The sequence below is a fragment of the Aquarana catesbeiana genome, linkage group LG08, assembly GCF_042186555.1.
Source record: "Aquarana catesbeiana isolate 2022-GZ linkage group LG08, ASM4218655v1, whole genome shotgun sequence".
Classification (NCBI taxonomy): Eukaryota; Metazoa; Chordata; class Amphibia; order Anura; family Ranidae; genus Aquarana; species Aquarana catesbeiana.
In genome coordinates this window covers 45,368,986-45,504,341 of record NC_133331.1, presented here as the reverse complement: position 1 = coordinate 45,504,341, position 135,356 = coordinate 45,368,986, and the positions used below count along the sequence as shown (strand labels likewise).

General features: G+C 44.3%; 2 protein-coding genes across 2 annotated transcripts in view; one reads left to right on the top strand and one right to left on the bottom strand.

Moving 5' to 3' along the window:
- The window catches only part of GRK5 (G protein-coupled receptor kinase 5), a 91,141-nt gene extending 55,776 nt beyond the window's left edge, over nucleotides 1–35,365 (top strand). The window contains exons 2-16 of the mRNA XM_073595779.1: nucleotides 10,712–10,807; nucleotides 11,921–12,033; nucleotides 13,091–13,168; nucleotides 14,016–14,116; nucleotides 15,490–15,582; nucleotides 15,661–15,724; nucleotides 17,022–17,162; nucleotides 17,878–18,068; nucleotides 18,158–18,195; nucleotides 18,491–18,580; nucleotides 20,356–20,564; nucleotides 21,086–21,223; nucleotides 22,292–22,429; nucleotides 22,523–22,654; nucleotides 34,816–35,365. Of these exons, the coding sequence (XP_073451880.1) occupies nucleotides 10,712–10,807; nucleotides 11,921–12,033; nucleotides 13,091–13,168; nucleotides 14,016–14,116; nucleotides 15,490–15,582; nucleotides 15,661–15,724; nucleotides 17,022–17,162; nucleotides 17,878–18,068; nucleotides 18,158–18,195; nucleotides 18,491–18,580; nucleotides 20,356–20,564; nucleotides 21,086–21,223; nucleotides 22,292–22,429; nucleotides 22,523–22,654; nucleotides 34,816–34,914 (1,721 nt within the window). The 3' untranslated portion in view covers nucleotides 34,915–35,365. The remainder of the gene's footprint in view (nucleotides 1–10,711; nucleotides 10,808–11,920; nucleotides 12,034–13,090; nucleotides 13,169–14,015; nucleotides 14,117–15,489; nucleotides 15,583–15,660; nucleotides 15,725–17,021; nucleotides 17,163–17,877; nucleotides 18,069–18,157; nucleotides 18,196–18,490; nucleotides 18,581–20,355; nucleotides 20,565–21,085; nucleotides 21,224–22,291; nucleotides 22,430–22,522; nucleotides 22,655–34,815) is intronic.
- A 4,482-nt stretch (nucleotides 35,366–39,847) lies between these two features.
- Nucleotides 39,848–91,993, bottom strand: RGS10 (regulator of G protein signaling 10). The gene is made up of 5 exons (XM_073595781.1): nucleotides 91,837–91,993; nucleotides 77,357–77,472; nucleotides 53,770–53,856; nucleotides 53,351–53,494; nucleotides 39,848–40,960 (listed from the first exon to the last, which is right to left on the bottom strand). Exons 1-5 carry the CDS (start codon nucleotides 91,883–91,885, stop codon nucleotides 40,811–40,813), a joined length of 546 nt encoding a protein of 181 aa, XP_073451882.1. The 5' UTR covers nucleotides 91,886–91,993; the 3' UTR covers nucleotides 39,848–40,810.
- Nucleotides 91,994–135,356: the final 43,363 nt, after the last annotated feature.

The following is a 135,356-nucleotide window of genomic DNA, read 5'->3' as shown; positions in this document are numbered from 1 at the left end:
GCGGTTTAGTTGTACGATGGTTTGATCCTTCCCCAGATACCACATTAGTATTATTAGATCCGCTAGCAGGTATCTTAGCCTGTTGCCAGACATACACAGAGTTGGACCTAAAATCATTAAGGTCCCTATGAAACTTCTTTGATTTTTTCTTCTGTGTATCTCTGTCAATCTTTTCTAGCTTCTTTTTTATACGAGTATTAAACTCTAATACTTGTTGGGTATCCTTCACATGTTCAAGCTGCATACGAAATTCATTAATTTTACCCTCCAAGATGGACATTTTCTTACGTTTACGAGCCAGGACCAAATCTTGCAATTTAAAACCCATATTGGTAAAAAACTCATACCATTCTTGCATTGATTCTGGGTCATCTAGTCCATCCTGGGGAGCTACCTCCCATCTCAAACTTCTAACTAAAATTTTCTCTTTAATATACTGCTCGAATGTGCAGATGTCCCACCAAGTGCGGACCTGTTTTTCTAGCACATTTCCTAAAGCAGTCAGTATCCCATTGATATTAGATTGTGCAGTAGCCTGCTCATTGATTGCAAAAATGGCATTGATATCAATCGTTCTACTACTTAGGAACTGGAGGGCATCCATGGCTGCCAAGGAATACAACTGAAAGATGAGAAAAAATAGCGTTTCACCAGGCCTGCAGAAACCACTACTCAGCGCCAAACACCCAAAAGAGCCCAAGATGTAGATAGAATTAAAAAGAATAATTAAAAGTGGTTACCATAAATACACATCAGTAAACACTTACAAACTGAAAGTAAATGATTGAACTCTACTGTGTCTGTCTAGGCAGAGAGACAATCTAATAAGCAGCAGCTGTCTCATACCAAAAGAACCAGGTAAAAAATACAAATAAAAACAGTGTTATAAAATAATCCACATTTAGACTAAATTACTACACTAGACAGCGCTAATGTTGAGCAATTGAAACTTGTGGCCAACAACACATAGGGACAGTCTTATAACAGAAAAGAGTCCTTTAAAAAAATCCCTTATAAAGGGAAGTGATGAAAAGTCCAGGGTGTAAATCAGAAAATCTACAGGTAATCTTTAAGAGAAAATCCTCCAGGCTGGGGGTAATAAGAGGTCGGAGAGATCCAGTTGCCCTACTGGTACCTCTGCCACTCCCACTAGGGGGGAGGCTACTTACGCTGGAAGGGAAGACAGGACAAGAGAACCCTATCAGCCACGTAATCACTTACCTAGTGGTAATAACTACCAAGTCCCTGTGTATAACAGATTTGATCCTTTGAGAGATATTGGAGAAAGAGCTGCTGAATCCTCACCCCGTCCTTTTTTAGGGAGAGGGAGAGGCTGGCAGAGACGAGGCCGGGGGAACTCTTACCGAAGGGGGAGACCTCCAGGCCAGGGTTGGGGGAGGCAGGATCATCATGCACCTCCACGGAGGGAGCGCCCGTGGCGGGAGGACGAGTACCCCTATTACCCCAATCAATGGAGAGAAGAACAAGGGGCTGTAGGGCAGGGAGAAGGGCCCAGAAAAAGAAGGAGAGAGCAGGAATAGGAGGCATTTTTAATTTGAGTAATGTGATTTTATCACACAAAGAAACGAATATTTTGCATTTAGGTCTAAAGTGTGGTCTGAAAAGACCAGTTAGCAAGTTCGATGTATTTATTGATGTTCATAAGTACATAAGGAAAATTAATATTAAAAAATATTTTCTCAACAAAGCACCACGGCCGTCTGCAATTAATGAGTTAGGTCCAGTGGACAGTGGGCTTAAGAATAGGTCCCTGTTCAACCCCCCAAATAGCGCCAACCAGCATATTGAGGTCTTTAAGGGACTGGTTCTGCGTGACCTAGAACAGTTGGTACCAAAAAAGAATGTTAATCCACAGCATATTATGGATGGGATCTCCTTGCTTGAGAAAAGGAAGGAGATTGTTATCAGGCCAGCAGACAAGGGGGGGGGGGGGGGGGGTAGTTGTTTTGAATAAGGACTTCTATGTGAATCAGCTCACTGAGATGCTAAGTGATGATCAAACATATGTGAGATTATCTAAAGACCCCTCAGGACAGTATGAGAAGGATCTTAGGAACTTGGTTGAAATGGGTTTTTCGATGGGGGTTCTGTCTAACAAAGAAAGAAGGTACCTTGTACCAAGTGATAGCAGAATCCCCACGATTTATACCTTGCCCAAAATCCACAAGGATCTGAACCAACCTCCAGGGAGACCCATAGTCAATGGTATTGGTTCCATCACATCTCGGATGGGACAGTACCTTGACCACTTCCTTCAGGCGAGTGTTATGCGCACTAAGGCGTATTTAAGAGACACTAAGAGTCTCTTGCAGATTCTGCAACAGGTGGATCTAACTGGCAAACAAGAGTTATACCTTGTAACGGCTGACGTAGCATCTCTCTATTCTGTCATACAGCATGACGATGCTCTTTTAGCCCTTAATTGGGCTTTAAGCCAGCGAGATGACCTGCCACATAATCAGAAAGTGTTCATCAGAAATGCATTAGACTTTTGTCTTAGCCATAACTTCTTCTGGTTCAATGGGCATTTTTTCTCCCAGCGTAAAGGTGTTGCGATGGGGGCAAAATTTGCCCCGAGCATAGCAAATTTGTTTATGGGGGAATGGGAAGACAAAAAGATATTCTCCACTACCCGTACTCAACTGTTACTATACAAAAGGTATATAGACGATTCGTTTTTTATTTGGGAAGGGTCTAGCGACAGTTTACATGAATTCCTCCAGGAGCTTAATTCCAATAACAACAACATCAGACTAACCAGTGAGTTTAGTCAAAATGACATACACTTCTTGGACCTAAACATCTTTAGGCAAGGTGATGGATTGGGCACTAGAGTGTATTTTAAACCTACAGATTCCAACAGCTATCTGCCTATCAATAGTGGACATCACCCTAAGTGGCTGAAAAATATACCCAAGGGTCAGCTGACTAGGGTAAAAAGAAACTGTTCCAATGATGCAGACTTTTTAAGACAGGCCCAAGTTGTTAGAAAAAAGTTTGTGGAAAAAGGATATGTGGGGGAGGTTTTGGACTCCACCATTCATGAATTGGCCATGCGACCCAGAGACTCTTTTCTGATGGATCGGCCTAAGATCCAAAATAACGAAGGTCATGAATGGAGCTTCCTATCAGGGTTCCACTCCCAATTTAGGGAGGTGGAAGACATCTTTAATGCCCATTGGCATGTGTTATGTATGGATAAAACACTAGGTCCATCTCTACCATGTAGACCGAAATTCATTTACAGAAGGGCTCACAGCTTTGCTGATAAGATAGTGCGAAAGGTGCTGGACCCCCCTCCCAGGCCTTTAACCTTCTGGAATAAAAAAGGATTCTATAGCTGTAGGAGATGTCGGGCATGTAGGGAAGTGGGTAGACCAATGAGAGCTTTAGAAAGTTTCACATCCCCTTCCAACGGTAGAGAATTCAGTATTAATGAATTTATTACGTGCAATACGGCTTACGTGGTATACGCTATGCAATGCCCCTGCGGTCTTATGTATATAGGACGCACAAAAAGGCTTCTGAGGGTCAGGATTGCAGAACACATAGCGAACATAAAGATTGGCTTTAAAGACCACAATGTATCACTCCACTTTAAACTTAAACATAACCAAGATCCCTCAGGCCTCAAATTTTGGGGTATAGATCATCTGAGGCCAAAGTGGAGAGGGTCCAATCTGATCCGTGATCTGTCAAGAAGAGAGACCCAGTGGATCTTCCTGGCTGACACTTTGGCACCACGGGGACTTAATGTGGACCTGGATATCAACTGCTTTATAAGCGACTATTAATGTTTGTGATTTACGGTTGACTTTTTAGTTCTATTAGCAGTTTGATTTTGTGTTAGTGAGGTTATAGTGGCCTATGTCTTTATGTTATATGATCTACCTTTATATAGTTCATATGATCACCTGATCCTTATTGGGAGATTGGTGTTTATCCCATTCTATTTTAGTATGCGATTTTTCGATCTACCTATTATGCGATTTTTTCGACCGGCTTATATAGCTCGGCTTCTCTCTTGCTTCTCCTTATGACATAAGTTTTGTCTCCATGCAGTCATGCAGAGTGGATAAGTATTTGATTCTCATATGGAGATTGTGATTAAGTCTACGTCCATTTTTATGCGATTTCCTGGTCACTCTGTTTATGACGTATCTCTGCGTTTTTTTGATTGGAATTTCTAATTTGAGGTTGGCTCCTAAATAATTAGATTTAGATTTATTTTATCTTCATAACTATTCAATTTTGAATTTATATGCGATTTTTAGTCTTGTGCGATTTGTTGCCTCTCTATTTTTATATTTATATTTATTTTTGTTCTTATTTTTAATTGATTAATTTAAATATTAATTTAAATATTTGCTGGTTTTGGTGTAACTATTAAGGCTAGCATGATTTTTGTAAGTTGGGGCTTTTGATTGCGTGTATGGCCCCTCTTTATGCCTATCTAATAGAAGTTTGTAATGTATGCGCATAAAATATAGGAAGATCAGGGATTTAATTGATTGAGGTCTCTCCTCTACATCTATATTCTTAATGTGCATATTAATTGGTATTCAATTTTATGTCAATGATTGTGCCATGTATCAATGTTATATATTTAATGCGGTTTTGGAGTGAACACTTGCTGCCTATGATTAGTAATCCATAATGTTGAGATACATATGTGGACGCCATTTGATCAATATATTCTGATCAAGGTTGTTTGTGCCTACTCCACAATCATGGTCTATTTTATTGGATTGGTGCAGTGCCGGTTGTGTCCCTGCATGCCGCTTACACTAAGCTGTCAATGAAGCTGATGCCGGTGATGTGCATTCGCTGTCCCCGCAGTTTCGTTTTGATTGGCTGAGCGGCATGTGAGGGGTGTATATAAACTGGCCATTACGTCGTATGACCACGCCCTCTGTTGAAGTCAAATGATATGACGAAACGCGTCAGGGCGTGGCCAATACGACGCCGGAAGTGACGTGTGCGCTCCACCTGGATCACCTGCACAACCAGGAAGTATCGTTGTCTTCCTGAGTAGCGGCGTTGACGGCTCTGGGTGAAGTGTACACACTATCTGCCTGTTTGATTGCTTGTTTTATATTTTATCTGATGTACGTATATTTATTGAAGGGGGGTTTGTGTCTGTATACAAGGGGTTTGAATCATTAAATAGGATTACGCTATGTGCATCTCTTTTTTGTTCTTTGATTCATTATGAGCCCTGCTAGCCTGTGACCCTGTTTATAGTGATGATGACAACGTACTATCGCTGAAGGCTTTATTACTCCCCTTGTCTGGTGAGTTTAACCCCCTAGGGGGTGAGTGCTTGTCACCGGGTGGATTTTACAAGTGATCGGTGGAAGGTGCATGTGGAGGATTTTCTCTTAAAGATTACCTGTAGATTTTCTGATTTACACCCTGGACTTTTCATCACTTCCCTTTATAAGGGATTTTTTTAAAGGACTCTTTTCTGTTATAAGACTGTCCCTATGTGTTGTTGGCCACAAGTTTCAATTGCTCAACATTAGCGCTGTCTAGTGTAGTAATTTAGTCTAAATGTGGATTATTTTATAACACTGTTTTTATTTGTATTTTTTACCTGGTTCTTTTGGTATGAGACAGCTGCTGCTTATTAGATTGTCTCTCTGCCTAGACAGACACAGTAGAGTTCAATCATTTACTTTCAGTTTGTAAGTGTTTACTGATGTGTATTTATGGTAACCACTTTTAATTATTCTTTTTAATTCTATCTACATCTTGGGCTCTTTTGGGTGTTTGGCGCTGAGTAGTGGTTTCTGCAGGCCTGGTGAAACGCTATTTTTTCTCATCAGTGAGTGTATTATATTCAGTCTAGTTTTACCTTGATTCATACTCTGTATTTTCCACATTCTTATAGTATGTCTGGATTTACAGCTTTGGATTTTCTTTTCTCACCTGGAAACCTTAGTGCCTAGATGACTATTGTTGATAACATTAATTCCATCGTTTCTATCCATATGGTTTTCTTGGTAGAGTCCTGAAGTGGTTTATCATTGCCTTCAGTGCACTTTGAGTTGATGTCTTTGTTGTTGTCTTCTCTGTGATCATCCACCATTGATATTTTCCTATATTGCTGTTGCCCGAAATAGGTGGTAGGTTATAGTTTGGCTTCTCTGGTTGCATAGTTTTTTACTTCCCTTGCATTGACAAGGCACCTTACTGTAAGACGGCCATCATTCATACCCGTGCTCTATTTTGATAGCAGGCATACAGAGAGACCAATCACATGGTGGTCATAGGTGTGCGCAGCCTCTTGCATTAGGGTGTGCACCCCAAAGCTCAAATACATATGCATGTGTGTATGTACTGATGGTGTCAGTGGGGCAGTGAGCAGTGTAATTTTGTTTATTTTAGTTTTAAAAAAATAATTTTCTTTTATAACAGTTTTTTGGGGGATGAAATATCAGTGGTCTAAGCAGGGGGGAATATGCACCACACAAGGTGATTAGGGTGTGCCCAGGCACACCTGGCACACCCTGTGCGCACGCCTATGATGGTGGTGATTGGAGATACTCATAGGTGGGGCCTGACTGGTATAACTGAGAATTGAATAAACACACAGGGATACTTCAAGCGGAACTACACTGCATCTGAGCACCAGAAACCAAAAATGCTATTTAATTCATTTTTCATATTCAAAGCAAACTCACCCATCCATGCATGTCTCCATGATTTATTTTGCTGAGAAATCACTTTGAAAAACACTCCCCTGGCATTTCTGGCCACGGATATCTAAAGTAAGGGCTAGGCCTGGAAACCAGGAAGTAACTAAAGAAATGTAAAAAAAAAAAGTTTAGCACAAGTAAATATGATCTACAGTACTTTCCTATCTACTTACTAATGCCAGCAGCATAAGGATTACAAATAGTCAATGATTGAGAGAATGAAAGTTGTTGTAAACCTTCTATTTTTTTAAAATAAAAATAACAAGCATACCTATACTTACCTGATCTGTGCAATAGTTGGACACAGAGCAGCCCTGACCCTCTTCTTTTGGGTTCCCCTGCTCCAAGCCCCTCCTCTTCATTGGGTGGCCCCACGGAAAGCCACTTTCCTTAGGGGCACCTGTGCGGGCTCCATTAACACAGACAGCAGGACTTTGCCCCTTCCCTTGCTCCCGTATCACAGGATTTGATTGATAGCAGCGGGAGCAAATGGCTCTTGCTGCTATCAATTTGTCCAATGAGGAGAGAGACAGCAGCTGGAGCCGCTGCCCTCGTGCAGATCGCTGGATTAAATTGAGCTCAAGTAATAATAAGGGGGGTGTCTGGGGGGACCTGCAGCATGGTGTGAATTGTAGCAGCAAGAAACTTCTGATTCCTGCTGCAGCACTGAGCATACAGGTGCGACTGCAGGCCACCGGCAGCTCTTTGCACAGCCAGTGATTACCTGAAGTCATAACTGCTGGACGCACTTTGTAATCAGGTAATCACTGGCTGTATAGACAGAAGCGAATAGCTGCGGCCGCCCGCGACCTGTCATAGTGAATGGGGCTAGTGTGCGCCCCCTACCTGCTCAGAACTGCAGCAGGAGTCAGATGTTTCCTGCTACTACAATTTGCTTAAACTGCCGGTGTGAATGTAGCACTACATATGTTGAAGGTCATATACTTCTTTAGGCAGTAGAGGAAACTGTCTACCCACAAGGCACTTTCCAAATCGTAGGCTTGCGCACAGGGTGTGCACCTAGGCATACCCTAAGGACCGAATCAACATTAGCATTATTGCTCTGTGTGCCAGCAGGAAGATAGTATCTCCCTCTTACTGACTCTGCCATAAGAGAAGTGCTTATGCACTTCTCTTTCACTGTGCAGGCAGGGAGATCAATGTGCCAGGCCATATATATGCAGACACACACACATGTATTTTTGAGCTTTAGGGTGCATACCCTAATGCAAAAGGCTGCGCACACCTATGTTCCAAACAGTAATATATCAGTACCTTACATACCACTAGAATGGCAGAGGAACACATTCCTAGGAGAAGGCTATAGCTTGTTCACACTGCAATCCCCAAATATCCCTGCAGATATCTGACTGCCAGTGATAGACTCTTTCTGGAAGCTGACAGAGGAGACACCATGTAAGGGGAAACTGACTGTTTTCCTCCTCAACAGATACCTCACCCTAATGCTGCTCTTATTTTCTCCTTATCCAGTGGGGGCTTTGTCCCCATCTTGCTCCCAAACTGTGGGCCCATAGAATGATGCAGAATTCCACTATTTATGCAATGCTCATTCAAGATGGCTGCTCAAATCCTGTGGGATTTTGGAATCCAATAGGATTGGAGGATACAGTATACTGCACAGTGGCGGATAGTGCTCAATATTTTTGGGGAAGCGGCAAACCAACGCCACCAACGTGAAGGGCCTCCTTACCTTAGAAGTCAAATGAGGAGTCCACCCGGGATGACACTGTGCTCTCCCCTCCTCCTCCCTCCACTGCCCGAAACAGAGTGCTGGATGTGGTTGCGAGTGAGCCGTCCATGGAGACCGGCTGAACAGGAAGTGGAACCTGAGACTCCCTGGCCAATTGGGTCACAGGACCCAAGGCCGATTCCCGATTGGCTGGAGGAGAATCAGGAAGACAATAGCGAATAATAATTTGCTATTGTCACACAAGTGGGTGGGCTCGGGGGCTCAGTGCTTTGCGCGCTGAGCCCACCCTTTTTTGAAGCCAATTAGAGCCTCAGGCTCTAATCATGTGCTTCAAAAAAAAAAACCATTGGAATCCATGCATCCAGCTCCCTGCATGTAGATTAGGGGACCGGACGTATGGATGGGGGGCGGTGCCTGCCTTCATATCAATCTCTCAGAAATTTGTGATGTGCAGAGACTCCCCGTGGCCCAAGACATGCCTAAACTTGATTCAGTTGAGATTGAAACACTTTCATACCGAGAAGACCAAAGTGACAATCATAATCTAAGATATTTAGATATTTGGTAGTTTTGGTTATATTTTAGCTTCCAAAGTTCTGGCTATAGTGGTGGAAATTCTGCCTCAACAGTGCAGTGAAAACTGAGCCCTCAAACACCGCCAATCGCTCAGTTCTCCCCTCCGCTCTGAGCAGAGAGCTGTGATTGTCCGTCACTGGCATTTTTTTTTTTTGCTCTGGCCTCCAGAGCTCACTGGAGCGCTGGTCTGGGAAGCGGACGGGGAAGTGTCTGGCTCAGGCTGCCAGCAGACCACTGAGATCTGTTATAAGAACAATAATCCCTGTCCACCATTTTTTATTATCTTTCATTGCTAATAGACTTTGCTTTTTGCACTGCCTCATGAAATGTATGTGATGAATTGACTTTATTTGAACTCTTTTTTCTCCGGTTTAGGCTTCTGGGCAGATACTGACCATATAGTTGGGATCTTTCCCGAGCCTGAACCGGCTGAGTGACATCAGCCGACAGCAGGCTTTAGCCTCAGCTGCACTGAACATGAATGGACAAGAGACAGAGACTCCTCTCCATTCATAAACTGAAGTATCGTAAACAGTTTACGATGCTCATTTATGAATGGACAGAGTCCGTGATCAGTGTGCATTCGGAAAAGGAAGGAGCCGGTAAATTACATATTTAACGGCTCCTTCCTCCGCTTTCCATCCTGAAAGATCTGGGATGGGGGAGGAGCACACAGAAGGGGATTGGAGGAGGATGGGGGGGGACCAGAGGAGCCCACAGAGGAACACAGAGGAGAACACAGAGGGGAGCCGGAGGAGAATACAGGGGACACTCAGGGATGATCAGTGCAGCGGCGGGGGAAGTTATATTCACTGATCTCCCCGTGTAGCTTTCTATAAAGCAGCTGAAAGCCGCGGAGGAGAGAGGAGGAGAAGCGGCTGTGAGCTGCTTTACTGAAGGCCACACAGGGAGATCGGTGATTGTAACTTCACCCGCCGTCGCACCGATTGTTCCTGAGTGTCCAGGTATCGGACTAGGCATCGGGAGCATTTGCATGAGTACAAGTCTTCCTGCAAATACTTTGTATCTGGACCGATACCGATACTAGCATCAGTATTGGGACAACCCTAGTAGACTCATCTGTCAAACCAGCCCTCCAGCGCTGCACTGTCACCACTTCAGTTGGTCCTGAGTGCATTCATGTTCTCCCAGTCTTCTTTCTGTGTACATTCTCTCCGGCCACTTGAATGGCTAGGCTGCTATGGCGTCACTCCCACGTATGCGCATGGAAGTCACTTCATAACGGCACCGAGTTGGCGTTGTACATGTGATCTGAGCTGCGAATGCGCGGCTCAGATTACATTACCGCTGACATTTTGAAAAAAAATCTTTGACCTCAATAAAATTTTACTAACCTCATTACATGACTGGAAATGTAACAGTAAATATCACTTTTCATCCTTCACGTCTTACTGACAGATCAGTAAAGGGCTTAGCCACCCCTTCTTCACAACCTTCCAAAACTTTTTCAGTTCTAATCCAAATTGTTTTCATACTTGAACAGAACATAATAGCTGAACGTTGATAGTAAATATGAAGAATCACCCCAGTGGTGTTATGTTTTTGATAATCTGTTATAAGAACAATAATCCCTGTCCACCATTTTTCATTATCTTTCATTGCTAATAGACTTTGCTTTTTGCACTGCCTCATGAAATGTATGTGATGAATTGACTTTATTTGAACTCTTTTTTCTTCCCAGGGGGTGGTGGAAAGCGGAAGGGGAAGAGTAAGAAGTGGAAGGAAATTCTGAGGTTTCCGCACATCAGCCAGTGTGAGGAACTCCGGCGAAGTATAGGTGAGCCTCCCACTGTGGGTTCTCTAGTGAATGTAGGTAACTAAGGCTAGGTTCACTTTAGAAATGGAAGAGAAATATGGCACACCGAGAAGGGAAAACCAATGATGATTAAACAATCTATAATTGTAATTGACAGTCCTATATAAGTCCTAAAAACAATCCAATAAGGAAAGTCCAGACTCATAGACCCAGTGGCAGCCTGCTACAGGAGCTAGAGGCAACTCTGCATGTGAAGAAACAAGAAGAAAACAAGCAACACCATCTGATAGCGCTGCTTGTTTTCTTCTAGGTTCACATTAGCCTGCACTATAAAACGCAGGTCAGTGTTGCCAGGGAGCACCTTGAGGAGCCTCACATTGCTTGATTTTTTTCAACTTTATTTGAAGTGTCATATTGGTAATGGTGTGTTTCGGTGCCATCTAATGCAGTGCGGTAAAATGCAGACATGCTGTGTTTTTACACACAGTAATGCATCGCACATCACACATCACACATCACACAAAACAATTGTTTTTTATGTGCCCTAATGGGGACCTGCATTTTTTTGCACTGGACAAATGCAGGTCACCATTAGGGCACATAAAAAACACAAAAAAGCCCTGGGGACCCCAGGATACGAGAGACCTTCTCCATAGCCTTCTCCATACATAGATCAATGTCATTTTATATTGGAAATTAATATTGAAATGTATGTAGTTTTACACTGCATTCATTTGTAGGAATAATGCAGCTGTAATCTGACATCCTCTCACTGTATATGAATGATGTAAAGAGACAATATGGAAGCTGCTGACCCCCTTGTGAAATTGCTGGTTGCCTGGCTTATGATGTTGATTCAGTGGCATCAATGCTTGGCTGAACTAGAAACATTATGCAGATCAGGTCTTCCCTCTGATGTGTTAAGTAGGATGCTTCTTCGAGGTCGGTGATTGTAAAATCAAGAGACTGCCAGGCAGCCTAGCATTGTTGGGAGGTCAGCAATAGAACCCATAGAACCCCCTTCATTCCTCTCAGTACAGGTTTCACCTAATGTGATCACATCGTTGTATAATATTCTGTGTACTGTCAATGTTGATCTATAAGGCAATCGTAAAAATGATGACTGTCTTATAGAAAAAGATTATTATAATCTGTGTGAGAAGCAGCCAATTGGGAGGTTCCTCTTTCGCCAATTCTGTCAGACGCAGTTAGAGCTCCAGTGTCTCATCGACTTCCTGGATACTGTGGTAAGACAAATTGAATGCATCCACTCTATTAGTCATTTATTTTCCACCATCCCTCTGTCATTTGCCTCTCCATCCATCTTTTCATTGTACTCCTCTTACTCTCCATCACACTCCTTCTACCCTTCATCCACCATCACACTCCTCTTATCCTCCACCCCCTGTCCTTCCATCACTCTCCTTCCACCTTTCATCCACCATCCCTCCATCACACTGCTCTTATCCTCCACCCCCTGTCCTTCCATCACACTCCTTCTACCCTCCCTCACACTGCTTTTACATTCCATCCCCCATCCCTCAATCACACTCCTCTTATCATTCACCCCTGTCCATCCACCACACTCCTTCTACCTCCATCCACCTTCCCTCCATTACACTGCTTTTACATTCCATCCATCACACTCCTGTTACCCTCCATCCACAGTTCCTCAATCACACTCCTCTTATCCTCGATCTTCTATCCGTTCGTCACAATCATCTTACACTGGATCCCCTATCCAGCTATCAGTGTCCTCTCAACCTCTCTTCTCCATCCCTTCATCAGACTCCTATTACCCTCAATTTCCCATCCCTTTATCACATTCTTCTTACCATTTGTTCTTCATCACATTCCTCTCATCCTCAATCCTCCATCCCTTCATCACACTCCTCTTACCCTCCATCCACTATCAGTCCATTGCACTTCTCCTATCTTTCATCTCTCCACTGAACTCCTCTTACCTTTCATCCATTATTCCTTCATTGCACTCCTCTTACCTTTCATCCATTATCCCTCTATTGTACTCCCCTTACCCTTCATCCATTATTCCTTCATTGCACTCCTCTTACCTTTTATCCATTATCCCTCTATTGCACTCCCCTTACCGTTCATCCAACATCTCACCATCCCTTCACTACACACTTCTAACGCAGCATTCTTCTGTATTCTCTTGTATCTCTTTTCCACTCTTCTACTTTTTCATACCTTTTCATCCCTATATCATGGCCTCTTGAATTTTATTTCCATGATCAAATTGGTCTGTATGGCTCATTATTATCATCTGTTTGGTTTCCTCTCCAGGCAGAGTATGAAGTTACACCTGATGAAAAACTAGGAGAAAAGGGAAGGGAGATTATTCTGAAGTTCCTCACCCCAGAGGTAAATTGGCAGCTTAGCTGACGTACTTGCTGCAGACAAGACTTGTTATGTCCACGGCTGACTCTTGGAAGATGTCTATAAGAGGACAGGATAACCTGATTGTGTGTTTTCTTTTGAAAGAAGCTTCTGATCTGGTGGCTGTGATGCCCACAGTTCTTATCACAAAATCCCTCATAAATAAGGTCCAGAGAGGTCCATGTGATAACCATAGTGCTGTAGTGGGACAAATTTAAAACAATGAATGTGAAATCAGTATGGTCCATTTTGTGTTCCCTACTGCAAGACATCATCTACATGAATCCAAAGCCAGGCTTGATGATCTTTAGTCACTAGACATTAGCTATGTGTCCTGCAGTTACACAGTTTAGGATGTTTTCATGTAAATAAGTCTGCGGCTACTTACAGCTCCAGACATGGAAGAATTTAGTACAGATATTTGGACTGCTCTTAGCTTTGTCTGTACCTTACAGGCAAATGACGGAAAGATGTGCTGGTATCATTGGCTAGAGTAAGTTTGGTATGAAAAGAGTATCCTAAAGATGCAGATTAATAAAATTTGGATGAAAAGGGCTCTAACAATTTAAAATAATGGATCAGGTAACACTGGTACAAGGATGGCGGGGACCGCAGTGCAGGCACGATACAGCACACATAGAAGGTATGATGCAAGAAATATGATGAAAGAGCAGCAAAAAGCAATTCCCATGATCCATAGGGTAGGAAGATATGTATTATTGCCTGTGACCTACTGGCTGGAGAAGAAAGAGTATGGCCAAAATATGTTATAAATTGATGTATGCTTTGAAATTCTGTCAGTAATTCCGCAACTTGGTTTTCTTTTCTGCAGTCTCCAGTTTATGTTTCTGAAGTGGGACAGGATATTGTACATCAGATGGAAGAGAAACTGGAAATCTGCCCATACAAAGAGCTTTTCTCTAACTGTGCCAAGTAAGTGCCATTATATCAGCAGCGGGAGAGTGATTAGTGGGGGAGAGATTGGAGGGGTTGGATGTACAGCAAGGAGGAGTGATTGGTGGGGTTGGATATATGGCAGTGGGGACGGGTTGGTGGGGTTGGATGTACAGCAGTAGGGGAGGGATTGGTGGGGCTGACTGTACAGCAGTGAGGGATAGATTGGTGGGGCTATTTGTATGGCAGTGGGGGGGAGGGATTGTTGAGGTTGGATGTACTGGAGTGGGAGAACAGATTGATGGGGCTGGATGTCTGGCATTGGGTGAGTGATTGGTGCAGTTGGATGTATGGCAGTGATGGAGGGATTGGTGGGACTGGCTGTACAGCATTGAGGGACAGAGTGGTGGGACTAAATGTAGGACAGTGGGCAAGGAATTGATGGGGTTGGATGTACAGTAGTGAGGGAAGGATTGGTGGGGTTGGATGTAGAGTTGTGGGGGAAGGATTAGTGGAGTTGGATGTACAGTATTGGGAGAAGGATTGGTGGAGTTGGATGTACAGTACTGGGAGAAGGATTGGTGGGGCTGGATGTACAGCAGTGGGGGGGCGGATAGGTGGGGCTGGATGTATGGCAGTGGAGAAGGAATTGTTAGAGCTCAATGTATGCCAGTAGGTCAGTGATTGCTGTCACTGGAGGTTCAGCAGTGGTGGATGGAAATGGAGGGACTGGATGCTTGGCAGTAGGGGAGGGATTGATGAGGTAGGATGTACGTCAGTGGGGAAATGGATTTGTCTGGCTGAATGTATAGCAGTAGGGGTGGAACTGGTGAGGTTGGATTTACAACAGTGGAGAAAGGAATAGTGAGGCTGTATTGCAGTGGAGGACAGATTTGGGGTCTGGTAATTGGCAGCAGGGGCAGGAATAGTGAGGCTGAATGTACGGCAGTGGGGTGAGGGTTTGGGAAGACGCATGGGCAGCCTCAGGTCACATGTACCACATTGTCACTACAGATGGCCCCTCCCACACACTGACCACCACTATAGATACCTCTTCCATACATTGTCCTATTTGAAGTGTCACATGACCTGCATTGACGCTATAGATTCCCCCTTTCTCCTAGACACTGTATATGAAATTTCACATGACCCACCCTGACATTGCAAATGGTTTCTTCCACACACAATGTTGAGTATTTAGGGCAGTGCAGCAGTGTACACTTCAGCCCCTTCTTGCATTGTTCTACTGTAGAGTACACAGATAACATTATGGGTAAAATGTTATAGATGTGGCAAACCCCAAGAGTTTTATCCTGGCAATTCAGCACTTAGGCCACTAATAATGATGATAATATTATATACTAATAATGGCAGCTGTAGTTCTGTTCTGTAAAGTGACAATGGTTTTCCAGGTCTGTCTATGATTTTCTAAGTGGAGAGCCCTTCCAGTGTTATCTGTCCAGCATGTACTTTGACCGATTCCTGCAATGGAAATGGCTGGAGAGGTAGGTGTCCTGAGTACTGTCTTCTGTGATTACCAAATCAATGTCATGATCAGTACTGAGGAGCCTTATATCTTATAGGCAGCCAGTGACAAAGAATACATTTCGTCAGTACCGAGTTCTTGGAAAAGGCGGCTTTGGAGAGGTGAGTGGTGTGACTTATCGTATCCAATGGTATTCATGGTTGGGGGAAGGGGAGGAGTAGGCATGGGCCATTTATTCTTGTATCTCACTGTTCTCACAGTAATGAGTTCATCAGAACATCACTTCATTTAAATACATATTTTTTTTTAACATGCGAGAACTTCACTTTTGAAAGACTTTTTTTGTCATGTGTCCTTATTTTAAAGATGTTTTATATCCACATTTCCACAACAGATGCCTCAAAGAACCTCACAATTATTACCAGGCAGAAGCAAACTTAAGCAATTTATTTTGTGAATTGAATCTGACATACCAAACAATGCCAAAATCAATACTGTTATTTGCAAGTAGTAAATTGTGTGTGATAGGGTGCTATAGAAACAATCTTCTAGTATCCTTACCTTCCCATGGAAATGATCTTCTAGGTCCGCCACCTTCCCATGAAACTGACCCTCTAGTCTCCCAATTGTCCCATGAAACTGACCCTCTAGGTTCCCGACCTTCTAGTGTCCCCACCCTCCCATTTAAATTACTCTTTAGTGTCCCCACATTCCCATGGAACTGAGCCTCCAGTGTCCCCACCTTCCCATGGAACTGAGCCTCCAGTGTCCCCATCTTCCCATGGAACTAAGCCTCCAGTGTCCCCATCTTCCCATGGAACTAAGCCTCTAGTGTCCCCACCTTCCCATGGAACTGACCTTTTACTGTCCCCACCTTCCCATGGAACTGACCCTCTAGTGTCTCCACCTTCCTATATGGCTCAGACACTGCAATGAGCCTCAGATACCATCAGGTACAGGTGATACAATAGGAAGTTTTAGCACAGTACATCTGCAGAATTTATCACTAAAATCTTTTAGTTTGATGAGAATCTCCTGTATTTTTACAATACTTCACACAAATATATGAACAGTCCTACCTGGAAAAGGGGGTTTGGGAGTCAGCTAACAAAATCTGTGACATTTGGGAGCCCATGTCGCTGGTGGGTGATCGGAGGGATATAGGCGGTGGAACTTTCCTTGGATTTCTTTGTGGATAGATGAGACATCGGTGATGTAGAAATTGGAACACTCCATGTATACTGTACAGGCTTAAGGCTGTAAGCTTTAAACAGCAGCTAAATGTAAAACAACACATTTCCAGTGTTATAAAGGCCCCCCCAAACTGCTTATTCAGACATCCTCATAAATGACTTCCTTCTACATCCCATGAATGTGAAAGTGTGCTGACCTGACATTGACAGGTCATATCTTAGCATGCAAGACAGATATACACTAAATGGAAATTGTAATTGGCAGGTGTGTGCGTGTCAAGTACGTGCCACAGGGAAAATGTATGCCTGTAAGCGCTTAGAGAAGAAGAGAATTAAGAAGAGGAAGGGCGAGTCAATGGCGCTGAACGAGAAGCAGATCCTGGAGAAAGTGACCAGCAGATTTGTGGTAAGCTCTCTAGATTGTGGATGGTGGTACAGGGTGGACATAGGGAGCATCCGAGGAGGACAGTTTAAGCAAGAACCCTCTGCTATGCCTCATTTATCACACTCATTGCATAAGCTATAAAACACCCTCAACTTTACAGAACAAGTTTACTACTAGCTATACTGTGACCTGGATACATGAGAACCTTCACAGACTCGTTTATCACAATTACCAGAAATAAGAATGGTCTGTGCAACCACATTTTGACCCGGACAAGGACAGCTGGAGAATTAGATATTTTGTTTAATTTATATAATGAAAATATAAATTCAGTAATGCTTTTAATTAAGGCTGTATCAAATATACAGTAGCTAGGTTGAAGGACATGCCTTCCCTACAGTATGTGTTTGGAACACACAGAGTGCAATGCAACCTGAAAACCTGATTAATTGCTGTAGAGCAACCCAGGCAATTCTTATTTTAGACACACCTGTTGCAGTGACGGATGTAAAGAAGCAAATGAAGTGACAATTGCTAGCATGTGTGTAGATTTGGTGTGGCTGAACCTCCCCAAGAGGTGGCCACATGTGGATGATGTGATCAGCACAAGGTTATCCCACCTCCCTCCAGTTTTTGCTGCATCTCAAGGAAGCAGGTGGTGGATGCAGCAAGAAAATATTCATTTACATGGTATGATAAGAGAGTTCTGAAATAAAATAATTTTTTTATACATCAGGTGAATCTGGCATATGCGTATGAGACGAAGGACGCCCTTTGTCTTGTGCTGACATTGATGAATGGAGGAGACCTGAAATTCCACATCTATAACATGGGAAATCCAGGCTTCCAGGAACAGAGAGCCTCTTTCTATGCAGCTGAGATACTGTGCGGTCTTGCTGATCTCCATCAAGAGAGTATTGTGTACCGGTGAGAGTACCAGGCTGCTTATATTGTTATTTATTGTAATTTTTTTATAAAGTTTGATGAACATGACCCTTCTGTTTTGTCTCATTCAGAGACCTGAAGCCAGAAAACATCTTGTTAGATGATCACGGTAAGTAGACCGCAGCCTTCTGGGAGAAGGGTCAGCATGTCACGCAGTCTCCTAGGAGAAGGGGCAGCATGTGGCTTGGTCTCCTGGGTTAAAGGTAGGTATTTGAAATGATCTCCTGGGAGAAGGGACAGCAAAATACACAATTTCCTGGGAAAAGGGACAGCATGTGACATGGCCTCCTGGGAGAAGGGTCGCAATGTGACACAGCCACCTAAACTTCATAATAATCAGAACATGATGGGAATCTTCTGCAGTAGGAAAGTGTTTCCTATGTCTGTGTTCTACATTATTACAGGTCATATCCGGATATCAGATTTGGGTCTAGCTGTGAAAATTCCAGAGGGAGACACAATCCGTGGCCGTGTGGGGACAGTTGGTTACATGGGTGAGTAGAATCTTTTACCACTATGACTTGGCCAAGTCTACCTCTTTTGCTGTCCAAATTAGTCTAACAGGCAGTAAAATTATAATTCTACCACTTTACAAAACTCTGGTTCAGCCTTAGCTTGAGTATGCTGTTCAGTTCTGGTTACCAGTCCTCAGGAAGGAATCCTTGAACTGGAGAGAGTCCAGAGAAGGGAAATAAAGCTAATAAGGGGACTGGAGGACCTCAGTTATGAGGAATAACTGCAAACATTAAACTTTTTCTCCCTGGAGAAGAGGCACTTAAGAGGGGATATAATAGTGATATATAAATATTTAAATGGTGAGTTGGGAAAAAACGATTTAACCTAAAGTCTCTAACGAAGACACACAATGAAGTTGGACAAGAAACAGTTCAATCTTAAACTGTGTAAGAGGTTCTTTACTGGTAGAGCGGTAAGGATGTGGAACTCTCTTCCACAGTTATACCGTGTACACACGAGCGGAATGTCCGACAGAAAAATTCTGATGGGAGCTTTTCATCGTATATTCTGATCGTGTGTATGCCCCATCGAACTTCTTACGTCGAAAATTCTGACGGACCTAGAAAGAGAACATGTTCTAAATTTTTCCGACGGAACCAATTCCTATCGGGAAGACCGCTCGTCTGTATGCTGTTCCGACGTACCAAAAACGACGCATGCTGTGAAGCAAGTACGAGACGGAAGCTATTGGCTACTGGCTATTGAACTTCCGTTTCCTAGTCCCATCGTACGTGTTGTATGTCACCGCGTTCTGGGCGGTCGGAATTTGGTGTGACCGTGTGTATGCAAGACAGCTTGAGCGGAATTCCATCGGAAAAACCTTCAGAGTTTATTCCGACGGGAAAACCGGTCGTGTGTACAGGGCATTAATGGTGTCGACAGGGAGGGTAGATAAATTCAAAATTCTTTTAGATGTGTTTCTTAGACCCCTTTTACACTGGGGCGGTTTTCAAGCGCTTTAGCGCTGGAAATACCCTCTGCTAAGCGCCTGAAAAACACCTTTTATTCATTCAAGTGTGACTTTTCACACTCGGGCGGTGCGCTTGTAGAACGTTCTGAAAAGTCCTGTAAGCAGCATCTTTGGGGCGGGTTGGGAGCGCTGTATTTAGCACTCCCAAAATGCCCTGCTCATTGGAATGAATGGGCAGCGCTTCGGAAGCGCCGCAACGTGGGAGATTTTAACCCCTTCTTTGGGGTTAAAAGTGCCCTGTTAGCGGATAAAAAAACGCTGCTTAAACAGCGGTAAAGCGCCGCTAAAACGAGCGGTGCTTTACCACGAACGTGGCCGTGGCCCCAGTGTAAAAGGGATCTTAGAGAGCACAGTGTACAACACTATAGAATATGCTAGTGTTATAAACACACAAACACACACATACTCAGTTTGAAAGGGATGGACTGGTGACATTATTCAACCTTACCTACCAAGTAACTATATAACTATGCAGTCATCTAAAAAATACTGTGCTATAATCTGACTGTGCATGGGCTTGAGTTGACTACAACAGTTGAGTGACAACTGTTGAAAACTTTCATAGCGGTCAGTTTAATTCTTTGCCTTACATCCCTCTCTCAGGGAAGATGATCCAACAGGTCAGTTCAGAGTTTAAAGAGAATCCTTTATGGGCTTTCTCACTAGTATGGCAGAAGCTGTGTGAGTAGCTCTGACCCCAAAGGAGTAGTTTTCTGTTAGGAAACTCAGGATTGGCAGCCTGACTCTATTTCTATGTGTTGAGCCTGTGAATTGTCCTTACAGCCCCGGAGGTGCTCAATAACCAACGATATTCCTTCAGTCCTGATTTCTGGGGCCTGGGCTGCTTGATCTATGAGATGATAGCTGGACAGAGTCCGTTCAGGGGCAGGAAGGAGAAGGTGAAGCGGGAAGAGGTGGACAGGAGGGTCCTGGAGACAGAGGAGGTTTATAGCGACAAGTTCTCTGAGGAAGCAAAGTCACTGTGTAAAATGGTGAGTCCACTCAGTGCTCTGCTCCTCCACATGTACTCATTTCAGGCTGTGCCCAAAGGGTCACTTGATTCCACACCATGGACATCTGTTTTGATCTTACATGTCTCCACCTATCAGCACTCATATCACCTCCCTATGTGACCATTCAGATTATGGCACCCACCACAGACTCAGGCGTATCTGCTGCCCAGGTAGAATTTGCGGCTACCTTCAGCAGGTCTAGTCAACACTATCAGCCTACCTAAGCTTCAGTGTTAATCAGTAGGCCATGAACATATATTTAAAGGCAGATAATTGTCCAGCATGTTGGTAAATGTCTACAACCTCACATCAATGTTTGCTTACATCCATGTTATGTGTAATGGACCTTCAGCTAGTTCCTGGTATCAACCAAACCCAGGAGAGTGTGGTGGTGTCGAGGGGTAGGCCCCAATGTCATGTATCTTCATTACCTATATCATACACTTTACAGCGCTTACTTAATTTTTCTTTTTCTGCTAATTCTATTAAATAACCTTCAGCTTCTAACCAAAGACGTGAGGCATCGGCTTGGGTGTCACAACGAGAGGGTAACAGAAGTCAAGAGGCATCCTTTCTTCAAAGTCATATATTTTAAGCGGTTAGAAGCGGGAATCATGGACCCTCCATTTGTCCCAGATGTGAGTATTCCTCTGAGAGATGGGGTTATTAAATATGGACACTATAAAGCTCAATGTATTGAAATAATCTGCCTCATCAGGTACTATGCATGCTTTATGTGCTCCTTCTGATCCTGTATGTTAAGTGATTGCATGTATGAAGGAATCGTCTTATTTTATAACGCTTCATACCTGTATATTTTTTCTATGTCACCAAATGCTCCTGCCATATATCACTGCCATTGACCATGTTTACTCCACTCATAGTATAGCTTTTATAAGCTCCCAGCATTGATATAGTCTAGGGTTGTCCAACTGGAGGCTCACAGGGCCTTTTTTTGTTGCCCTCAAGTCCCAGCTGAACAGTGGCCAATGCAGGATGGCCAACGCTCTTTATTACTTGCCACCACTCTGAGCTGAACATACAGAACCCCTTGCATGACCATGTCTGTGGCAGTGCTTCCATACAGGCTAATTTTTAGAGGGGAATATAGCAGCAGTATGCAGGGAAGTGGAGGGGCCCCTGAGGATGGAGCTTTCTAGACAGGGGTTATCCCTGCTATATGCATGTCTTTTCCTGGTTTTATTACAGAAAATTTGTAATAAAAAATTATTGATTTAGATGCAGCCCTCCACATGAGAAAATTGGTCTTTCTTCTTCTCCTGCAGTGTTGGTGGTGGCCCCCACCACTACCACTGAAGGAAAAGAGGAAAGACCCATGACAGGCGTTTAGTACAGCAGTAAGTATTGCCCCGGTCTTTATTCTTGCAGTGAACACCTCTCATGTAATAAAATGTGACACCGTCCAGCTGTGTAAGGACACCCACCTGGGGGCAGCTCAGTGAGCCTGGGCTCAGAGGAAGTGGAGTGAATGACACTGGCTGTTTAACCCAGAAGACAAAAGAAATTAATGGCTGAAAGAAATTACTGTAGAGGGAGCAGCTCTGGATTGAAGCTGAGTATTGTAGCAAGAAGTATAAAGTATTTTTTTAGCTGGAGTTCAGCTTAAAGAAACAACTCAAATAGCAGTAATACAAATCCATTATAATTTCCCTTTAAACTTACCCGTGACTGAAACTCTCCTCCAGCCTCGAGCCGTATACTGCAAAGATGTCCTAGACATCGAACAGTTTTCCACTGTGAAGGGAGTGAACTTGGACCAAACAGATGATGACTTTTACAGCAAGTTCTCTACAGGCTCAGTGTCCATCCCCTGGCAAAATGAGGTAAGAAGGTGAAAGTTAATACCTGTATTGACACCACTGAGGCTTTGTACCCAGTGTAGCATCATGTAACAACTCCTGTTCTCCAACCCTTAGATGGTAGAGACTGAATGCTTCAAAGAACTGAATGTTTTCGGGCCTAATGGTACCCTGTCCCCTGACCTCAATCGGAGTCACCCACCAGAGCCACCTAAGAAGAGTCTGCTACATCGTATCTTTAAACGTCAGGTGAGAAGAGCAGAGGGTCAAATTTGCCCACGTCCTGTCCTGGGAAGAGGTCTCCAGAAAGATCTAGGGAACTGTACTTGCTTCCTGAGAACATTTTTTTCTAATGCACACAGTAGTTAATATAATGCATATTGTCAGCTATTGTCTTTCTGGTGCCAGGTGTCAACTTCTTTACAGGAATTCTGTACAGCTAGGGTTCTGTTAGGAGGAATTCTTCTTTATTTTAAAATATGGAAACACAAAAATACTTCATTATGGGCAAACCCCTCTCACCTATCCACTGCACAGCTTGTGCACTGTTTAAGACTCCCTACAAAAGGGTTGTGTATTCAGGAGAATGACACTAAGAAGTTTAATTTTACCTTTTTTAAACCTTTCAAAGACAGGACTCTCTAGAGTTGCATTGAAAAAGGAAGGTTTGCTGTTGTCTTTTTAGGGCTGAGCGGGCCTTCAAGAGACAGAAAATGAGTTCCAGTATTTCACCAGCTAGCACTGTTCCTTCAATTACAGGTTGAACGGCAACTTCTGATTCTTCAGAAGCTCAAGGATCAACATAGCCACACATGTTCCTCAGGTCATCAGCCCTGACTGCATGGGTTCAGAAACCTTTCTGTACAGTAGTGGGGTTTGTGTCCAAAGAACCTGCAGTATTAACCATCAATCCCATTAAAGGGGAGAGGTGTAATGCTCAAAGTGAGCCAGCCATTACAGTGTGTGCTACAGAGTTGCATAAGGACAGATATCCTTGGGTTTGAGGCTGATGAAAAGATTAAGTGAGGGTTGATGATCGCCCTTCAAGGGGAACGTCTAGCATTAATGTTAGAAGATTTTTTGGTTCCAAAGCTGACTTGCTGTAAGTACACATGGACCTTCTCTAGGTTAGGTTATACTAACATGCAGTCTTCTACATGTACAATGCTGACCCATACCAGGTAATTGATATAGAGCAGGGGTCTCCAAACTTTCTAAACAAAGGGCCATATTACTCTTCTTCAGACTTTAGGGGGGCCGGACTGTAGCCAGTGAGAGTAGAAAATGCCCAGCATCAGTGGGAGTAGACCATGCATCAGGCTTGATGGTTAACGAGAGTAAAAATTACATAGTACCTGTTGTCAGTAGGAGGAGGAATTCTGCCCCATCATTGGTATTAGTGGGAGGAATTATGCCTCATCATTGGTGTCAATGGAATGAATAGTGCCCAATCATCGGTGTCCATGGATGATATAGTGTCCCAATGTGGACGTCAGTGGGAGTAATGGTACCTCATCGTTGGTGATGGTGGAAGGATTAGTGCCTCATGTCAGTGAGAGGTGCAGTGCCCTAAGGGCCAGGTAAAGGTAAACAAAGGGCCACATCGGGCCTGTTTGGTGACCACTGCTATAGAGCACTATTGATGGGCAGAACGGACCCCTGTTCGGTTCGCACCAGAACTTTCGAACACCACGAAAGTTCAGACCTGAATAACTAACCCCATTAACCACTTCAACCCCAACAGGATTTACCCCCTTCCTGACCAGAGCACTTTTTGCAATACGGCATTGCATCGCTTTATCTGACAATTGAACGTCGTACTACATTGCACCCAAACAAAATTAATATAGATAATAAAAACAAATCAGCGCAAATATGTATATAAACGATAACAGATAGCTGCCGAACACCAGGGTCAATAATCAAAAATCCCTGAAAGAAATATAAAACAGATTGTGCAGCGCTAAAATAAAGTCCATAAATCTGATAATCAAACAATATCCATGTGATGTTCAGTGATGTTACAGCATGCAGACAACTCCGTGGGTATATGTGACCCCTCCACCAATAATAAAGATGGCCTCTCACCTCAGCGCAAGGACCCTTTAATTACAGAGGGTCAGATACACTTTCCCTTACGGGTCAATATGGATGGTTAACAGCAAATCCCGACCAGTCTGGATGTGGCAAAGGCAAATGACTATGTAGCGTGAATGACTCCCAAGACATATGGATCATGCAAGCAAAAAGGGACACAACATAGTGCTCTCCGTAGGATATACATTTATTGATAAGAAAAAGGAATAAAACTTACAAACATGGCACTAATCTAATCAGTGAGACAAACGGCATGGGTACCCCCCAGTCCATTACCAGGCCCTTTGGGTCTTGTATGGATATTAAGGGGAACCCCGCACCCAAATTAAAAAAGGAAAGGTGTGGGGCCCCAAGGCCCTATATACTCTGAACAGCAGTATACAGGTGGTGCAAACAAGACAGGGACTGTAAGTTTGTTGTTAAGTAGCACATTTTTAACGTGTTTAGCTCCAGCCAAAAAATCTATTTTAAGCTTTTTGGAAAACCTAGGGAAGGGTTATCACCCCTGTGACATTTGTTTTGCTGTCTGTGCTCCTCTTCATAAGATTTCACCTCACTTTTTGTCCCAATGTCAAATGTTTTTTGAAAATTTGTTTTTTTTGTGAAACAAGGATTGGGGATAAAGCATCAGTGGAAAGGAGAAAAGTTTTTCCCATATTAACTCTTATAGGGGAGAATTTCCCTTCCTACGGGTAGATTTCATCTCACTTCCTGTTGTCTCCTTCCGTTTGCAAGTAGGAGTCGTTTGTAAGTTGGATGTTTGAAAGTAGGGGCCTGCCCTATATACTCAGCAGAAATGTGGGCCTTAGGTGTTGTTGTGGCCACAACACTGTAAGCCCTCACAGGGACCTGCTGTGAAATATTAGATCAAGAATTGTAATTACATGCCCCTGTTGAACAGGGGCAGAAAAATTGGGCCTTTGGTGGTGGTGGTGGTGCTGGTGCCACAACACTGTAAGTCCTCAAAGATACTCTTGGTGGGCGCAGAAACGGGCCCTGCTGTGAAATATTAGATCAAGAATTATATTTACATGTCCCTGTTGAACAGGGGCTGAAAAATCGGGCCTTAGGCACTGGTGCTAGTGCCACAACACTGCAACCCCTCACAGATACTCTAGATGGAGCGCAGGAACTAGCCCTGCTGCAAAGAATTGCATCAAAAATTGTAATTACAGGCCCCTGTTAAACAGGGGCTGAAAAATTCGGCCTTAGGCACTGGTGCTGGTGCCACAACAATGCAATCCTTCACAGATACTCTAGTTGGAGTGCAGGAACTAGCCCTGCTGCAAAGAATTGCATCAAAAATTGTAATTACACACCCCTGTTAAACAGGGGCTGAAAAATTGGGCCTTAGGCACTGGTGCTGGTGCCACAACACTGCAACCCCTCGCAGATACTCTAGTTGGAGCTCAGGAACTAGTCCTGCTGCAAAGAATTGCATGAAAAATTGCAATTACATGCCCCTGTTAAACAGGGGCTGAAAAATTGACTGGTGGCGGGACTGGCAGCGCCCAGAACCAAAAATGTACTTACAAGCTATCATCATGATCATTGAGGAGGAAGAGGATAATTACTCAGTATAACAGGATAGTCACTCAGCATCAGCATAGGCAGTCTTTGAAGGGATCTGACATTTCAAAAAAATGTATTCGGTTACATCAGCATCAGGTGCTTGGTAGCTGGTCGTGATCCAAGACTGATTCATTTTTATGAAGGTCAGTCGATCGACTGAGTCGGTGGACAGACACACCCTGTGATCGGTTACAAAGCCTCCAGCAGCACTGAAAGTGCGTTCCGAAAGAACGCTGGATGCAGGACAGGACAGTAGCTCAGTCCATCATGAACGCTGCGGCCAGACTCATCCACCACACAAACCGCTCAGCGTCTGCTACACCCCTCTGCCAATCCCTCCATTGGCTGCCACTCAGTCACCGAATTAAATTCAAGATACTAACTATAACTTACAAAGCCATCCACAACTTGGCCCCTAGCTACATCTCTAACCTAGTCACACAATACCAACCTAATCGTTCTCTTCGCTCCTCCCAAGACCTCCTGCTCTCGAACACCCTTGTCACCTCATCCCATGCTCGCCTTCAGGACTTCTCCAGAGCCTCCCCCATCCTCTGGAATGCTCTACCCCAATCCGTCCGTTTTTCTCCTACTTTATCCACTTTCAGACGATCCCTGAAAACTCATCTCTTCAGAGAAGCCTATCTGGCCCCCACCTAACAACTGTACATTTATCTTCTCAATCAGCACATCACCCACAGTTATTACCTCTTGTATCTCTTGACCTCCCCTCTTAGATTGTAAGCTCTAAGGAGCAGGGCCCTCTGATTCCTACTGTATCAAATTGTATTGTATTTGTACTGTCTACCCTCAAGTTGTAAAGCGCTACGTAAACTGTTGGCGCTATATAAATACTGTATAATAATAATAATAATAATAATAATAATAATAATAATTGCATACTGTGCAAGCTCTGGCCAGTGACTCATCCTCAAGACCCAGTAACCCAGAGGATTTTTGGTGGGAAAGGTGTCCAAGTCAGATCTTGCCCCTCGGTATTCCTGCACCATGTAAAACAGACGCTGGCAATGGTTGCTGGAACCGATCATACCTTGGGGCTGCGGACTAAAAAATTGTCTGAACGCATCGGTCAGACGGCCACCTTCTCCACCGCTCCTTCTTTGACTGACGGAAGCCTCAGCAACACGTTGTCCAGAAACAGGAGTTTGTAACCTCCCAGTCTCTGGGAACGCGTTGCACAGACCTTTCTGCAAGGCCTCCCGAAGATGTTTCATCCTCTGCTCCCTCTGCGACAGCAAGATAAGGTCCGCAACCTTACCCTTGTAACGTGGATCAAAGAGGGTTGCCAGCCAGTATTGTTCCTTCTCCTTGATACCACGAATACGAGGATCCTTCCGCAGGCTTTGCAGGATCAGGGAGGCCATGCAGCGTAGGTTTGCTGAGGCATTCGATCCGGAGTCCTCTGGGTCACTAAGGACGACATGATCCGCAGCCACCTCCTCCCAGCCACATACAAGTCCATGTGTTTCTTGAGACTGTAAATGATCCCTTAAAGACTGCTGCTGATGCTGAGTGCCAGGCTCCACCTCCATACTGACACAATCCTCCTCCTCCTTGTCCTCTTCCTGTGTGATCGGCGGGCACGCAGGAACACTGTCTAGATAAAGGGGGCCTTGAGAGCTAAGGAAGTCCTCCTCTTCCTGCCTCTGTTCTGCCTCAAGTGCCCTGTCCATTATTCCACGCAGCGTGTGCTCCAACAGGTGGACAAGGGGGACAGTGTCACTGATGCATGCACTGTCACTGCTCACCATCCTCGTGGCCTCCTCAAATGGTGACAGGACAGTGCATGCACCCCTGATCATGGCCCAATGGCGTGGGGGAAAAAAACAAGCTCCCCTGACCCTGTCCTGGTGCCATAGTCGCACAGGTACTCGCTGCAGCATGGCCAAAGTTGAGTTCCACCTGGTGGGCATGTCACAGATTAGACGGTTCTTGGGCAGGTTAAATTCATTTTGGAGGTCTGCCAGCTGAGCACTGGCATTATATGACCGGTGGAAATGCACACAGATTTTCCTGGCCTGCCTCAGGACATCCTGTATGCCCGGGTTCCTGCCCAAGAACCGCTGCACCACCAAGTTAAGGACGTGAGCCAAACAGGGCACATGGGTCATTTGTCCCTGTCGGAGGGCGGAGAGGAGGTTGGTGCCATTGTCGCAAACCACCATTCCTGCTTTAAGTTGGCGTGGCGTCAACCACCTCTGAACCTGCCCCTGCAGAGCTGACAGAACCTCTGCCCCAGTGCGGCTCCTGTCCCCCAAGCACACCAGCTCAAGCACCGCATGGCATCTTTTGGCCTGCATACTTGAATAGACCCTTGAACGCCTACAGAGCACCGCTGGTTCCGAGGACAAAGCACAGGAAGAGGCCAGGGGGTGGAGGAGAGAGGTGTGTCAGAATCATTAGTAGTGGCATTTTGGAGGCGTGGTGGCGGAACAACCTCCAACAGTACTGCACCTTGTCCTGCATCCTTCCCAGCTGCCAGCAGAGTCACCCAATGTGCCGTGAAACTTAGGTAACGTCCCTGTCCATGCCTGCTGGACCATGAGTCAGCGGTAATATGCACCTTACTGCTGACTGCCCTGTCCAGCGAGGCATGGACATTGCCTTCCACATGCGGGTAGAGAGCCGGAATCGCCTTCCGTGAGAAAAAGTGGCGTTTGGGTACCTGCCACTGAGGAACCACACATTCCACAAACTCACGGAAGGGGACAGAGTCTATCAACTGAAAAGGTAGCAGTTGAAGTGCTAGCAATTTTGCCAAGCTAGCATTCAACCGCTGGGCATGTGGATGGCTGGGAGCGAACTTCTTTCGGTGGTGCAGCAGCTGGGGCAGGGAAATCTGCCTGGTACAATCTGACGTCGGTGTACCGAAAGCAGGTTGCCCACAAGTACTTGGCTGTGACACACCTAATTCTACACCTTCATTCCTCTAAGTGCAGGTCTCAGAGAGGACTGAAGGTATAGTGGGGTTGGAGATCTCAGCTGATGAGGAGCAAGGAGAGGTCTTCTTTGTTCTTTGGTGTGGGTCTTTTAGATACGCTTGCCAAACGAACTGCATGGCAGGTCAACATATGTCTGGTCAAGCATGTGGTGCCTAAGCAGGAGATGTTTTGGCAACGCGAGATATGCTTGAGACATATGTTGCAAATAGCAGCGGTGCGATCTGATGCACACGTCTCAAAAAAGGCCCACACCAAAGAACTTTTGGAATAACGCGCAGAGACAGCAGCGCCCTGCACATGCGGAGCTTTGCAATGTGATGCAGTCAGTGTGCTGCCCTTAGGCTGGCCCCTGGAGGGCATCCTGCCTCGTTGGTGATGTGCCTCCTCCTCCTCTCTCCTATCAGGCACCCACGTTGAGTCAGTGACCTCATCATCCCCTCCCTCCTCATCACTGGAACAAACCTGGCAGTATGCTACAGCAGGGGGAGCATGATTGCCAGATTGCTGTCCTTCTTGGGCACCCCCTCTGTCCGTGCTCACGTTACTGCCTTCAGCTAGCTCAGTATCATCATCAGAGCCTTCTAAACGCTGGGCATCCTCCTGGAGCATGTACCCAACACTGTGGTCAAACAGTTCGAGGGACTCCTCAGGAGGACATGGTGGGGCTAGGGAAGGAGTCACTGATGCCACTGAGCCGAGGGAAGAGGCCGCGTTGGCAGCTGCTTTGCCAGACAAAGTACCCTGAGCATGGGTGAGAGAGGATGAGGAGGATGAGGACGGCTTGGTCATCCACTTGACCAAGTCTTCCGCATGTTGTGGCTCAACACGGCCAGCTGCCGAAAAAAGGCCAAGCGTGTCTCACGCCCACGTGCTGATGAGGATGCACCGTCTCCATGACCAGCACTGTTGCCTCTAGACACAGAGCCCGCTTGCCCTTTTATTGGCTTGTGACTGTCTGCCTCTCCTTGTTGGCCTTCCAGACATACTAATGGCCTGCAGTAAGATGTAGCTGCACTAAGCTGGGATATATAGCAAAATCAACTGCCTGCCTGTAGTATGAGAACACCACCAATCTTCTACAGGTAGCTTTAGATGAAGCCTGTGCAGAGGTCGCACTACACTAACGTTAAAATAATGTAGCTGCCTGCGGTAGTGATAGGATGAGGAAAACACCACCAACCTTCTACAGGTAGCTTTCGCTGAACACTGTGCAGAGGTCGCACTACACTAACGTGTAAATAATGTAGCTGCCTGCGGTAGTGATAGGATCAGGAAAACACCACCAACCTTCTACAGGTAGCTTTAGCTGAACACTGGGACGAGGACACACTACACTAACGTGTAAATAATGTAGCTGCCTGCGGTAGTGATAGGATCAGGAAAACACCACCAACCTTCTACAGGTAGCTTTAGCTGAACACTGTGACGAGGACACACTACACTAACGTTAAAATAATGTAGCTGCCTGCGGTAGTGATAGGATCAGGAAAACACCACCAACCTTCTACAGGTAGCTTTAGCTGAACACTGTGACGAGGACACACTACACTAACGTTAAAATAATGTAGCTGCCTGCGGTAGTGATAGGATCAGGAAAACACCACCAACCTTCTACAGGTAGCTTTAGCTGAACACTGTGAAGAGCACGCACTACACTAACGTTAAAATAATGTAGCTGCCTGCGGTAGTGATAGGATCAGGAAAACACCACCAACCTTCTACAGGTAGCTTTAGCTGAACACTGTGCAGAGGTCGCACTACACTAACTTGTAGCTTTAGCTGAACACTGTTCAGAGGATGCACTACACTAACTTGTAGCTTTAGCTGAACACTGTGAGGAGGACGCACTACACTAACTTGTAACTTTAGCTGAACACTGTGCACTACACTAACTTGTAGCTTTAGCTGAACACTGTTCAGAGGACGCACTACACTAACTTGTAGCTTTAGCTGAACACTGTTCAGAGGACGCACTACACTAACTTGTAGCTTTAGCTGAACACTGTGCACTACACTAACTTGTAGCTTTAGCTGAACACTGTTCAGAGGACGCACTACACTAACTTGCAGCTTTAGCTGAACACTGTGCAAAGGTCGCACTACACTAACTTGTAGCTTTAGCTGAACACTGTGAGGAGGGCGCACTACACTAACTTGTAGCTTTAGCTGAACACTGTGCACTACACTAACTTGTAGCTTTAGCTGAACACTGTTCAGAGGACGCACTACACTAACTTGTAGCTTTAGCTGAACACTGTGCAAAGGTCGCACTACACTAACTTGTAGCTTTAGCTGAACACTGTGAGGAGGACGCACTACACTAACTTGTAGCTTTAGCTGAATACTGTGCATTACACTAACTTGTAGCTTTAGCTGAACACTGTTCAGAGGATGCACTACACTAACTTGTAGCTTTAGCTGAACACTGTGCAGAGGTCGCACTACACTAACTTGTAGCTTTAGCTGAACACTGTGAGGAGGACGCACTACACTAACTTGTAGCTTTAGCTGAACACTGTGCACTACACTAACTTGTAGCTTTAGCTGAACACTGTTCAGAGGACGCACTACACTAACTTGTAGCTTTAGCTGAACGCTGTGCAAAGGTCGCACTACACTAACTTGTAGCTTTAGCTGAACACTGTGAGGAGGACGCACTACACTAACTTGTAGCTTTAGCTGAACACTGTGCATTACACTAACTTCTAGCTTTTACTGAACACTGTTCAGAGGATGCACTTCACTAACTTGTAGCTTTAGCTGAACACTGTGCAGAGGTCGCACTACACTAACTTGTAGCTTTAGCTGAACACTGTGAGGAGGACGCACTACACTAACTTGTAGCTTTAGCTGAACACTGTGAGGAGGATGCACTACACTAACTTGTAGCTTTAGCTGAACACTGTGCACTACACTAAATTGTAGCTTTAGCTGAACACTGTTCAGAGGACGCACTACACTAACTTGTAGCTTTAGCTGAACACTGTGCAGAGGTCGCACTACACTAACTTGTAGCTTTAGCTGAACCCTGTGCAGAGGTCACACTAAACTAACTTGTAGCTTTAGCTGAACACTGTGAGGAGGACGCACTACACTAACTGTAAATAGTCTAGCTACCTGACTGTGGTACTAATAGGATCAGAAGGACACCAGCAATTTTCTTCAGGTAGCTGTAAATACTGTAACAACACAAGTCTGCCTGTCAGTAGGAAGATAATAACAGGAACGGATCTAGCTAAACTGAATACAGAGTATATATATATATATATATATATATATATATATACAACACCTGGGATGCATATATATATACGCAATACACTGTAAGTGCAGCTAACTGACTGACTGTCCTGCCTAATCTATCTAACTTAAATCAAATGACACTGTCTCTCTGTCTCTCAATGCTGGAACACACTACACAGGGCCGCCGTGCAGGCGGCCTTATATAGTGTGGGGCATGTACTAAACCCCCTGAGCCATAATTGGCCAAAGCCACACTGGCTTTGGCCAATTACAGCTCTCTCTACAGATGGCGCTGTGATTGGCCAAGCATGCGGGTCATAGTGCATGCTTGGCCAATCATCAGCCAGCAATGCACTGCGATGTCGCAGTGAATTATGGGCCGTGACGCGCCACACGAATTTGGCGCAAACGGCCCATATCGTTCGCAATTCGGCGAACGGGCGAACAGATGATGTTCGAGTCGAACATGGGTTCGACTCGAACACGAAGCTCATCCCTACTCTACACTAATGTACAGAGGCGTAGCTTGAAGCTTGTGGGCCCTGATGCAAAAGTTGACCTGGGCCCCACCACTACTTCCAACGTGTGTGCAGATACATCCACCGCACGCCAAGATACTCAAAGTGGCTTAAGAGTTTTGAGTTCCCAGAGTTCCTCTTTACATCAGAGGACAGGGATCACCCCTGGAGAATCAGAGGACAGGGACCCCTGGCAGGTCACTTGGCAGAGCTCCTTTCCCATCCCAGCACTGTATACAGCTCCCCCCCCCACACACACACACTAAACAGGGCTGAAATCACATTCCATTACACACAGTCTGTCAGTCTTCACAGGGTGTATCTGACTTTTATGTTGCCCTTCTGACCTGTGAAATCCCCTGGTCGGAACGGCAGTGTAGTTGCAGTAGGCAGATACACCCTGTACAGATCGTGGCTACCTAGCTGTGTTGTAAAGGAATGTGATTTCAGCCCTGCAGAGGAGCAACAGTATAGGGTGCTGTAATGGGAATGGAGCTCAGCAGCCGGGCATAGCATGCAGGGTGGAGGGGTGGTCAGGGGGCTTGGGAGGGGGCAACTTAGATCTGAGAGGGCAAAGCCATGTGACACAAAATCTGGAGCCTGTAGCCCTTCAGGGGCCCCCTGAGGAGGTGTTAAGGGATTTGTTTTAGCAATTTCTGAAGGTTTCTCTGTCAGTGTTGGCAGGTGTTGGGAAGGTCACCTCCCGGAGGTTTGTGTCTTTTCCCCAGTTGTCAGGGAAGTGGGGTAAGTAGACATCCCTGGGTGGGGGGGTACAGAGAATCCCAGCTGGTGACTAGGAGACACTGAGCAGTGTCATACCTCACCAGTGACATTGGTCCCATCGTAGCTACAGGACAGCACTCTCCTCCTCTTGCCTCGCTGAGCTTGGTTACCATTCCATGTTGCCAAGCACACAGCACAGACACTTCCCCATCCTGGGCTGTTCTCACCTCGTACTCCTCTCCATTCAGGAAATGGCTCACAGCTTCTCCCCAGCCAATGGGAACAGAGGGGTGTGGACTGTGGAAGGCAAAGTAGAAGCCCAGTACTGGAGCATGGCTGTGGGGCCCTAGGGCAGATCGGAGCTGGATTTGTGGAGGATATGATAATATGACGGGGAGGCTGCAGGGGCCCCCTGGAGCTAGGGGTGGGGTTGCAATTGTGACCCATGCAACCCCCTATGCTACGCCCATGCTAACGTATGTATGAATGACATGGTCTCACTACACTACAGTGAAACTATCTAAGCTGTCCCTACTCTAGCTACACACTATGCAATGCTGAATGATGGTCCTCCTCACTACACTCCCACTATCCCTAGACTGACACTAAACTAATATTCTACACTGACAATTGAAGCAAAATAGCACAGTATAGCACACTAACTAACTAATGTCACTGAACAGAGCCCTGTTCTATCTCTCTTCATGCCGAAATCACACTGAAAATGACTGTCATTGAAAGAATACTTTTAAACTGTGGGGCGGGAATGAGCCATGATTGGATAAGTCATGATGACAGTGTCCAATCATGACTCTGACAGTGCTCTGTGCCCTGATTGGCTGAAGCTTTCACTGCTTCAGCCAATCAGGGCTTACAATGCACTGTTCAGCGCCGCAATGCATTGTGGTCGGTTTGGGGGGCCGAACAAACGGTCAAACGACCCGTTTGTTCGGATGTTCGCCAAACGTCCGAACAACGAAGGTTCGGCCCGAACTTATGCTCAGGCCAAACTGTTCACCCATCCCTATAGAGCACTGAACAACCAGGGTGACTCATACAAAGCTGATTAACATATATGTATTCTGACACTTGCTTTCATATGTTCTTTCAAAAAACAGCTTGAGGCACATCTCCTGCCACAGTAATTTAATGGACCCTTCATAGCTTTTCTGAGAAAACAAAAATTTGTCAGGTGCAGAGTGTATTTACTGGACCACTTCTACTTCCAAACAGTATACGTATATGTATTTGTGCAATCTGAAAAAAATGTCTAATTCATCTTTTTCTTCTTCAGCACCAAAACAACTCCAACAGTTTACCTGGCCCCAAGTCCTCTATAAACCATCACGCGAACACCAACCATATCAGTTCCAACTCAACGGGAAGCAGTTAGTGAGGAAATGCACTCACCAACAGGGAAATACAGTCAGGAGTGGTGACCTTCTTCTACTGCTGACGTCAGAGAGAGAGGAGAGTCAGAGGCCTGACAGCCTTCCACCAGGGAAAGCTGTATATGTGTGTCGGCAGGATTGACAGACGGGAGTTTCTTTCCTCTTCTCACAGTGAAGCCTCACATGGAAGATTCGCTCAGGTGAGGGGGTACAAGCCCCTCCTTTTATGACAGGGGTTAAACAAGAAAAATTATACCTCCCACAGTCACATGACTCTGCAATAGGACATTGCCAATTGCATGTAACAGGTAACAAAATCACATCGTACACGAAAAAAAAAAGGACTAAATCCACATGACAAGCGACAAGACCAATGGGCCTCTTGGCCTAGGTGTCCGCAGTTGTACTCTATATCTTTATTTTCAACAAAAGAAATTAAAAAAATGTTTTATTTTTCGGGATTTTTAAGTGTGTCTAACATTTATTACAACAATTTTAGGAAGAACAGAAGGTCTTAAAATGTAATTTCATAAGTTAGCGTTCCAGGTTAAGCAGGTGGCACATTTCTGTCCGTGAGACTACACGAGCGTATGCATAGATGCACAGAACATCTTGCTGCAGAATGTTTATCATTAGTTGGCTGCATCACAAAGGGCACAAAGGGCAGAACTATCATGCAGTATTAACAGGAGAGACAGCTGGACAAAAAAACTCCAGTATAAGGAATATACTATCTGATCAGATTAATCAAGAACAATTGGAATTCTGTTTATTTGTTATCTAGCGACCTCCACCTGATGATGGTCTGAGGCTCCTTTTCTTTAGCATTGATGGGTCATCAGCTGCATCTTCATACTACCTATATGTATTCCACGGTCTCAAGGAAAATATTTGGATGGTGTTAAGAGGTGTATACTGAATAAAATTTGGAAAATCATCCAAACTGTGAGAGGCCAACTGTGGATGTTGGTTCATATCCTTGCCCAAAGCTCCAGTTTATGTTAGCCCCCGTTGCCTTGCATTTTTAATCCTCTGGTTGCCGACTTTGGCTTGTATTTGACTATGCTTGTTCCCTGCCTGTCCTGACCTTTGGACTGTCCCTTTTTCTGAATCTGCCTGTCGACTTTGTACCACTCTCCAATTTTAACCTTTGGTCAACTGCCATAAACACAGATGTGCCTGAGGACACTATCCAGTAAAGTGCATCACCCATTGCAGGGTGCTCTGGTGAAGATCTGGTGGCATGTACTTACACTCTGTGCCCTTTTTAGGGCTCACAGTCTCTCCCTCATACAGCGCATAGCACAGAGGGTCCACTACCCATTATTGTCTATAACATCTAGCCAATGTGCCTGTGCCTGTGCCTGAATGTATTATTTTTGGCCTCTGGCTATGATTCATAACAGACTGGTGTTCATTACTGCCCAGTCAGACAATATTTTAGCTGTACACTGTTTGCTCAAAGGTGGCATCTTATTAGATATAATTTTGGGGAAGACAGAGTTTAATTGTGGTTGGGGTATATGAGGTAGAGTGGGCGCTGATCTCAGCAGAGTATGGAGGTGAGAGAGGTCAGACAGCTGAGAGAGAAAACAGCTGAACATAAAACATCTGGAGAGAGGAAGAGCTGACCACAGACCAGGCAAGAAAGAGACGTTAGGCAGAGGGTGAGTCAACAAAGGACTAGTGGGACCTATCATCATTGCAAGAAGGGTTGGATCTGTCCTATGCTACATACACGTTCCTGCTACATTCAACCCTGGTAACAGAATACTCCAGGTTTGAAAGTAGAATATTCAGCTCCAATGTATACCAAAGATGGGAAGGATTGATAGCCATATGGATTGTACACAGCTGGTCAAGACTGATCACTCAGATCTGGTCTCTTTTCTCTATGCACTTACAGGAAACAGGCTGTGGCTTTACATGGTGGTAAAATCCTCCAGGGAAAAAAGTACAAATGTCTTGGGTTTATAATAATATAAAGGCTATAGGAAGGATAAGGTATTTAAAAGGCTACCGTGACAGCTCCCATACGGTAATCCTCTTTAAATAATGTTTATTGAATAGTTCAAAAAGTCTACAAATGACAGCAATTGACATTAACTCTTAACAGAGGGATAGAGTCATTAGAAAATTTTTGGATAATTACAGCACTCCCAAGATGTGATGGAGAGCGCGTAAGATCAAGAGGTCTCATGGAACACAGGCAGAGCACACGCAAATCAAATGCACCCAAGACCCTCGGAGAATCCAGTTTAGCCAGAGTCTCGACCCTGGGGCCTTGGGCCCATGCCTGTTGAGTGTATAGCCAGATAACATTACAACCATCAAAGGAACTACTTGAGGTAAGTAAAAGATAGAAAGGAGAAAAAAAGGGAAGAAAACTTAGGTGATGGAGAGTAACCCAACTGATCCAGGTTGTTGACCTTACAGGAGGTTTAAGTAGCTCATACTGTAATCCTGACAGATTCACTTTAACTGGAGGAAGTTGTAGCCAGGGAAACAGAGATACTGACAGGGGTGGCAAAAAAGGGTCAACTGACATGTCCCATCACCAATTAGATATTTATACATATCAAACATATCACTTATCATCTGAAAAAGCAGACTGGGCCTAAAGTATGATTTAAAATGGTTATTACAAAACTCAAACCATTATGTAGAAGGTGACGTCAGCCCATTCTATGTTCACAAGACATCTCAGTTCTTCCTGTCCTCTACCACACTGTCACAGCCACACAGACTGTGAAATTTCCCAGCCATCTCACTTCCTGTGACAAACCCACAGCACCCGGTGTGTATATGCGCCTTGAAGAGCCCTCGTTGTCTGCAGAGTTTCTGTATATTTTTTTTAGCTTCAGCTGATCATTGCATCAAATTGGCGGGCTATAAAACAGAAAAAGACCCTGTGAATTGGCTAGATCATTAGACTGAAAAACCAACCCAAAGTGATTAATTTCTTTGTGATCATCATGGAACATCATGGAGCAAAGACGTTCAAATGTAATTTTCCTGAGATAAATGTGTTAGTGTTTGTAAGAGAAAGAGATTAGGAGTGTCATTAAAGAACTTGTAAGCAGTGAAGTCTATATGCTTACTCTGCAGGCCACAGAGCAATCCAAGCGATAATGCTTTAACTTCAGAGCCAACACAATTAACATCAGTATGAACCTCCAGGGCTACATGACTTTGCGTGCCCAAGTTTACATGCTGCACTCAGGGGCTACTTGAGTGGAGCTACTAAAGCTTCAACCCCACTAAAAAACACATTCAATCTGCCAATGATAAAGTGGCATCCACCTTTTCAGGTTCCAGGCTCATGCAAGAGGGGTCATTCACATCCTCCCTAAAAGTTCAATCCGTCCAGACATACCACGGAAAAAAGTCCTGAGGGAAAGCTGTTGTTTTTTTCCTGAAGGTTAGCTGCTGCCGAGGGTTCTTCTAATTCCTGTTGTCGAGATACAAACATCCATGTATGCAAACGTGCAATTGTATAGAAATATATTTTGATCAATTGGCAGTTGGATTGCACTAGTCTCTGCCATCCTTGGAAAAAGTAATATTAAGATGGTGATTAATTGGTTTATGGAACCAGGTGCACAGAATAATATAAAAGTCATACTGCTTAAGTGCTTATCTACATCCAGCACCCTGAACAGTAAAAAGCTGATCAGTGGTTGGACGCTGGGTTGGGCCATCTTTTTCAACGTATACATTTCATATTGGAGATATTTTATCTGGTTCCATACATTTACAACTGAAGACTAAGCAACTTACATTGTTTATTTTCTGATCTCTTTGACTTCTTATTTTTCTTATGCTTACATCATCTAATTTGATTTTGTACTGTGTTTTATGCTGCTTTTAGACCGGCAGAGCGTTTTGAATTGTATGTTTGAACTATGAGGATCATAGAGGCCCGGTAATAATCAACAAAACTCACAATTTAATTACTACCAGCTTAGACCTGCAGTGGCTCCCATCAATCACACTAATAACTTATTCAAGGATTGTTCTCAGGTATTTGTCTACAAAAACCCAGCACAACCTGATTGTACATTTTGTCATTCATTATGGTGAGTACAGCACTACCAGGACAATATAAAGTGGAAAGTTTTATGACAGTAATTTCAACAATGAGAAGCTCATAATATGACAAGATGACACAAAGTAGTTTCTGGAGAAGAAAGAGGACATAGAAGCTTCATAAGACTGTACCTGACTATCGCTAACGCCATAGGTTCAAGAAATGAAGATAGATGTACCGAGTCTCTAAAATTTCAGGCACATTTACAAAGAAGAAACAGACTCAACCTATAAAAATCCCATATGACACAACACCCATCTATCTGGCTTGATGAAGTGTAGATGTGTGCAAAATGGCGGTAGGCAACCGTGCTTTTTAAAGGCCTGATTTTAAGTGTTCTTCTGCAGTGTAGAGGGTGTGCTTGCCGTCAATGTTACATCCAGCATTTGTTTTCAAAATGTTTAGAACACCCATCTAATTATGATTAACAGAAGAAGTTTCTAGCACAAAAATTACCACCCAAAGATGTGGGAGCTTCTAAAACAAATAGCAAGTTTCATAAGCAGCCAAAGGGAAACATGGCATATATAACTGTGCATCTGTATCCATCCTCTATGTGTTCTTGGCTTCCTTCTCTGTAGATAAGGCTCAGTGACCACCTCCGTGATTGTCTCCTCTGCTTCCCATTGATGGTGATATTCATGTATGCCATGATATGCCAGAAAATAGGTCACATATACAAAGCTCCAATATAGTAGAGTACCTGAAAACAAAAGAAGCTACTGCTATTCTGTTTTCAAGGTGCAGATCTTCTTCCAAGAAGTTCTTCAAGGGATTAACTTGGTCCTAGCAGCTGAAGCTGTACAGATCTGTCCTTATCTGAGAGATTATTAGGAGCAACTAAATACTGAGCAATTTTATTATGAAAATTTATTTTTTGTAGTTTAGACATATACACAATTTCAACAAAAATCTCACATAAAGCAAGCAGGATTTTTTTTTTACAGCATTTTCTGGAGAGGAAATTTGTAAGTGAAGCAATCCTTACAGATCAATACTTGAACCAGGCTGGGCTGATTCTCAGATATCTGAGAATATCAGGAAATCCGTTGAATGCAGTCCACTCCACTGGATTGCGATTCAGCCTAGCACACCAGGGGCTTCTATCTCTATACAATATTTCCTATGAATTACCAGTGTGGGAACCTCCCAGAATGCCACACTCCACAGTGAATCTCCAGTAGATTCAGAAATTTTTCAGCTGGAAGGGGGTAAGATGTTTTGTTAAGAACATTAGGACCGCAGAGTGGGAATTTCCCAGAAACCCATCTTCCGCTTCTTTACTCTGCAGCTACAGGTCTCTGATTAAGTTATTATGTAGGTGGGGTCAGGTGCATCCTTTAAGGGGATTGGGCTGGACTTTTTTTTTTTTTTTTTTTAATGATAAAGAAAAAAAATTGAATTGGTGTTGGCAATGTGGATTGCAAGAGAGGATATGTAGGATTTTAAGGATTCACTCAGTTCTAGCAAAACGATTAACACATTTTAGAAGACCATCCAAAGGTGTTTGAAAAACAAAGACATTTCAGAAGCAGCTGTGACTAGACAGGCACCGGGCGAGAATTTATCGCAAATAGAGGCATCGTGGGGGACATTTAACAAATCCACATGGGTTTGCGTCTTTCTGTATAGGAAAATATTTTCTGGCAATAGAAAACACGGGAGAGACAGTGTCACTTGAGTATAGACAAACACTATTGATCGTCAAGCTTTGCCCCTTTAGACTGCACAGAGCACATGTCCCTCCTGCTGTTCTACATGAAGTGGCGAGTCCTCTGCGAATCCATCTTGTCTGTCAGTTCAGTAAGTCATGTGTTGTAGATTCTAGATGCTCGTTTCGGTGCCGACTCTCCTTGCCTGGAGCTGGAAATTTCACTCTCCTCCGAAGACTGCAGCGTGTGAAATTTCTCAGATTTCAGGAAACGACTGTAGCTGTCATATTTCATGAGGTTAAAGATCTGCAAATATATAAAAAAAATGATGAGTAGGGATAAATGAATCTGCCTGGGTTTGATTCGCCATATGCCATTGTACACTATTAGGGGGCAAATCCTGTTAGTAAATTCAGGCCTTCATCATTAAGCGATGAGGTTCAGAGTTGCCGATGCCATGTCCTGCGGTTTCGAAATTGTGAATTCTGGATTAGCCAAGCATTGAATTATGGCTAACTGACTTATAAAGGGGGCTTTGGGATAAGCAGCCATAGTGTCAAGGTATGGAAAGTTTGCTGTAGGGAAAGGATATGGAGAGATTAGGGTCAGCTAAGAATTGTAAAATAAAATTTAACTAAAGGCAAAGTTTTGGATAAACTGTAGAAGGATTAGAACCCGTTAGGGGGGCTTTTGCGTCCTTATTTGATGGTTGATTTGAGGTCAGTGTTCACCTTTACCAGCTGCCCCACATTTACCACAAGGCTTCCCTTTTTTTTTTTTTAAACTGACAATTTTTATTGATTTTCAAAATTTTCCAACAGAAAATATAAGAAGACACGCATTTTTGTAGAAAGCATAGACCTGGCAAGTTGTCAACATACATTATGGCCAGGGATAAAACTTGGTTAAGACATGCAAATCATATATCCAAAGACAGTGTATGGTATCATAAGATTGGTTGAGTAAGATTAAGAACTTCTGTATCACAACAGAGTCTAACCTGCAGAAGTGCGTGCTGGCGAATGCAGGAAAAGGGAAATATAGTGAGAAGGTTAGGGAGACTCAGAAAAGCAAGAGAGAGAGCGGAGATGGCCAGATAGAAAGTAGTGGGAGAGAAAATATAGGAGAGGACAACCACCAGCCCTAGGACCTCTGCACCGCCTGGGGACACCAACCACATGCGACCTCCCCGAGGTCAAGGTTCATCAGGATATCAGGTTGTAGGGGCCTCCAGCATATCCCACAGCTCCCACACTCGATTGTGTGTATCGAGAGTGTTATTTAGGGAAGCTGTGAGATATTCCATCCATTTAACATCTCATCCTGGAGTGCAGTTCAAACAATGAAGGGGGTTCCCTCCTTTTCCATTTGAAGGCTACCAAACATCGCGCAGCCGTTAGCACCTGGGCTAAGAGCTTTTTATATAGTTTAGAAAAAGAGGGGTGGTGGGAGGCCCAGGAGGAAAGTTTTGGGGTTGAACGGCACCCAGGAACCAAAGATGGAGTAGAGTAAGGAGCGCACTGTCTGCCAGTATCAGAGAGCAGATCCAATAGGTATGATATAGCAGCCCCACATCTTTACAACAGCGCCAACAGTGGGGATCGGCAGAGGGGTATATGGAGTGGAGCAGGTCAGGGGTTTGGTACCAGTGGAATAAAATCTTGTATTGGTTTTCTTTGTAGAGCGTGCAGATGGAGCTCTTAGAGGCTTGTGACTATATGAGCTGCCACGTCTTCAGGGTATATCCTCACCCAGGGCCTGCTCCCACTTGCGCATATAGGCATGTCGAGGTCCGGTTGGCGACAAGTCCATGGTCAGGAGCTGGTAGGTGCGCGAGATCATACCTTTAGGGGACAAGCCCTCTAGACATATTTTTTCAAATTTGGTTAAGGGGGAGAATTGGTGGTTCGTTACCAAAGATTGCGCATAATGACGTATTTGTAGGTAACTAAAAAAAGCCTGTCTCGGCAAGTCAAACGCATCTTTCAGATCCTGAAAGGATCGCAAGATTCTGGTTCTGGTATCCACCAATTGACCGTAGCGAAATAAGGCCCTGTCCATCCAAAAGTGGGACAGCTGCAAGGTCAAGCTGTCAGGGACATTGGGTGTAAATAGAAATTAGGTGACCAGGGAGGCAGTGGTAGTAAGTGGATTTAGCGCGCCGCCATAACGTTCACAAGAGCGCCATTGTTCCCAAAGGCTTTCCTTTTAAAAAAAAAAAAGTTGAGCTTATGTTTTTAGGGGTGTTATTTTACAGTTTTGATTTATTTTGGAGGTATATTGATTTTATATGTTGATAGGGCCTATTTTGTACTGTACAGTTTACACTATGACAACTTGGATTATCATTTATAATACAGGACTATACAGAATGAGCAGTACACACACCAGATCTGTACAGTCCTGTATTATGAATGATATCCCACCAGGACATCCACCAAATCTATACAGTGTTGTATATTATAAATCTGTAAATCTATACAGTGTTGTATATTGTAAATCTATACAGTACTGAATATTCGTATTCATATCACTGGCATTTCTAGAGAATCATTTCCTACAGAAGAGTGCAGGAACTGGACTTCAATTTATTATGATACAGAAGTCACAAAGGCTTCTCTGAAAGGTGACACATGTCACACAGATGTGAAAAACGTGTCACATACATGTGGAAAAGCTGAAGTTTTTGCAATACACAGGGCCAATGATTTAAACAAAGTAAGCAACATGGGAAGAAATTTAACTGTTTTCTGACAGGCAATGATTCTGCCATGTGATCAGACCAAGCTCATCATTTCTTTCACTCTGCAGCTTGTACCTCCTATTATGTTGGCGGATAACGAAAGGCTTCACATTGACATTTTACAATCACCTTTGTTATTTACCTCTAAAGAAGCAATTTTTCAAACTTATTTCTGTTCTGTTGCAATAAAAGGAACAATATTCTATTATACTACCAGAACTGAAAAAAAAAGGTCTGATGTAATTTATTGTCAAAACGTGCATAATGAATAGTACAGAGGGGCTAACTGCACCTTTGCTCCCTCTCCCAACAGTGGCCAAAAAACTTGGGGGGGGGGGGGGTTGAGCTGTTGAAACACTGCTGGAGGGGGAACTGGGATGTTATGTCACTGCTGGCAGGGGGAAGTAGATGGAGCTGAACTGCTAAGTCCATTCTGGAAGGGGGGGATCATGGGGAGCTGAGCTGCTGAAAGTACAACTTCAGTGCTTCTGCTGTCTATTTTGAGGGTGAATTACTCCACAGTGTTTGCAGCACCAGAGGAGAGTGAGTGTTTTAAATCTAATTTACTGCTTGTTAACAATATATAAATATTTAAATGTTCATAACCTGGACAGATGTTAATTTTGTAAAATTTGGCAAAACTATTATTTTATTTAATTAAGAAATTACGCATCTAGCCTCAATTTTGGAGATATAGTGCCTATAAAATGATTTACCCCCTTGGATTTTTTTTTTACTGTCATAGAGAATTGAATCAGAGCAGATGAATTTTTTTGACAGAGATTAACAGAAATTTACTCTTTAATGCCAAAGTGAAAACAGATATCTAAAGTGATTTAAAGTCATTATAAAAAAAAAACAAACAAATTAACTGACTGCTTAGTAGATGTACCTTTGGCAGCCGTTCTCAGCTTTGTACATCTGGGCATGCAATTTTTTCCTATTCCTCATTGAAAAACTGTACCAGCTTTGTCAGTTTGGAATGGTGAATAAACAATCTTTTTTTTAAGTCCAGCCACAAATTTCCTTTTTGGATTGAGATCTGGACTCTGACTCAGCTATTCCAGGTCATTGACGTGTTTGCCATTCTTGTATAGTTTTAGGTTGGTGCTCGGGGCCATTGATTTGCTGGAATAAAAAAAAAAATCTCTCTGCGTTCAGATTGCTTGCAGACTGCATCATGTATTCTTAGAGGACTCCATGGTTTGTTGCTGTACTTATTTTTTGCTCACCAGTCTACAAGGGCCTGCTGCAAAGAAATATCTCTACAGCATGCTTCTGCCACCACCATGCTTCTTGGGGGGAATGGTGTATGTTTAATGATGTTCTGCATTTTGGTCTCCTCAAACCATAGCTTCAGGTAAACTGTAGGTGTCCCATAAAGTTGCAACTGATGACGCACCCAGGCAGCAGTTGCATAGCTCCCAACTGTCCCTGATTTTGAACAATGTCCCTCTTTCCTCCTCATGTGTCCCTAATTTCGTCTGATCTATATAGTTCTATATAAAATGCACTATTTATCTTTCAAAAAGTGTTTCCCAGTGCTTAACCTTTCATCCAATTTTTAAATTGTTGCATTTGTAAATTTGAAAAGCCAGTATAAAGGAATAGTAGTGGGGGAAAAAAAAGCATTTCTAGGTTTAACAATTTAAAAAAAAATAATTCGCCGGGAGGGCGCACATGGAGGTCCTCCCGTTTCAGCGGTTACACCAGGATGATGCCTGCACATACAGCAGCGGGAGAGGATGTCCCCCCCCCCCACGCCCTCTGGTGCTTCTACTGGCTCGCCCGTGTGATCACTGAGCCGGAGAAGGAATCCGCCTCTGTCGGAAGTTCACCATAGACAATACCGGTAACCAGATGGTCCCTGGCAGTCTCTATGATTCTCGGAGGCCCGGGCACGATGTCACGTCTGGCCTGGCAGTTGTAAATACTGCCATGTACGCGACTGGAAAGCCAAGATCACTTTTTTTGGGGGGGGGGGGGGGGGTTTAACTCAGGCTTTCCAGCCTGGAGTAGAGATTTGGGGTCTTATTGACCCCAGATCTCTCCATAAAGATGACCTGTCATGCCCTATTCCTATTACAAGGGATGTTTACATTCCTTGTAATAGGAATAAAAGGGATCAAAAAAAATTTAAAGGGAATATAATGAATATAACATAAACAATAAAAAAAAGTTTTTTTTTAAAGTGCCCCCGTCCCCACGTGCTTGCACGCAGAACCGAACGGATACGTACGTCACGCCCACATATATAAACGGCATTCAATCCACACATGTGAGGTATCACCGCAAACGTTAAAGCGAGAGCAACAATTCTATCCCAAGACCTCCTCTGTAACCCTAAACAGGTAACCTGTAAAAAAATTTAAAGTGTTGCCTATGAAGATTTTTAGGTACCGAAGTTTGGCACCATTCCATCAGTGTGTGCAATTTTAAAGCGTGACATGTTAGGTATCTATTTAATTCATGAAAGCTTTTTTTCCAAAAAAAAAGAAAAAGCGTTTGAAAAATTGTTGCGCAAAAATGTGACATTAAAAGTTGCATTTTATTTCCTAGGGTCTCTGCTAAAAAAAACATATACAGTATAATGTTTGAGGGTTCTTAGTAATTTCCTAGCAAAAAAAATGATGATTTTTACATGAAGGAGTGCCAAAATTGGTCCAGATGGCAAGTGGTTAAGGGGCATGGCAGGGGGTTGCTAATAGGTGTATCTCTCGTTCCCATCTCAAAAAGATGGGAGATATGTAGTTGCTGTATTTAGTGGGTTGACGCAGCCAGAAACATGTCTGTAGAAACAGAATCCGTACCATACTGAAAATCCAGAAACATGTCTGTAGAGACACAACTAGTGCAATACTGACACAGCCAGACACATGTCCACAGAGATACAATCAGTTTCATAGAGACAAAGCCAGAAAAATGTCTGCAGACAAAAGGTGTCATACTAACATCAATATAAACACAAGCAGTACCGTGCTAACAAAGCCAGAAGCGTATCCGCAGAGACACAATCAGTACTGTATTGACACTGGAAGAAACATGCATACAGAGATAGAATTGGTTCCATACTGATACCTCCAGAAATATGTCTTCAGAGACACAATTTGTACCTTAAAGTGGAACTTTTGTTAATAAATTAAAATAGGCAAACAGGGTTTTTAATACAGAAGAGACTTGCTTTGTCTATTCTGCATTAAAATAACCTGCCTGCCTGTCCACCCCTGTACAGTTAGCTGCGCACATGCAGCCCACTGTGGAAATTTGGCAATGGCAAAGCTGACAAACCTCTCACTAATGCATGGAATTGAAGTCATCCCCACCTAGCCAATGAAAGGGGCCAGCGTTCGATACTCGGAAAACGGCCACTCGAAGAAGTTGGGACAAGTGGGGATCTCCAGGATATCGCATTGCTGGAGCCAAGGTGAGCATAGATCCATTTTATTAACACAGCCAGCGATATACTCAGAGAAACACAATTAGTAACACACTGTCACTCAGTGGCGGCTGGTGTTTTTTTTTGGGGGGGGGCAGGAAACCCCCCCCCGGGCGACCGGCGGAGTGGCACTAGCACAACCACCCCACCCCCACAGGCGGCTGACAGAGTGGTACTAACACCCAGCAAACCCCCCAACCGCTGTCTGCTGGTCGGTCCTTACCCCATCACCGTGGCGGGCTCTGGTGTCCTCCATTGTGAGGCAGTCAGGTGTCTCGATGCCGCTGGGACATGTGGTGAGGTCTGGGGGTGTTGAGAGTGCAGCCATCTTCCAGCGCGGTTGCCCTGGTCCGGGGTCCTTAAGCGTGGCAGGCTTGGGGAAAGCGGCCCCGGTGTCCTCTCCTAGAGCAGCTTCCGCCGTGCGTCTCTTCTCTGCTCTCCTGGTGCTAGGCGTCCAATAGGATCGCCTGATGTTTTGGCCAATCGGGAAACGGGCTTCAGACCTGCTTCCTGATTGGCAGGGAAGAGATTTTGTGTGAAAGTAGCAAATATTCATTAGCTAGTGCCACACAACTGGGTGGGCTTCAGGCACAGTGCTCTGCGCCCCGAGCCCACCCTTTTTTGAAGCCTATTAGAGCCTCTGACTCTAATCAGGTGCTTCAAAAAAACACTCCCTCCCATTTGAGTCCATAGCCTGGCGCCCTGATATGTAGATCAGGGGGCCGGACGTATGGATGGGGGGGCGGTGTCCTGCGCCCTCTATGGACGGGCCACCACTGCTACCACTGCCAGAAACATGTCTCCAGAGACACCATAAGTACTGTACTGCCACAACCAGAAACATGCCCACAGAGTCACATTAAGCATTATAGCGCCACAGACAGAAACATGCCCACAGAGACACAATCAGTAATATACTGCCACAGTCAAAAACTTGCCAACACAAACACAATCAGTACTCAATCAATGATCACAAAGACACAATAGTACCATACTAAAAAAGCAAAAAACATGGCTGCAGACACAGAAGATCCCACAGATACACCCATAAACATATCTGCAGAGACACAATCATTGCTGTACTGACATAGACAGATGCGTATCTGAAGACACAAGCAACCCCTTACTGACACAACCAGATAAATGCTTTATAAGTAAAGCATTTTTCAAAACATTTTAAAAATACCTACCTCTGGCTTCCATCCACTTCCTGTTGTTACTTTGCTTAAAGCGGACCTTCGCCCTCCCAAGGAAGATCCTGCCTCTCCACCCCTTCTCCCTTCCTCTGCAGGAATAGGGCTTTTGTTTTTTTTCCTTTTGTTTACGTCTTTTTTTTTATTGCACATCCGCCCTGCCTCCCCATGCACGTCACTCTCTTTTAGCGAATGACGCGCACAATGCCCAACGTATGTATGTACGTCACATACCCCAGGAGGCATAGCCTTTCATTGAAGAACAGGAGGAGGGGGTGGGCTATCTTCGCTGAACCCGGTAGAGCCGGCGGGCCTCTTGATGACATCAGCGAGAACATGGCAGCATGGGACGTGGCTGTGCCCAGGCATGAGATGATCTCAGCAGGTCAACCCTGGATCCACTGGATGGGTGAGGATCTGAAATGTGCAGATACCACCTTCAGGTAAGTGGGAAAAAAAAATGGGAAGGTCGGCCACAGTTCCTCTTTAACCACTGCCTCCCAGTAAAGCTGGATGCTTAAAATCTCATAAGAATATGCTTCTGCGCTATTATTTTGACAACTTTTATTTTTTTTTTTTTGGGGGTAATGAAGACCTGTCCCCTTAAAGTTAAAAGTAATGTTTTGTTTTTTGCCAGTGCCCTTCCTAACATTCTTGGAGATTCAGGTGACATCACCATGCCTCCCAGCAGAGCTGGGTATTTGAAATCCCTTCCTGTAAGAATAAACTCCTGCAATGGGCTGGAATACATTCTCAGAACTTCCAGCTCTGCCAGGGAGACATAATGATGTCATCTGCAACTCCCAGAAGCTTTTGAAACAAAAACCAAGGTGTTTTTTCTTTGTTGTGAGGAAACATTTTCTTGATCAATGGCTTTTTAAAGTCGTTTCTGTTGGAAGGGCAAGAGCTGGTAGGAAAAAAAAAAAAAACAGACCTTCTGTTTTTCTGTTTCAATATTTTTTTAATTAAATGTAATAACATTTTTTACATATCTGTGTCTGTGGGTCAGTCATTGAAGCCATAGCAAGGAGAAGATACAATGAATACTTCACTAGACCACAGGCATGTACTGGCCATTGGGACTACAGGGAGTTTCCCGATGGGCCGATGGCTCAGTGGGCCGATTTCAGTGACAGTGGACCGCTGCCTCCCTCCAGTCCTCTGTCCCCCCCGCAGTGCTCACCTCCTCTCCCTGGCTAGTTATGCAGCGCACCTGAATACAGACATGATGCTCAGGAGTCAACACTTAGAAGCTCATCATACGATCTGGAAGGAGGGCGGCCTCACTTTCCTGCCTAATCTTGTTCCATTGGGGGGGGGGCACCAAACTGATTCTTTGCCCCAGGTGAAATAATGTCTAGCTTCCCCACTGGTACTGCCTATAAGAGAAATAATGTAGAACGGCTAATAGCTAGTGGGGGGGGGGGGGGGGGCTTGGGTGGCAAGCCGGCATGGGAGAGACCTGTCAAAGTGGGCCAGTCTGGGTGAAGTCCAGGGCCAAATTTTTGTCCCAGTCCAGCCCTGCTAGACCACGTAAAAGTCATATAATAAACCATTAAATCAGTACCAGTAATCATGGTGAAGAATCAAGGCCAGGGGAGGCAACCAGAAGTTTACAGAGTAGGGAACAGCCAAGGTCATATGTTTTTCATTGAAAATTCTCTTTAAAAAAAGGAAAATTTGTTTAAAAGTTACCTTGCCTATTTTCCCCCCTCTACTGAGCTTATCCAGCCTCTCCCTCCTTAGCCCCATACTTACATAGCTCTGGCACTTAGACCAGCTGCATTTTGCACCAATGTTTACTTGTGACAGGCTGGGCCATTCTTCCCACTCCTTGCTTGTCTCCCGAAATCCAGGAGAAATCCCCACATAAATCTATGATGGTACATGTCTGGTATCTGTGCCCCAAAGGCGTATGTAATTTACCTTAGTCAGACCTTTGCAAAGCAGACAACTCCATGTGTGGCCAGTGGCTCATTCTGACATTCACACACTATATCTTGGAGCCCACCACCCATCTAGTCATCCTTGTAGCTTCCTTCAATAGTCTTTTCCTTGATGTCCTCACTCACTAGTTTCCCTCTTGGTGGTCAACCTCATTATTCTCCCCCAGGGTTGCCTCTTTTACCAGTCTTCCCCATGGTTGCCTCCCTCACCACTCTACCTCTTTGTGGCCTCTCCCACTAGTCTCACTTATGGTGGCCTCTTTCACTGGTCCCCTTCTTGCATGGTCACTGTAATGATACAACCAAAAGCATCATATTTGTGATTATTCTCACACAAATTTTTTCATGATCCCACCAGAGAGAAGTTTAGTTACTAAACCCAGGAGCCTGCATTCACTATATCTGGTCTCCCACAGTACACAGAACATGGAAATGCAATTCTTTTAGTAAATATGAACTGCTAAATGTCGTTTCTCATCAGCAGTATATAGCAGTCTTGGGACTATCAGTGGTTAAAGCTTGTAGGAGGAGTTTTCATTCTACACTGATTGTCCTATAAGGCTGCAGGACCCCTGACCCTCTGTCTGGACTGTGCAGATCACATGCACTGTCCCCCCCAAAAAAAACTCTCAAGCAATACACACCAAATGGAGCATGTGCAGAGTGACTCCAAAGGCTCTGTGTTATCAGGAGATGGATTGGGGGCAGTGGAAGAAGGGGAGGATCAGAGAAGATAGGATCAAACAGTCTTTTACACAATGTGGATGATTAACCCCTTAGGTTTCACAGTGAGTATAGCAAACACGTTTTACTGCATATACAGAATGATTTTCCTGTTGTGGGTTTAGTAATACTTTAATTCAAATATACAGGAACAATATCCAGAGATGATTAGGTGAATGAGATGAATATGTATAAACATTTTAACAGTACACTGTCAAAGAGAGGCCAAATGTTTAATCTGTATAACCTCATAGCTAGGGGTAATTTAGACAGTCAGTCTATGTAGCTGTGTTAAAATTAGCCCACTTTCACCCTGGAAACTCTAGACTCTCTGTCTGCTTCTTAATTAGCCTTAGATACGATTGTGTGTATTTCAATCTTCAAAAAAAATCTGAAAAACAGTAATAACTCATAACGCCTATCCCATGCTAAACACAATCATACAACACTCATAAAGCCTTCTGTAAAAAAAAGTGTTTGTTCAACATCAAACATGCTAGTTTTATAATGAAATGTGGGGGAGTCATTTAATATTTGGACCTTTTTATGGTTTTACACATTCTGGTAGGCATAGACAATCAGTGTTTGAACTATACTCATAGCAGAACAACAGCCGAGACCATTGCTCATACTTGCGGATCCTTATCTCATAACTGAGCACAGTTCTAAGATTTTGAAGACTGTTATTAACAAAATCCTACCTGTGCTAACTAGATAATAGCCAGTGGCCACCTACTTCCATCCAACTGGATAGTATGAGTTGGTGGCAACTCAATTTTAATCTCAAAGACATAACAATGAAGATCTGAAAACCATACCTAAGGGGGGACATTGATTTGGGGGGTATGGCCCACATTTGCTATCTAACTTCAGAAGCAGAAGATCATTTTTTGTAAGTTTATCCCTTTTACTTTAATACAGTTTGCGATTATACGTCTCATTTTTTTTTTTTAACTTCTGCTTTAGTAACTTTTTGTAACTGTCTTTGTACTGCCTACTTAAGGATATTAAATATAAACATTAATAAGCTAATTTTTGATTGCTCTAAAGAACACAGAAATCTGAAGAGACTGTTGTGTGCGCAGCTGTATTGTATCACCATTGCCTGTATGCTGGGTTGTAAATTACTGTTAAGCAGGTCATAGACGGAGCAAGTTTCTTTCCTGCAACCACGGGTCGGTTCTGCCATCAACACAGACAGTGTTCACAGGGGAATCCCTCTCCGCCAGAAGAAGTTAGTGATTATGGCTAGTGGCTATACCAACCACTAGAGATAATTGCATGTAATACCCGGCAGACTGGTTGTACACAAGTTGATCAATCGATACATTCAGCCTGCCCATACATCATGGGTGCTCAATCTGTGGCCCTCCAGCTGTTGCAAAACAACAAGATCCAATATGCCTCTGCCTTTGGGGGTCATGCTTGTACCTGTCAGCCTTGCAATGCCTCATGGGACTTGTAGTTCCGCAACAGCTGGAGGGTCACAGGTTGAGCACCCATGCCATACATGGTTTGAATTTCTGTCAGTTCCATTCGAACAGTCTACGGCTGGCCTTTATCTGTGTGAGGTCTGATTGCATGCAGATAAGTACCAGCATGTGGAAGTTATCATAGGTAGGGAGAGAGCTCATTGAATTACATGCACCCCTTGTCACACACCCCTTGGGACCCCCTGTCTGTAATCCTTGACAATCACGGCCTGTACTTGGAATTTGGCATTTCATGGATTTACAGCTGTGCCGTACTCTTTACATTTCTTAATGATTGATGTAACTACTGTACACTCCAAAGGATATTCAATAGCTTGACAATTTTCTTGTACTCATCCCCCAACTTCAGCTTTTCAGTCACGTTTTCACAGAGTTGCTTGGAACGTTCTTTTATCTTTATGATGCAGGTTATGCCATGATACTGACGCTCCAGTAATCGGGACCTTTAGCTACATGTGTATTTATACTAAACTACCTGACTACACACAGGTGAGCTCCATATAACTAATCATGGGATTCTAGAATAGAGTTGGCTGCACCAGGGATGATTTAGGGGTATCATATTAAAGGGGGTGTATAACTATGCAGTCAGTTATTTAGTGTTTTCTTTTCATTTTAATTAATTTAAACTACTTTGCAGATGTGTTTTCACATTTGTCTTTTTCTGTTGATCAATGTAAAAAAGAAAAAAAATGTAACTTACTTTTCTATGACGATACCACCTTCTAAGGGGGTAAATACTTTTTTTTAAAGGCAATATAATTATAATTAAAATCCTCTGAATCCCATAGTTGCACGTGAACGTTTAAAGAGCAAAAAGCTCCATGTACACCTAGGTTTAATAAGGGGAAGGGGTCCCAATGTAATTAGTATGGGGGCCCTGGTACTATGAGGTGTTGTTATAATAAAAGGAGGGGTCTATGTGTAATTAGAATGAGTGGGTTCTTAAAATGTGAGGTGCTGGTATGATAAGGAGGAGCATTCTTGATGTAACTAGTAGTGGGGTTCTGGTATTGTGAGGTATCAGTAAAAGGGGTGTGTAATAAGGGGGTTCTGGTACTGTGGGGTATCAGTATAAAAAGGGGAAGGGGTGTAGTACTAGGGGTGTCAGTGTAACAAGAGAGCAGGGCTTTGCACTGTGCCAGTATGTGAAGAGGTTTACCTGCTCCTGCAGTTTCTCGAACATCAGAGGGTGAGGCTCTCTCAGGATCTGCTCCCCGATACGGGACTGACCCTCCACATTGACTTGTGATGAGGCTTTGCTGGACAGAAAGGTGTTGAAGATGTGTTGGGCCTTTTTCTGCATCTGGAGACAGAACATTCAGAGAAATTGAAGTGGAGATCATTTTGTGTACAAGACAAATGAGGGAATTCATAACACATGAATGCTGGTCAATACAAGTGGGACATCATCTATCCCTGAGGTATAATCTGGGTCAGGATAAAAGTAGTTGTGGAGTAATTTTCAGCTACTACAACTGCCTTAGTGCCTACTGCTGATCGGCTGCCTAGGAAAGCTTATCATTCCCACACCAGCAGACACCATCATTAGGGTGGAGGGCTAAAATTTGGGTACCATACCTGATCCCGTCCTTCTGTTCTCTTGAAATCTTCACACGCCAACCAGAAGAGCAGGTTCTCCTCGCTGTACTCCCTCTTCAGGAAATCCTAAACCAAATCAAAAAGATACTCAGATCAGCATCACACTGAGTCTCGTTTATGGAAGTCTGATGGCCAGGAAGAACAATGCAGCCACCCGGCCCAAAACTGGAGAGAGCTGCTCCAATTGTATTTGTCTGACACATTATTTCCTTGGTTTGGAACTACATTTATGCAAGAAACTGCAGAATACATGGAATGCCCTGGTCTCCCCAAGCTGATGCCTCTAAGTCTGGAGGAAAGTGTCTGTTTCTCAAAGATTTCAACCACCATGTCCACGCAACTAGCTGAGCATCTTTCATTTTCCTCAAGTCTGTATGCACAGACCATTAAATAGAAATGTCATTAGATGCAGTTAACACACAAAGGGAAGTTCTATGTTCCTTCTCTAAGGCTTGATAAAGGTGTTACTAAACCCAGTGTAACTGAGCACTATTATAATGGGACATGCTTCTTCTCACTGACCATCAATGCAAGGGAACCTTCTTTCTCTAACTGATCCTCGTACGTGGACATTCTTCCTCCCACTGACAACCAATGTAAGTAGACCTTCTTCCTTCCACTGACTTTCATGGATCAGGGGTACCTCCCAATGAGTATGGGGATAAGGGTGTCCAGACAATGTGCCCAGTATCTCTTTCCATTGTGTGTCCTTTGACTTCGACCAGCACGCTAGTAACGGTCAAAAAACAACACAGCACACACACACTGAGATTTATGCCTTCACCACCCATAAATGACATACCTGTCAGGAACCATCTCCTGATACATTTGGTCAGCATACTCAGAACTCAAGTGGACTAGCACACAGGCTTCATAGACCATAGACAGACACTTCTCTTACTAACAGTTACAGGTTAGCTAAACCAGGCAATACCTCTTATAGAGTTAGTGCAAACACTCACTTGTCAGCGACCACTAGTGGGAAACTCACCCAAAATCTAGTTGGCTGGACTCACGGTCAGATGCAAATCTCACATACAATATAGTGCACTCCAATGGTTGTATATCAACTAGGTGATACCCCTACGCCTCTGAGATTCTCTGTACACTCCTGTGAGCTGTAATCCTAATGCAGCCACCTTTCCCACTTTCCAAACACACAATCATATACACAGATGCCTGTCTAGCTATTAAGACCTATCCCTGCCTATGGAAAATATGACATTGTCCACACACCAGTACTAAGTTAAAAAAGTGAGATATACACAAGCAAACAGTATTAAAATAATAGGAATGAAACTTATAGGAAAATTACATCTCCTGCTTCCGAGGTTGGATGAAACATGCAGACTGTATGCCCCACATTGATGGGACCCCTCAGATTTAAACAAGATTTCATTTTCAATCTCTATTGTTACACCTTAGTGATCAGAATTAGTTCCCCCCCCCTCTCAGATTATTCAATTGGATTGAAGGTGTCAGGTGCATATTAACTAGTTAGCACAGGTAGGATATTGGTAATACACAAAAGGAACAGAGCAGGACACCAGGTGAGTGTGAGATAAAAAAGCACCACTTTAATGCTCACTTACATGTAAAAAACCTTTGAACTGCTCCAGTGGTCAGTGTTGCATGCAATGGCAGCTCTCTCTGGTCTGGGTAAACCAACAGCAGCTGCAGGGTATTGGTTATATCTTCAAAACCTCATAACTGCTCCAAGTTATGAATTATAGATCCAGATCAATCAGCTCTAAACGGAACCAGTAGCACCATAAATGGACACAAATATTAATAACTATCCCATATTCTATCACAAAGCTAGTATGATTGATATCTAAGAACTTCTCTTTGTACAGACGAGCTTTAACAGAAGGTTTTATGATTGTGCACTGCACGAGGTGAGAGTTATTACCATGTTTTATGATTTTTTTTGAAGTTTGAAATTCATACTTGTGATGGACCGCCTTGCACCCAGCCTAGGTGCTTCCGCCAATATACAGCTTCCTCTACTCTGGAACCAGGAACAAGGTATTATAGCTGAGCATTGCACCCAAGAACTATACGACATTAGCTTAGGTACAAACTGGAGCTGACTTTATTGTAAACTCACACAGAATTTATAACCCACAAAATTCAGGCAAGAGCTTGATCACATTATCCTAAACAATGCAAACTGTAAACAGTAATATCAGTACATCTTATGAACAGCTAAAATAAACATAAACACATTAGCATCCCACAATGGTTCAGTAACAAGAAAAAGTGGACACAATGCAAGTCACATTTCCAAGAGGATTAGCAGACAGACAGAAATAATAGGTGACTCAATTAACAATGGGAACTCATACCTAGGGGGAACACAATGGGGAAATTATACCATGAGAGTAAACAGATTATAGCAGGAGACACCAGCATCAGGTTGTTTTCAGCTAACTATATTAAAATCTATTCTGAGTCTTTGAGTCTAGGAGGGGGGTGAAGTAGTCATTACTGGTTTAGACACAGAGGCCCCAAATCTGTATCCAGGTCCTAGGTTCCCAGAGTCTGTGTGTTTTTCAGAGAAACATGGACCCAAATCCAAAGCTAAACCACTCCAAAGGTCCCCCAGGCGCACACCTCCCAAAGAATAGAGCCCCCTCAAATGCCAGGGCCAATAGTCAGTAGGCAAGAGGCTACCCTGCAGTCCCCTCCAGAAGCCCCTGTCCCGGTTGGGGCTGTCACAATACCTTTGTCCCAGGCTAGGCGAGCCTTCGCCCTGCCAACCGTGTTAATTGGCAGGCAGCTGCATAGTCTGGAGTTTCCAATGAGAACACACAAGATATAACCCCCTTCCCCCACTGTATTGCTAGAAATTTTACACATATTCTGAATGAACTTCTTGACACTATTGTTACTGTATTGTTAGAATATCCAGTATATTTTGAAATAACTTTTCCCTGACTGGATCACCACCAATGTAATAGGGCATTATTCTATTTTTACTCCCATTGACTACCAATGTAACATACATTCTTCTACTGACCACTAATGTAAGGGGACACTCTTCCTATCACTTATGCCAATAGGGATGAGCTCAGGCATGTTTGGATCCTAGTCCAAGCCCATCTGAGCTTTCTCGCCAGGAATCTGTTACCAAGCCAATAGTAAGTGGCTAAGGCATCCCCGCCCTGCAGTCACATGTATACAAGGCGTGGATATGTGCGGCTGAGGGGCGAGAAATGCCTTTGCCTTGCCAGTGGCTCTGTACAGTGACAGCTTCTTGGCAGGATAGTTGAGGTGGGTTTGGACTAGGATCTGAACATAGCTAAATTTATCCTTAACCGCAAATTTTAGAGGACATTCTTCCTATCGGGGATCACCAATGTAGGGTGACATTGTTCCTCCAACTGACCATCCCCAATGTAAGGATATCCTTCCTCTCACTGATCACCAATGTAAGAGGGCACTTCTCCATCCACTTAGACCAATGTAAGGGAACATTCTTTCTGTCACTGGTCACCAATGTAAGAGAAATTCTTTCACCCGCTGACCACTAGTGTAAAGGACATTCTTTCTCCCACTGACCACCAGTGCAAGAAACAGTCTTTTTCCCATTGACCACCAGTGTAAGAGACATTATTTCTCCCACTCACCACCAGTGTAAGGGACAATCTTTCTCCCACTGATCACCAGTGTAAGAAACATTCTTTCTTCTATTGACCACCAATGTAAGCGACATTTGTTTCCAACTGACCATCAATTTAATGGGGCATTCTTCCTCCAGCTGATTGCCAATGTAAGGGGACATTCTTCCTCCCAATGACCACCAATGTAATAAACAATCTTTCTCCATCTTACACCAATGTAGGGGGGCATTTTTCCTTTCACTACCACCAATGTAAGGCAGCATTTTCTCCCAATGACCCCTAATGTAAGAGACATACTTTCTCCCATTTACACTGAGGTAAGGGGGCATTTCGTTGCCACCAATGTAAGATGACATTTTCTCCCCAACAACCACCAATATGAGGGGGATTTATTTTTCCCACTGATACCAATATAAGGAGACATTCTTACTATTGTAGACCACTATTGTAAGGGAACTATACATTACACACTCCTGAGCACTGCTCTCTTTAAGCTGTGCTGTACATTCTATAACACTGACCAGTTCACTCTAAAGTTATATTGTACATGTTAAACCTCAGTGGGGGGTGGGTGCCTCCAGAAGCTACTTTTGCAGTAATTGATAACTAGACCTTTTTTAAAGTGTATTTCAAAATTTCAAGATGAGAAACCCCCACTATATGTTTGTTATGTTCCCATTCGCACAGCATACATAAATAATTTTAAAAATATATATATTTTCTGAGACAAAGTGCTAGTCCCCTGTCTATCCATTGTGTGCAGAAAAACACATGTAATAGAATAGGCATTTTTTAATGGTCCTTTGTACTGGCGTTTAAGTGTGTCTGTGACACTCTTGCTTGTGGCAGTTAATTAAAAAGTGTTTTATGAGAACAAGAACTGTAGCATATGAGTGCAATGTATACTGGAAGAATTTTAAGATTCTAATTAACAATGTCCCTATATGATATGCTTATTATTTATCAAAATGCCGTGGCTTACTTTTTCTTTTCAGTGTGCCCAAGGGAGCCTCAAGTCTTTTCAAATTTTAGCAATGCCCCTGCTGAACATAGTATCTGCTGAACACAGCTGGCTCAGGACTGTACACAGTTCTTGAAATGGACTGGTATTATGCCAGGAATTTTTTTTACATTGACCAGCTCTTTATCCTCTCAGAATTTTCCATAAGACAGGCAGAGGCTGCCTGACATTGGTCCTCAACCATGGAAAGTCCCCGCAGAGTGATGAGAACTTACCAGGTGACACCTTCCTGGTTTTTACAATACCATCATGAAAATCACATCAGATTACTTAGGGAAGAAAAAGGTGCTCAGAGAACTTGATCCACTATGAGATTGATCCATGTCCATTACAACAGACAACTCTAAGAAATGGGAGTCTTGCCGTTAAATGCAATCTTGCACAACATTACTCCAGTCCAGAATCCAATGAATATTGTTATCAATACAAAAATAGATGAAAGGCAGAATAGCAAAGTTAAGATGAAACCAAGTACTACACACCATCAGGGCAGGAGGGACGCTTCCTTAACCCTTGACCATTGGGCACTTAAACCCCCTTCCTGGGGGGCGTGGCCTGGACGGGAATGAGATAGGACGTGAGTGACCAGAGCTCCGCTTGTGGCAGATCCTTTACCCGATATCCTGAGACCCCGAAGTAGCCATTTCCTCCACACCCCTGCGAGTCTGAAGCTGGGCACAGTCTGGATCATGTCTCCACCAAAGAGGAACACAGCCGCCTCCTCATCCCTGGACAGGTACCGAAGAACGGAACGCGAGTATGAGCAGCAAGATGGTGCCTCCTCACCAGAGCATGCGGCTCCCCAAGCTGACCAGGGGACGGCTGATACAGCAAAAGTGCTCGAGGCGATATCCCTCTGCCAATCCACCCTCACAACAAAGCTGGAAGAGGTTAAAGTGGACATTTCTTTAATCAGGCAGGACATGACCAAGCTTAGGGAAAGAGTTACCGAGACGGAGACCCGAATCAGCCGGGCGGAAGACACACTCTACCCCCTGCAACATTCCCAAGAGGATTTAAAGCGCCAGATTCAGATGCTGGCACAGAAACATGATGATTTAGAAAATCGCGCCCGCAGATCCAACCTACGCTTTATTGGTCTCCCGGAGGGCTCAGAGGGACCGGACCCAGCTACCTTCCTAGAAAAGCTTCTAATCTCCACATATGGCAGAGAGGCCTTCTCTGGGACCTTCGTAGTTGAGCGGGCTGAAGGGGCCCCGCCGCGCACGTTTATTGCGAAGTTATTAAACTTCAGAGACCGTGATGCTGTACTACGCCTCGCCAGGCTGAAGGGTAACATCCCATTCCAGTCGGGACATGTGTCGGCCTTCCCGGACTTCTCCGCCGAAGTACAGAAACAGAGGGCCGGTTCATGGAGGTAAAAAGGCGCCTTAGAGCTCATCATCTGAAGTACGCTATGCTCTTCCCCGCCCGACTTCGCGTGGCTGCGGATGACCGGGCCTATTTCTTTGAGGACCCAGTGCAAGCATCGGAGTGGTTGGACCATCGCGATGCCGAGCGGAACCGTCTGGCCCAAGACTGATCTCCAAACAACGGTATGTAAAGATGAGACTTTGAGATATTATTCAAGCTAATGCATTCATATGCAGTTTATCCTCACCTAAATCTCTGCAATATGTGGTGGCCTGGTAATGCCTGACGCTGTGACCTCACCCGTGGAATGAATGTTTGCCCTAAGGTATGCTGGTGCTTAGGGAAATGCCCGCTACACACTCCAGCGCCTGGAACTATACATATGTTTCAGATATATACAAGCCATAGCCAGACAAAACCACCACACATAACATGAGACTTAAACTGGCGTCTTGATGGGCCTTGAACTTTTCCACCTTGAGGATGTACACACACAGTGTTGAACTATCTCCACGCGGCCCCCTCTTCTATTTTATAGAAACTCATGCTAACCCACCACCCATGCAAGAAACAAGGAGAAGATCGGAAGTACAACATGATATATAGGGGATAAGTAGCTCTTAATCTATGCGATATATTCCAAGATGACTACAATTTCTATATGCCACAACTGGACGAGAGAACGTCTCTCATTCTCGGTTGTAACCCAGTGTTTATTTGCCCTTACCAAAAGGTTTAACCCTATCCCGAAAGTGTAGCCGAATAGGCCTTCACTGCGGATGTTGGGGTTGTTGTGCACTTCCTTGGCTCATACAGTTTGCAGTATGTTCAAGGGGAGTGGCACCAGTTATGGGTTTTATGCCCCAGCTAAGTTGGGGTGGCTGAGGGCTGGGAGGGGGGTTGGGGTTATGTTTATGTTTCTGTTATTATTATTTTTAAAGAACATGGAATTTATTATAATGCAACATAAGGAACGTGAACTCAGAACGCATCTAACACCGGTACGATGTCATAGGTTAAGATGTATTGTGTTAAATGTATATGGACTTGCCCTGGGAAATGGTCTTGCACCGCTCCCACAGTACTGTGTGTCTGATTGAGTGATGACTGACATCAAGCTTTTGACTTGGAACGTCAGAGGTATCCGAGATAGGGTTAAGCGCACTGCAATTTTTGGATGCCTCAAGTCAAACCGAGCAGACATAATAGTGCTGGTTGAAACGCACATCACAGGCCAACTCCAGTTGGCAATGAGGCGCCCATGGATAGGCTGGGCATACCACACCACCCACTCTCCTTACTCCCGAGGAGTATCCATACTCATTGCCAAATCAGTCTCATTTGGACTTGAGTCGGTGCGGACGGACCCCCAGGGCAGGTTCATTTTTCTGCAATGTACAATTTGTGGCTCGCAATACTTACTTATGGCCTTCTACGTTCCTCCACCATATAACTCTAGTCTCATTACTGAGGGCTTAACATACATGGCACAGTACCCTACAACACCTGCTATTTGGTTGGGTGACTTTAACGAGGTAGTGAACCCCTCTTTGGACAGACTACGCATGCAACAAGGCAGCCTCGCCCCGGATACTACTAGATTCGGGCGTCTACTGCGTGACTTTTCCCTAACTGATACGTGGCGATACAGACATCCACATACTCAAGCCTACTCATGCTTCTCGGCGTCATACTCCTCTATGTCCCGAATAGACCTAATCCTAATCTCAGACACACTTATACCATCCCTTACGGAATCTGGGTACCACACTAGATCCCTCTCAGACCATGCCCCTTGCTGGGCCACCTTGCGTATTGCTCCTCCCGCGGGGCCCCGCAACTGGCGGTTACACTCCTTTTGGCTTTCAGTACTTGAGGACCAGGAGAATATTAGCTCAGAATGGCAATTCTATTTCAATACAAATCGCGACACCGCTCCCGTGGGTATGGTATGGGAAACATTTAAACTACATGTTCGTACAATTATCTCCCATCGTATAAACAGGTTGAAAACCGCATCCAAACTCAGACTGACTCAGGCTACCGAACAACTAGACATAGACACCAGAGAATTCAGCTTAGACCCAACACCTGCCAAAGCATCCCTGCTTAAGCTACAAACGAGAGTGCTAGACCAACTCCTCTTTGAAAAAGCTAACCAGAAACTTCTCTTTTCCAAACAACGGGTATTTGAGCAGGGGGAACGGGCGGGCAAGCTCCTGGCATATTTAGCAAGACAAGACACGAGCCCCCCGGTGGTGGTCTCTTTGAAGGACCCTCAGGGCATAATAACATCGGACCCAGAAATTGTAACAAACATTTTTCGCAGATACTATGCTGATCTATACTCTTCTAAGGTGGGGGCTGCTGCGCAGGAGACCCAGGCTTTTCTTCAGAACATACCCCTTCCTAAATTGTCAGAGTCCCAGATGTTAGAAATGGAGGCCCCAATCTCGACTGACGAGATAGTGACTGCGATAGCTTCACTGGCCCCAGCTAAAGCCCCTGGGCGAGATGGTATTCCCCTAGATTTTTACGCCACTTATTCCGAAATTTTAGTCCCTGAATTATTAAAATTATACAAATATATCTTTGAGACAGGATCTCTCCCACAATCCCTTAGACAAGCAGTAATTGTAGTGATTCCCAAACCTGGCAAAGACCCTCACTATCCAGAGTCCTACCGCCCAATCTCCCTCCTTCAGGCAGATATCAAGATATTAGCCAAAATATTAGCTCTCCGCCTTAATCGTATTATCCTATCCATAATCCTCCCCGATCAAACGGGGTTCATGCCTGGGAAAAACACAGCCATGAACCTACGTAGGCTCTACATTAACTTGCAAGCAACACACGACACAGTTGGGGACAGAGCAGTGGTGGCGCTAGACGCCGCCAAGGCTTTCGACTCCGTGGAGTGGGAGTACATGTGGGAGTGCCTTAGGGGGTTCGGGTTCGGTCCTAACTTTGTCAGGTGGGTACAATTATTATACTACTCGCCAGAAGCCAGTGTACTTGTGAATGGGAGGACCTCGACACCTTTTCCACTGCAACGGGGAACCAGACAGGGGTGCCCACTCTCCCCACTCCTTTACGCCCTGGCAGTCGAGCCTCTGGCTATATCCCTCAGGGCGCACCCAGACATTCAGGGTCTCCGGGTGGGGGACCTGGTGGAGACAGTGAGCTTATATGCAGATGATATGCTGCTATACCTGCAAGATACTGGCCCGTCCCTCCAGGCTGCCCTACAGACTATCGAAGACTTTGGTAGACACTCAGGTTTGAGTATAAACTGGACCAAATCACAAATCATGCCACTAGACCCAACGACGCCCACACACCTCTCCGCATCCCTTCCTCTTCAGAGAGTAGCATCTTTTAAATACCTAGGTATACAGATTACCAAAGAGCCCTCAGAATTTCTCCCCAACAATATTGAGCCATTATTTGCATATTTAAAATTGCGCACACAATCATGGGCAAGACTCCCATTGGGAATTATGGGTAGGATTAATCTATTCAAAATGGTACTTCTTCCGAAATTCTTGTATATAATGTGGAATTCGCCAGTGCTTATCCCCCTTAAAACCTTTAAAGCAATAGATCATATCCTTAATTCATTCATATGGGGAACCAGCCGACATAAGTTGGCGTGGCACACTTTGAAAAACCCGACCTCTTCAGGAGGAACGGCTCTCCCAGACCTACACGCATATTATATATCGGCACAACTTTCACACTTGTACCATCTTCACAAATCTGACTTCATTAGATATCAATCCTTGACTTGCAAGAAACCGAACTCAGCTGCTCACTCCCCCCTTCAGGTGATTTTTAGAGGCAGAGGCAGCAGGAGGGGCTGGGCTGTTCAGAACCCCCTTGTCACGAACGTATGTCCCGTTCCAGAAGGCGTACGCCTAGGCGCATGCGCGAGTCACGGACCGCTCGTACGAACGTACGCATGCGCGTTCGTTAAGACGCGCTTTGGCGCCCAATAGCCTTTAAAAGATGCTCAGTGGCGCTGCCTCCTTGCGGTTTGATCTGCTTCTGTTCTCTGTGTTCCTGTTCATACCAGTACTCTGTTCCTGTATTCTGACCCGGCTTCCTGACCCTGCTTATGTCTCCAATCCTGACCTCGGCTAGTTTGACCCAGCTCTGTTACCTGCCTGATTGCCTGTTGCCAAGACCCAGCCTGGACTTTGACTACTCTCTGCTTGCCGTTTCTGCTGTATTCCTTGATGTGTATGACCCGGCTCGTCTGACTCCGCTTCTGTCTGCAAACCTGCATCTGCTGACCTGCATCTGCTGATCTGCAAACCTGCCCCTGCTAACCTGCATTTGCTGCTCTGCAAACCTGTACCGGCTGACCTGCATCTACGACCACTCCAGACTGTAAGGACTCAGGCACCTTTACCCCGCTGTGCTCTTACCGCCACTGTTCCCACTCCAGTGGTCTCCGAGCCAGGGTGGTACGGGAGGTCTACCTCCACACGTCAGGCTCACATCCCAGGTACGTTACAGTATCAAACCGCCATGTCTGAGCCTGCAGGAGGGACCTCGCCTATGGACTTTGTCTGTCAAACTCTCACAGCCCTCACTCAGGTCATGGAGACCCTGCAAAGCAGTCTCGTCCGAATGGAGGAGCGGACACAAGAATTGACCATCTTGGCAGACCCATCTCCCGAACCTAGGGTGCCTGTTCCTGAAAGATTCTCTGGAAATCGTAACCAATTCCGGGCGTTTCGCAATGCATGCGAACTGTATTTTTCATTGCTGCCACGGACTTTTTCATCCGAAACTACCAAAGTAGGTTTTGTTATTACCCTGCTGCAAGGGGAACCCCAGGCCTGGGCCCACCACCTACTCGAAGTCCGCCATATGGATTTGAACTCTTTATCATCCTTCCTTAATGCCATGGCCCGACTTTATGACGACCCCCAGCGGACCTCCACCGCCGAGGCTGCCCTCCACGTGCTCCAGCAAGGCCGCCGAGCGGCAGAGGACTATGTAACCGATTTCAGATGCTGGAGCGCGGACACCCAGTGGAATGAGGCGGCTCTCCGACACCAGTTTCGTCTCGGTCTTTCTGAGAGTTTAAAGGACGAGTTGGCACGGGTTGACGTCCCTGATACTCTAGAGACTTTAATTACGCTATCCATCCAGATAGACCGACGACTTCGGGAACGCAGAGCAGAGAGGTCTTCTCAGCAGTTCCGCCCAGCTCGGATGCTACCCCGGATGCCAACTGCCGTACACTCCATCAAATCAAAGCAGCCTGAATTGATGAAACATTCCCTGTCCGCCCAAGAACGACTTCGTCGCCAGCAGAACTTTCTATGCCTATACTGTGGAGAGGCTGGTCACTACATCTCCTCTTGTCCTGCTAAGATGCGCAAGTTCCTGGCTTCCTCTTCGTCTAATCATGCACCTTCTACTACCAGCACCACTCACCTGGCCATACCAATCTCATTTCAACTGCCGGATAGAACCATACCAGTGACGGCAATAATAGACTCAGGGGCATGCAGCTGTTTTATCGATTTAGACTTTGCAGCCCAACAGCGCATTCCCCTTCAGCCCAAGGCCCAGGGACTTTCCATCCTCTTGGCAGACGGGTCCCGCATTAGATCTGGAGTAGTGACCCAGGAGACCCCTCCTTTGCCTGTAATCACCTTTGTGGATCATAAGGAACTTCTGAGCCTGAATGCTATTTCCTCTCCTCTGTTTCCAGTCATCCTTGGCTTACCTTGGCTGCAGGCACACAATCCCCAGATTGATTGGGGAACCGGAAGTGTTAGATTCCAGTCACCTTACTGTCTACACCATTGCGTGCCATCATGCCCCAGTACCTCTGGTCCATTGTTATGCCTGGAACCAGATCCTGAAACTTGCTCTGCTGTGCCCAAACATTACCATGAGTTCTTGGACGTTTTCAGTAAACGTGGGGCCGAAGTTCTTCCACCTCATCGTCCATACGACTGTCCAATCGAGCTTCTTCCCGGTGCTGAGATCCCTTTTGGACGTATCTTTCCCTTATCTGAACGGGAACTAGGGGTACTGAAGGAATACGTTGATGAGAATCTTAAGAGGGGCTTCATCCGCCCTTCCACCTCTCCAGCAGGAGCAGGAATCTTTTTTGTGGAAAAGAAGGACCACTCTCTCCGACCTTGTGTGGACTACCGGGAACTGAATAAGATTACGGTTAAAAACCGTTACCCTTTACCCCTGGTACCTGAACTCTTTCAAAGACTTAGAACCGCTTCTGTATTTACCAAGTTAGACCTGCGGGGGGCTTACAACTTGGTACGCATCCGTGCAGGGGATGAGTGGAAGACTGCCTTTCGTACTAGGTTTGGCCATTACGAATATCTAGTAATGCCTTTTGGGTTATGTAACGCCCCAGCCACATTTCAGCACCTGATTAATGATGTTTTTAGAGACTGTCTGGACATTTATGTAGTTGTCTATCTAGACGATATTTTGATTTTTTCTTCTTCCCTCGAGCAGCATCGAGTTCATGTCAAGAGTGTACTCTGTCGCCTTCGTCAACACGGACTATACGCAAAACCAGAAAAATGCGAGTTTGAGCGACAGAGTATCCAGTTCCTTGGTCTCGTGATATCAACAGAGGGATTCAAGATGGATCCTCAAAAAGTTGCAGCCGTTCTGGATTGGCCTGCACCTTCAGACAAGAAAGGGGTGCAGCGGTTTGTTGGTTTCGCAAACTTTTATCGGAGATTCATCAAGGGCTTCTCTGCTATCATCTCCCCAATCACGCAGCTGACCAAGCAGAATGCCCGGTTCCAGTGGACCCCCGAGGCACAGACCGCCTTCACAGACTTAAAAAGACTTTTCACATCAGCTCCTATTCTGAGTCATCCTGACCCTGCGCTCCCTTACCTACTTGAAGTAGATGCCTCCGAGACAGCGGTTGGAGCTGTCATCTCCCAACGCCAGGGTCTCAAGGACTTGATGCACCCCATAGCTTTCTTCTCTCGGAAGCTTACCCCATCTGAAAAGAACTATGACGTTGGGGACAGGGAACTACTGGCCATTAAATCAGCTCTTGAGGAGTGGAGGTATTTGTTGGAAGGAGCAGCGCACCCCATACTCATTTATACAGATCATAAGAATTTAGAGTATCTGAGAGCTGCCAAACGTCTGAGACCCCGCCAGGCACGATGGGCATTGTTTTTCTCTAGGTTCTCATTTCATATAACTTACCGGCCTGGCTCCAAGAACACCAAACCGGACGCTCTCTCTCGCATGTTTGATGATCCGAAGGAAGTACCAGCTCCAGACACCATTCTATCGGAAGGTAACTTTCTTCTTCTGCAAACTGATCTCATGTCCAGCTTGAAGCAAGCCTCTACAAGTGTGTCTGGCCCTCCCGGAGTTACTCTACTATTCAAGGATGGTCTCCTGTGGAGGAACAGCAAGATCTTTGTGCCTGAAGAGGTCCGAGTCGCAGTGCTGAAGTTGTGTCATGATCATCCTCTGGCAGGCCATTTCGGAATGCATAAGACCCTGGAGCTAGTCCAACGTACGTTTTGGTGGCCGGATCTTGAGAAGAACTGCAGGGAATATATAAGCTCTTGTGCCACCTGTACCCGTAGCAAGACCACTAGAAGCAAGGCCTGGGGTCTACTCAGACCTTTACCAGTTCCCGACCGTCCTTGGAAAATGATTGCCATGGATTTCGTAGTGGAACTGCCTCCGTCAGAGGGTTATTCAGCGATCTTCGTCGTGGTTGACCGTTTATCCAAGATGGCCCACTTTGTTCCATTAAAAGGCACACCCTCCGCCATGGAAACTGCCCAAGTCTTCATTAGAGAGCTAGTGAGGCTACACGGGGTTCCTGCGGACATTGTTTCGGACAGAGGGGTGCAGTTCACCTCTCGTTTCTGGAGGGCTTTGTGCAGGGCTTTGAAGATTGAACTGTCTATGTCTTCGTCCTATCACCCTCAGACGAATGGGCAAACTGAGAGGACAAACCAAACGCTCGAGCAATATCTCCGATGCTTTACCTCCTTTGTTCAGGACGACTGGGTGTCATTACTACCTCTGGCAGAATTTGCCTTTAATAATGCCAGTCATTCAGCTACAGGTCAGTCGCCATTCTTTGCCAATTACGGGTACCATCCAACCTTCCTACCTGATCTCATCCCGGATTCAACAGTACCGGCAGTCCAGAGTACTGTCGATTTCCTGACCCGTAATAGCAAGATATTACAGGAAGCCATGACCAGGGCACAGGCAACCAATAAGAAGATGTTTGACAGGAAGAGGAGGGGGGAGTTATGTCTGCAACAGGGCGATCAAGTATGGTTATCCACCACTAATCTTAAAATGGCTTGCCCTGCAAGGAAATTGGCACCCAAATTCATTGGTCCTTTTCCAGTAAAACGGAAATTAAATGATGTTTCCTATGAACTTGTCTTACGGAGTCTTTGAAAATCCATCCGGTATTTCATGTCTCATTATTGAAACCCACAGTGCCGGACCCCTTTCCTGACAGAGGATCAAGACCACCCGAACCTGTGATCATTAACGGAGATGAGGAGTTTGAAGTAGAGGCCGTGTTAGACTGCCGAAGAAGAAGGAATCAGCTACAGTTCCTGATCAAATGGAAAGGTTACGGCCTGGAAGAAAATTCCTGGGAACCCCAGCGAAACATTCACGCTCAAGAATTGATCCAGGCCTTTTTCCGTAATCATCCCCAGAAAAGAGTTCTCTTGGGCACCCGGAGGTCGCCCTTAAGGGGGGGGCACTGTCACGAACGTATGTCCCGTTCCAGAAGGCGTACGCCTAGGCGCATGCGCGAGTCACGGACCGCTCGTACGAACGTACGCATGCGCGTTCGTTAAGACGCGCTTTGGCGCCCAATAGCCTTTAAAAGATGCTCAGTGGCGCTGCCTCCTTGCGGTTTGATCTGCTTCTGTTCTCTGTGTTCCTGTTCATACCAGTACTCTGTTCCTGTATTCTGACCCGGCTTCCTGACCCTGCTTATGTCTCCAATCCTGACCTCGGCTAGTTTGACCCAGCTCTGTTACCTGCCTGATTGCCTGTTGCCAAGACCCAGCCTGGACTTTGACTACTCTCTGCTTGCCGTTTCTGCTGTATTCCTTGATGTGTATGACCCGGCTCGTCTGACTCCGCTTCTGTCTGCAAACCTGCATCTGCTGACCTGCATCTGCTGATCTGCAAACCTGCCCCTGCTAACCTGCATTTGCTGCTCTGCAAACCTGTACCGGCTGACCTGCATCTACGACCACTCCAGACTGTAAGGACTCAGGCACCTTTACCCCGCTGTGCTCTTACCGCCACTGTTCCCACTCCAGTGGTCTCCGAGCCAGGGTGGTACGGGAGGTCTACCTCCACACGTCAGGCTCACATCCCAGGTACGTTACACCCCTGTTGCATCAACACAAGAGCATCTGGGAAAGTGCACTTAAATTCGTCGGGGCGGATTTTTTCCATTCACACACACCATTATGGCACAATCCACAACTACCAGAACTGAAGCAGTTGCCAGGGGCGACCACATGGGCGAAAAAGGGCATGGTATACCTGTTTCAGGTGATCTCCCCTCTGGGTGTAAGAAGCTTTCAATCGCTACAAGCTGAGTTTGAATTATCCCCACACATGAAATTTAGATATATCCAATTAAGGCACACACTGGACGCCCAATTTGCGACAGGATTTCCCAACATACAAATGCTACCTATGGTTGATGTAATCACGGGTGAGGACCCTGAGAAATTAATCTCCACCCTATATACCATTATACGCACACGTACGGTGGCGGAGGTTGTTGGCATAGCCAAACTCAGATGGGAGGCGGATATTGGTCCAATAGACGACTCGGACTGGGATGAGATACTGGAGAATGTTAAACAAGTATCACCTAAACTTTCTGACCGCCTTACCCAACTGTACATTATCCACAAGTCCTACCTTACTCCGGCCAGACTAACAAAATTTCGCCCTGACCAGAGCCCTGACTGTCCAAGGTGTGCAGACAGCCCATGTTCTTTCTTCCACCTGCTCTGGTCTTGCCCACATATCCAGAGTTACTGGGCACAAATCATCAAATTCCTACATGACCAAATGGGCTCTCCGGTGCAGGTGGACCCCAGATTATGCCTTATGGGACTGTTCCCAGATATCACAATCGAGAAATACCAAGCCACATTCTTACAGGAAACTCTTTATTGTGCCAGAAAAGTAATAGCCAAATACTGGATGCGACCTCACTCTCCCTCAATCCAAGACTGGATTGCCGAGACCAATAAATCATTGCCCAACAAAAAATTGCTATACAAACATAGAGGATGCCCGAACAAATACAATAGAGTGTGGGATAAATGGCTTGAAGCTAGCGAGACCTGCACGGAATAACTTGACGTGGACATGGTATAGGGGTGTAATGCAATTATGATAAACCATACAGTCCACAATGTTTTTATATTCCTCTGTAATCTACAATAACGAAATAGGATTGATTAAAGTAATGGACGCTTTTATGTTACGATGTTGTATGGTATATGGTGTGTCAACAACAAACCCGAGAAACATTGTGAACACGTCTTTGTTTGATGTGTAATATATTTCACGCCTGTAACTGTATGTTGTATACGATGTCTTTGTATGACATGAACGCGAATAAACATGTTCTTTTTAAAAAAAAAAAAAAAAAAAAAACCCTTCCTGCCCAGACCAATTTTCAGTTTTCGGTGCTCTCAAATTTTGAATGACAATTACTCAGTCATACAACACTGTACATTGTTGTCCCTTTTTTCACACAAATAGAGCTTTCTTTTGGTGGTATTTAATCACCGTTGGGTTTTTTATTTTTTGCGCTATAAAAGAAAAAAGACTGAAAATTCTGTAAAAAAATTTTTTTTGTATCTGTTATAAAATTTAGCAAATTAGTAATTTTTCTTCATAAATTTTGGCCAAAATTTATACTGCTACATATCTTTGGTAAAAATAAGTACAAATTGATGTATATTATTTGGTCTTTGTGAAAGCTATAGAGTCCACACGCTATGGTGCCAATCTCTGAAAATTGATCACACCTGAAGTACTGAAGGCCTAATTTCTTGAGATCCTAAGTGCCGGTTCACACTGGGACGACTTGTCAGGCGACTTAGCCGCCTGACAAGTAGCGTCCCGTTCTGTACAATGGAACTGTTCTAATCTGAGCGACGCAAGTCACTCTGACTTAGAACAAGGTTCCTGTACGACTTTGGGAGCGACTTGCATTGACTTCTGTACAGAAGAGTTTTGCAAGTCGCCGCTCCTGTCGTGTCCAGGTCGCCTGAGGCAGTCGCGCTGCAAGTCGTGCTGCCTCAGTGTGAACCGACACTTACATGCCAGAAAAGTACAAATATCCCCCAAATGACCCCTTTTTGGAAAGAAGATATTCCAAGTTATTTAGAAAGATGCATGGTGAGTTTTTTGAAGTTGTCATTTTTTCCCACAATTCTTTGCAAAATCAAGTTTTTTTTTCTTTTTTTTTCCCAAAATTGTCATATTAGCAGGTTATTTCTCACACACAGCATATGCATACCACAAACTACACCCCAAAAACACATTCTGCTATTACTCCCGAGTATGACGATACCACATGTGTGAGACTTTTACACAGCATGGCCACATACAGAGGCCCAACATGCAGGGAGCACCTTCAGGCGTTCCCGGAGCACCCAGGCCAATTCTGACATTTCTCTCCTACATGTAAAGGTTATGGCAGAGTATGGCAGGGTATTGCAGAGTATGGCAGGGTATTGCGGGGTATTGCAGGGTATTGCAGAGTATTGCAAGGTATTGCAGAGTATTGCAGGGTATTTGCAGGGTATTGCAAAGTAGTGCAGGGTATTGCAGAGTATGGCAGAGTATGGCAGAGTATTGCAGGGTATTACAGGGTATTGCAGGGTATTGCAGGGTATTGCGGGGTATTGCAGGGTATTGCAGAGTATTGCAGGGTATTGCAGAGTATTGCAGGATATTGTGGGGTATTGCAGGGTATTGCAGAGTATTGCAGGGCATTGCGGGATATTGCTGGGTATTGCAGAGTATTGCAGAGTATTTCAGAGTACTGCAGAGTATTGCAGGGTATTGCAGGGTATTACAGAGTATGGAGGGATGGCTGAGCATGGATGGATGGATGGCTTGATGTGACTGCAATTGTTACAGAGCAGCGCTGTGGGCGCTACAAATCCAACCTACAGTGCTGCTGACATCCGATCCCTCCCCCTCTCCTCTCACACTGTACCGATCGGTACACAGAGTGGAGAGAGGAACTGGCGTCATGACATGACGCCGGTTTGTTTACAAGTGATTGCTCTGTCATTTGACGGAGTGATCATGTGGTAAACAGCCGCTATCAGCGTCCATTTACCGTGATCCGTGATGCTCACAGGGTCCCCCAGTACCGGTGGTCACAGATGTTCCCGGGTGCGTGCCCCCTGGGGCATGCGAGAGCGGGATTCTGGGAGGACGTCACTGTGCGCCCTCCCAGAGTTATGCAACCGCCCTGTAGCCGTCATTCGGCTATGGGCCGGTTGGCAAGTAGTTAAAGAGGAACTGCAGTCTGCTCACATAATTTGTAATAAAAACATCTTTGCCATTCTGAAGCTTCTCTCCAACCACTTTGCATATTATTCTATATATATTGTGATTCTGTACTTGCCAAATATGCTGCAGAAATCTCCCTCCACTGAGCCTGACTGCAGCCATTTTAACTGTGGGCAGCTGAAGCTGCTGCCTGTTCCACTTACTGGATTTACAGAGACACACAGATGCACACCTCCAGCTCTGCAGCTCTCATTGGTCCTCTTATGACTCATCCCCCCTCCCTTCTTGGCAAACTCTCTCAAGAGTGAGAGAGAGAGCTGTGCATGATGTCATAAGTTTAGGCTAATGACCAGACAAGAAACTGGAAGTGGGCTGTATAAGGTATTTACTGGCAGAAAAAAAATGTTTTACTATCCAAAATTAAAACAACAACAAGGGCAGAAGATGTAATAGATGGAAAGATGAAAAAATGACTAAAGGTCCGCTTTAAGGTGGAGCATAGTGTTAGATTTGCAGTAAACTAGTCAAAGTACTTCATCTGTTTTCGGAGCACTGCCAGTGCTTATTGCATCTGCATTCAGTGCAGAATGGGCTTTAATGTTTCTCTCTGCTAACCCCAATTCAAATTGGAAAAAGACAATAATACAACAACTCCCAACCAGTGGCTCAGGAGCCATTTGTAGCTCTCAGGCATCTCTGACTAGTTACAGGATCATTTGATGTGTTCTATAAATATCCTTATCAGAATAAACATCAAATCACTGTAAATCTTCACCATTCATAACTATAGTTTGAAAGCCACCATCTCATCTTGTATAGGGTCGTGTGAAAAAAAATTGGTTCATAATGGATGATTGGGAACCCTCAATCTCTCCCTAGAATTACTGTTCTGGAACAGTTAAATACTCAAATCCAAATATTTTTACATTCTGCTTTTTTGGCAATGCAGCGACCTCGTCCGCCACGTCTGAACGTCATAATATTTATAAAAGCACTGAAGTGACGGATTTTCTGCTGGGCGGGTCAGTGAAGTAAGTTGGGGGTGCACTGTTCTCAGACTTTGAGACTTGGTGGATAGATTTCTTCAGAACTGCACACTTACAGCATCCAGGACAGATGGCTCCTTCTCTGCTCCACCTCGGGCTGGATTTGCCATTAAGCACACTAGACTTGTGCCTGCAGGTGACCAGGACAGAGTGGTGGCTTTTCTCAGTATGGTATTTTCGAAAACAAAAGTAGTGGGACTATAATATATATATATATATATATATATATATATATATATATATATATATATATGCCAAATGAGAACAAAATCAGAATAAAAATCTATATAAATTTTATTACACATAAAACAATGTCATAAACACAATGTTAAAAACATAGCTATGCATAAAGAAACTTTGTGATAAATACAAAAATATGTAAATCTGATGGATACATGTACTTGTAACTGGTCTATGCGTTACGCGGGATTCCCCATTTCTTCAGGACAATACATACAGTATACTGCAAGTGTGTTATATACAGAGTTTCTTACTCAATATCATAAATCATCAAAACAACAGAGGAGAGGAATACAGGATCTGTCTCAGATGTTTTGCCTACCGGCCCATAGGATATAGCCTGCACCTATTAAGGCAGAACTAAACATAAATATCCAAAAGGGGGGGGGGAAGAAATATCCGATGTATAGCAATATACTCCAAACGATGTAAATCCCAATATCTATTTAGGACAGAGGGGATAAATCCAAACTACTAAGAAAACCAGGCATCTCTGTGACGGTCACATATGCTGGTATTGTGATAGGTACATATCCACCTCTCTGGCAAACTTTGGTAGGCAAAACATCTAAGACAGATCCTGTGTTCCTCTCCTCAGTTGTTTTGATGATTTATGATATTGAGTAAGAAACTCTTTATATAACACACTTGCAATATATTTATGGTCCTGAAGAAGCGGGGAATCCCGCATAACGCGTAGACCATTTACAAGTACATGTAGCTTTTAGATTTACACATTTTTGTATTTATCGCAAAGTTTCTTTATGCATATCTATGTTTTTAATATTGTGTTTATGACATTGTTTTATGTGTAAAATAAAATTTATATAGATTTTTATTCTGACTTTGTTTTCATTTGGCATATTTAAAGTCCAACCACTTTTGTTTTAAAAAATACCATATTCATTTGTGGGATGATGCCAATGTGAACTTGAGATTGGGTTTTATGACATGTCCTCTGCCTTACAACTTTTCTCAGTACAGTTACCAGCTACACACTTTTTCCCTATCTTTAGTCATCTCATATAAATTTATTTATACTCTGCCACAATATAATGAGCCAGGTTGGGACCAGCAGAAAAAGGAAATGACGTGTTTTACAGACATGATCCTGTCAGGCTGGTGTTGCTTTGGGCATCTACAGGCCCCAGTGATGGAAATGTAGCTGTGCTCTAATAGCAGAAATGTTTCTGCTTTTACACACAATCCTCTTGGAGGCAAGAACTAAAGCAAGAACTGAATCAAACAAATTGGAACAGCTAATCTTTGTTATTTTTTTAATCTGATCTGTGCCTATGATTGGTTAGAGGCAGTTTTTCTTTTAATCTCATATGACTATGTTCTGTGATGACCAGCTTTTCTCAATTTTCTTTTCTCCCTGCAATTTATCAGGGGTCAGTGGGAAATGCTACTTATATTGGTGGTCAGAATGAGACATTTACAGACAGATAAAAACATAATTGATGTCCATGCCGCTAGCTCTGCCAAGTGGCATTTGCTTTAGAACTATGCAGGCACCACCATAAGGTAGGTCAACCAGCCACATGTCAAGGAACCCCTACCAAACTCTGGAGGAACCCTGGTTGAGAATGGCTGATATAGACTCAAAGTGGAAATGGCTAATAGAATTCCTTTAAAGCTTTAGAACAAGTAAAGTTGGCAATAGCCAGTCCCATTATTCCTCCTATGAGTTGGCTAGTTTAGGGGCTTTGTGTGTGCTGGAGGGTGACAATTTGAAAATAAACTCCCTCCAGAGCTCCAATCTCTCCATCAGCTTTTATTCTGGGGGTCAACGTTTTTCCTATTCATCCTGCTACAGAATTTCATTGTGTTAAAGAGAACCCAATTTTATAAGTTAAAGGAGAAGTCCAGCCAAAGGTCATTTGGCTGGACTTCTCCTATGGATCACAGGAGTGCAATCCGTTTTGCACTCCTGTGACCCGTTTTCAGCAAAGAGAGGGCTGAAGTCCGCTCTCTGCTGACATCACAGAAATCAGTCCAGGCACCGCATCATCCCGACTCTGGGAGTCTGGATCTGCCAGGTGCCTGGACTGACACCCATCTCAGCCCCTCAGCGAGCCACAGAGACGGCCGCTCCCCGCCCCTCCACAGCTCAGCGCTCCAATGAGCGAGAAGGGAGTAGAGCAGAGAGCTGTGACTGACAGTCTCAGCAGCCCCCTGCTCATGGAGCTCTGAAAGCCGAGTGATCGGTGGTGTTTGATCGCTCGGTTTTCAGTGTAGAGGCGCTGGGGGACAGATGCAGCATCGGACCAATGCTGCATCCACCTAGGTAAGTATAAATGGGGGGGGGGGAAATCCTTTACTTCTCTTATAAGGAGCTTTGCTGTGTTAAAGGAAACATTTGAAAATGGTATGGCCTTAGTGGTACCTTGAAAAATGTACCTGTTGTCTGTAATTCCTCCTGAAAGTATACTTCCTGTGCTTAGGTACTCCTGTTCTGTAGATTCATAGCTGTGTACTCTATTTGCAGTGTGAGATCATCTAAGACTGGAGAGTAAAACTCAATTTCATCATGGGCCACATCAACATTGGTTGACCTCAAAGGGCCGGTTTTATCTATAAGGCTGGGTTCACACCATTACGAATTGGATGCGGGTTCTCTGCATCCAATTCGCAATAGCAGGAGATTTTAACTCGCTCTCTAACTCTTTAACTCGTTCACTTAGCTCCGCTGCAGCTCAGGTGTGAATGTGCACAGGAGCCCTGTGTGTCTTTTGGTCTGTTTCAGGTCCGAACTTAGCCAAAAATTCGGGCTGAAATCGGACCTGAAATGATGAACCAGGATGCACCGGACCCCTGCTGTGATCCGCATGCGGCAATGGTGTGAACTCAGCCCAAGACTAGATGTCCAGCCTAGACTAGATGTGACACCCCACCTCTCTTACATACAAATTCAAGAGTCCCCCACCCTCCTTTACATCACAGTGCACCCCCCTCACCTTGTGCTGCTGCTGAAAAGCAGAGAGTGCAGGGTCTGAAGGAGGACCAGAGGAGGGCTGAAGTCAGCTGCCACGCTGAGACCAGGTGAGGCGGAGACGAGAGTGTGTTGCGGCAGCACAGAGAGACACAGGATCTGGTGGAGGAGAGGTGTCATCCTCTCTGCTGCTGACTGATGAGACAAGGTTGGGGCAGAAACAAGAGGGTTGCCTTAGCGTTAGGAGAGGATTGAGGGCCACATGAAATGGCATGGAGGGCCAGATTTAGCCCGCGGGCCTTGTGTTTGACACATGTGATCTAAGGCATTGCTAGACTCACTGCATTTCAAGTGAGATTTGGTGATGTCAGTACTGTGCTGTCCCCTATTCACCTTGCTGGGGAGGAAGCTGTACCTGAGGACCTGCAGTGCAAGAATTTCCCTGCTTCTGCCTAATCCATTCTGTGGATCCGTGCTTCCTCCAACTCTATTATTAACCCATTAGTCATCAAATCACCAGTCATCAGGGGAGGTGCTTTGACATGAGGAAACAAAGCCCTGCCTCTAACATGATGGTTACCTCTGCACAGACACATTGCAGAACAAGGCATGGTAGGTCAGTAATGAGAAAAAGATTAGCTGCAGGGAGACCACAGGCAATATTAATGACTAGTCCTTTACCCTCTGCCTGCCTTTTGACTGCACAGCTTCCACAGTACAGATCTCCTTTAACATCACGCACCTTAAATGCTTCAACACCATCTGGATCTTCCAGCAGGCTGTCCAGAGACGAGGACCACCTCTGAGTCCCTTTCAGGTTTTGATCTTGGACATTCGACCCATCATTGGTGTGAATTTCTGAAACAGAATCAAACATGAGACCATGAAGAGAGCCAACACAATGTTTATTGCCGTGTCACCTCAGGAATGACCCTCACACCATATGTACTATTGGTTCGGCTTTCTTTTTTACAGACAGCAATGGAATCCTGGCAATAACGGATGTGTATGTAGCTTAGTCCCCCTATCTCAGGCCTGTGTCAGTATTTAGGAAAGTGAGAGAAGCAATTTGTTTATAGTTCAAGACCATGATTCATATACAATGGCATGGCTGGTGTGATGTGTTTCCAGCCTCCCACACCCCAGATACCAAGCAATTGTGCTGCAAGTTTGAAAATGACTTGCTAAGCTAATTCTAGACTTGCCAGGCTTCACAATTTTGTTGCACAATTGCAGCAAGACCCCATTGCATGACTCCCGATCAACTTTCTTTGTAAACATTCTGCAATTCTGCTGCAAGTTCTGGTTCAGTTATGTTGTGCAATAGTCATCCCACCACAGGGGGCGCTGTGGCTGAATTTTCATGCTGTAGACTTGCAGAGCTCTTGCTGTAGACTCACAACTGCAACTTTGCTCTTGCTAGAGACTTGCCACGCAAATTTGCTACAAACTGGAAAATTGTCAACTAGAACTTGTGCTTCAAGTGCTCTGCAAGTGCACAACTTGCCAGTGAAAATGTGCAGCAAGTTAACAGACTTACAATTCAACACTGGAACAAATTTGTGGCACGTTATCCTTGCTATCTGGGACAGCCCAGGTTGCAGCAGAAAGCAGTAAATGTGGTCAGAGCAGTGTCGGTTAAGCGACAAGGACTTGTGTCTAATTATCTGAGAATGATGAGTGAAGTGATAATGTGATCACAAGGCAGGAGGGCATCTGAGTGCCAACATGTCACTATATCATCCCACAGCCACTTCCTGGAACAGACAATGGAGAATTTCTTAATGTTTCCAGGCTGGTGATAAGGACAATAAGACATCCAGCAAAAGGACTTATACTCAAATATTAACTAGATACTTTATAACATAGCTACCAACTGTCCCCGATTTTGAGGGACTGTCCCTGATTTGGAACAAAGTTCCTCTGTCCCTCTTTCCTCCTGATTTGTCCCTCATTTTGGTCTGATCTATAAAGTTGTATATAAAATGCACTTTTTATATATCAAAAAAGTGTTTCCCAGTGCTAAACCTTTGTAATTTCCAAAAGCCAATCTAAAGGAATAGTAGTGATAAAAACCAACAATGTTTTTGTATAATTCTCCTTGTAGGCTCGATTCACACCTATGCATGTTGCTTTTGAGCGTTTTTGGAGGTTTTTTTTTCATGCTTGGCACGTTTTTGAGCCGCGTTTTTGTAGCGTTTTTGCCGCGTTTTTGACGCGTTTTTGCCGCGATTTGCGTTTTGCGTTTTTTTTTTTTTTTCATTTTTTTTTACAGTCTTAAAAAAAAATTACAAAAAAAAAAAAAATAAAAAAAAAAACAAAAAAAAAAAAAACGGCAAAAACGCACCAAAAACGCACCAAAAACGCTGCAAAAACGCTGCAAAAACGGTGCACTTGCGTTTTTGATGCTTGTCCATTGAAAACCATTACATGCAAAACGCTGCTTTTTGCATGAAAAAAAGTCCCCGACCCTTTCCAAAAACGCAGAAATACAAAAAAGCATTGATGTGAACATGTTCCATAGGAACCCATGTTAAAAAATTCCCATGCATTTCTGCAAAATGCAAAATGCATCAAAAAACGCGCTAGTGTGAATGGGGCCTAAGGGGGTGTGGCAGGAGGTGTGTCCAATGCCTACATACTTTTGCTAATAGGTGTCCCTCATTCCCATCTCAGAAAGTTGGGAGGTATGTTATAATTAGTGTATCTTATCTTCCTTTCCTCTGACTTCACTAGCTGTATGCTTGTTCCAGGGCAGTGACAACAATGAATGAAGCCAGAAACCACCAGGCAGCGAGTATTTTCAGAAGGAGGTTGATGATAGCCTTGATAGTCTTGTCACCTGTTTAAAAAAATCCAATTCGCATGATAGGAGAGTGTGCCCAGTTCTCAATGGAGCTGGCTCACACATCTCTGGGGCAGCCTGAAGTGCACAGAAGGGTCCTGTGCGTCTTCGGCTCCGTTTCAGATCCAAATTCAAGTAAGAATTCTGACTTAATTCGGAACTGAAACAGTGAAAGGGGACGCAACGGACCCCCTGCTGTTTCCCGTGGACGCACACAGTGTGAACCCAGCCTTAATGTGACTCTGAACATGCTAAAAAATGTAACTAGTCAATTCTCAAGCATAACTCCGTGCATGTCTTAATGCTCTCCTCTTCTAGGAGTGTCTAATCACTGTCTTTTTGTTTCCATTTTGCATAGAGTAAGGGAGGGTTAAACTAGGGTTGTCCCGATACCGATACTGGTATTGGTATCAGTGCCAATACTGAGCATTTGCAGGAGTACTTGTAGTCCTGCAAATGCTCCTGATGCCTAATCCAATACCTGGACACTCAGGGATGATCAGTGCAGCGGCGGGGGAAGTTATAATCACCGATCTCCCTGTGTGGCTTTCAATCATTTTTGGACGTGGCGTTTCTCAGCACCTATGGGGACTGTACTCCTTATATGAATCACCTATAGTATCTCACCTACCCACAATTGGATTTTCGCTATGTGCACGCGGCCTGGGATACCACAGCAGAGCTGACTCTATATCTTGAATGCCTTTATGCCTTTGGTCTGTTTTCTTTGCCGTGTTGTGGTATTCTTTAGCTCACACATGTTACCCTTTATGCAATTGTTTGTATGTATCATTTGTATTTGATTCTATAATTTTATATGGTGTATTTTCTGTCATGTGTTTGTATTTTGCAATAAAATTATCTTTTTTACCTACTATGTATTTTTTATGGTAATGCCCTCAAAATCCCACCCAAGGGGAACCCTTTGTTCTTTGTCAGCAGACTCAGAGCTCTCACCTAAAGTAGAACTAAAGGCAAAACTTTTTCTCTGAAGAAAACAGTGATCTCTGACTCTGTGCATTCGGTGAAAGAAGGAGTCGGTAAATGACATATTTACCTTCTTACGCTCTCCATCCTGAAAGATCTGGGATGGGGGGAGGAGGACGGGGGGGACTGGAGGAGCACACGTAGGGGGACCGGAGGAGGACGGGGGGGGGGGCTGGGGGAGGATGGGGGGGGTCTGGAGGAGCCCACGGAGGAGCACAGAGGAGAACACAGAGAGGAGCTGGAGGAGGATACAGGGGACATGTAAGGATGATCAGTGTGGCGGTGGGGGAAGTTATAATCACCGATCTCCCTGTGTGGCTTTCAATAAAGCAGCTGAAAGCCGCGGAGAGGAGAGGAGAAGAAGCGGCTGTCAGCTGCTTTATTGAAAGCCACACAGGGAGATCGGTGATTATAACTTCCCCCGCCGCTGCACTGATCATCCCTGAGTGTCCAGGTATTGGATTAGGCATCAGGAGCATTTGCAGGACTACAAGTACTCCTGCAAATGCTCAGTATTGGCACTGATACCAATACCAGTATCGGTATCGGGACAACCCTAGTTTAACCCTCCCTTACTCTATGCAAAATGGAAACAAAAAGACAGTGATTAGACACTCCTAGAAGAGGAGAGCATTAAGACATGCACGGAGTTATGCTTGAGAATTGACTAGTTACATTTTTTAGCATGTTCTCACACATGTTACCCTTTATGCAATTGTTTGTATGTATCATTTGTATTTGATTCTATAATTTTATATGGTGTATTTTCTGTCATGTGTTTGTATTTTGCAATAAAATTATCTTTTTTACCTACTATGTATTTTTTATGGTAATGCCCTCAAAATCCCACCCAAGGGGAACCCTTTGTTCTTTTTCTATATTATGGGATGTGGCATACCTTTTTTGTTTGCTACTTCTGGTCAGAGCCCTCTTGAGCCTGCTGACATCACATTCAAGATGGCAGCACCCAGCAGTCTCGGGGTTTTTAGAAATCTGCACAAGGGGGCTTTTATAGGTAAATAACACATGCACACAGAAACTTAGGCTTCATTCACACAAGTGTTGAGGCTGCATGCAGGTAGCCCATTGAGGACTATTAGGATGCAGTGACTGCACGGACACAGCTGCCAGTTCTAATGTGACAGGCATGCAGGTGCAAGTGACTGGCCCCGAATGTAAACAGTGTGCATGCGGTGCTGCTCGATTGAAACCGTGTGCCTGTCACATTTGGATCATCCGTGCAGCTGCTGCATCCTAATAGACTCCAATAGTCTGCCTGCATGCAGCACTCTAGACAGACAAAAAAAATGGGCTGTTCAGGTTATATAGGTCTCAATGCCTGTGTGAATGAGGCCCTATGGGAGGATTAATTGTTTTTAAAATTATTGGTCTGGTGACAGGGTCTCTTGAAAGGTGATTGAAAGCAGCTCACTCTCTTTTTGCCATCTGGGATTGCTGTGGCTTGAAGCAGGAATAAATCTGAGGATGAGTAAGGCTTGTGAATTATATGTTTAAAATAAGATCATAGCAAACATAGTGAAAGGAGAAGTATAGTCAAAGCTATTTTGGCTATACTTCTCCTGTAGGCAGGTCCGTGACAAGGGGTTGGCATGAGGAGCAGCTGCCCGCTGCCCTGGACACTGTGGTATCATGTGAGGTGTGGGGGGGGGTGGCACCACAAGGAGGTTGGGGGGAGGTATAGGTAGTATAAGGTGGTATAGTGGAAGGTTTGGGTAGTATAGGGCAATATAGTAGCAGGTATGGGTAGTATAGGGTGGTATAGTGGCAGGTTTGGGTAGTATAGGGTGGTATAGTGGCAGTATAGGGTGGTATAGTGGCGGATGTGAGTAGTATAGGGTGGTATAGTGGCGGATGTGAGTAGTATAGGGTGGTATAGTGGCAGATGTGAGTAGTATAGGGTGGTATAGTGGCAGATGTGAGTAGTATAGGGTGGTATAGTGGCAGATGTGAGTAGTATAAGGTGGTATAGTGCTGGATGTGAGTAGTATAGGGTGGTATAGTGGCAGATGTGAGTAGTATAGGGTGGTATAGTGCTGGATGTGAGTAGTATAGGGTGGTATAGTGGCGGATGTGAGTAGTATAGGGTGGTATAGTGGCAGATGTGAGTAGTATAGGGTGGTATAGTGGCAGATGTGAGTAGTATAGGGTGGTATAGTGGCAGATGTGAGTAGTATAGGGTGGTATAGTGCTGGATGTGAGTAGTATAGGGTGGTATAGTGGCAGATGTGAGTAGTATAGGGTGGTATAGTGCTGGATGTGAGTAGTATAGGGTGGTATAGTGGCAGATGTGAGTAGTATAGGGTGGTATAGTGGCAGATGTGGGTAGTATAGGGTGGTATAGTGGCAGATGTGAGTAGTATAGGGTGGTATAGTGGCAGATGTGAGTAGTATAGGGTGGTATAGTGGCAGATGTGGGTAGTATAGGGTGGTATAGTGGCAGATGTGAGTAGTTTAGGGTGGTATAGTGGCAGATGTGGGTAGTATAGGGTAGTATAGGGTGGTATAGTGGCAGATGTGAGCAGTATAGGGTGGTATAGTGGCAGATGTGAGTAGTATAGGGTGGTATAGTGGCAGATGTGGGTAGTATAGGGTGGTATAGTGGCAGATGTGAGTGGTATAGTGGCAGATGTGAGTGGTATAGGGTGGTATAGTGGCAGATGTGAGTAGTATAGGGTGGTATAGTGGCAGATGTGAGTAGTATAGGGTGGTAAAGTGGCAGATTTGGGTAGTATAGGGTGGTATAGTGGCAGATGTGAGTAGTATAGGGTGGTATAGTGGCAGATGTGAGTAGTATAGGGTGGTATAGTGGCAGATGTGAATAGTATAGGGTGGTATAGTGGCAGATGTGAGTAGTATAGGGTGGTATAGTGGCAGATGTGAGTAGTATAGGGTAGTATAGGGTGATATAGTGGCAGATGTGAGTAGTATAGGGTAGTATAGGGTGGTATAGTGACAGATTTGAGTAGTATAGGGTGGTATAGTGGCAGATGTAAGTAGTATAGGGTGGTATAGTGGCAGATGTGAGTAGTATAGGGTGGTATAGTGGCAGATGTGGGTAGTATAGGGTGGTATAGTGGCAGATATGGGTAGTATAGGGTGGTATAGTGGCAGATGTGGGTAGTATAGGGTGGTATAGTGGCAGATGTGAGTAGTATAGGGTGGTATAGTGGCAGATGTGAGTTGTATAGGGTGGTATAGTGGCAGATGTGGGTAGTATAGGCAGGGCCGTTGTTAGAAATCAGAAATCATGGGGCCCGCTTTGACTCCGCCCCACACCTGGCTCCTCCCCTCCCCGACTTCCACATGAAACCTGACAGTTGCCTTTACAAATATACACACACTCCTGGCTGCACGAAAGTGTAAAGTAGCATCTCACAGTGCCTTATGATCTTTAGGCCTCATGCACACCGGTGTTTTTTTCTAAAAACCTTCTAAACTCTAAAATCTTTTAGTGGCAGGGATGTTTACAGGCATTTAGGCACGTTTACAGGTGTTTAGCACTTAGCACTTGAGCTAAGTGCTAAATTATTATTCTGGCCACTGAAATGAATTAACGCCCACGTGCTTGACGCCTGTAAAAGCATAGGACACTTTTACAAGTGTCAGGCTTTTTTTTCTGCCATAAGGCTACTGCCAAGAGGAGGAGCATTTTTTAAACATCCTGTGTGCATTTGGTCTTATAGCTTTAGGATAATCATCCACACAGGACAGCAGGTGCTCTATGACTTTGTCAAAGTGTGTCACATGGCTGTTGGGTGTTGACTTGTTACAGATTGTACCCCACAGTACATTCACAATAAAGTCAACAACAGCCATGTGACACACTTTGACAAAGTCATAGAGCACCTGCTGTCCTGTGTGGATGATTATCCTAAAGCTATAAGATGTTAAAAGGCACTGGGAGGACGTTGGATGATTCTTTTAGGATATCACAATGGGTGTGACACCTCACTCAATGTGTGCTGCCCAGTGCCTGCCGCGTTATCCGCCGCACTACCTGCCGCCACCGCCACTCCGCGCCTATTCGTTTTACTGTTCCCTCCCTGTCAGCTCTCTCACATCAGTCTTGGCACCTGTAAGAGTAGCCGCAGCACTTCACAGATCACTCCGCCAAACACTGACGAGAGAGAGAGAGGGCGAGAGAGAGAGAGAGAGGGCGAGAGAGAGAGAGGGCGAGAGAGAGGGGGCGAGAGAGAGGGTGAGAGAGGGAGAGAGAGAGGGCGAGAGAGGGCGAGTGAGAGGGCGAGAGAGAGAGAGAGGGCAAGAGAGAGGGCAAGAGAGGGCGAGAGAGAGGGCGAGAGAGGGCAAGAGAGAGGGCGAGAGAGAGAGAGAGGGCGAGAGAGAGAGAGGGCGAGAGAGAGGGGGCGAGAGAGAGGGTGAGAGAGGGAGAGAGAGAGGGCGAGAGAGGGCGAGAGAGAGGGCGAGAGAGAGAGAGAGGGCAAGAGAGAGGGCAAGAGAGGGCGAGAGAGAGGGCGAGAGAGGGCAAGAGAGAGGGCGAGAGAGAGAGAGAGGGCAAGAGAGAGGGCAAGAGAGGGGAGAGAGAGGGCGAGAGAGGGCAAGAGAGAGGGCGAGAGAGAGAGAGGGGGCAAAAGAGAGGGCGAGAGAGAGGGCGAGAGAGGGCAAGAGAGAGGGCGAGAGAGGGCGAGAGAGAGAGAGAGAGAGAGAGAGAGGGACTGTGGGGGGCACAGCATAGTACATTACATGGGGAGGGGGGTGGTAATAGCACTTTACATTACATGAATGGTACAGCAGAGTATGTTACATGGGGGGGGGGGAGCACAGTACATTAGATGGTGGGCACAGCACATTACATGGTGGATACATGAATACAGCACATTACATGGGGGATACATGAATACAGCACATTACGTGGTGGATACATGAATACAGCACATTACATGGTGGGCACTGCACAGCACATTCAATGGTGAGCATGGCACAGCACATTACATGGTGGGCACAAGAGATTACACAGTTGGCATTGCACAATGCAGCACATGATATGGTGGGCACAGCACATGGCATGGTTGGTACTGCACAACACAGCACATGCACATGGTGAACACAGCACCTTATATGGTGGGCAAATCACGTGAGATGGCGGGCACAGCTGAGCACATTACTTGGTGGGCACTGCACTTGACATGGTGGGCACTGCACTATACAGTACAGCACATTACATGGTGGGCACGGGACATTAAATGGTGGGCACTGCACAGCACGTTCCATTGTGGGTACTGCATGGCACATGACATGGTGAGCAATGCACGGCACATTACATGTTGTGTACAGCACATGACATGGTAGGCACTGCATGGCGCAGCACATGACATGGTGGGTGCAACACATCAAATGACGTGGGGGGCACCGCACAGCAATTTACATGGTGGTCACTGCACGACATGGTGGGCACTGCATGGCACTGCACATGACATAATGGCCACTTTGTGGCACAGCACATGACATAGTGGACACAAGAGAGCACATTACATGGGGGGGGGAGCACAATCATTACACCCACCCAGGTCAGCTTCTATACAATCCTCCCTCCCTAATAAGTTTACTAACCTCGTCTATTCTCAACAGCATGGGAGATTTCCTTCCTCCCGGACTCCTGCTGGTTAGGATGACATCAGCGCCCCTCCCCCAGACAGCTGCCTGCAGCTCCCAGACACTGTAGATCTGTGTGAGTGGAAAAGATCCTGTGATAGGAGGCAGGCATCATCAGAAACAGGACTGGCTGCAGCGGCTGACACTTGTCTCCTCCATGTGTGCAGTGCACAGAGGGCTCCTCTTCCTTCAGGACTTAACACAGATAAGCCACTGGTATGGGCCTATATTGAGGGAGGGGCCTGGAGCTGCAGCTCCAATAGCCCCATGTTAATCCGGCCCTGCAGCCTGCAGCCCGGTGTACCTCGGCCCCAAAAATGAAAAAATAGTCCCTCAGCTCTCACCTTCTGGGCCCCTCTATTGAACTGATTGGGTCAAGAAAAATATATTTATTCATCCCCTAAACAAGAAGGAGCTTGGGAAGGAGTAGTACATGTTTACAAGGGGAAAGGTAAAGTGCAGGGCCCCCCCAATGCAGCTTTGTAGGGGGCTCAATTTGGCATGTTCGCCCTGGGCCCTAGATGACCCTGTCCCGGCACTGCCTGTAGGTCACAGGAGTGCAGTTTGTTCTGCACTCCTGTGACCCGTTTTCAGCTGACAACGGGCTAAAGTCTGCTGTCGGCTGATGTCCCATATGGTCGGAATCCACCTGGAAAGTTTTTCTTGAAAATGTAACTGTTATTGCAAATTATAAAAGTATCAAGGACAGAACTCATATGTGTTGTTCCAAGTGCACTAATACGGCTACAATTGCCCTACATAGAGAACTAGTGTAGGTAAACTCCCTAAGCTACATTATATTACTACTGTCCTTCATGGACACATGCCCGTATGGTAATATGCTTAGAATAGGGGAGAGACAGATTTTCAGATTTATTTTTTTATCTTTTTACAAGTGCTAAATAAAAAAAACTGAGTTAATAATATTTAAGAGATGTAAAGGCTAGAACTGTGAAACAATAGAGGTGTAGAGTGAATTATGACCACAATCTTAGGATGTGTAAATAAGGAGGTAAATACACATGATTGCTGACATAGAATTTCCTCTATTTGAATAACATTAGCCCACATCCACAGTATGAGGTACACAATGTAAAAAGGACATAGAAGTCTTGTAGGGGGTTAAAAGGAGGGCAACTAAATGAAGACAAGACATGGAAACTCTTACTTATAAGGAAAGGTTAGAAAACCTGGGTGTGTTCAGTTTGGAAAAAAGACAAATTAGACGTAACCCAACATGTTCAAATATAACCAAGGCAAATACATACAGTGGGAAAAATAATTATTTGATCCCCTGCAGATTTTGTAAGTTTGCCCACTTACAAAAAAATGAAGGGTCTATATTTTTTTTATCATAGGTGTATTTTAAATGATAGAGACAGAATATCAACCAAAAACCCAAAATAAACACATGATACAAATGTTATAAATTGAGTTGCAGTTCAGTAAGTAAAATAAGTATTTGATCCCCAAGCAAAACATGACATCGTACTTAGTGGGGAAACCCTTGCTGGCAGGTAGAACGTTCCTTGTAGTTGGTGACCAGGTTTGCACACATCTCAGGAGGGATTTTGGTCCACTCTTCTTTACAGATCTTCTCTAAATCCTTAAGGTTTCTTGGCTGTCGCTTGGCAACTAGAAGTTTCAGTCCCCTCTATAAATTTTCTATAGGATTAAGGTCTGGAGACTGACTAGGCCACTCCATGACCTTATTGTGCTTCTTCTTGTGCCACTCCTTTGTTGCCTTGGAGGTATGTTTGGGTCATTGTCATGATGGAAGACCCATCCACGATCCATCTTGAGTGTTCTGGCTGAGGAAGGAGGGTTCTCACCCAAGATTTTACAATCCATGGCCCTCTCCTCCTTTCTCAGCTCTCTCTTTAGTATGCTGCATGTAAGACCTCCTGCCCTTCTCCTCTACTCACTGCCCCTGGACTTTCCACCAATCTTCTCACCATACTGCTCCTAAAACTTCCCACCACTCTCCTCCACTCACTGCTCCCCAGACATTCCACCACTTTCCTCCACTCACTGCTCCCCAGACATTCCACCACTTTCCTCCACTCACTGCTCCCCAGACATCCCACCACTTTCCTCCACTCACTGCCCCCTCGACATCCTGTTACTCCTCTCCATTCACTGCTCCCAGGACCTCCCACTGCTCTCCTCCACTCGCTGCTCCCTGGACCTCCCACCACTCCCCTCCACTCTCTACTCCTGGAGCTTTCCGCCACACTCCTCTCTGTGCTATTCTCTATACTCTCAGAACAACTACTCTGCCCCTCTCCTCTGTGATATAGATACAAGCTCAAAAGTTTGCATACCCTTGGAGAATTGGTAATAGTATGTACCATTTTATAGAAAACATGAGCGAGCAGGCAAAACACATTTCTTTTATTTCCCTTGGGATTCATATTTAACTGTAGGTCATAACAGAATGGCACAATCATAAAACAAAACATGGCAACAAGTAAACCAATGAAATTAGCCCTGTTTAAAAGTCTGCATAGACAGCATGCAGTCTTTTGTAATAGTTGTCTATGAGGCTCTGAATTCTTGCAGGTGGTATAGCTGCCCATTCATTGTGGCAAAATGCTTCCAGGTCATGCAAAGTCTTTTGTCGCCTTGCATGAACCGCATGTTTGAAAGCTCAATGATATTAAGGTTAGGAGACTGTGATGGTCAGTCCAGAACCTTCATCTCTTTCTACTGTATCCACTGGAGGGTTAATTTGGCCAGGGTCATTGTTGTGCTGGAAATTCAGAAAGCGTCCCATGCAAAGCTTTCATGGAGAAGAATGCAAATTGTCTGGAAGTATTTTCTAACACCATGCTGCATTCATCTTGCCATCAATCTTGTCTTTAGAGCTCACACACCCCAAAACATCAGCGAACCACCAACATGCTTCCCAGAGGGGATGGTATTCTTGTTGCTGTCGACCCCTCTCCAAATATAGCGCTTATGGTTGTAACCATAAAGCTCTATTTTGGTCTCGTCACTCCAGATTACAGTGTGCTAGAAGCTGTGAGGAGTGTCAAGGAATTGTTGGGCATATTGTAACCGTGCTTTTTGGTGGTATTGGTGCAGTAAAGGTTTATTTCTGGCAACTCAACCATACATCTTATTTCTGTTCAAGGATCGCCCTATTGTACTTCTTGAAACAACCCCACCATCTTTTTCCAGAGCAGCCTGTATTTCTCCAGAGGTTACCTGTAGATTTTCCTTTGTATCCTGAACAATTCTTCTGGCAGTTGTGGCTGGAATCTTTCTTGGTCTACCTGACCTTGGCTTGGTATTAAGAGATCTCTGAATTTTCCACTTCCTAATAAGTAATTGAACAGTACTGATTGGCATATTCAAGGCTTTGGATACCTTTTTATATCCTTTTCCATCTTTCTAAAGTTCCATTACCTTGTTACGCAGGTCTTTTGGCATTTATTTTCTGCTGCCCATGGCTCAGTGTCTAGCCTGCTCAGTGCATCCACGTGACAGCTAACAAACTCATTGACTATTTATACACAGACACTATTTGAAATTTAAAAGCCACATATGTGAGAAATTAACCTTTGTCATTTTAACCTTAGTGTGTCACCAAGGCCAAATATTTCAGGGGATCTAAACTTTTTATCAGGGCCATTTGGGTGATTTCTGTAATTAATATGACTTAAAAAGGAGCCAAACAACTATGGGATAATAAATAGCGTCATATGATCAGTATCCTTAAATAAAAGACAGTTTTTTGGCATGATCAGTCATATTTTCAATATCAATGCCAAAATTTTACGATTTCTGCCAGGGTGTGCAAACTTTTGAGCACAACTGTGTGTGTGTGTGTATATATATATATATATATATATATATATATATATGCACATGTCACAATCGCCACACATTGGCCTGCTGAGTGTGGTGTTCAGTGTTCAGCCCCACGGGAAATGACTGTACAATCACATGACCTTAGTACAGTAGTACAGCATTCTAACATCTGTTCTATATAGGTCTTATATTATGCACAACCACATGGACTATATTCCATATAATCAGATGCACATACATTTTTTATCTCAAGAGGCACAAATTCCCCTCCCCCAATATCTCTACAACCTTAGCAGATCCACAAGTAGACATTGGAGACTTTGCCCTCCTCTAGCACTATGCACGGGACAGGCCCGGTCCTGTCTTCCCAATACGTCCTCTGCAAGTCACAGCTGGAAACAGAATGAAGAGGATGTATCGCAATCTCCTCCAGACTGACAATGCCTAAACTTCCCCTTTCACTACTCACATTTCCTCTTATGTGAACGCTAATGTCCCTCTGAACCCCATAGTAACTCACTGTATACAAACAAATACCCCAATAATACCCTGATGTATACTGTTATATCGTCACATGCATACCCCATACTACTTTACTGTGTATTTCAAAATATTTCTTAATACTCTGCTGTATTTTGACATGTACCCCCTATACTACTGCATTTTGACTTGTACTTCTGTACAGGCCCTCTGTATGTTGACATGAACCCCTATAATACCTCTTTGCATATTGACATGTACCCCTATACTATCACGCTGTGTACTGACAAGTACCCCTATGCTACTTTGCTGTATACTGACATATACCCCTATAATACCCTGTTACGTACGGATAATGAAATCTATAATTACCCCTCTGTATACTGACAAGTACCTCCATACAACCTCATTGTATGCCGACAGGTACCCCTATGCTACCCCGCCGTATATGGAAAAAGTACCCCTATAATACCCCTCTGTGTATTGACATGAAGCCCTATAATTGTTCTCTGTATACTGACATGTACCCCTATAACACCCCACTGTATGCCAACAAGTACCTCTATTCTATCACACCGTCTACTAAAAAGTACCCCTATAATACTGATATGAATCCATATAATATCTCTCTGTATACTGACATGTACCCCTATACTACCCCATAGTATGCCAACAAGTAGCCCTATACTACCTCGCTGTATATGGACAAATACCCCTATAATACCTCTCTATATGCTGAAAAAATCCCTATAATACCTCTCTGTATACAAGTACACCTACTACCACTATAATTTTCCTATGTATACTGACATGTGCCTCTATACCAACAGTTCCCCAAATAATGCCTACCTGTATACGGACATGTACCACTATGCTACCCCTATAATATCCCTCTGTATACTGACATGTACCCATATACCAATTCAGTGTATACCAACAAGTAACATGTACCTCTATATTAAACCACTAAATATTGACACATTTCTATACTAGTCCTATCGTCTTTTACAATGAGTTGGCAGCATAGTGCCATGCGGCCAGCCTGGGTGTGGTGCACTATAATCCCCATCATGTACCTGATACAGAGAGCTGGAGGGGACCATACAGCCAATCCCTCCCCATCGGTTGTGTCTCACAGGTCACTGTATCTTAGGTGACCTCCAGCTAAGTTTTGCCCGATGGGCAGTCATTTCTATGTCACTCCCAGTGTTGGCACTGCCAGGGATCAGAGTAGGGAGGACAGAATGGTACTTGATGTGCTGTCACTCCCACATACTGTACATAGAGAGGCGGACAGCAGAGAAATGTCTGAATGTGTCAGTGAGTGAGGTCCCCTCTCAGGGTGGTACTGCACATCGGGGCTCGGCCCTGGGAGGAAGGTAGACAGCACACAGAGTTGGAAGCACAAAGTATTGTGGCAGTTGTGACCCAGGACTGAGACAACACAATGTGGGGTCTCCTACCTGATGGTGGTCTCTTTCTGCTCAGCCGGGTGACTGCCCGCGTGAACATCTTCTGCACCTCTGGATTTGTCTCTTCTTAGCTCTGCAGCTGTGCAGCCCGATGGGCCCCCCTCCCTCCAAAACCACAGATCCCTCCCTTCCCCCGGCTGTCTTACAGCACTCTGTGTGTCTCTATGACAGTCTCACAGCACTATGAGTACAGCACTCTCTACCTCTCTCTAAGACTCCATACACGCTATTAGATTTTCTGCAGATTTTTGCCTTCAGATTTACCAAAACCATGTAGTGCAAGGGCCTGCCTGATTGCATACAAATTGAAACTCCTAAGGTTTGACCTCATATTATATGGTATCTTAGCTCCTAACTGTCCCTGATTTCGAGGGACTGTCACTGATTTGGAACAAAGTCCCTCATTCCTCCTCATTTGTCCCTCATTTTGGTCTGCTCTATATAGTTGTATAGAAAATGTACTTTTTATCTTTTAAAAAGTGTTTCCCAGTGCTAAACATTTCATCCAATTTCTATTGCTGCATTTGCAAATTTCAAAAGCCAATATAAAGGAATAGAAGTGAAAAAAAAAATCTCTTGTGGGTTTAACTAATCTTTTTTTTTTTTGATAATTCTCCTTTAAGGGGGAGTAGCAGGGGGTGTGTCCTATGCTTACTGTACATACTTTTGCTAATAGGTGTCCCTCATTCCCATCTCAAAAACTTGGGAGGTATGTGGTATTGGTAAATCTAAAGACAAAAATATGCAGAAAATCTAAGAGTGTGTATGGGATCTTACAGTCTTGCTTTGCTTCTATATAAAAGTTTCACAGCACTCTGTGTGTCTGTATCTCACAGCCTCTCCACGTGTCACAGTGCTCTGGGTGTCTCTCCGACTCTTACAGCACTTTGGGGTTGATTTACTAAAACTGTAGAGGGCAAAATCTGGTGCAGCTGTGCTGTTGGCCAATCAGATTCAGAAGCTGATTGGTTTCTATGCAGAGCTGCACCAGAATCTGCACTCTCCATTTTTAGTAAATCAACTCCTCTATGTCTCTTTGGCAGTCTCACAGCACTGTCTATCTGACAGTCTCATCACACTATGGGGTGGATTTACTAAAGTCAAATAGACTGTACTTTGCAAGCACAGTTGCACTCATTATCCCCACAGCTTAGTAAATGCGGTAAAGCTCTGCTGATTTCCATCATCCAATCATGTGCAAGCACTTTTTTTTTTTTTTTTACATTTACTAAGAAAAAATTAGTGCAACTGCACTTGCAAAGTGCACAGTCTATTTGCCTTCAGTAAACCCACCCCTATGTGTGTGTTTCTAAGTTTACACGTGCTCGAAGAACAGGCATTTCATCTGGGTATTTAAAGCTTCACGGATGTCTGTCAAGGCTCTGTACAAATTATGTCCACTGCAGCTGGCACCGTAGTTCACATGGTCACGTTCGCTGGGCTTTGTATTGCGTTGTATTTAATGCAATGCAAACGCAGCAAAGATGCGTCCACATTGCATCCTAACACAGCAGGCTCTTTTAAGGCGTTTATGGTATCTAAAATTTCAAAACACATTTAAACAAGCCCTTAAAGTCTTACAGCACTCTGCGTGTCTCACTGACAGCCTCAGGGCACCATGTGTATCTCTATGAGAGTCTCATAGTACTCTGCGTTTCTCTCTTACAGTCTCAGAGCACTCTGTGTCTCTCTCACAGCACTCTGTGCACCTCTCCTACAGTCTCTCAGCATGTGGTGTGTCTCTCTGACAGTCTCATGTCACTCTGTGTCTGACAGTCTCGTGTCTCTCTGACAGTCTCATGTCACTCTGTGTCTCTCTGACAGTCTCATGTCACTCTGACAGCCTCATGACCACGTCCGCTAGTGACGAAACGACCTAGGGAGGAGGAGCTACATTCTGACGTCACCGCTGCGTGTCCAGTCCCGGAAGTTATGGGCTGTTTGGAAGCCGGACAGCTCATCTTTTTATGTTTATCTTGCCTTATAATATCCTTCAATTTGTAAGTGTTCATTTGTCTTTTTTATAATCTTAATAAATGTTAAGGATTTACACTATGTGAGGCTTTTGGGGTTTTTTTGGTGAACATACTGCCCACTATACCGATCCATCTGTTGATCGTTCCTGCTGATGCTGAGGAGTCCAGTACATGCCAGTGAGATCCCAGGCTGGGGTTACAGCCACTCGTCCAGTGTGGTCCCCTGTAATAAGGGACCACCGATTTCTGGTAAGCGGCAGTCCTTTCTGTGGTGGAGGATATAATTTTTTTTCACTTGTCACTTTAGTGTGGAACCTCACGGCACATCATTTTTGGATTATCATCACAATTGGACCTTTTCTTATGTTTCCTTTCTGCAATATGGATTGATTTCTTGTTTTTTTTTTCACTTTCATTAAGTCATTGGACAATTTCTAGTTAATTTTTAGTATATTATTTTATTTATATTTTTTGTTATACACATATCTGCAGTCATATGTTTGATGCACTATATTTTGTTTACTATATATTTTGATGCACTCAATTTTTGTATCTTTTTGTTTTTTTAACTCCGTTTTATTTTACTCAGTGTGACTTTTTGGCACCTGTCGTTGGGAGCATATGTCATTTTGTTTACTATTCCCACTATCTAGCGCAATTTTTTGCTCTGTAATCATGTCACTCTGTGTCTCTCTGACAGTCTCATGTCACTCTGTGTCTCTCTCACAGTCTCATGTCACTCTGTGTCTCTCTGACAGTCTCATGTCACTCTGTGTCTCTCTGACAGTCTCATGTCACTCTGTGTCTCTCTCACAGTCTCATGTCACTCTGTGTCTCTCTGACAGTCTCATGTCACTCTGACAGTCTCACAGCATCCTGTGTGTCTGACAGTCTCAGGGCTCTCTGTGTTTCTCTATCAGAGTCTCATAGCACTATGTGTGCAGGGCCCTCTTTAATACTGATTGGACCCTGGGCAAACATTCTTTTGGCCCCCCCCCCCTCCATGCAATTTCGCTCTCCACCTGTCTGCACACCATGGACTGGGGTGGTGAGAGGATCCATCAATAAACAGAAAACTCCTAGGGAACCTAGAACTCCTGGGATCAGTGGCAGTGCTGGGGGAAGGGTGTGAACAATGGCAATACTGATTTTTTTACCGAATACCAATATAAAGAGGAGTTTCAACACTGGCCACCAATGTAATAGGGGTTTACACTGACCACTAATGTAATAGAAGCATTCACAGTAAACACCAATGTAAGGAGGGATTTACACTGACCACTAATTTAAGGGGGACCTTGGCCACTAGTGTGTATAAAAGGATTTTACACCAAGCCCCAATGTAATGAGAATATATACATATGTATGCCACCTCTATTTAAATATTAATGCCGCAGGTCCGCGGCTTTTTACATATGAATGCCGCCGATATATACACATCAATGCCAGTTATTTACATGTAAACACGGGGTCTGCAGGTGAGTCATCTGTACACAACAATAGGACAGAGCTGGGCAGCATTAGTAGCAACACTTCACACTGAGATATCGGGACACATCACGGCACTAAAACTTCAAGGGACAAGGGAATTTAAACCAAGATAGTTGGCAAGTATGAGGTAGCTGCTTTGGGCCCCACAGCAATGACAGGACCCAGGGCAGCTGCCCCTTTTGCCCTGCCTTAAAGACGACCCTGTATGTGTGTCTCTCTCGCAGTCTCATGGCACTCTGTGCACCTCTCCTACAGTTTCCCAGCATGCAATGTGTCTCTCTGGCAGTCTCACTGTGCATGTCTAAGTCTCACAGCACTCTGTGTGGATCTAGGAGGTGCGTTTAAGTCAAACCGTGACTTTTAATTTTACAGGTATAAAAAGGGATGCTGGCGTGGCAGTACTACACCCAATAGTAAGTGGCAAGTGTGTCCAATTACTGATAGGTGTCACACATGTCACGGGCCAGAACCAGAGACCGTCAATCGAGATGGCAGACAACAGCGATAGTACATGCATGGACCAGCATGTGGTGATGAAGTTTCTTGGGAACAAAGGCATAAAACCAGCGGAGAGCTACAGAGGACTTCAAGCACAGTACGGTGATGAGACGCTCAGCCAAAGTAAGACATTTGAATGGTGTAAACGTTTCAAAGATGGCCGTACATCCGTCAGTGACGATCCTGGATTGTGGTGGTTCCTAACCCACCGCAGTCATTCCTGTGAACATTCAGCACGTGGAACGCCTGATTCTGCATAATCTTCCTGTGGTGCACTGATGACGAAGTGAAGCAGGCTGTCCTAGGATGGTTCAGGCGTACTGGCAAATCTGTGCCAAAGCTTTCCAGGCATTAGTTAAATGCTGGAATAAGTGTATAAATGTAGCAGGGGAGTATGTAAAAAAAATAAATGCAGTTTCCATACCTTGAAATTTGTTCTGTTGTTATATAAACGCAAAAGTCCCAGTTTGACTTGAATGCCCCTCGTATAAGAGGCTCATAGCACTTATTGTGTGTCTCTATGACAGTCTCATGGCACTCTGTGTATCTATATGGCAGCCTCACAATGCTCTATGTGTGACTCTGAGAGTCTCAGAGCACTGGATGGGTCTCTCAGAGTTTCACAGAATGTCTCTCTTAACATCTCCTGGCACTCTATGCCAGTCTCACGGCACTCTGTGTGTCTCTATAACAGTCTTGTGATGCTCTATGTATCCATGACAGTCTCCAGGCACTCTGGGTGTCTCTATGACAATCTCAAGACATGCTGTGGGTTTAGTCCCAGTGCACTCTGTGTGTCTCTATGACAGGCTCCTGGCACTCTGTGTGTCTCTGATAGGCTCACTGCACTTTGACTCTATATTAAAGTATCACAGCACCTTGTGTGTCTGACAACATTAAAATATAAAACTGAGATTAGAAGTCATTTTTTCTTAACTCATCTGATATTCTTTTTATTGCAGTGGTCAATACTTTAGACTCAAGTTTGGATCCATAGTAAGGGGACTCACAGTGCAGAGAAGGGAAAGATGGCTGGACCTTAAGAGTAAAGTTCTGTTGTACTATTATGCTTTGTATTGGAAATGTGGGACACGGACTGCGTTATGCAAAGTGGAAGGCATGTTGTTTACAGTAAAACCGTTAAAAAGCCATTGCTGTGGACAATTCTTTATTAGTGGGGGTGCGCCTCAGGCCAGGAGAAGGTGAATAGAACATGGTGGAGTTTCTCCATTTACAGGTGTGTGCGTACCCTATCTGAAGAAGAAACAGAGTGGCACCCTTGATTAGCATGGCAGGAGATGGCGGCAAATCAGAGCTGCTTACACATGGCTGTATAGGGTACATCACTGCCTGGAGAGGATATGTCAGCATCCCTGGTTGGTGTGGTGATGTGAGGAGTCCAGACTGGGAATATGTCAGAAGAGTTTGTACTGAACTTGTCTACTATGTGCACCCGTGGGAGCATCATGCCACTCTTTGTTGAAGAGGGGCTAAGCTCTGGTACACAATGTCACACTACGAAGACATAGTGGTGCGTATTTGTTTGAGGAGGACCTCAAGGAAGGACCTTTGCCATCGAGGTTAGTGGAGACCCTTGTTCCTGTGTGCCCTCACTAATGGCAACAGTGGCACCCTGGGCTTGGTGTGGGGACTGACAATCTTTTTTATTTGAGGTGAACCAAGAGCCTCTCTGTGAGACAAAAGTCCCATGGGAGGAACATGCAATGTGGGAAAAGATGACCTTGCTCATCCATCTGTACAAGCGAGGGAGGGATATCCCAGCTCCCCAAGTTCTGCAAACCCTACTTCTCATACTATCAGCAAATGGCAGCCTTGTTCCTACAATGTCACTGGGGTTGAGCCCAGTCATAGGGAGCCTGCGTATGAGGATGTTAAGAAAGTGTTCACCCCTGTGGAGAATCTCTGGTAAATGACACTTTAGTGGAGAGTGCGGCCAAGTCTGGTGCCGGTACCTGATACTGGTATTTAAGAATGAGCTCATGCTGCACATGCCGAGCCCGCCAGGAAGTTGGCATGGCGCAGCGCTAATCACAAGCAGTGAGATATTGTCCCGATGTGCGGCTGCAGAGATCAGGAAATGTCTCCCTGCCTGTGATTAGCGCTTCGCCGTGCCGACTTCCTGGCGGGCTCGGCACGTGCAGCATGCGAACACGCCGGAGCTCATCCTTACTGGTATTGAGGAACTGGATGAATGAAAGACCCTATGGGTTTGGAAGTGGCCAAGGAGATGGAGTGGATAGAGGCCACCATCATGGAGGTCAAGGAGGCTTCAGGAGCTTTATTGCCTCCAGGGGGCTGCGAAGAAAAATCACGCCGTCGGAGAGTTCCTAACCTGTATGCAGCTGTATGTGTTGTTACAACCATGGAAGATGAGCCTGACTGTGAAGAGCCAGAGGGAACTCTTGTGCCATGCAAAGTGCTTAGCTGCCTACCTCCCAGCAGGGGAGTCAGGCACCATTTGACCTGGTTGTCTCAGCTCCACCGCTATCTAGTCCACCACTGGAATTTTGGACATTTATTATTATTATTATACAGGATTTATATAGCGCCAACAGTTTGCGCAGCGCTTTACAACGTGAGGGTGGACAGTACGAATACAATACACTTTAATACAGGAAGAATCAGAGGGCCCTGCTCCTTAGAGCTTACAATCTAAGAGAGAAGGTCAAGAGATACAAGAGGTAATAACTGTGGGGGATGTGCTGGAGAAAAAAAAATGTACAGTTGTTAGGTGGGGGCCAGATAGGCTTCTCTGAAGAGAAGAGTTTTCAGGAATCGTCTGAAAGTGGACAAATTAGGAGAAAGTCGGACAGATTGGGGTAGAGCATTCCAGAGGATGGGAGAGGCTCTGGAGAAGTCCTGGAGGCGAGCATGGCATGAGGTTACAAGGGAGCACGAGAGCAGGAGGTCTGGGGAGGAGCAAAGTGAACGATTTGCTTGGTATTTTGAGACCAGGTTAGTAATGTAGCTGAGGGCCAGGTTGTGGATGGCTTTTCAAGTTATTGTTAGTATCTTGAATTTAACTTGTTGGTTGAGTGGCAGCCAATGGAGGGATTGGAAGAGGGGTATAGCAGACGCTGAGCAGTTTGTAAGGTGGATGAGCCTGGCAGCAGCATTCATGATGGACTGAATTGGGGATAGCCTATTTAGAGGTAAGCCAGGCCTTTTGAAGACAGGAATGGGAATACCCCCGGCTAAGTAATCTCTGTCTAAGAAGGTTAGCCTCAAGATGGAAGCACTCATCTGTGGAGCAATTCCTTCTCAATCTGAGGTACTAGCTGTAAGGAATGGATTGAACTAAAGGTTGGGGATGAACACTGGATGCATGCAAGATGGTGTTCCCCACAGTGGGCTTACAGTAGAGCCCACTGGAGAGACCATCATCTGCATTTTTGTGAATTTTGACATCCAAAAATGTAATTTCAGTATCGCTGTAGATCATGGTGAAATTTAATTTAAATTAAAGTTATTTTTAATGATAGCTGATATGAATGAATTCAAACTTTCCACTGAGCCTTCCCAGATGATAAATATATCGTCAATGTATCGATACCAGGTGCTAATGTAACTCATTAATGACGTCAATTCGTTGTCCAACAAAGATCGCTCCCACTCCCCCAGGTACAGGTTGGCATAAGAGGGGGCACAACAGGTGCCCATAGCCACCCCCTGTACCTGGAGGTAGTGGGATCCAACAAACATAAAAGTGTTGTGAGACAGTATGAATTCACGTGCCTTAGTAAAGAATTGATGGATCTTCTTGTCATCCTTATGTGATTGAGAGAGGATATGTTTACTTGCAGCAATGCCTAAGTGGTGAGGAATGGAGAAATAAAGTGCTTTCACATCGATTGCCACCAATAGGCTATCAGGATTTAGAAAAACATCTTTAAGATTTTGTAATAAATGTATGGTATCCTTAATATATGATGGGAGATTTGTCACATGTGGTCTTAAGAAGGCATCTATGTATCTACTCAGATTTTCGGTGATACTACCCCTTCCAGAAATAATGGGTCTTCCAGGTGGAAAATGAGTCTCCTTATGTATTTTTGGTAGACAGTATAGAGTTGGAATTTTGGGGTGTTTGGTACGAGTGAATTCCCAGATGTCTTTATTTATAACACCATTGAGGAAAGTGTCATCAATGAGCGAATAAAATTTGTCATAGAATTTGTCAACAGTGTTTTTGGAGATTTGTTTATACCAAGATAAATTCTGAAGAATTTTTTTACACATTGTTTTGTATTGTGTATTTGTCATAATGACTATATTTCTCCCCTTGTCTGCAGGTTTTATAGTGAGTGTTGGGCCTTCAGGGACTGTAACATTACATCTTACAAGCGTGACATGCATATACTAAATTTTTTTTCATCCTTTGCACCTTATCTGTGGTTTTACTGACAACCTGTTACCATGTATACATACATATATATGTGCACAAATATGTATTTATATTTTCATCTATATGGCTAGGAAACGACCGTTTATATCCAGAAGTTTTTCTTGGGCTTCACACACCCCGATAGGTACAAATTCTTGTTTTAATGTTTTGCAGGCGCTACATCCCTGTCACCTTTACGTACGGGTGCCTCTGCGGTATGGCCTTATTGTGGCCACGCTATGGTGATGCCTTGCATTTGGGCTCATGCGGGTGTGGGCTGTTGCATTTGGTATTGCCCGAGGCACTAAAATCATAGCTCTCATGCCCCATTGGGCATATATGTCCTTCTCCTTACGACACAGAGATTGTACGGTCTCTAGGAGGGGACAACGCGATATGGCCACACCCTCCACCTTTTCGTTTAGGTGGATTGATGGTCCTGATGACGGTGCGCTTCCCTGTCTTTGGGCCTCGTTCTGATAGCTTTAGCTTTGTGACTCTGCCCTCTCGGTCTCCAATGCTCTGGAAAGCTCTATGTCGGCATTGGTGACACTGAGCAGACGCTTGACATTGTCACTGCTGGCTCTGCCCTCTTGTTCCCCCATGCTCTGGAAGTCATACGTCAGCGCTGTTGTTATTATCTGATTCAGCCCCAGAAGATTTTACCCCCTTTCTGACAGAGCACTTTTTGCGATTCGGCACTGCATAATTTTAACTGACAATTGCGCGGTCATGTGACTTTGCACCCAAACAAAATTGACATCCTTTTTTTCCCACAAATAGAGCTTTCTTTTGGTGGTATTTGATCGCCTCTGCGGTTTTTATTTTTTGCGCTAAAAAAAAAAGAAAGACAATTTTGAAAAAAAAAACGCTTTATTTTTTACTTTAATAAATATCCCCCAAAAATATATAAAAAAAAACAATTTTTTTGCTCAGTTTAGGCCGATATGTATTCTTCTACATATTTTTGGTAAAAAAAATCACAATAAGTGTATATTGATTGGTTTGTGCAAAAGTTATAGCGTCTACAATATAGGGGATAGATTTATAGCATTTTTATTATTAATTTTTTTTTTTACTAGTAATGGCGGCGATCTGCGATTTTTATCATGACTGTGACATTATGGCGGACATGTCGGACAATTTTGACACATTTTTGGGACCATTGGCATTAATACAGTGATCAGTGCGATTAAAATGCATTGATTACTGTAAAAATGTCACTCGCAGTGAAGGGGTTAACACTAGAGGGCAGTGAAGGGGTTAAATGTGTCCTAATTTGTGTTCTAACTGAAGGGGGATGGGGAATGTGCAGGGAAGATAACAGATCATCTGTTCATACTCTGTATGAACAGACGATCTGTCTGTTCTCCCCTCAGAGAACCGGAAACTGTGTGTTTACACATACAGTTCCAGGTTCTCTGTGTCTCAGCGGCGATTGCGGGAGAGACCGCCGGGCACTCGCATCAGCTTGGGGGGCGCGCGCCCCCTAGTGGCCACAGGGCGAAGCGACGTTACATAACGTCGTTTCGCCCAGCCGTGCCATTCTGCCGCAGTACAACTGCAGCGGCTGGTCAGCATGTGGTTATGCAGACGCCAATGTCTTCAACGTCTGACGTCAGCGCTGCTTCTAACACGCAGGCACTCCACACCGGTACCGGTCTATTCACATAAATGCCGATGTCTTAGACGTCTGACGTCGGTGCCGATTCTAAGGCGCAGGCACCGGCGTCCTATAATAAAACAAGCTTCTTAGAATGATCTTGTTGCCACTGTCAGCCAGGACACCTTTAGTGTAGTATGTAACTCAAACCAGAATTTTTTAAAAAAGAAATGCACTTACATTAAAAATGAGTAAATATGCCTTTAAACTCACTATAACAGGAGCAATCCTGCACTCGGCGTCACCCAGCTCCTCCCACGTGTTACATCACTGCCCGCGTAACTTCCGTTATTTGCAACATGGTACAAAGGTGAAGTGATAAAAAGGTGGGTTCACAGTATCATGGGTTTTTCCATTGATCTTCATCTTCCTCCAGTGCCCTTGATTATGAAGATTCTTTAGAAAATTTGGACAGAACACGTTTATAACATACAGGTGCTTTCCACTTGCCGAGGGGGGCCTTGGTTTTCATTGCTCCTCCTGCTGTCATCAGCACCACCAATCCCGTTTAAATCAAGATCTTTTATACCATCAATGGCAGCACCCCAATCCAGTGAAATTCTTTTAATAGCCTGGCTATTGAATTAGCCGGACTAGATCTGCAGGGATCCTCATCTCAGGTGGTTCAGACCTTTGTGAAGACCACAAGATCATCCATGAACGCTAGATATGAGAGGAGATGAAGGAACTTTGTTTTGTTTGTAAAAATTAAAAAAAGGAAGAATTGCGTTAGGTGCGTGAAGAATGTGAGAAAAAAATTATTATATTGAAAACATTCAAAAAATATTTAAAAAAAAAAAACATGAAGGATGTCCTGCAGCTGAACACTATAACCCTGATATGAGGGCACAAAAGATATAGATAAAAGTAGGGGTTCAGTGCTGGATAAATACCACAAGTGATTGATTTGTGTTTAATGACAATAAATGCAATTTATACCAATAAATCAATAATAATGAAATCAGGTGCGATTAAAACTAGTGTTAGCATCTAATCATAAATAGTCCATGTGAAATTAATCAATTGACAGTGCATACACATAAGACACAAAATTGTGAAAAATTGTGAGAAAAAGTGTAAAAAAACTATGAAAAAAACAGTTCATAAGTGAAAATGTCCAGATGGGAAATATCCAATGGAAGACCCTGGGTCTGAGCTTTCACCACTAGTGCTGCCCGTCACCTTACAGTAAAGCAATGGAGGCTTACCAGAAAGCTTGCGACCGCCCTTATTCAGGGGGGTCAAAACAGGCTTAGTAGAACAACAGGGACAACAGGAAACACTGCTGGGATCTCACAGACTTCCTTCATAGATGACCGCTCAGCAGCAATGAAAAGCACCTTAAACGGCGCATTCCCAGGAAACAATCCCTATGCAGCCGTGGACATGCACTTCCATGGGTCCGACGTAGGCATTCCGTGAATTACAAAAAGAAGGGAGAAAAAGGAGACTCCAATAGTGTAGAATTTCTTTTGCTTATTTATTTAAAAATTCAACATCAACACATATACGTTCCTTGCAAGGATAAGAAGTAAAAAAGCTCTGCTCATCTCTAAAAACAAATCACGCATGCGCAATGCGTGTAAACGTAATGACCCTACGACCATTTCGTCACAACTGACATCATCAGGGGTACGCAACCACGCACGCGCATGCGCTTTATAAATCCACATGGCTGAGCAAAGTAGCGCAGCCATAGGTTACCATAAAACGATACTCAGAGCTTATTGGTCAGGTGACAGATGGCTTTTACCTCCAGAGTTGAGCCAACCTTATTGGCAGAGAGATTTAGCTCTCCCCTGACACTCACAGGGCAGCTGTAACACTGCTCAACAGTGCAGCTTGATTCATTACCTGAAGATCTCTCGGAGGACTCTTCAGAGGAATCTGATCCTTCTGGGTACAGTTATGCTCTGGTGCAACCTTTCATCCAGGTAGTGAAGACGGCAATTACCTGGGAGGACCCCGAGGAGCCACCTCAAAAACCCAAGAGGTTTTTTCCATTCCTTAAAAGGAAACAGATTGTCTTTCCTTTGATGGGCGAGATCTTAGAAATCATTGAAAATGAATGGACAAAGACAGATAAGAAATTTTCCTTGGGCCGGCTTAACAAGTTGTATCGTTTGGCAGAGTCAGAAACACGGTCACTGAACTCCATGCCCGTAGTAGCAGCGGTAGTACGCCTTGCAACAAATATTACTCTCCCGATGGAGGACTCTGCGTCCTTCAAGGACCCGCTTGACAGACGGATTGACCTAGATCTTAAAAGAAGCTACTTAGCCGCAGGAGCAGCTTGTAAACCAGCTATCGCCCTCACTTCTATGTCAAATGCCATCAGAGAAAATATTGAAAACGGCCTTACACCAGGATGTCCCCAAGGATGACATAATTAAAGCTTTGGAAGAACTTAAACTGTCGGCAGACTTTGTCGGGGAGACGGCCATTGACACAATTCGGTGTTCAGCAAGAGCCTTGCTGCATTCAGTTATGGCAAAGAGGGCCTTGTGGCTGAAACCCTGGACGGTTGACCTAGCTTCGAAGCAAAACTGGTGCAAAATCCAATTTGATGGGAAGGCACTGTTCGGCGACAAGCTGGATAAAGCTATCTCCAGGGTGACAGGGGGAAAATCTGGCATGCTCCCCCAAGACAGAAGGGTGTGAAGATCCAGAGTCTATTCATCTAGATTCTGTCAGTCAAACTCAAGGGATTTCAGGCAGTCAAGGCAGTTCAGAGACAACAGAAGGCTCTGGAAGGGCACTCAGGCATCCTTTTTGAGCACCCAGAAGAATAAAGCCTCATACACACGATCGGATTGTTGGCCAACAAAACCGTGGAATTTTGTCCAAAGGGCGTTGGCCCAAACTTGTTTTGCATACACGGACACACAATTGTTGGCCAACAATTACAAATGTAGTGACGTATTAGACGTACTACATGTTTTTTCAGCTCTTTAGCACCACCCTTTGTGCTCCTGCTAATTTCATATTAGTAGAAGTGTGCTGAGTGTTGATTCACGCTTTTCATTTTGCGCTTCCGTTCATCAACCAGGCATGTTGCAGAATCTGAGGAGATAACGTGTTTTTTATTATTGGCCTTGGAGTTATTGCTTTGACATTTTTTTGGTTGAATAATGATTTGATTTGGTATATTTTCTATATTTTTGGATGCATAGAATGCACTTTTTGGTTAAGTTCTATTGGCATATAGCAAGTCTAATTTTGTTTCTTTTTTTAATGCACAATAAAAAAATTGTGGAGAATACTTGGCTATGTGTTTTACTTCAAATAACAGTTTATATTTTTAAAATGTACCAGACTACTTCCAATGTAAAATTAACAAGGGACACCAACATAGTTGTATCTTTGATATAAAAAACTATGGGATAATGATGTTGTGGTAACTAGACCAAAAAAAAAAACCCATAATAATATTATTCTTGACATCACTAGGAAAAAAAGCCTTTTTAAATACGTTTGGCAGAACACCATCAGTATCACCAGCAAAGCAGCTTCATTATTATCCCTTTAAAGAAGAAGAGAATATGCGCTGCATTTCATAATTTGCCATGTCACGAATGTTAATTCTCCATTACGAATGCTAGTTTACAAGATCGACAGCTTCTGGCTTATCCTTGCTTCCGAGCATGCGTGTTTGTACTTTGGACTTTTGTCCGACGGACTTGTGCACACATGATCGGAAAATCCAACAAAACACATTTGTCCGCGGAAAATTTGAAAACCTGCTAGCCAAAATTTGTTGGCGGAAAGTCCGACAACAATTGTCCGATGGAGCATACACACGGTCGGATTTACCGCCAACAGCTTGAAATTGAACATTTCCCGTCGGAAAGTCCGATCGTGTGTACTAGGCTTAAAACTCTTACTACTCCACAAGAGCAAAGTCTTTTTGATGCCAGGTTAGCCCAGACACTTCTGGTAGGGGCCAGACTAAGGTTTTATGTTCCGGTCTGGGCTTCCCATTGCCAGGACCTCTGGGTTCTGTCAACAATGCAGTGGGGGCACTTTTGGAACTTTTCTCATCCTCCTCCTCGGACATCTTTCAAGAGAACAGAGGTTTCAACCTTTCCACTAAAGGCTCTGGCACTAACACAATTTATGACATCACTCCAGCTTCAGGGGGCAGCGGTGCCAGTTCCCTTGGCAGAACGCTTCACTGGTTTCTACTCCACCCTGTTTTTCTGGTTCAAAAAAAGACGGGTGGGTAGAGGCCTGTGATAGACCTAAAGAGGCTCAACCAGTACATCCACCCCGAGAGCTTCAAGATGGAATCTCTGCAGATGATTATTCAGGCAGTCTAGCCAACAGATTGGATGATATCAGTCAATCTGCAGGATGCTTACCTGCAGGTCCCAATTCTCCCTGCATTCCAGAAGTGCTTGAGGTTTGCGGTGGGATGGATCCACCTCCAGTTTCAATCTCTCACCTCTCCCCGGGTATTAACCAAAATACTAATATCCATTCTAGTCTCCCTGTGGGAGAGCAGCTTGAGGATATAACATTATCTGGACAATATTCTCCTCCTAGCAAGCAATCCGGATCAGCTGATATGCCACCGAGAGATACTACTGCAGTTCCTGACGAAACTGGGGTGGCTTATAAACTTCGACAAGAGTCAAATAGTGCCAACACAGCAGATGGTCTACCTGGGTGCAATGTTCAACACGCAACAGGGGACAGTGTCATTACCACCTACGAAAGCGAGGATCGTCATAGCTCGCATCTGACGGCTTCACAATGCTTGAGCCTCATTGGCACAATGTCCTCATACATACCCCTAATTCCTTGGGTCCATTGGCACTTGAGGTATTTCCAGACAGGTTTCTTGGCATAGTGGAGGAGACAACAACTCTCTCATGTGGTCCTACTTATGGGAGTAATGTGTAGGAGTCTACACTGGTGGACAGTTCCAGAGAATTTCTCGTCACCTGGGCTCCCTCTCTTGGACCATAATTACGTCCAACTCAAGTGGAAAAGGCTGGGGAGCCCATTGCGGGGAAACCAGAATACAGGGGAGATTATCTTGTCCCACCCAGGGAGTGGTATCCAATATCCTCTAGATGAGAGCAGCATTCCTAGGGCTGACTTCATTGGCATCTCAGATCAGAAGGCACAGAGTACTGCTACTCCTGGACAACAGGGCAGCATATATGCAAAAGCAAGGAGGCACTCACAGCAGAACGCTCCTCAGGGAGATAGAGCCGGTTATGCTCTGGGCAGAGAAGAACCTCCTGGACCTCAGGGCAGTGCATCTTCCAGACAAATTGAACACAGAAGCAGACACGCTGTCAAGAATCTTCCTGGACAACAACGAGTGGGCCCTTAATCCCCATATTTTCAAACGGGTCTTGATCTAGGACTTGAAAAACTAAAAAAAGGAAAAGATATCCAGCGCTGACCCAAAAGGACACAAAATAAACTTCTAGCAGACACTCAAGGCTAATTCAAAACAAAAACCTCAAATAGACATATACATAAAAAAGTGCTGCGCAATTCTTAAAAGTTCATAAAACTGTAAACAGAACAATCCCAGTTGGTGTACATATGGATACAGCTAAAAATAAATAAAGTGCAGATGACACACGTATGAATTCATGAATGTCCATAAAATGAAACAGTCCCAACTGGTCAGTGTAAGGAAACTAATGGAATAGCTAAAGTGCAAGTGACACACAAGGCAGATCTTCAATCAGGTGTCAGTGATCCCTCCACCACAAAGAATGGCCTCTCACCTCCAGGACTCGACCTGAAACAGGTCACATAGCAGTAATGGAATACCAGGCAGGTAATCCTCAGATGAAAAATCCAATACTCGTCCACAGTCAGTGAGATGATACAGCGTGTGTAAGGAAAAAGACACATCGATCCAATGCCCTCTGTTTGCCACTTTATTGTAATAAAAAACGATCGATTGTACTTACATGAAGCCGCACTCAGTTCCGAGTGCAGGCACATAAGCGTGTAGTGTTACCAACGAGACGGCCGCGGGTGACGTCATGCGTGACCCCTGACCCCCGTACGCGTTACATCCTCATCGTGCCCCCACGCTGAGGAAGTCCCTTTTTTATGTACATGATCTAGGATTTGGCCTGAGCTTCCCCAAGGTTCAGGTAGCAGCAATTTCGGTCGCAACAAATGGGCAGAGGATCCTTTGGTGGTCAGTTTCCTCAGAGGAGTGTTAAAGATTGGCCCACATGTCAGATGCTTATTTCCCAAGTGGGGTCTGTCCATAGTCCTTGAAGTTCTGACTGGCCGTCCGTTTGCTCTGCTTTCCTTTTGGCAGAAGAATCTCGGAGCTTCACTCTTTAGGGATAGGTGATGACCATAAATCCCTTTTCCCCAGACAGGGTGGAACTTCGACCTCTTCAGGGTTCACACCTAAGAACTCTACTCCAAGCCACCTGTTGAAATCCTGAGTGTTACCAGTATTTACAGATGCGGATTCAGAGTCCTGTCACAAGATGGACATCTCAGAGTGCTCAGGGCCTACTTAGAAGCCACAAGATCCTTCAGAAACTGAGAGAGACTATTCATTATACCATTTGGTAAATACAGAGGTAAAGAAGCTTCCATCAGAACTCTGGCATCTTGGGTTGTAAAGTTGATTCAGAAGGCCTACAGGGCAAAGAATATGGAGCCTCTGTCCCGAGTGAATGCTCTTTCTACGAGGGCAGTCTCAACTTCTGGGGCAGCAAGGTCTAATGTTTCTTTGGAGACAGTTTGCAGGGCCGCCACCTGGTTTTCTCGCCCCACGTTTCTCAGGCACTACCATATTGATCCGGGGGCTTCCACGACTGTAGAGTTCAGAAGGAGGACAGTTCAGGCTGCAATGTCCTTTTCTAATTAAAATACTTATTATTGCCATTATCCCACTCATGTCAGCTAGTTATTTATCATCTGTATGTCGCCATGGAGGCACCAGGAAAATGGAAAATTGTATCATACTTACCGTAATTTTCCTTTCCTGGTGCCTTATCCATGGCAGCATACGCTCCCACCCTCGGTATTCTATGTTACGGAGAATGTTGGGGGAGGCACTGTGTCTTTAATTTATGCTATTCACTAGTCCTGAGGGAGGAGTTGAGGCAGAGATCTATCATCTGTATGCTGCCATGGATAGGCACCAGGAAAGGAAAATTACGGTAACTATGATACAATTTTCCGTTTTCATTACTGTGAAATTTATGGTGCCTATTGGCATTATTTAATGCACAACAGTGCCTTCAAAATATTTCTTTTAATCCATTTAATTGTAGTGCAAGCACTTATGTTGACACATTGTATGTATCTCTTTCTCATTTATAGCGTAAGTTATCCGAATCAGAATTCTTATGTTACTGTCATAAGTTCACTATTTTGTTACTTTGTTTTGAATGTCTATATCTTGTGCTATGTTGAATGGTACTGTAATGTCACCTTGCTGATGATTTTGATTCAAAATACAAATTTTAAAAGTAAAAATCTAGTTCTGTTATGCTTTGTACTGGAAATGTGGACATCCAAGGTTGAAGGCATGTCATTTACAGTAAAACCGGTAAAAAGCTATTGGTGTGGACATTCTTTTGTTTGAAGAGGTGGGCCTCAGGTTAGGAGAATGCGAGTACACCATGACAGAGTTTCCACATTTACTGGTATGTACTGAAGAAGTGGGGTGGTACCTTTGACCAGCATGACGGGAGCTGGAGGCAAATCAGAGCCACTTACATGCAGACCTGAATTAGCACCAAGTTGCTAATGTGTCTCTCCCTGTAGGCTTATGCCTGTAGATAAGAGTAGTCAATCACCTCACAGGCCCTTAAATATTCTTACAGACCTACAAAAGTAGCAAGGGAATTGAGACGCCACACTATCTGGGAACCGTCACTCAATTTTACAGAGCAGAGGGATTGTAGTATCTCAAATAAAATCTGAAATGATCCCTCATTATAGTATGTATTAAATAGCTACATGCCTGGCCTAATATAGAACACCCCAATGAGCAACAACTGTTTAAATGGACCCCTTTTGTTCTAGCTTGCTACCATTGGGACAATGCTAGTGTCAGAAATCCTAACACCAACCCAGCCATCAGAACTGGCTGGTCCATATAACCTGTCACTTTAGGGGGCAGGAACTGTCCTCACAACGGGTGAGGTAACACACCCAGATGTGACTAGCAAAAGGTTACAGCCCATTCCCCCCCCATCCACACCTCTATACATTGAGTAGCAGGAAAAAAAGGGCATTCATATGGAATGTGTATTCATGGAGTTTCCAGGAATATGCACAAACAATAAAGATTATATTGTTTTCTCCCTTTTTATCTCATTACAATTAGCTAAATTCCCAAATGTCAGGTTTTTATTTTTTCTTGCTTTTTGTAAATTCCTCTGTTCATATTTCTATGCATTGCCAACCTAGGGATATTACATTTACAACATTAATAAGGTACCCTCTGTGTACAAAACTAAAAATTCACACTCCTAGAGAGCTTGTTGCATCAGATTACTGGTGCTGTATGCTTGGTCATAAATCCAGTGTTAGTCCCGGTTCACACTTCTGCGATGCGGGAACCAGCTCAATTCCAGTGCGGGTTCCCGAATCGCATTTCACTCTCAGGCAGTTCACACGGCTCTGTGAACCACTGCGGGTGTTAATGTAAAGTTAACGACAGCATACTGCAGTGAGAACTGTGAAATCAGACAGGAATCAGATCGCATGGGTGTAAACACACATGCAATCCAATTCCAGTGTGGACCAAAAAAAGGGTTCTGCACCATTTTGGTGCGAATGCGATACAATTTCAGCCATACAGTTTGTATGGCTGAATTGACATCGCATGTGATGTGCACAGCAATGTGGTGCAAATTACATGCGATGTCTGGCATGGCACTAGTGGGAACCCAGCCTTAAACTGCATGAAATTGCATTGTGTGGCTGCTGATTGCGTGCAGATTAGTGTCAGCATGTGGAAGAAATCGTATCTCCCAAACAGGGATCTCCGTGTGTGGTTGCCTAGCAGACCAGTCAGCTAACAAACTGCAAGCTACCCTATAATAGTGTTGCAGGGGGCTCTGTATGTCTTTACGAGTGTTGCTGCACTGCAACACTGTCTTGCAGCAATCTAAACTCTAACAAGTTGGTTTCAATATCTCAAGCTGACATTTTCCTAAGAGTTCTTTAGAGGTGCTCCGACCTGAGACATGCAGGAGATACATAAAATGGGCATCAGTTCACCTCCATCTATGACAGACACATAATTTCTAGATTGTAAGCTCTAACTAGCAGGGCCCTCTGATCCCTCCTGATTTGTATTGTAACTGTACTGTCTTTCCTGATGTTGTAAAGCGCTGCGCAAACTGTTGGCGCTATATAAATCCTGTATAATAATAATGAAAGGGGTTACACCTGGCACCAAATTACCCCAGTCTATAACAGACACATAATGGGAAATATTACATCATGCACCTCGATGGAAGAAACTTTGTAGGGTCTCACATAAAGTGTTAACTAAATCTTTTACTGTCAATTCTTATGAATTTATATTATCCAACGTAAACTGTACACAATGTCTTTCTCCAGAAGCTGGAGATTTCTGCTCCATCCTGCAACTTCCATCTGTCAATAGACCCAAAGAAGGTCCCCAGTTTTCTGACCACTAGCTTGTTGCTGTCAGTCAGCCACTACAAAAGGTGTCTCGCTCCAGTTTCAGCTCCTCCAGGAGCACCTACACAGATTGTCATGAGAACGGGATACGAAGGATGCAAGAAGAAGGGAAGCCAGACAATGCTCAAGGTAGAGTTGTCCATCGCTCCTGCCCAGAATTGTATTAGTATGCAGGCAAATTGTCACAAGATCCCCAATAATAGAAGAACTAAGGTATCCTCAGATTCCATATCTCAAGGTCCAGCCGTGACTCAATTACCACCTACCCATATGTAATGGAGTGGAATACATTGGGCATTGTACCTTACCCCATTGAAACAGGAAGGCTTTGGGTGATCAGAAAATTCAAAAACTCATAACTATGCTTCTTTATAAAGTATGAATCTGTAAGTTTGTGTAATCGTCTTGGCTGTTGGTCTGCTATCTTTAGAGATGCTTTACCCCTACCAGAACCAGTACTGGCATAAAAATACCACATTATATTATTAACTACGCTAGATTATACAATAAATCTGGCATAGTTGGAATCAAACATCTCTTCTCTGTGCGCCAAGGCTCTTGCAGAAAGGTTTATAACTGTGCACTGTATTAGAAGGGAGCTTTGAGTTATTAAACTTTTCCATAATCCTCCAAGAATTGAAATACACACATTTGACTTGGCAATTTGCATGCATATGGATAGACTGGTTTCCAGTGAGAAAATAAACTTGGCCTATACCAAAACAAAATACAACAACCACTCAAAAGTTGCAACATCCCAAAACGTCTCTATTTTAAACATTTAAAAAATGTCGTATAAGTGCATCCACCATCCCAGATCTCAGAAATATAACAATGTAGCATTTATTTCACATATTAGAAAAAACCCATTATGTGTATGTTTTTAATTAGGGGTGCGCATCTTCACTGGTCTCACGATTCGATTACGATAATCCTGTACCACGATTCGATTCCGCGATGCATCACGATTACTGCACATGGTACAAACGTTTTATCCAAAAATTCAAGCAGTTAGAAAAACAAAATTTTTCTTCAGGGGCAGAGGGATAGATGTGATCAGGCAGATGGGTGATGGTAGTGGAGGGATGGGATCAGCGACACTGGCTCTCACCTGCTCTCAGTGTCAGTCGATTCTCCCTCCTCCATGTTGCTCAGTGTGTCTTCCCCCTTCCGGTGCCTCCCAGTGAAGCCTCTCCTGATGTTGGGTCTTCTTGAGCTCCTCCCCCCTGCACTGTACTGTACTACTGGCTGTCAGCTCATCAGCTGACTTTCTGCTTCAGTGAAGGGAAGGGGGCTTTATCCACCCATGCAGGCTCTGCCTCTGTGTTTCTCCTGGAGAAGCAGAGCACCGCCCAGAGCAACGGATGACATCGCCAGACATCAATTCAGCCGGGTCGCTGCATTGTGAACGTCTGAATCGTGATGCACCGATTACTTTCAACACCCCTATTATTTATGTGGTTTTAATATGTTGTCACCCTGTCATATGAACTTTCGTTGGAGAGACTACAATTTTTAACTTCATGGTCCACGGTTGTTACCATCAGGAAATCCACCCTGAGAAATTCCATGCAGCCACATAGGGTACATGTAGATAGAAAGTATATGCAAAAGGGCAGCAGGAGGTCAGCAGGAATGAGATGCAACAAGGATGAAAAAAGATGTAAGGTATTCTATTAAAAAAAAAAAAAAAATGGTTTATGATTCATAACGCACACAGCAAACTAAAGCCAGCCATAGACGGTTCGGAATCTCCACTGGTTCAGCAGGAAACGGCTGAGATTTGAACCTTGTATTACTACTGTGTTAACCCTTTCCCACCAACAGTAGTTATATTACTGTTTCCGAGCATTGTGTTGGGCACAGATTATTGAAAGTGATCCTTTTGAAAGCCACCAGCCAATGCTTAGCATGGCTGCTGCCTCTTCATCCCAGCTGTCCCAGACAGCGCCAGTTGCCATTGATGATAGGAAATAGGTTCTGTTAATGTGAGCACTATGTCTGCTTTTAAATATTTGACACATGCTGACACCGTTAAATGAGGCCTGGTCATTTATGCACCATTGACCTCTGTACATGAAAAGGGTTCAAGACAAAACGTGGTTATCCCAATTATTATTTTTTAGTGTTTACTCACTTTTTATGAGGTTTAGTGGTCAATTAGAACCATTTATGGACTTTGTGGGCATAACATGAGGCAGTAATTATAAAAATTAATATCACATAAATATTAAAAGGACATAGATGTGACAAACACCTCCCTTTACTTGACAAGGTCAACCGATACCCAATAGAACAGACATGGAGGCATGGATCCTTTCAATGAGTCCATGGGTAGGTGCTACCCTTATGTCCTGAGGAAGCAATATTGCGAAACGTGTTGACAAGCAAGGAAGCGTTCATGGAGCAAACCCCCTTGATATACTTTTCACCAACTCATGGAAAGGATCCATACCGCCATGTCTCTTCTATTGGGCATCTGTTGACCTTGACAATTAAAAGGTGGTGTTGTTTGTCACATCTATGTCATTTTAACCACTTGCCGACCGCCCCACGCCGATGTACGTCCTAAGTTTGGCGGCGGATATCGTTGTTATGGCAGCAGCTAGCTGCCATAACCCCGGTATCCCCGTTTTCGTGCGGCAGTCGGCTTTCAGATAAAAGTGGTCTCTGCGGTGCATTTGCCACGAGATCACTTTTATCTGTGGCGGGTGAGAGGGGCCTACCCTCCCGCCGCGATCCAGTGCCCTCCGCCACTTACCGACGCCGTCGGCAGCGGCGGAGGTGATCGCGTCTGTCCCCTTGTTGTGCCTGGAGGCAAGTGAGGGGAAGATAGCGCCCACTCGTCTCCATAACACTGCAGGGCGGAAGCGACTTCAAAACGTCACTTCCGCCCATACGTCTTAAAGGAACATTTTGTTAAATGACTTTTTTTTTTTTATTGCATTTCAGTGTAAATATGAGATCTGAGGTCTTTTTGACCCCAGATCTCATATTTAAGAAGTCCTGTCATGCTTTTTTTTCAATTACAAGGGATGTTTACAAAATCATGTAAAATAAATAAGAAAAATAATATAAAAAATTTTTTAAAACCCCCCGTCTCACGCGCAGAAGCCAACGCATACGCGAGTAGCACCCGCATATGAAAACGGTGGTCAAACCACACGTGAGGTATCGCCGCAATCGTTAGAGTGAGAGTAATAATTCTTGATAAGGAGGAGACATTTTGTTCATAGTGCAGCAGGATTCTGGGAAGGATTCTGGGAAGCCACCATTACCTTACTGGATCTACAAAAGAGAACAATAGTCCATTCAATTTTGTGTTTTGTGATTATTTTTAGATATCCATCAGGCGAGGATAGCACCTGACATCCAGAGAGTTCAGTGTAAATGTACCATTTGAAGGTTTCGGACAAAAGCAAGTTAAAAAAAAAATATCCTGAGGCATCTCCTGACACTCTCCTACCCCACAATTATCTCTCCATGGAGAGGGTCTTCAGCGGAACCAACACTGTAGCGTAACCCACTCACCAGGGCGATGGCTAAATGGCTGAAGGACCTTGGAGCAGTGCCAGACCCAAGCCCTCAAGATGGCACCGACCAGCTACAGCCATGCTCTCTAAGAACAGGGGCAGAGAAGTTGCAGAGCAGCCCCAGTTCCTTCTCCCTCTGCTGGCGGGAACGCCTACACAAAATCAGGGACAGTGGACTCAGAGGGATTGCTGGCTGCTGCACCCCAGGAGGTAACAAGGGGGGGTGGCATGGTGGAATGGCCGGAGGCTGGCCTGGCTCCACTGGGGAGCCTACCCTCAAGGACATGTTCCTGGTTATGTAAATTTGCAATTACACACTAGCCTCCCTGACTACCCAGTTCCATCACCTAAAAGAGGATGTCACTATTATGCAGCATGATATGCAGAAAGTGCAGGAGTGCACATCTGCTCTGGAGGGACGGGTAAGCAAAATAGAGAATGAGATGGGCCCCCTCCAGCATGACCTAAAAGCAGTGGGTTTGGAAACGAATCACTGCGCTGATCGGATTGATGATTTAGAGAATAGACTCAGGAGAAATAACGTGCGCATTCTGGGCCTTCCTGAGCTCATGGAAGGCAGGAACCCCACTGAGTGTATCGCGCAATGGTTGCTGGATGTATTTGATAGGCAAAACTTCACTCCCTTCTTTGCAGTGGAAAGAGCGCACAGAATCCCTGTAAGACCCCTGCCTCTAGGTAACGTGCCACTCCTCTCTAGCCGTGAACAGATCCAAAGTCTCCTTTTTCCCCGGAGTATTCTGATGAAGTCCAAATGCTAAGAGCTCAGTACGCAGATGTTAAAAGGCGCCTTCGCACTCTTCAGATCCAATACGCCATGCTCTACCCTGTAAGCTCCGGATCCTTGCAAGGGGAGAAACGCTATTCTTCACAAAACCTAAGGCAGCTGTCATATGGCTCGACAGAAACTAGCAACCCCTATCCCATCATCCTTCTTTATTACACCCAGATGCCTTCTTTATTACACTCAGCTAAAGGCGGTTGCTTTAAGGTTACCAACCTCAAAATCTATGTGATTTCAGTTGAAATCCTTTTGCACTGATGAGATCCATGTACAGATGTAAGCCTGGATGGACTTCTCTCCCCCTCGTTCCTTCTGCAGTAATCTGTTTTGCATCCAGAGTTCTGGGATGCAAGTTTGGCTGGGTTTGTTCTTAATTTTGTTTTGTTTTTGTTACTCACATGCTGTTTCATCTTGGGACTTCCACATGGCCTGGTATGCTTCCGGCACTGTTTAACTGGGCCTATACTAAGTACTGTACTGTGATACACATGCTTTTACTGTTTTTGAATACTGCTATTATACAAGAGCAGGATCGGAGGACACTCGGTCACAGGTTCTGCAAATATGTTGCCCTGCCTTGTCTCCTTGGCCATATGTGCACTTATGAGAATGGCTAGTGAAATTGTAATTTTGTCCTGGAACATCAGAGGACTTAAAGACCCAATTAAAACACGCTCCATCTATGGTCTGCTTGCAGGAAATGCATTTAACACATGACACTGTCTCTCTATTGCAGAATAGAATGTTTTCCGCCCAATACCATTCTGTATCATTTCAATTAATTTCCTCCAAATTACAGTTTTTCTGCACGTGGACTCTTCTAGATCAACAGGGTAGATTTGTTTTACTACTATGCAAATTGTTCTCTATGCAATTTATCTTTGGGTAAGTATATATCCCTCCTCCCTATAAGGGCAACGTATTACGGAAGATAGGTGCATTTTTGGCAGATCAACCGTGGATTCCTCTGCTGGTTAAGGGGGACTTCAATAGTGTATGCAATCCCAGCATGGATAAGCACCCGACGGATCCTCAGGTGGGGACCCCCTTTTATAGGCAATGCAGGGAACTGGGATTGCCTGACATATGGCGCCTTAAGAACCCACTGTCTCATATTTACTCATGCTGCTCCAACACCTACCAGACCCTGTCTAGAATAGACCTCTCTTTGGGCACAGACTCATGTCTTCCATGGGTGTACAATATACAGTATTTAATAAGGGGGTTGGCAGACAGCTCCCCCCTCCTGGTCACCCTAGGCAAAATTAAACCAAGGAGTAAAAAAAAAAGAAAAAACCCCAATGGGCGGGTTCCCACTTTTTGGTTGCAGGTACTGCCCCAGGGGGACTCCCTAGGTAAGTCCCTAACTGAATTTTTCCACATTAACGACAGTTCAGCCCCCCCCCCAAGTGGTTTGGGACTCTATGAAGGCGTACTTATGGGGTATGCTACTCAAAGCCATTAATGTCCATAAAAAAAAATCGAATGAAGCATGGGAAAATCTTCTAGAGACTGAAGTGCAGCAGAAGGAGGCTCAATATGTTCGGGACCCTACCCCCTCCAATCGCTCAGTATGGAAAGATGCCCAATTGATGTATAGGTGAACAGCTCTAGCAAAGCTGAACACTCTAGATTTTACTCTAAATGCTGCAGTTTTGAGTAGGGGGAGAGAGAACGGGGCACATGTTGGCGGTGCTGCTTCCAAAACTGTTAGAGACCCTTAATCAGGAATTTGAATCCTTTCAGCTCCCGGATTCCATGAATGATGCCTGCATCATAGTACTTCCAAAACCGGGTTAGGATCTCCTGGCACCAGAGTCTTACTGCCCAATTTCAGGTCTGAATTTGGATGTGAAGAGTCTTGCCAGGGTACTGGCAACAAGATTTAGCAAGGTGATGCAGGGGTTGGTCCAATCCGGCTTTATCCCCACTAGATTCACGGCAATAAATCCAAGGAGACTTTTTCTGAATATGCAACTATCATTGGTTAACCATGGAAAGGGAGCCATCTTGTCACTCGACACTGCTAAAGCTTTCAACAGCGTCAAGCGGATGTACCTGTGAGAGGTTCTGGGGTAGTTCTTGGAAAAATATTTATCCGATGGATCAAGTTACTCTATTCAGCCCCTAGGGCCTGTATGCAAATGAATGGATCATTTTCTGAATTCTTCCCTTTATATAGGGGTACACGGTAGGGATGCCCCATGTCCCCGCTATTTGCCCTGGCCATAAAACCCCTGGCTGCAGCCGTTAGGCAGTCTGAAGCCATCTGTGGTTTTAAGACAGGTGATAGGAATGAAAAAATGTCATTATATGCCGATGATGCTCTATTGTTTCTTGAGAACACGGACAAATCCGTAACCTCCCTTACGTCACTCATACATACCTTTGGCTCATTTTCATGCTTATCAACTGGGACAAGTCCGTTCTGTTCCCCCTAGATGATTCCAACCTGACTATCCCAGGAGAGGCTGGACAAATCTGAATAGTGTCCTCATTGTGCGCATCCTAACGTGAATGACTATCTACGATACAATCTTGCTCCCATTCTACATACATTTAAGCTTAAAAGTACCATTTGAACAAAGATGCCATTATCAGTTGTAGGACGTAAAAATCTTATAAAAATGATTTGGGCCCCTCAATTATTGTATGTCCATCACAAATCACCCATTTGGATATCCCTGAAATGGTTCAAGCAAATAAGACGCGTTGTTTTCATATTGTTGTGGAAAGACAAAAACCCTAGGATCAAACTTTCCACTCTTCAGTTACCTAAGGACGGGGGTGTTCTAGCGGTTCCTATTGAGTCATAATCCCCGATATCACCTCGTCACAATTGGAGTCAGGAACTTTCGCCCACATTCCATATGGCCCAACGCTGAAACAAATGAATAAAGTGTGGTAGGAAAGTAAACGCATAATGCACTACAAAGGGGTTTCAGAATAAACACCGCTCTGGGGGAATAGTAATTACGAGGAATTATTTAAACTGGAGGGATTCCAATGCTGGCACTCTCAAGGGCTACCGTATATAGCACAACTCTACACTCAAAAAGTACTGAAATCCTTTGGAGATCTACAGGAGGAGTTTTGAATTCCCCGCCATGATTTCTTTAAATACCTCCAACTCCGCCATACCTTACAGGCTCAGATTAAATCTGTCAACTTAAATGACAACCTTATACCGCTTTTAACCTCACTAACAGGGGCTACTGAGAAAAAAGGTCTTATCTCATTTATATATGGACAATTAATGTCCAACCTTCAGGATACACTTACCTGCCTGGGTAGGAGAAGGATATAGGAGTAATAACTGAGGATGACTGGCAAACTGTTTTGGAGAATGTACCCTCCGTATCACTCTCCTCTGCACGCTTGACCAAATTGTTTTTTACACATAGGACCCCGATAAAACTGTTTCAATGGAGTAGGAGAGATACCCCGGAGTGCCCGCGATGCCTGCAATCTCCCACAGGTTTCCTCTATATGCTATGGAAGTGTCCAAAATTGGTCAGGTATTGGCGTGAGGTGGTGAGCACAATCAATAGTGCTTTTCTTACTCACATTGATCTAGACCCTAAGCTACTCCTGTTGGGTTGTCTGGATGAGGAATTACTTTTGCCAGGAACACTGGTACCTATTAATAGATGGCTGTTCATAGCGTGCAAGCTTAATGCCATGAAATGGTTGTCACCTAGCCCTCCAACATTTGAGGAATGGCGTACTAAGGTAAAGGATACTCTTTTGAAATAACAGGTTTATCGAAATAGGGGCACACTGAATAAATTCTACAAAATTTGGGAGCCATGGCTAGCGGTGCCTGGACTGGCTCCATTTGCATTGGTTTCTCTCAGAATACTGCAAAGTGGATGATTTGGCGGGCTTGTGATGAATGAATAGGGTCTATACTGACGACTGTTCTCTCAAAAGTCAACCAGTCAACTATGTTGTTTAATTACAATATGGTTGCTCAAACATTGAGACAACGGAGGGTCATTCTAAGTCATATGTTTGAAGGAGGTTGAGCACTTTGGAGACAGTCAGGCCGTGGTGAGACAGACGCGATGCTAAAAAACTTGCTGTTTTTGGACCCTGAATAAATGCTTTCAGAGTAGTATGTTTTGGACGCGAGAATAAGACTATGCTATTTGTGCTGCCCCAACAGGGCATAGGATTTATATACATTGTTTTCCTAACCATTTTTCTATGGACTTTTATGTTTAGTTTACATGCTGCCATCTAGTGACCCTTTGTGGTAATGCACTTGTCTCTCAAGTTTATTTTTCCCTTATGTTATGACACACTTCCTTTGAATGTAATGCTCCACCCTTCTTCCCATGTTTGTACTTCCTGTGTCATCTATGCAGTTAACAAGCCACATGTATTCTCCATTGTAAGCTACAGCCAGTATCATCCTTTGACCGCACAATACCACAACCTGTTCATCTGTTTGTATCCTGTCATCTGGTGTAATCTGATGATCGGAATAAAGCAGCTGTGGATGGAAATCGGTATTGGTGAGTTCAAGCTATCTGATGAGGATTGTCCTCAGTGATTATATCTGCTTATACAGGGCAGGCATAGAGGTCTCACAAGGGATAAATCGCTTCACAACAATCGGAGTCAGAATACTATTGTAGGGCCGAATATTTGCATTTATACATATTGTAATAGCATGTGACATGTTAAGCAAGCGTATTTTAAATCTTAATTCTTTTGAAATGGCTTTTCCTATTTTCATATTTCTTTCTTCTTATTTTGTGTTTGTGTGTATGTAAATACAAAAAAAAAACAAATTCCAATAAAAAAAACTATTGTTTAAAAAAAAAAATCCTGAAAGCAACAAAAGACCAAAACAGCCCTTGGGAAATAGAATCTGGATTGGACCAAAATAAGAAGCTTGCCCTAAAAGAAAAAAAAAAATAGGTTAGGGTCCTTACAGGACAATGCCTGGAGTTCATGGATGTATGCAGTTGAAGTAATAACTGCAAGAAAAATAGATTCATTAGTTACTAATGAGTGAGAGAGGTCCCAACTACACAAAATCTGGACCTAAATTAAACTTGAGGTAATACCCAACTGAAAGCCACGGACGTACAGGGTTAGGCCAGTGGAAAGTCCAAGATGTATGCAGTTTACACAGTTTTAGCAGAAGTGTCCTGCGAGAAATTTTTTAATTTATTTTTTGTTTACCTTGGATTTGACCGCAGAAACAAACATCTTTTGAATATTAGTCCAGTTGAAAACTCAACAATTATCAGAATTTTGCTGAACTTGTCAAATAAACATGCTTTCTGCTAATTAGATCTCAATACCATCTTTCATTGTTTTCTCTTAAAGGTTGGATGAGGAGAGATGTTTCTAAAGACATGGGCCAGGAAGATTTTCCAGATGAGCTACCCGACCCAGGAGTTGGCATGTGAAGATCTGAACTGATTAGAAAATGCCTAAGTTTTTCCTTTAGGCAAGTTCTCATTTCCAAGCCACCACACTTCAAGTGTCAAGTCCAACATAAAGTGTCAAGAAGATACAAAGTGGGCAGATAAGATACGAATCACTCAAGATCTTTTTGAAAGGGCACACAGTTTAATTTGAAGAGGTTTAGAATCCATCTGAGGCTTTTCAATACCTCCTTGACTCAACATAGATTGCGTTCCCAAAATCCCTTTGGAAGCAGCATAAATTAGATCATCTTTGTACATTATGAAACACGGTTAAAGGGAAAACGCATCTCTATGAAAGCTTTGAGATAAGAGAAAAAAAGCCCAAAGGGTAGAGCTAATAAAATGAAGATAGAAGACTTCCTGACCTTTGAGAGCAAATCGAAGAAAAATGTATAGAAAACAGAAATATATCATTAGTCTGGTTAGTTGCCCTGTCAGCATCTTCACCAGTGTCCTACCTGCTCTAAATTTTAGGCTAATTGCATACTCGCACACTGTGGCCTCTGTCTGTGCATTTTGGTGGGTGCGGTTAGGCCCTTATATCTTGTACATCCTGATCTGACCTTTATTGGCTTTAGCTGCTGATCCATTGTTTGTATTGACTTCTAGTTCTGTCTCTGTTTATTTGAGGATCCTCTTGCTCGCAGTTAGGTTGTAGTCTGTTCTTATCCTACTGTGTACCGGCATTCTGTATATTAATTTTGGTCTTTGGTTCTCCAAGCAACACTGAGGGTGGTATATTAGGAATGGTTCTGCTGCCCTTATCTATATCTTTAAGAGCCTTTACGTGGTGGATACCAGGCACCCCAGTCCCAGACTCTGGTGAGAGTACATTCCACCAGCCAAAATGGGATATTCTCCCATTTCTCTAACCTGCTCCCATACCCGCACTCCTGTATCTCTGCACTTTGCTCAGATTCCTGTTCCAGCTACCCTGAATTTACATTATCATCCCATGCAACCATCCAGCTCCTTTGTCCCTATAGTTCCCTGCTAAACCAGCTGCATTTTCATCAGTATATGGCCAGCTTTAGAAGCTTTGAATCCCCGTACATACAGGCTGAATATCGGGCGGTTCATTTGAAACTGGACAACATTTGGCCCACATGTATGGCAGCTGGGCCGGCTTCTGTCAAAAGGGACATGACCGAAAAAGGTCTGCTGATCGGCATCTGATCAAATCTGAAACAATAGCTCAGCAGGGTAGATTGCTGTACTAACATAGTACAGTGGCTCCTCCCGAGATCTTCAGTTTTTTTTCGTTCAGCCTGCTGGGTTGAACAGAAAAAAAACTGCTGGTGTGTACCAGGCTTTAGCTTGTAGTATCATTCACCATTGACAGGCAGGCTTCCACTTCCGTTTCCCCTTCACTATTGTTACCTCGGTTATTACAGTGCCGGTCTGGTATTTGAGGAAAGCCCTAGCATTTGTTGTAGAAGATGACTAGGATGATAAGTATTTATTAAAAGTCAGTACAGTGAGTTTTACAAAAAGCTTTAAATGTACAGATTGTTAAAGCATGATTGATAAATATATACAACACCATGAATAGCAGAAAAAAACAATATAGAATACAAAGGAAACAGTGTTACAAATCTTCATATGTAGCTTAGACCATCTGTTTACTGTAGGGAACAAGAAGGGCATTACTCCATCAAGAGATCATTAAGCCTTTCTACTGATCAGAAAAACAAAAAACAAAAAAACCTGTAGCATACACAGGACTAACCAACCATATCTGGGCATCCTTTGCATTAAACAAGCACCCTCAAGCATTCTGGACATACATTCACAGGCATCCACTGAATAGAAAAAAATCACCTCTGCACATCATCTGCAAGGAACAACTATTCCTGGACATTCATTCCCAAGCATCCACTGAGTAGGACAACCAGCTCTGGAAGGTCTATGCATGGAAAAACTGCCCCTGGACATTCAATGCACTGTACATAAAAAAAAAAATTAAACAAAGGGAGTATTGTCTTGCCTGTAATTTCCATAGCTTGGAGTGGAGTACAGTACAGGACTTGTCCATGCATTATATGCCCCTACTATGTGACTGGACACTGCCAAAGCTTTGCTGGGAATCCCCCCAGTGCACCCTCATATGATCCCACCCACTTCATGGGAGGCAAGTTTTGTAGGGAACAACAAGGAGACACAGAGGGGAGGGATCTGTGTCCTGTACTTAAAGCTATTAAATTTACAGACAATTCAAAATTTCCAATATCTTAACTGTACAGTACAGGACTTACAGTCATGGACCATGGTACGTCATCAAGCAATAAACTGAGGGGCAAGCAAAACATGGGAAACAGGCCCATGGAAAACAAGGATAAACAAATCTGAAATCAGGTGGCAGCTTAAAGCACCTTGCAGTCAAAGCTCACATCTGCAGAGGCAAGAAAATCTACCCAGGAAAACTTTGAAAAGGTATGAACCAGATGGTGGCCTTGCAAACCTGTGAAACAGATGCTTGATGCTAAAAAGCTCAAGAAACACAGACAGCTCTGGTAGAATGGGCCCTGATAGGGAAGGAAGAAACCCTTTCCTTGAGGTGCCTGAGCAGGCCTAGAAATAGTGAAGAAGCAGGATCTACCTTTCAGGGAGGGCAAAGAGACTAAGTTTTCCTGAAGGAAAGTATTGCAGGTCTGACGGCTTTAACCACATTCAGGCAGTAGGGGGAAATCTTTGTGTCCTTTGGGGCAGAAAATATCAAAGGGAGGATAATAGCCTCATTGTGACAAAAGAGACCGCCTTGGGGAGGAAGGGGGATCTGGGTGACAGAACCACCCTCTACCTATGAATAAGAAAAGCTCTTTCATAAGAAAAAGCCACCAACTTGGAGACATGTCTGATGGAAGTAATGGCCATCAAAAAGGCCCTCTCTTACTGGTGAAATCCAACAATGGAATATCCTGAATCTGGTACTTTTAGTTCTTTAAAGGCCTCTCTTTGTGCTTCAAAGAACTGAAAGCACCAGATCCCAGAAGGTCGAAGTGGGGGACAGAGTAACTTCCCCGTACAAAAGTCTTGACAAGAGAATTTGAAACCAAAGATTTCTGGAATAGAATGGATACCTTTAGAGTACTAAGAGCCAAATGCTGATCCAGGCCAAACTGGAAGGATGCTAGGATGTCAGGGTTAGACTATTCTCTGAAAATGTCCTGAGTGAAATTGAGCAAAGGGGACCACCTCGAAGGGGGTTACCATGACGCCTAAAGCACTCATGCAGAAGGGAGACATGGGATGTCTAGTTGATCTGAGAGTCTGACAGTTGTGCCTCAATTTTCTCTGGTGGGTGGGGGTGTGGGGTAATATTTTCTTGGACCGTGTCCAAGATCAGCCCCAAATACTGCAGTTGATGGGAAGGCTGGATGGAAGACTTCTTGAAATTGATCACCAACCAAAAGCTTGAAGGATCTGGACTGTTTTTTGACCAAAGGAAAACAGGACTGTGACTGAGGAATCTTTCAGTGCAAATTGTTTAGTTACCCTGTGACATGTCAAGACCTTAACAGAACCAGAAGCAGAGCCAGTACTTTTGTGAAGACTCTTGGTGTAGAGAAGAGCTCAAATGGCAGGGTGACTTACTGAAACCGTTAGTGTCCCACGTAAAAGTGTAGAAGATGTTGGTGTGTGGGTATAATGGGAATGTGAAGATAAGCATCGTGGATACCCACAGATGCCAGAAATTCTCCTAATCTGGGAGACGTGATGGCAGATCTGGCAGGCTCCATGCAAAGTTTGGGGAAACACAGATATCTGTTAAGGCATTTTAGTTCCAATCAGAGAATTGCGAAGGTTAAAGTAAAACCCTTTCAACCTCTCCTCTGCAGGAACCGAGATTACAACTCCTTTTGCCTGAAAGTTACTCAGGGATGCCCAAAAATCTGCCCGTCTTAGAGGTTAAACTGGCAGATTGGAGATTAGAGAGGGAGCAGGGATAGACTATTTTGTATACCTTGGAAACAAGAGATTGGATCCAGACGTTTTTAATCTATACTGGTGCAACTGCCCACAGATGTCCCCCCACTCCTAAGATTAGGGAAGGCCCTTCATTGTTTCTGGATAGGCTTGGAGGGTTTTGGTGTCCAAGGCTTTGTGACAAAAGGATAAACCCACTTTTGACTTAGAGGAGGATGCCCTTTCAGTCAAAGGTGATTGTAGCCATAGTATAGCATGCTTAAAACTGTAGGGTAGAAGAGTAACTGATTTGAAAACTGCTAGTGAGCACACAAACAAAGCAGGGGAACCTTGGGAGTAGTCTCTAAGTAGTGAGGACACTAGCAAATAAAAAAAAAAAAAATGGAGGTCCATGAAGTGGGAGGGATTATATGGGGGTGCACTGGGAGGATTCCAATCACTTGAATGTAGCAGCTTATAACCCATGGTTTATGACTACAAGCCTTACGTCCCGTTGTGTATGATTAGGAAAAGTTTCTTCCCAATCACCTTCTCCAGTCTAGAACCATTTAAATCGAGTTCAGCATAATAGATTTCACTTTTTGCATAAAACATACACTCACAGTCAACTCTTTAAAAGCTTATGTCACAGCATTTCTGAATGTTGCAGCTTCTTTCAGATCCAATGGACATTACGCTGGCATTAGGAGAAATGACGAGGAAAGCTATGTTTATCACAAATTTTCCCACGGGCCAGCAAAGCATCTACAAACATTTGGCAGATCATGAAAGACGGCCTTTATTATAAAAGTTGTCTCAGGACATTTATAGTTCAAGCCACAAGGTGTAAAATCAAGCTTACCAAACAGCAGCTGAAACAACATGTATACCACAACTGCTTCACCATCATGACCTCTCTGTGAATGTTTAGCAGCCTCTGTGGCTGTGTAAGACATACATTACTAGTCCATTTTTGTAGATTTTTTTTTTTTAGGTACAGCATTAAAAAGCAAAGTAAACCAACCACTATCAAAGAGTCCATAAGAAATAAATGAAAAAGACAGAGGGAAAAATCATTTAATACACAATATCATTTAACCACTTGCGGACCGCCCTATAGTGATTCTTCACAGCAGAAGCCGATCTGTGGGTGCCGGGTACTCGATGTCCTCCGGCACCCATTGATCGCCAAATTTTATTTGGGTTCATCATTGCATAACTGCTCACTAGTCCTTACAGTAACACAGTGCTGTTTCGCAAAAAGTGGCCTGGTCATGAAGGAGGTAAATCTTCCGGAGGTCAAGTGGTTAAAATAGCATCCCATTAAAACATACTGGGCATTTTCTGGGCTGTTCACTTTAAGAAACAAGGAAAAAAAAAAAAAAAGAATCAAATCCAAGCAAAACGAACTCCATACACACAATGGCTGAGACTAACCTACTGTAATGAAAACCCTACAGATTGGAATGGCTGCATTGTTGTGGCAACTATTAGCAATGAAAGGGTTAAACCCAAAAGCAAAACATATTGCAGCTTACCTATTCTTAGATGTGATGGCTTCATTTGTTTTCTTTTTGGAAATCCTGTCCTTTGTTTTTATCCGATAATCTAGCGAGTAGTTTTTCAAAAGAACAAGCTCTCCAACAGAATGTATCTATGATCAACGTTTACTTATGTCAAAAGGAAAAAATTAGTTTGCTGTAAAACGGCTTATAAAATAGTTTGGCTTGTTAGTGTATTTAAAGCGGAACTTCACCCAAAAGGGGAAGTTCTGCTTCTTTGCATCCTCCCCCCTCCACTGCCTCATTTGGCACTTTTTTATGGGGGGGGGGGGGGGGGGATTTGACAGGTACCTGCTCCCACCTCTGGTCAGATGCACCGCAGCGATCTGAGCCAGAAGTTCGGCCCCCCCTCCCTCCCCCACAGCCCTCTAGGACACATCATGGGTCCCAGGAGACTACACAACCAAAGCGCAGCCCGACTCGTGCTTGTGCAGTAGGTAACCGGCTGTGAAGCCACAAGGCTTCACTGCCAGTTTGTTACTTACATTGACGGTGCATACACCCAAAGCCGATGAACGAATTGGCTCAAGTGAGGATATCGTTGGATCCCTGAACAGGTAAATGTCCTTATATTAAAACTCAGCAGTCTGATCGTGGACCCCAGGAGTGATGCGACTGGTGGCGCTGGCTGCACAGAACAGAGAGAGAGGAACCGACAACGTTCTTCCCTCTCTGTGACCCCAGAAACAGGAAGCGCTGAGTATGTCTTCCCTTTCACTAGATAGGAGGGAAGGGCCAGGAGCGCTGAAGAGGGACCCGAGAAGGAGGATCCAAACTGCTCTGTGCAAAACCATTTCACAGAGCAGGTAAGTATAACACGTTTGTTATTTTTAAAGAAAAAACAAGACTTTGGTATCATCGCCCCACGTACATTTACTGCAGCAGGGCAGCCCTCAAGTGCAACATAAAATATCTGTATGCGATTGTCATGGACGGCTCTGGGGCGCGAGCCGCCGGAACCGCACTCCCGCTGTGGTTGGACACATCGGGAGCCAATCTGCGGGTCCGGCGGCCGCTGGCCACTAGCGATCGCATGCTGGAGAAACAGAACGATGGTCTGTCTATGTAAACAAGGCAGATCGTCCTTCTGTCAGACAGGAAGAAAGATCATCTGTGATTCCTGTTAATCAGGAACACATATCTCTTCCTCAAATGCATCCATCCACCACACAGTAAGAAAACACTCATAGGGAACAGTTAACCCTTTCATTGCTCCTGATGTTAACCCCTTTCAGTGTCATCTATACAGTGTCAGTCCATTGTTTTTAGCACTGATCATTGTATTGGTGTCACTGGTGCCTACAAAGTGTCACTGAGTGTCAGATTTGTCCACAGCAATGTGGACAAACATCGCTGATTGCCGCCATTACTAGTAAAATCCATTTTAAAAAAATGATTCCATAAATCTATCCCATAGTTTGTAAACGCTATAACTTTTGCGCAAACCAATCAATATACGCCTATTGGGATTTTTTTACCAAAAATATGTAGCAGACAAATATACAGACAATATACAAATTGGCCTAAATACCACCAAAAGAAAGCTCTATTTATGGGAAAAAAAAGGACATACATTTTATTTGGATACAGCGTCGCACGACCGCTCAATTGTCAGTTTAAACAATGCAGTGCAGTATCGCAAAAAATAGCGTGGTCAGAAAGGGGGTAAAACCTTCCAGAGCTGAAATGGTTAAGATACTGACCACAGAAGTTGGAAGACCGCATGTTATAGATGGACCAAAGTATCTTCTATGTACCATGCTTCTCTGGGTCACCAGGTGTGTTACAAAGGAAATTAAGCATATTCCACAGCCTGAAAGTGAATCTCCTAGTATGCCTGTCCTCTTCAACCCGCTACTGGAAGATAGCACACAGAAGGCCACATTTGGACACCATCCCCTCCTCTAAAGACAGTGACAGAAATTAAAATATTTTACGCACATATTGATTATTGGTCTATTTCTTTTTGATGGGAACAATATATATACTGTTTTTGTTACATATGGTTCTTTTCTCTTCCACTGGTAAAGTTTTGGTTAGACATTTAGGGGCTCACGTAGAAAAAAAAAAAACATATTACCATTTCTAGCGTTGAAAATTCCACATTCAGATAGGAAAAAAACGTGCCATTTCTTGTTGACGCAACCAGTCAGAATCCTTGCATTATTTGTACTTTTATAAACTCCTATCACTAAATCTACTACAGTACTAGTTGTTGGTCTACCACAAACTGTCTCCATATTGTATCTTTCCTAAATAGTTAATGACTTACATTTTTAAGCTGTAAAAATGCCTAACACTGTTCTCCCTGCACTATTTGCTTATACTGGAAATTCGGAAAGAGAGCCTTGCATTCTTCACAGCACCACAGATCATCTTCTATTGAAAGCGATGTCTCTGCAAAGTCATCAGAGGAGGTTCCACGTGAGTAGCTTTGAGTGCAGTGCTTTGAAGTCATGGCTGGAGCTCACACATAAGGGGGACTCCAAAGGCGCTTACAGGAGTGGCGCCACCTGACAATCCGCAAAGGTTTATGGTGAAAAAATTACATGTTACGAATAAAAGCACACAGTAAGAAATGTTAGATGCAAGGTATGGTGTTTCACATGGAGGGTTCAATAACACTATAACTCTACAATGCAGAAAATAAGGCTGGTGGATAGATGGTGGTAACTATGAGCAACAAGAAAAAGGCCCACATCTGTTAATAGTGCAATAACTTTGTATGGTCAATATATTACATTCACGTGGTTGCAAACCATTCAATATCGCCAGTGAAGTGACTGGACTCAGGTGATACAGAGATGAAAGAAATCTTCCTACATAAGTTGTACCCGTTTTATCTGAAGTCTTCTCTTCATCTGTTCAAAGTGCTGAATTTTAAAGCTTGTCAGAGTTCAGAAAAAAGGGGGCGGAAAGCTTATGTTACACTCTGCAGAGAGAGATTAGAAAGCTGATTGGAGGGAAGGGACACACCCTCACCACACGAGAACAGAGCAGAGGCTGGCAATTATCATTTTTCTCTTGGTGTCAGGAGAACTTGTCAGAAGTGATTCATGATGATAGCAAAGGAACAAAAGCAGCAGACATGACACCTAGTGCTCTGAATTGAGATAAGTACATACTATAGAGGGATATGCTTTGTTCATATTTCACATCTGAGGTTACAACTACTTTAACCCTTTTGCTGCCAGGTCCGCCGTACGGACCTGCCACCTGATTGCCTACACACACGTTCCTTATGAGAGGAAAAAAAAGAGTGCATTTTAAAAAAAAAAAATGCAAATAATTTAATTGATTAAAATTGTCATGCACCGGGACACCTACACCTGAAAACGATGATTGCGATACACGTTACATGCCGCCGCGCACGCCAGTGTGAGAGCACCAGACCTCCTCTGTAATGCTAAATGGATCACCTATAGGGGGCTTTTGAAGTGTCACCTATAGAAAAATATAGGGTACTGAAGCTTATAGCCATATCACGGATGCACACAAATTTAACAGGTTTAACATGTTTGGTATCTATTTACTTGGTGCAACCTCATCTTTTATATTTTACCAAAAAGTTGAGTAATTTATTGATTTTGGGTGCCCTTAAATTACCTTTAGTGTATTTGTTACTGGAATTTTACATTTCCTAGACCTTTGCGGTAATATCATGAGACATAAAAAATTGGAACTACCACTATTTTATTCTGTAGGGTGTGGGCTTTCAGAAAATATATATTTGGTGGGTTTTATATAATCTTCAGGCCTAAAATGATTTTTTTTTTCAGCATGAATGCAAAAAAAGGCAAAAACAGCTCTGTCGGCAAAAGGGTTAAAGTGGACTGTTGTGTAATAGATTTGCTACAATAAGTGCTGTATGCTCAGTAATGTGTAAAACTTCCAGGTATTTATAACCTCTCAGAGATCACAGTAAATCCCTTGAAAATGCCCTCATCTGCTTTTCTGGCCAAAAGTATGGAACAAGCTTTGTTCAGGCATCATCCAAGGCCATCATCTACTGCTTGGAATGAGAATACCTGGTTTAGAGAAGACATAATCATACCAGTCATGGTGCCTCTGCAGCTGTTGGCTGTTTTCTTCCTTCGCTTTGCAGCAAGCGGATATCATCTGAGATAAAACTAATGCTGTCGATACATTCGATTTTTGAACAAACGTTCACAAAAATATTTGTGCAAACATTTGTTCTAAAATTTTCAGTACATGTGATTTGAGCTGACGAATGTCATTCAAAACTACTTCAAAATTTTGTTTGCTTTTAACAATCCATTTTGGAAGGGACTTTTCACAATGCAAGCACACTTGAAAATTTAGAAAAAATTTCCTTCCTGCTCCTTCAAAATTTCTGGTCATTGCAGTTGAAAACAAATGTTGATTCAACCTTACTATCAATTTGAAAATGAATGAAATCTAAACCAGTGGTTCTCAACCCTGTCCTCAAGTACCCCCAACAGGCCATGTTTGCAGGTTTCCCTTTAATGTTGCACAGGTGCTTTAAATCAGAGTCAATGGCTTGATGTTTTTGACAGCTATTTTATCTAAGAGAAATTCCCAAAACGTGTCCTGTTGGGGGTGCTTGAGGACAGGGTTGATGCAAACAACAAATTTAGACATGGAGTTAGCACAGTCCTGCTGACCTATGGCCAGGCATGGAGTTAGCTGACCTATGGCCAGGCATGGAGTTAGCTCAGTCCTGCGCTGATCTCTGGCCAGGCATGGAGTTAGCGCAGTCCTGCGCTGATCTTTGGCCAGGCATGGAGTTAGCGCAGTCCTGCGCTGATCTTTGGCCAGGCATGGAGTTAGCGCAGTCCTGCGCTGATCTTTGGCCAGGCATGGAGTTAGCGCAGTCCTGCGCTGATCTTTGGCCAGGCATGGAGTTAGCGCAGTCCTGCGCTGATCTTTGGCCAGGCATGGAGTTAGCGCAGTCCTGCGCTGATCTTTGGCCAGGCATGGAGTTAGCGCAGTCCTGCGCTGATCTTTGGCCAGGCATGGAGTTAGCGCAGTCCTGCGCTGATCTTTGGCCAGGCATGGAGTTAGCGCAGTCCTGCGCTGATCTTTGGCCAGGCATGGAGTTAGCAGAGGTCTGTTGATCTATGGCTAGGCATAGAGTTACCACAGTCCTGCTGATCCATGGCCCGGCATGGTAAAAAAAAAAAGTCCAGTTGATCTATAAGCAAGGAATTACAGTCTCACTGATATATGATCAAGTGTGGGACGTTTCTCATTTTGGGACTCACCTAAACGAATTGGCTTTTGGGCCATTTCTAACAACAAAGTCAGCATCACTTTATTAGAAAAACTTGACTACTACTGTTCAAGACACTCAAAAAACTCCTGAAGCTTGTCTAAAAGCGGAGTTCCACTCAAAAGTGCTTTAAGGACTCCTTACCCCCTGACATGGTACACTGGGTGCCTAGTTTTGACAGGTACCCAGCTCCCACTTCCGCCTGTGCCGCCTAGGTGGCGACTTCTCTCCCCCTCCCTGCAATCTTCTGGGACATGTCACAGGTTCAGGACTCCTGCATGCACAGTGCGCACCCAGCTGTGAAGCCGCAAGCTGTCACAGCCAGATGCCCACACTAGTGATGCCGGCGCCAGGGAGAGGAGAGGGAGAGAACCGAGGCTTCAGGCGGCCGCATCGCTGGACCGTGGGACCGGTGAATGTGTGTTTATTAAAAGTCAGCAGCTACACTGTTTGTAGCTGTTGACTTTTAACAGAAAAACGAGTGGAACTCCGCTTTAAAATATCTACCTCCAATACATGCAGAGCCAAGTCTGAAAAAGTAATTTAGGGAAATCCTAAAACCTGCCATCAAACCTTGCTGTACACATTGGCTCAGGTGAATAGGAAGCGGCTTTGATGCAATGTCTGGGGCAGCCTTTCTCAACTGGGTATCCTGGTTGAAAAAGGCTGGCAGATCCAACCGAAAATCAGCAAAGCAAGAGCTTGGTAGGCACAGGGCAGTGAAAAGCAGGGGAGGTGGCTTACTGAATCCTGAGCTATGCTCCTCCCCCTACAGAAGGGTACTGGGATCAACACTGGCCACAGCTGTGTGGATTGCAATGGAGGAACAGTCCTGCCCTGAGGGTCTTGTGAGAAGAAAGCAGGGCACAGAGAGGATGAAAAGGGAGGTGTGGGATGGTTTGCAGAGACAGCAGGGTACAAAGGGGGTTTAGGTTGCAAAGATGAGAAGGGGGGGGTTGTGGTGCAGAGTTGAGCAGAAGGGTTCTGAGGTCCAAAAGGTGAGCAGAGTGGGCTTGGGGTGCAGAAGTTAGCAGAGAGGGGAACGTGCAGTGTTATTTTGCAGCCTATTCATTTGAATGTGCTGCAAACCACACTGGAACGTAGGAAAAAGTAGTGCATGCACACCAAGCCGCATGATACTGGCAATTTGGTGCATTCAAATAACACTGCATTTGTGATCTGCACTTGGAGTGCTGTTTACAATGCACTGGCACCTGTATGCAGATTGCAGGGGGAGTGCAATCACCTGCTGTGCGGTAAATGCACACAGAGCGTACCTTTTCTGTATTCTGGTGTAAAGTGGTCCTAGTCCTCAACCCTTGATTTTATTTTTTAAATCACACCACACCGAAAATGCATTGCATTAGCCAATGCATGGTGGTACCATTAAGAATGTCACCACTGCCAAAGAGCAGCGAATTTTTGTGTGCGTTTTGGGAACACACACAATTTTGGATGCATACCTCAACACACAGTAATGTGAACCAAGCCTCAACTGGGATGCTTCAAGGCTGAAAATTATTTTCAAGGGCACCATGACTGGAAAAAGGTTGAGAAACATTGGTCTAGGCCTAGGGCATACTGTCCAGGCCCTGTGCTATCGCTGAAGAGACACCAATGTCCATTTTATAAATCCAGAAAGGAGCAGCAGCTGCTCTCTAACATCTGCCTTTCAGATATTTAATCTGTATATGGCAGTGTTCTATCTCCACTTTATGTGCTGAAATTTCAGTTGCAGCATATGCATCTCCCAATATGTGCAGGTGTCAAACTCCAACAATGCCGAGTCACATGAAATGCCGCATGAAAATAATTGACCCGTTTCATCAACTGAAATTTCTTGACTGGATGAGAAGTAGATAAAGCAGGTTTGGGGGAAATACATTTCAGAGTTTATACAGTAGGGGAAATAATTATTTTATGCCCAGTAGATTTTGTAAGTTTGCCCACTTACAAAGAAATGAAGGGTCTAATTTTTATCCTAGGTGTATTTTGAATGATAGAGACAGAATATTAACAAAAAATCCAGAAAAAAAAAAAAAAACACGATACAAATGTTATAAATTGAGTTGCAGTTCAGTGAGTAAAAAAAGTATTTGAACCCCAAGCAAAACATAACTTAGTACTTGGTGGAGAAACCCTTGTTGGCAAGCACAGAGGCAAGACGTTTCTTGTAGTTGGTTACCAGGTTTGCACACATCTCAGGAGGGATTTTGGTCCACTCTTCTTTACAGATCTTCTCTAAATCCTTAAGGTTTCTTGGCTGTCACTTGGCAACTCAAAGTTTTAGCTCCTTCCATACATTTTCTATAGGATTAAGGCCTAGAGACTGGCTAGGCCACTCTACAACCTTAATGTCCTTCTTGAGCAACTTCTTTCTTGCCACTGGTGGTATGTTTTGGGTCCTTGTCATGCTGGAAGACCCATCCACGACCCATCTTCTGTATTCTGGCTGAGGGAAGAAGATTCTCATCCAAGATTTTACAATACATGGCCCTGTCCATTGGCACCTCAATGCGGCAAAGTCAGCCTGTACCTTTAGCAGAGAAACAGCCCTAAAGCATAAGGTTTCCACCTACGTACTTGACTGCAGGGATGGTGTTCTTAGGGCCATAGTCAGCATTTTCCTTCCTCCAGACATGACGAGTCGAGTTAATGCCAAAAGAGCTCAATTTTGGTCTCATCTGACCGCAGAACTTTCTTCCAATCCCTTTCTGAATCATTTAGATGTTCATCTGTAAACTTCAGACAGGCCTGTACATGTGCCTTCTTGAGGGAGGGACCTTGCTGGCGCTGCAGGATTTCAATCCTTGGCGGCGTATTGTGTTACCAATGGTTTGTTTGGGGACTGTGGTCCTAACTGCCTTGAGATCATTCACAAGCTCCTCCCGTGTAGTTCTGGGCTGATCCCTCACTTTTCTCATGATCATCCTTACTCCATGAGACTACATCTTGCACGGAGCTCCAGACCGAGGGCTATTGATAGTTATTTTGTATTTTTTCCATTTGTGATTAATCGCTCCAACAGTTGTCGCCTTCTCATCAAGCTTCTTTCTGATGGTCTTGTAGCCCATCCCAGCCTTGTGCAGGTCTACAATCTTGTCCCTGATGTCCTTTGATAGCTCTTTGGTCTTGCCCATGATGGTGAGGTTTGAATGTAAGAAAGATTCTGTGGGCAGGTGTCTTTTATACACATAACGAGTTGCCGTTAGGAGCACCTTCTTATATTGACAAGACTAATCTGTGCACCACATGAGCACATACTGTAGTCAGTCTGTGGAAGCCAAAATTATTGTTGGTTGGTAGGGGAT

What these genes read in the sequence shown, in the direction of transcription:
- RGS10 (XM_073595781.1), bottom strand. Translation starts at nt 91,885, where the DNA reads ATGTTCACGCGGGCAGTCACCCGGCTGAGCAGAAAGAGACCACCATCA. An exon ending in ATGGTGTTGAAGCATTTAAG is followed by an intron (nt 53,857 to 77,356) that starts GTGCGTGATGTT and finishes GATTTGGTTTAG; the next exon opens with GATTTCCTGAAGAGGGAGTA. An exon ending in TCGAGAAACTGCAGGAGCAG is followed by an intron (nt 40,961 to 53,350) that starts GTAAACCTCTTC and finishes ATATATTTGCAG; the next exon opens with ATCTTTAACCTCATGAAATA.